Raw genomic sequence first — 144179 nt, forward strand, 5'->3', positions numbered from 1 at the left:
ACATCTGAATCTATGTATTTATTAAAGTTTCAAATCGTTGGACCATAATGACACATCAGAAATTTTAAAACATGTGAATTACTAAATACATCTACGTACAATGTTACAAATAAGAAAATGGGAATGGATATTATAATAAATAGAAAGAACAAAGAATGTGTTGTATCACTCTTAAGTAATGCAAATAAATTATGTTCTTTATGGAGCTCGAGGTTTGACAAATATTTTCCAAGACAACAATTTCTCTTTACATTTCGAATTCGTATGCATAAAATTTTAATTATTTTCCGAACACTAAGTTTTTGTAATAGGCTAACACTTTTTTACCCAAATCTATAGTCATTATAAAAATAACATGACTGTATAATTATAAAATGAAAATAATCTTCAATAACATTCAAGGAACATATTTGATACAAGATTCACTTTTTAAAAGACTATTCATGTGCATATCTAACGTTTTTGAAAAATCAGATTATGAGTTAAAAAGCCTAATCTATGCAATTTGTATTTTGTACGAATACATGTACAAATAATTAAAAAGTTTGCTTTATAGCAATATTGTACATGTGTATCAATGGCATCAACCTGGTCTTGTTTTACTTCGAGCATGACTACGAATAAATATAGGAAAACATATGATGACCTCAAGAAATCTTTGTTTTATTACCGTGTGTTTATTATTGTCAAAATCTGCACATTGAAAATAAATGTGCATGTGTGGCCAAGTCCCAGCTAATGAAGTTCATCTTGTATGTCTTCTTGAATTTGGTACAGTTCAGTTGAATTGCAATCCTGATTTCGATAGACTATTTTATGTACCCTTAAATTCTTAGAAAATATTTCAGGCACGTAGCATCAGGAGGGGTCTGCCCTCCCCCCATTTTTTTTCCAAACATAACCTACTTCTGTTGTAAATTTCCACTGAAAAGCTGGTTGCCCCCTCCCTTTGTTGTAGGATAGTTTAAATCAAAATAATTTGGTATTATAATGTGTTTCGAAAATATTGTGTTTTTTCAGGTAGGTTGTCAAAAAAAAAAAAAAAATCTGACTCCCCCCCTCCCCCGCTTTCAAAAACGATACTACTTGCCTGTATTTTATAATTTTAAATTTTCTTAACTCCTTTATATGCATTTTAACTATTCAAAATAGACTACCGCCGATACATCAAAAACAACATAAATTAAACTTTAATTTACATAAGTAAAACGACTGTATATTTTTTCTACATTTTCTTGGAGTTTTTATGAAATCACCACACGTTGCACAAAAGTTAAGACTACATGTACTTTGTTACATACATATATCAAAAAGTGAGATATGCGTTTCAATATTAAAATTTAAGTTGCACAATTAATATTTGCTCGATTTTCTTTACTGTTGACTTCCAAAAAGTTTTCGGTCAAATTCCACAACCCAGATGATCGCAACATTGCTTCAAAAAAAAAATTATGAATTGCTAGTAATATAATCTTTAATCAAAAGGTATTATTGGTGTGTCAAATACAATGTAGCTATAAATCGATTAGCGTACATGTGTCTTTCGTTCCAGAACCAGCAGGGAAGGATCTCTGTATGAAAAGGTCACGCATGCACATCCTTGATTATTACCAAAAGTACACACAGTAGGTGGTGGAGGAGAAGAGTTTGATTTGTTGTTGTTAACTCTCCTGTATTATATCACATGTTTTTATTTATTTTTATTTAGGCCTATATGTCATTGTTTTAAACTTTCAAAAAAAATTGCTATATAGAGGAATGACATACTTTCAAAAATCCAACAATTAAACACACAACTGGTAATATGCATCCCCCTTTTTTACGTTATCTATACAAGTATTCTGTGAAGAATGTTTTTTTTTATTCGGGGTTGTTCATATACTACAAGTTTAAGACTGTGTGCCTGTCAATTTATCTACATGTATAATATACGTTGTACATATATTCTTGAGAGTCTAGCGGAATTTTAAAAGAATCTTTTTTAAAAAGATTACCAACACGTTACTCCTCCTTTTGTAAAAATTTTATAGTATGTTTCAAGCATCCAAACCACATTGAACTGTTCTCTAATGAATATTAATGAAATGTGCGCAATGAGGATGCGTAGCATATTATGTCGATGTTGTATTCTCACTCGTGCAGTTTTCGTTTAATTTTACGTTTGTGTAATTTCCTCACTATATCGTGTAAATATTTTGTTGATTGTGCAGTTTTTCTATAGTTTGTGTAAATTTCAATAGCTTCGTGTATATTTTCCTCACTTTGTGTAAGTTTTTACTTACTCGTGTAATTTTTGTTTTAGGTCGTGCAGAAAATAACTTTGAAGCAATCGGCGTGCCATACCTTACGGGCATCGATCTGACACTTTTTTTTAAAATTCTACCCACCAAATCATTTAACTCACTTTTTAAAATTAATTCGATATTATTATATTGCATACATTTAGTAAATGGAATAGATAAATGTATAAATTTGTATCCTGATTTTCACTTACCTTGATTATGTCTTGTATGGACCGTATATTTAAAGAGTTGATCTCTTTCATTGATTTCAATGGTATTTCCAGAGTTCTCGGACAGGTCAAGTCTTGTTATTGAAAACAAACAGTGGTTGTCCAGCCGTAGCAATTAAGTAATACCTTCAATATTAATAAGCGCTACAGGTAATAGCTTGCTGTTTATTGATTTTAGCGCTAGGAAACCGTATAATTGGACGCCCTCTGGTCAGTCAGAGGATCCCGCTGTGTCTTGCTGTTAAAACTGACGGTAAAATAGCTTTTTTAAAATTTAACTTCGTAAATATTTGTTTAAATTCTTTATCTACCTTTTTTAAAGTACGGTTGTTGGTATCTTGAGTTTTGTATTTATTTATTTAATGCTCCGCTGTGTGCAGTGAGCGACTCTCAGAATTGATTGATTCTTTATCGGAAGGTTCTATCCATTATGACCTCAAAGTATGTAAGTACATGTTCAGTGCATTGTGTTTCTCCGTAACTTATCTATACATTATTGATTTAAAAAGGGGGAGTTAATCATAAGTTATAGTAATTGAAATATGATATTCAAAATAAAAGAAAAGCTGTCACTGACATGTTAATTTTTATTATCACACAATAAAGAAGTGTAACATTGTATAATTATTATGCATTTAAAAGAGAGTATTGTTAGTTAAAAAAAATACATACAGTGTTTCATGAAAAGATGCCTCAGCCCTAAAACAGACCCCAATACCTTTCTATTTTTTTTCTCCATTTAATATTTTTATAATATATTCAGAATTTTATGATTAAATTTTCCAAAAATTGATAAAAGAATCGGAAACTGTCGATTTAAAGTAATATGAAATCGCTTTTTGATGATAAAAAATGAAGACTCATGTATATATACAGAAATGTTTCTATTTTCTTCTTTTCAGAATTTCCGTATGATGCGCATCGTAACTTAGAGAAAGTTAATTTAAGAAAAAGTCGAAAAGGCACGGGGGTTATACTGGGTGTAGGGAGGGGGTATACTGTCTCCAGACAGTACTTGGAAGAACAGGGGGTCAATAGACCATAACTCGCACCTGAGTTGTTTTGTCAGTACAAAAACAAACAAACCCCCCCCCCCCCAAAAAAAACGAGGTTCTTGCATGCTCATATCACAAATTGGGACAAATAAATCAGAATTTTTTCTATGTCTTGTGAATTTTCTGATTCCAACCACAGGGAAATTTCATAAACAAAATCTACCTAGTAATTTGGGTTTTGTCCAAATAGGAAAATTTATCAAATGAAACATGCAAGATTTAAGATTCTAAGTGATCAAGTGAAGAATTATATTTAACAGGGGGCACACTATTTTTAACTTGGTAAATTTTCTTAAAGACTGATCAAAATTATATCAAATCTTTTTTCAATCCAAAACTCTTCATACTGTACGTGTCCTTATGTTACCATTCATGTTTGGTACATAAATATGTGCATAAATTAATAAATACCACAAAAATATGATTCTGTATAAAACTATCATAAATACAATGTATACTACACAGAAATACCAAGAGTACTACTTTATTATCAGTCAAAAAGTCATCAAGGTTTGTTTATGTTGAATTTTGATCAGAAGTTTGTTTAAGTTATGTTTATTTTTGAAAAAGCAATCATAAGTTCATGTACAGTATGAAAAATTATAATAAAGCATAAGTAACTAACATATAAATAATTCAGACATTTTTCATTGAAATACTTTGCAATTGTTTAGATTGTTCATTTTTTTGGTAATTAGCATTATGATTCAGTTTTATGCCAGGCCAATGGGTTCCGTCATCCTTCTGCCTGAAAAGAATCTGCATGGGGAAAATAAAATTAAGCACCCAAAAGTTTCCAAACACAGAGACAAAATTTGAATTAACAGAGTTAAGGCTCTTGACTGGAACTTCGTTTGTTAATTCATACAGAGTTTTTCCTTGACCAATGATTAACAGCTGTGACAAAAAATAGAATAATCCTACAGAACCAAACAGGAACTCGGTGTAGCAATGGTAGATCATGATGCCAATGTGTAGAGGAATGTTGTCAAACATAGTTCTGTAGACAGTGATGGGCAAGACAAAGTCAGTCCATGGGGCACTTTCCCAGTAGATATCACTAAGGTAGCGAAAGGTAAAGAATCCACCACCAAGTCCATTTACAAAGGTGTAGAATGCCATTACAACAAAGTATCTCTGATTTTTGAAGCCGATACAGGTACCCACCATAAAGCAGTGGTGGTCGCGCTTCAGAATGCAAGCCTTGCAGAAGTTACAGTGATGAGCTCGGGGTGGGATATCTATCTTACAGATATCACAGTATGTCCAGGGCAGACCCCCATGATTGTCTCTCAGATGACCATTAGATACTCCATTATTGTAGACCTGAAGAGGAACAAATTTTTCGGGTGGGTTGTTCCAGCGATCATGGATTTCTCTTGGCTGTGGGTTGTCCTTTGATATTCTGTATTTTGTGTCATACAGTTGAACACAAAGGAAGTTTGCCAAAAATTCTAAAGAGGTTACAACAATGAAAACTTTCAGGTAGTATTGGAGCCAGGGATCATAGTTTATAAATAAATAGGGAATTATATAATACATAAATATATACAACTGTGAAGGGACCTGAAAGGCCAGGACAGCTGTAACTAAAGCTCTTCCCACTTTTGTATCATGGCCTGATTTTCTCTTTTCCTCAACATGTTTTCTCCATTTTTGCATCAGGCTTAGTTCCCTTTCTTCCTCAGGTTCTCCCAAGTCCACTTTAACTGATCGGGACACAGCCATACTGTAAAACCAAAATAAGGATTATATACATGAGTCCACTTTAAGAGTTTGCCATGGGACATAGAAATACTGTTAACCAAAATAAGGATTATATGCATAACAAGTACATTGATATATGATACAAAAGTAGGGAAATCCATCAAATTTAATAGATGTATTCATCTTATTTAAAATATCAATCTTGGATTTCATTTGTATATTAAAGAACTTCCCTTCCTAGCAATTTGTTGATATAATGATTTCTCATCACACAAATTTGATCAATACCACTATAGGAGAATTCAAGGATCAATTTTATCCTTTATTCTAATGTTTGTGCTATGAGGTTAAAAAACAGGGTCGGTATAATTTCACAATGGAGTGTACAGTCATGTTTTCCTTCAGAACCCTATTTTATCTCGGAGACAGCCTTCTCTTGCACACTGTTGCATAACCCTTCTTGCTTATGCACACTTGCGTAATTCCAATGAGATTTAATGCAAGGGGGAGCTTCATTGAGATATAGGGAGTAGATTGAATATTTAGCCATTATTTAGAGTATTAATTTTGATTAACTACATTATAAGACACGAACCACTCGCCACGTGGACTTTTCAGTGTTATATACACATTTCTACTTTCTTTTTTCAATTGAACGATTTTCGCTATCACAATATAAAAGTACCAGTGATAAAAAAAAGAGGTCAGTTTTATATAATTAAATACCTTTGCCTGTATGCAAACAATCTTTTGTATTATTGTGGAATGGCAAATAGTGAAATATCATTGATTGTAATTTTTAGTTCCCCCGGTATCCAACAATAACAATGCAGGTACTTGTTAAATCGTACGCTGTATTTTTCGTACAATCCCCGTACGGGGGGAAGGGGGGGGGGTATGGGATTGCTACATGTCAACTCGTACATTACATTGTGAAGGAGAAAATCCTATGGCTGAATCGGGAATCGAAATCGGGACCCCTGTATTACTAGTCAGGTGCTCTAACCACTGAGCTATCCAGGCCGCTATCAACGGCTGAAGGGGCGTATAGCCAAAATCATAAAAGAACATCAAAAAGATTTTGTTAAATAAGTTCAAATTGATATATCATATTTTATAATATTGCTTTAATGTATAGTTGACTATAATTTTGAGTTGTTTAGAAAAGTTTCAAAAATCGTGAAATAGAGTTATCAGACAATTTATGTTTTACATACAGTTGTACTTCGGTATCCCGAACACTGATATCTCGAATTGGATATGTATAGTTAAACTTTCTTAATTTCAATCAAAATCATTTTGTCATAAAAACTAATTTTGTCAGGCGTAAAATTTTATCATTTTTTGGTGAATTCGGATCTTTATATAACCGCAAACTTTAGAGCTGAATTTTAGAGTTTCAAACTGGATTCCAGGTGCAATTTTGAAAGAAGCCTAGAAAACCAGTGCTCATATTAATTGATAACTTAATTTTGGAATAATTAATCTTTCACCAAGATCTGCATTCAAGGTAGCTGCAAATCAGTAACTCACTAGTTTGGGGGAAAAAAGACCAAAGAGCTAGAAACAAGAGGCTCATGGGCCACATAGCTCACCCGAGCACTTTGGCTAAGAAATTGAAAAGTTTTAATATGTAACTGGTACTTACCTACCGCTCAAAAAAGGTGGTGATTTGAACAAACGTGAATCTACACACACCGAGGATGCTTCCATATTTCTTTGACTATTCACTGTTAGAAGATTTTTAAAGATTATCTTCATATATATTTCTATGAAAATTTTTGATCCTCTAGATATCGTGGCCCTGCCCTACCTCCAGGGGACATGATTTGAATATCTACCCTACCAGAGGATGCTTCCATATAAATATGACCGACCACGGCTTTACTTTTCTTGAGCAAAAGCGCTTTAAAGATTTTTCCCACATATATTCCTAAATAAAACTTTGATTGCTCATTGTGGTCCCTTCCTACCCCCATTTAACTATATAATGCTTTATTACTAGTAGATTTCAAACAGTATCCTACCATCATCATAGACAAAGTTATCAGAAAAGTTATACCTAGCTATCAAATCAAAGAGGACGTAACCATTTCATATTATGTTTAATTCCTTCAATTGATAAAATTAAGGGCCGTGTGAACAATTATCTTTAATTTTTCAATTTGCACACATTATACCAGTAAAAATTAGTTTCAATATTGGTTTCATTGTCGGAAAAGAGTTTTTAAAAAAGATTTAACATATCTTGATTAGAGTGCGTCAAAATTTACAAAAATAAGCAAAATATAGAATTGCAATTAATAAACTGGGTTTATCAATCAAAACTACAGTTTACGGTGATTAAACTTTAGATAAATAACTACATGTAATCTATTTTAAAAATCTCAAGAGTATTCACAGCTTAATCTAAATGTTGTAGGAGTATAAAGGATATTTCAGGTGAAAACTCATCGTCGGAAACCCACGGTCGGTCTCGCTTCTTTTAAGAGAAGCGAGGCCGACCGTTGGTTTCCGACGTACGATGACGAGTAAGAGAAGCGAGACCGACCGTGGGTTTCCGACGATCGTAAAATCTGTAATTTACAAGTGTTTCTGATAAATTTGGTTTTAGAACATGTTAACAATAGTTAACGTAGTTATACCTTGAAATTGTATACTAGTATGTTTATGTTTAGCGACACGTGGAGGTAACAGAAATTTTCAAATCTATAGTTGGGCGCGCGGTTGTAGGTAAATGGAAATGTTGCTATCTAACGTAAAATTCTGCTTTCAAATTGTGGACAATAATAAAAAACAAACAAAAATCCATCTTTTATTAAAATGCATACAATTTCACAAATTGTTTTGTTCATCTTGAGGTATCTGATATTCAAGGACCACAGTACGAGTTATCTTACCTGTTACTTTTGAAAATCAGCACTACATTTTCAGAAAATGCTCACAAATATGTCAATGAATTCACAGTAATCTTCTACCCAATTTTCTTCAAAGTCCATCATAAGAGTTGATAATATTATATATCGGAAATGACAAAATCTCAGGTAGATATTGATGACATTTAATTAAAAGTATTATTTATGTATTTTCTAGTTAAAAAATGATCAATAAATATGTTTCAGAATAAAATATTAAAATATCCAGAGATCCGAAAAAAAAAATTTAAGCGATATTTAAGTTCCTCTATCAATTTCAGTTTTTATATACACATATAATACGTTGTGTAAATAGCATGTTATAACACTGCAAGATGTCAGAGATCGCTCGATTTAATTTCAAGCTAAAAAGGCGAGTTGAAATAAAGTTTGATTTCTCTAAAAATACAATTTTTTTGTCTTTTTATTGGAAGCACATATCAACTATTTACAAGACCGTTTCCAAGATTTTAAACTCCTTTTTATTATATACGTGTATTAAGAAGCATGAAATGAGAGTTGTTGCGCGAAAAGATTTATAATTTCACATTGAGACATTCATATAAATGAGAATTAAAGAGTTAGCGTTCTTAGTTGAGGGACGGGCATCTTAACAGTAGACACTTTTCAGAGTCAAAGTAAAAAGGACATGTATATATACATTATTTAAATATTGAGAATATTTTTCCATGTAATGCATTGCATTACAGACTTATAACATATCGCGTTACTTATGTACAATATCATATCACTCAGTTAGACCATATATAACTTTAACTTCATGTCTAAACTTAGAATCCCGGAAACTATATATAAACGGGTTAATGGCACTGTTTATGAAGTACGACCAGATGAACGTGTAGTAGAACTGACCCTCAAGGAGGGTCAAAGAACAGTCAAAGGAGGGATTGACGAAGTAGATGATGGAAAGAACGTGATGTGGGATGGCGCTGAGAATGTAGGCCAAGGTCACGGTGAACAGCGTCCCTGTGGTGCGAATTAGGGTGGCCTGGGAGATGTGGGACGGACGGTTGTCGTTCTTGGCCTTTAATTGCGGAGACTCCTCAGCGAATCTATCTGACCCCCTCCGGACACTGTCCTGAAAGTAGGTGTGTTTATAAATCTTACGCCCTATAGCGACATATATGCCGATCAGAGCAGACGACACAGCCAGAAAAAACAGAATATGACAGATATGGAAAACAGCCAGGTATTTCAGAGTCTCGCCACTTGCTAGACATCTATAACCCTGCAATCAACATAAATAATCATATAATCTCAGTTGTTAAAATTAACTCAAAGACATTATGACAAGGAAAAAGGGGTAATTTTATTTGAATTTTTAAATTTAACTAAATAATAAATCCTACCATTAACCCTGGTATGCCTGTTGGCACTTTGGTAATTCCATATAAAATAAGACTTGGCCACGAGAGCATTAAACTGACGACAAGACAACTAGCACACATCAGGCGTGCTTGACGAGACGTTATCTGGGTCCCTAATGGTGCCGTCACTTTACGGCATCTGTCTATAGCAATAACAACCAGAGCACATGTCGAACAAATAGTTACAAAGTAAAGAATAAATCTGTAGATTTTACAGAATGCCTCAGACTGAAACGTCACAGGGTAGCAGAGATAGATAATCACCATTGGGGCACTCACAGACAGGTTAAATATGTCAAGAATGGCCAGCCATAACACATATATTCGGTAGTTTGAATTTTTAAATTTTCGGCAATAAACGTAGATAACGTGAACATTTCCAATCAATCCGATCACAATTAGAATTCCCAGGAATATGATTCCACCAATCAGACGATTGACTAGAATTTTATTGGCGAACTCCAGTGTGATTTCTCTATCACGGGGCAGAAAGTCCTTGACCCATTTGTGACAGGTGAGGTTCGGGTCGTACGCAGACATTATTCCTTAATGTTATTCAGTTGAAACAAACAGCTGAAAATAAATTCAATAATTAAATTAGAATCCTTATCTTATTAAGTATCGACTCACATTAACAATGATTATTGTCAGTTTGCCTTGTGCTAACACATATCGCTATACATGTAATATTATGATTGATTGTGATATGGTTATAACTTACATAACTGTCTTGTGAAAGAATAAATACAGTAATATATATACTGCTGTTTTGGGGGGTCAATACGATGCCATCCGAGAAGTACAATATTCATCGAGCCCGAAGGGAGAGGTGAATATTGTAGTTCGAGGATGGCTAAATCGTCGTATTAATTGAAAGAAAACAGCAATAGTTATTTTATAAAATATAATTCAATGATTAAATGAAACAAACTCGTGAAACAAACCTTGTGATCTCTTGATTGTTTATATTTTTGGATGTCCAAGTCGAATGCAATGAGAGAAACAAGATTGCTGGTTGTATTAATTTTAGGGATGTCAAAATAGTCAATAATTAATATTCGAATATTCGATAACAGTATTCGAATATATTCGAATATTCGATAAAAATTGATGTCATTTAACAATAAATAAGTTCTGATATACGCATTGCCCTGCCCATAGTACACACTTTGCTTCAGTGTTTGAAAGTTAAATCTAGACTTGTTTAGGGAGACACTGTACAATATATATATATTTAATATTTGATGTTAATATGTTGACTGTTAAAACAGTCAAAGCACAAGAAAATGGAAGTTTGATTGAAGCTCCAGTACACTTGATGAACCGATCGTCTAAGCAAGCAACAAGAAAGATAACTCTTAGAGACGTAACACCTGTTTGAAACGGCGTATTGATCATAATTAGGCCTAGGCCATTCTCTTAACTAGTTTTCCAATCTAATGACTATAATTATATTAGAATGCAAACGACAATTACGAGATAAACAAATAAACTATAGATCTATTATGAAATTGAACCCTTTAATCACAACAATACGGACTTTCTATATATACACACTTGAGTAATTAAATTGTCAAGTAAATTTATTCTTGTTTAGAAAGATTATTTTGTCAACAAGCTCACTGGAGAGTCTATTTCTAAGTTTTGTAATTATAAGTCCTGCCGAAGAAAAAATTCTCTCAGACGGAACTGACGTCGCGGGTACACCAAGAAATTTCTTGGCGAGTTTAGAAAGAACGGGATATTTTTCTTCATTTTTGCGCCACCATAACAGGGGATCTTCATTTGGTTGGATACGATCGCTTAAGTAATTTTCTAGCTCATTCACCCTCGTTGATTTTTCCTTTTCGGGCGAGAACTGAGTTAGATAGTCGGGCTTTCGAGCCCGCTTTGCCGGTGGTTGGGGATCATCGTTAGAAGAAGGAATCGAATCTCTAAGAGGAATATCATCCATATGACTGATCTTATAAAACACCGAACTCAAAATGAAAAGATTCACTCTACTAAGAACGTAGTGAATAATACTCATGAAACAATTTAAACCGGCGGATCTAAATTAATTGCAAGTAAATAAGATAGATAACCCCTGTACCTTTACCTTGAAATTCTCCAGAGTTACCTCTCTTTTTGATTCATATTGTGATATAGCCGAATATTCGAATCTTAATTTCATATTCGAATATCAACTCATCGAATGAATATTCGAATATTCGTTGACATCCCTAATTAATTTGGAACTTCGTGATCTATTTTTGGTGCGAAGTAGTAAAAAAAATGTTTATATGTTCACCTGAAAGTTGGATGCTGGTGATATAAGTTTCAACGACCAATTGTTCCTATTTAGAAGTTCTCAATCTATTTTAGTACCATGTAGAAAAACATAAATGTTGTGTTCGCATGGAAGGTATCGTGCAGATGAACATAATTAGAATTTTTTCTACAATGTTGAATCTCAGCCAATCAGAGAGGAAGAATTATACAATCACGTGATAAAAGTGTTTGTTACTTGTAATTGGTTGGCTAAAATTAATGGCAAGTTAGAAAGAATGCTCTTACTGCTCTCTCTATGTGACCACATTCCCAGTTTATCAGAATATCGATCTCAACCAAAAATATATAGATCATCTGGACTATACTAGAGATAAGAAGATTCATCACTGTAATTTTGGGACAAACAAAGATACATAGCGGGTTCCAGTAAATGTTACCAAGCCTCTTTCTTTACTCCTCACTAAAATATTGACAGCAGTGAAGGAGAAACTTCAGGAGTACTGTGCAACAATATATTCGAGAAGTGGTGTAAATCAGATGTGGATACTTAAAAATTCCAAGAAACTTTTGGAAAATTTGAAATCACAAAATTTTACTAAAATCAATAACATAAAAACTTACGACTTTTCAACTCTGTATACAAACATTCCCCACGATAAATTAAAGTTCAGGCTTTTTTATATCATTGACAGCTGCTTTTTCAATAAAAATGGAACTCGTAAATTTACTTACCTTGTCATTGGTCATTTGCAAAATTATTTTGTTAAAAATTGCTGATTGTACACACAAGTACTCTGAAGTTGATATTAAAAAGATGCCAGAGTTTCTGATTGACAATATCTATGTGGTTTTTGGAGACCGGGTCTTCCAACAATCTGTTGGAATTTCCATGGGTACCAATTGCGCCCCGTTCTTAGCAGACCTATTTTTGTATTCATCTGAAGCAGAATTTATTCAAAATCCTATACATGAGGAAAAGAAATCTCTTGCTGTGGCCTTCAACTCGACATTTACATACATGTATATCGACGACGTATTATCAATTAACAATAGTTATTTCCACTCATATGTCGACACAGTATATCCCAGTGAGCTTGGAATAAAAGATACCACAGAGTCTGACACTTCCGTTTTATATTTGGATATTTTACTATAAAAAGACGTGAATGGTAATCTAACAACAAAGCTTTATGATAAACGTGATGACTTTAACTTTTAAATCGTCAACTTTTCTTACTTATGCAGCAATATATCCTTATCACCTGCATATGGGGTGTATATCTCTCGGTTGATTCGATACGCAAGAGCATGCTCTTCGTATGAACAATTTCTAAAACGAGGTAAGTTATTGACTAACAAGTTGATGAAACAAGAATATCGACAGTCTCGTTTAAAGTCATCATTTCGCAAGTTCTATGGTCGATACAATGACCTTGTCAGCAAATACATTCTATCATTAAGTCAAATGCTGACTGACATTTTTCAAACTAATTGTTAGAGAATTATTTACACACTAAACTGTCAACGGATTTTTCCTTTATTTCCTGATCATGACAAGGAGCACACGGCAAGTATGGCCGGTGGGCAGGGGATGCTCACTCCTCCATGGCACCTGATCCCACTCTGATGTTTTTGGAGGTCTGTGTTTGCCCTGCTCACGATTTGTAATTTTTTAATGGACTTTGAGCTTGAATACTGTTCGTTATCTCCATATTTCACTATATGTAAATCTGTGTTTTTGACATTTCTTGAATGATACTTTATTGAGACCAAGGCTAGATAACAATCTAAGATGGTTATATTATAAATAAGCTGGGGACAGATCTCGTCTTTTTTACTTTTATGTTTTTCATTAATACTTCTGTTTTGTTTTCAGTGTAAATGACATCAGGATTATTAATGAAATGCTTACGATTTCCGGTCATTTTCCAGCATGCTATAGATAATGTACACGTATATGCCGGTTTACACGCTAGTTGTCTATCCTTATAAAGGCATTTTGCAATTCCTCAAGTTTATACTTTTTTTCGCCATATCGAGCTCATTATTGTTAAATCAATGTCCGCTTTCTATTTGTGGTTGTGTTAGAAAGTGCACATATGAAAATGGGGAGTTATTTTTCATTTTTTCGATATGATATAATACATGTAATTCTGGACATATTCATCTGCAGAAATCATCAGCTCCATCACGTGATGATGATCATGATGCAAGGAATCATGGTCGTTTGGTGCCAATTTGATGCTTTGCATCAACTTATTATCTTGTGATACTGTACTTAACACAAGTTACCCAGTTCAAAATACAGGTACATTTATAAAATTGTCATTGACAAACGGAAGTGGCGGTTCATCATTCACAGGAAGCGATTGAAAACACGGTGATGTCTCCTCGAAACTCAGTAATTTCCGGTGTATGATGTATATTTTTGATATGTTAAACTTAATTTACAGACCTTTTCATTGCGTGCACGTGATTCTGGTTATATACATGTATCATTTCATGTGCAACAAATTGAGAAATCAATGACATGTAGAAAATACTAGTATATTGTGGACTGTTTGAGGCGATGCTGTTTGGCAATCCTGGTTCAGCAAATATCGTTAATTACGAATTAAGGTCAGACGACGCGTTCCTCGAAAATATATAATTTTTCCAAAGAACTTGTCATTGAAATATTGCTACTTAAACAAGTTTCCTCACAAAAATCGAGGTACCTTACCAGGCATTTGGGCAAGATACCGGGGGGGTGATATTTCTTATATAATCGCTACGCGTAATCTTTTGAAGTGCCAATGTCACAATTTTTGGTGTATATATTTTTAAAAACATATTGAAAACAATTTAAAAATCACATGAGAATGACAATTATGAATATTTTTTTTTATATAAAATACCATGAGATACAGAACATAACTATATTTAAAGAACCTGTCGTCTGATCTTAAGACAGTGAAATAAAAACAACTGAAAAATGAGTGAAAGGGTTTTCGACATCGAAAGGATCATCGGTCATTTGCTGATCTGCAGTTTAAAAATTTATAATTTTTCACAATTGGATATACATATAAGTATCTGTATCTAAAGCCGCATTGACAACAATAGAATTAGTAGAATTTAAAAAAAACTTCATAATTTATCTATAAATCAGAGATTCAATTATAGAAAAGTTCTATTAAAAACTCAGGCGAATTACAAGAAATGGAGAAGTTGGAGCTGATATTTCAATGCTCCGTGTCTCTATTTCCTGTTGTTATAACAACCGCTTCCGATATTGAACTTGATTTTTATATATATATATTTAATATCATTTATTATATTTATATAATAAAATTGAATTCCTTCTATTAATTTTGGTCGAAATGTGACACCGGGAAATAAAATGTTTAACAGTATCCGTATAATGGCCTCGGGCGTGTGTTTCTTTGAATGAACGCCTTCATATTCCAGGACGAATGACAAACACAGTGCCTAATGCCTACCTCTTTACCTATTTACAAATTCTTTATTTAATTGGAAATGGAATTGAATCAAAATGCCTTTCAATAAATCATCAATTTTTTCGCTTGATCGAATGCTTCTTGTTTGTCATGCAATCAACATATCAGACAATTTCCATTGTCCTATACAATATGTATACGTTAGTGTCGGATGAATCATTTATATTGTTTACATAGAACCGAGTCACGTACAGTTTACATATCCTTAATGTAGCATCCCTTGTGTGGCCAAGAAACCAAAGAAAACATGGGTATTTCTGTGTTTTATATTAAGCACTTATTCTTTTGTTTTCTTAGCTTTACGGTGATGTAGATAAATAGGTATGTTGGCTAAGCATCACCGTCGCCAAGTCGAGTGATTTTATTAGAGTTATACAGCCTTATTTTTACCGCAGTGGAACATGGGGGGGGGGGGGCATTTGTCCTTGTGATACTTTAGAAACTCCATTACAATACAGTGTGAAAATAAATACATCTCAAAATCTTCGTGGATAAATGTTTTATTCTTATATAAACAACTTATATTAGTCATTTGAGGGAAAAAATATTTATGCATTTCCGCAAACCTTCGAAAGGTTAATCAAAGTTCACACGCTGTAGTAATTTATTTTTTATAAACATTGAGAATGAAGCAGTGAATTAAGTCCACCTACATATGAAGTGGAGCGTTTCAGAATTGAAAGAAGAAATCGCAAGCCATGGGACTTTCTAACAATATTTGCGTGAAATCAAAATCGACGGTACATTTGAAAAGACAAGATACATGTATTCAAATGTTGTTATTTTAAACCTTGAAAACATCTTACTTAACTGCCAGAAAATTAAATGATTTTTTTTTTGGTAGAAAATCCTTTTCCATCAATTTTTTGTAGCTGTGCGAATGAACAATTTTAATTAAATTTCAAAATCTAATTTTCTGCCTTCTTGCAGTATTTTTCTTTTCATAGAGCTATCTGTGCTTGCTAAATATAGTTTTAATTTATCATCATTCAGAGAAAAGTTTATACTTACGATTATATAATGATTTTTGACCTCCATAAGTGTATCTCCAGCTATTTCTCCTGGACACATAACTTTCATTTATATTTTTATATATGTCCCAAAATCAGCGCTGGGAAAACATCCAACAGCTAACAAACTATGAAAACAGTGGACGAGGTCGACCCGTGGTCGATATAAAAGCTATCCTAATATTTATATACATACCTGTTCGGTCATTATGGGTCTATTGTATTCTCCAAAAGTCTAGGGTTCCCAAATGGACAATCTTACCACACATATCTATAGGCTTAAAGTCTATAAAAATTTACAATTCGCCAGGAAGCGGACAAAATTTTCGATTTATAATGTTTTTGTCTCGGATCGCCGCCCCCATTGTGACTAGAAATGATCTCATCATAACTGGATCGTAAACACTCACTTCTCGTTTTATGATGAATTAATGTTATTTACACGTGTGCTTAACGTATCAATTCCTAAACGATGTCGCTAATAACCAAAAAATAAGGACAAAACTTCTAGTCCGCTACTTCGTGTTCCGTGATAGAGGGATATACGTCGAATTGACTTTGTGGCTAGATTTTGTTTTCCTGAACCACAATACATAAATAACGTTTCAAAGTTTAGAAATTAAATAGAAAATAAAAATATATTTACCAAAGTCAGTTGAAGTCTATTATTTTTGCTCCTGTAAGGATCAAGTTGTTTATGTATTTTATTTCCTTTTGTGTCAAAAACTGTGACCAGGTCAAGAAGAGGTAGATTATATTGATTAGACTATATTTAATTGGACGACATGCTCGTTTATTTGCATTGATTAACATCAAATTGAACATCGAAAAGGGCGCATCCGTGAATTTTTCCAAAAAAAGGGAAGGCGGAGGTGGGAGTGTGTTTCATCCCCACTCAAAAAAATTTTACACTGCTAGATTTTTTTGGACAAGCAAAAATTGGGGATAGCACAAGTCGCTTTCCTTCATGTATACATTTATATATATATATACAAATATATATACATATATATATACAAATATATATACATATATATATACAAATATATATACATATATATATACAAATATATATATATATATATATATATATATATATATATATATATATATATATATATATATATATATATATATATATATATATATATATATATATATATATATATATATAAATATATATACATATATATATACAATATATATATATATATATATATATATATATATATATATATATATATATATATATATATATATATATATATATATATATATACAACTCTCCTTCCTATACACGACAGTGGTCCGTGTTTCCTAGGGACAAGAGCAAAGATAATTCAGTTTACTTTCCAATATAGATTAAATAATTCTGAAAATCCGGGGGAGGGAGGCAGACCCCACTGTCCCCCTTCTGGATCCGCTACTGATCGACTTTTCTTTTTTATTGAATTAATTTAAAATAGTGGGGAAATATTCGCAAAGAATTCTGTCACAGATGAAAATTTTGTCATACAGTATTTTAAAATTCAACAAACAATTAAATAAATTTGAAAATCTCTTGAAATGTGCACAATAGTATATATATGGTATAAAAAATCTGAGTTAACAAAACATGTTATGGATTTAAGGAAATACTAGAAGTTGGTAATTTTTTTTTTTTTTTTTTTGAGGTATTGAATTTTTCTTCCTTCCTTTCTTTTTTTAAAGAGGAAAAAATGCATAAAGTTTGCTCAGTTTTAACTTAGCAACAATTAGAGCACAGACTTGCTCAGATATTCATTCTACATATTATATCATAAGATGGAGTCTGAGCAGACCTGGGCTAGATATTTTCAAGTCAAATTGTCGACATAAACTACACCATTTTTTTTTTAAATCATTGAAATGATGAATTTACGTCTTCTTCTTTTTTTTTTTGACGTCTCATTTCACTTATGACGCAATGTTTGATGAAAAAAAATTTAAAATAATTCGAAGTCTGCACATATCCTCCTTTCTTAGAATATTGTTTGAGACTCCTCCATCAAAGTTCCATTTGCAGATATTAGCCATTACAGAATCCTTACCGTATTCAGTCAGTCTCGTAAGCAGGATAAAAGAACCACATGTTCAAAACTATCTGGATAACCAAGAAGACCCAAAACAAAACAAAGTCTATGGCAGACGAGACACTTTGCCAAGTTAATTTTCCGTCCCCTGCGTTGAAAGTATTGATGGAGACAGGAAGCCGAGCTCCTCCAGCAAGGTCACCCCTCGTCTTACTGCGCCTCATCACACGGCTTGTTTTCCTGTATTTAACAGGTTCTTGTTTTTCCTGGACAGAGGTTGTGGGATTCCCTGGATCTGTAACCTTTTCTCCCTCCTTCACTGAACTCTCGACTTTACTCCTGATACATGCTCTAGACCGACATGTCAGAATGTTAACAAATTTGACAATGTATTTGTACAGTTTTGGGATGTCTTTCTCGTCGTCTCGATGATAAAGTCGTAACTGTAGCGTAGTACAAAATATGATAAGCGATCCTATAAAGAACTGAAAGATGACGTAAAAGAACAGATCAGATACATTATCGGAGTCTTCCGGAATGTTGTCGGAGACGAAGCTGATAAACACACTATAGGACAGTAACAGAGCCACGGCGTAAGATAGCTTCTCTCCGGCGTCCGCGGGAATCACGAACACCAAGACCTCTAGAAACCCCAGGAATACCACTGGGAGGATTATGTTGATAACGAAGAAGAGGGGTTTTCTCTTCATACTGACGGTGCACATTAAGTTGGTCCTAGAATACACGATCTTATGGCGGACTCGGAGATTAGTCCATTTGGGATTTCCACTATCATGTTCTATGCTCCGACAAGCAGAAGAGTCGGAGTACTTGAGATTAGAGCGGATTGCCGATATCGATAGAAGGAAAGAGAACGACTGTTTGTCAAATGGAAAGTCGGTCGTATCTATGGAACAGAAAAGTGAAAGACTTAGTGAAGTGTGACGAAACACGCTTCCATCACTGCGAAGAATCATTTCCAACTCTTTGTTATCGCCCTCCATCATCTGGTCCATCTTGCTGGGGTCCTTTTGAGGGATCCTGATCAAGGTCTCAGGGCGCCACACCCAATCCCCAACTATCGGCAGGTGCTTGATGTTACCATAGTCCGAGGCGTTCCAATGAAGAGTTTCGTCTTTCCACTCACTGGTGATTTCCACACGGATTTTGACCTTGTTCTCAATCTCTATGAATTCTACATCACTGCCTGAGAGTGATAGAGAGAGATTGATTTCTAGATTCTGACTCTGGTCTAACAGTGGCACGATATACCGGTCATATTCACTCCGGTTCTTTAATATCTTAAGGAGGTTCTCCGCATCTTGTAGAGTTGCACTATTGACAAATGATGAAAACCACCAAATCACTGGTAGACGAGCGAACGACATGCCTCCAGCTAATTCTGCCATATATATTCAGAAAAACACAACAGATTATCTGACGAAAATACAGTGTATATGGTGTGTTTTGTCCATGCAGAAGAAATCGTATCCTCTCCCTTTAATTGAACTCTGAAGCATCGGCTCCTCCAGTTCCATTAAATCAAATGTAATATCACATCTACTTAAATTATTAACATGGCCACCAAATATGCTTAAAAGTATCTCATAAATAGACGTGAAAGATGTGTGTAATAACCATTCTGGGACTAGTGAAATCGATAGATTACCCCTTTCTTGATACATTATACAGTGCTAATCTTGTATATAGTTTTCAGATGGATTCATTGAAATGAAAATTTCACTGATAGCTTGACCTTAAGGGCAGTGATGTGCTTAAACTCAAGTCATACCAAAACTGTCTAACTGTTGTTCAATTAATTTTTTAATCAAATTTCGTAATTTTGGCAAAATACATTTAAATTCGTAACTTTGTGGTCTGGCTCAACCGCGAAAAACAACGGAAATATGTTCTACGATCAAGAGGTGAGAATTGTGTCATCTCTTTGATTGTCAAAAAACTTAAAGTCCTAACCTAAAGTCCTAACTTTGATTGTCAAAAAACCTAAAGTCCTAACCTAAAGTCCTAACATTGATTGTCAAAAAACTTTAAATCCTAACTATCGATAAAAATGTCATAGATATCATATGACGCAGGTGGTCTAACAATGTAAGTTAAAGGTACACCTTTTTGTCTTTATGTTACATATTATGCTGCTAAGCAGATTAAATTCTACAAAACACATGCATCGTGTACTTACCTGCGCCGACGAAGTTGGATGGGACTGCGTTTTCATCCCCGACTGTCTAGCAGTCTAAATTAATTGTGAACTCTTTATTTTAAATTTTATTTCGGAAAAAAGGGAGGGGTGGACCTTGTGAAGAGAGACAATAAATTCACAAAGATAGATAACTCTTTATACACAGAGATTTATGTTGCTTTCGAAGTAGTAGCCCCTTCCGCTGTTATATAACCGATATTTCAATATAATAGTATATATGATCCTATTAGACAACATTGAATTGATTTGAAATTTCGAACTCCTCCACCATTACCTTGGGAAAATTTATCCGGTGTAGTTTTAGGCTGAATTCAATCAAAGTGCAATTAACGCTTATCCTTATATTACCCCTGTCAGCAGCTTTGAGGAAAGGATCCAAAATTTTAACATATTTGAAATTAAAACTAGGAACTTCATTCTTGGAGAACAATAAGAATCCTATCAACGTTTTTTTTCCCGAGGGGTCACATGGATGGGGGATGGGGAAATGATTTCATTATCTTATATGCTGAATAATAACAAAGAATACTAAATAAAAATTAATATGCAATTGAAATAACGAGTAAATAATGAACAAAGGAAAAAAAATAGAATCAAGGGTACCGCAATAGAGCATATCGATCCTGATATGAATTGTTATTTGCATAACTTTTGTTACGTACCCACTCACCCCCCCCCTCCCCCCTTCCCCCACCACACACACACACGCACTAGCGTTACTATATCCTTTCCAACTTCGTTAGGATCTTCCAGTCTAAGAGTTTGCAAAAAATTGTTTTTTGCTTTTATATATCTCTTACAAACAAAGAAAAATGATAAACATCCTCAACCTGACCACAAATACAATTTGGAGAATCAATAATATTTTGTCTGTAAAGATCATAATTTAGTAAACAGTTGTATAATTTGGTGTGTATAATATTGATAGTACGTTTACCAAACGAAAAATATTTTGGGGGTTTAGTAATTATTTCGGTGAAATTTTTCTTGAATGTATGGAGAGAGTTGCTTCTCTGACTTCTAATTTCAGTGAGTTCCATTTTTAAATAGTGTTGGGTACAAAAGATTTTTTGTATAGTTCTAATCTGCTGATTGGAATCTTGTAATCTTCACTGTTTCGTGTATTATGCAATGAAACATTTTTTTTTTTTATTTTAGGAGGAATGAATTCATACTGCTTTAGTACTCAGGTACTTGATTAGTGTGAAAAAATTCAGTGTTTAAATAATATGGCCGAACAATTAGTAAGAAAAATTTCTGTCAGTATTCGACTTAATAATAGATTGTATTTGTTGACAAAGTCATTGTATCGACCAAAGAACTTGCGAAATAATGACTTTAAACGAGATTGTTGATATCCTTGTTTCATCAACTTGTTTGTCAATAGCTTGTCTCGTTTTAGAAATTGTTCGTACGTGGAGCATGCTCTTGCGTATCGAATCAACTGGGAGATATACAAGAAAGAAATAGACAAGAAAGAATATACTCTTTTGGTGAACTTTATGCAGTGCGAAACATGAAATGAGTTAAAAGGCATTTCTGGCGGAGGAAAGTATTGATTTGATGCATATTCCTTCATGCACCAATCACATCCAAGGATTGTATGGAGCGTAGCGGAGTCAGCCGAGGATTGGCAGCAAACTAATGGATCATATCAAAGGAAACGAATTCCATAAATAACATTCAAAGAAAATTAAGGTTTGTTTTCTTGTAGATCTTCTAGATCCGCCTCTCAAAGCTTCCATCAATTGTATCGAATCACTTTTAGGGGAATATCGGTGATTAGCGTTAATACCGGTGTTGTAGAGAAGGATTTCCCCCATAGCCAGCCCCCTCCCCCGGCCGGAATCTGTACCCTAGAGTAGGACTTCCCCCCGAGGGGAAATCTCACACTAGAGCCAAATTTCCCCCTTTTTCTTTCTCAGAGTAGGATTTCCCCTCTTTAATCAATGCTTAAATCATTGACAATTAGTTTGGCAAAAAGTCTCTATGAAAGTCAACTGATTTTTTAATAAAAATATGAATGTTTTCTACTCAAGAATTTTTGAATTTAGTATGAAATCTTAAAATAAAGAGTTCAAATCACTGCATGGGTCTCATCCCAAAATTTTAAATCATAGGAAATTGTAAATAAATTACTTAAAAAAAAGACTCGGTGTTTCAACACCCTCTCTCTGTGCAGCGATACCTATTTGCTCACAAATTTTAAAATTATATCGGGATACTTTCAGTGATATGTCAATTTGTTTGCCCTCTAATGGCTCAGTATTTCATCTATGGATCCATCCTTTTGACAAAGAGTGTGCAAAAAAAATTCTCAAATTTTTGTTATTGATGGATTCCATGCACATGCCATTTAGTGAGTACATGTATTAAAATCGTGTAGTTCTTCAAAGAAAAAAAACCCAAATCCATAAACACAAAAATACAAAAAAACACTGCTTTTGCATGCGGAAGCATGAGTTTGTCCCCTCGACCCTAGCAATGTAATGTTGGATTTGAAAGCAGAGAGCAAATACTCTCTAAAGTTTTGCAAAGTTTAAATTTTTAGAAATATAAATGACCCATTTTTAGTTTCATGACAACCAGGATTTTGGAGAGACATTTATGTACATGTAGTTTGAAATGCGACTGAAGAAAAAAATCCATTTAAAAAAAAATAAATTCCTTTTTGTTTCTATGGAAAAAGTTAAAATTTGTCCACTGATTACATTGTACTAACTTTTTTTCAGAAGTCAGTTTAACAAGATGAAAAGAATAAAATTTTAATTCTAAACAAAAAAATACTTTTTATGGACGGTTATTGAGTAAAATGAGATTTAAATTTTCATTTTTCATACTTTGTATGTTTAAATAGAACTGGTCGCTATTTCGAAGAAAGGAAACTTGTATCAATATGTCGCCCCCTTCTCCCTCATATATGAGTACAGATCCTAGTCTAGAGCCAGTTTTCCATGGGGGAGGGGGGTTTTAGAGGGGAAAGCCTATACTTTATAAGACCGGTAGCACTTCTTATTGCAATCACCCAAAGCTAGATCGTAAAGGATTTCTTGGGATGGCTTGGCGTTTGTAATCACATGTATTTGGCTTTACTTTTGTTCTAAACTAGTCAAATATCTGGATTTTAAAATCACGTGAATAATGTTAATTAAAATCACAAGCTTTATGTTAAGGTGCTCTCCATTTTTCATGAATTCACTCCATTTAATGCATCGATATTTAAAAAAAATTAGAATAAAACTGGAGGAGGTGTTTTTTTTTCGATCTTTTAACTGGCCTTCGAATCAGAATATATACATGTATTTTGTGATTTTAATATTTTCTTGTGCAAATACATTTTGAGCCCAACTTGACGAAGGCGATGATTGCTGATATTGAAATACACAGAATAAGTAGCAAAATGTATAGATAAGTTTACTTTGATAAAGTCTAAACGTTTAATGTTGAATTAGGCATCTTTTAGTATTTTAACTATACTGTACAATGGTCATATACCAATTACCCTGCATCCACATCATGCCATTGTTCATGACGATTTTCGAATTCCAATCTTATTCAAAAATTTACACAAAGCTAAACAAGTTCTGTTTACTGATTAAGACCGGGCGATCATATATATATATATATATATATATATATATATATATATATATATATATATATATATATATATATATATATATATATATATATATATATATATATTGATTTAAATTGTCCTTTTGTTCCCCGATCTGACTTCATCAAGACAAAAATTGACCCCTATGACAACTATCTATGGATGGGCGCCGAACTGAACGAACCGATACTGTTTCATTATAAGACGTCCCTGTAAATGTTTCTTATATTCTATGGCTGTTATCAAACACGTTGAAAGCTGATATATAATCAATACGCGACCTGCCTGTTAAGCCTGGCGGTTGTTAATACACAGTAGGCGGATTAAAGGAACCTCATTTAAAACTTTGGTTCTTTCTAAAGCCCTAAATACGAACGGACCTGTTCAAACTGTGTCAGGGGACACTTAATTATGTAGTGGACAACGAAAAACGTACGTTGGAGACAAAGTTCGTTTACGGAAATTTGGAGATTTATAGGCACTTGTTAAATTCTTTCACGTATTCTTGGACAGTTAAGAAAATCAACAAAAATGTCTTCTGGTGTGGGAAGTTATATGCTGGCAACTCGAAAAAGGTGAGAAAAAAAAACATTTCAAAATTGAACCTTGATATAGATTTAAAAATATTTGTGGGTCCATTACTTTGTATAAAGATTACATTTTAGCACAGTAGAAGTGTTTGTGTTGTATAATAATTTTGATGAATTCTAGATGAATATGTAGCTATTTGTCGAAACGCAATCAAATCATCATTAACGTTGCTTATTGTAGTAACTAGTGATCTACGATTATATTCATTCTTTGATTTTCCTCTTTGATTGTTATTCTATTCCATAGTTTATTCTATTTCCTTTTTAAAACTCGAATGCAGTACATGTATTTACTTTTATCACAAGCAGTTCCATTTGATATAGGGTTTTTGTAGAATTTTAAATCCGGACTCCGTAAACTTATATCTTCAATTTATTACTTTCTTCTATTTGAGGTTGAATATTCCATTCCTTAAATAAATTAACTTTATTAAGCATTGAATAATGGAAACATTGTCTAACTAAAGAGGCTCGAAGTATTTAACCGGTGGAAAGTAAACAGAAAAAATGTCTTAAAGAACCCGTTTAGTCAACATCGCTGTCAATTTAGGCATTCCAGTCAGTAAAAGGTGGCTTCTATAGGAAGTTTAATCATATCTTTACATTTTGAAAGATCAAGAAATAAAGCTTTTAAAGCATTAATTTCTTATTACTGGTAGATTGAACATGTTTTCCTCGTAGTCAAGTAGATCTGAATAACTGAAGTAGGCTTTATAAATAAATTCTGTGTTATAGCAATACGCTGCTTTTTTATATATAAATGTCACCATTCCTTTCATGTCGCGCCTTTAATCAATCGATTAATTAATATTTAATAACTGTGACAGGAAAAGTCGTGAAAAGTCAAATGATCGATTTAAAACGGTTAGACTTTTAATTATTTGAATATTAAATGCAGCATGCGCATACATGAATACATTAATTAGGTAAACCATTTATCATATTTAAGTAAAAACTTGAACACGACGTTAAACATGACATCATTTAAAATTATTTCTTCTATAGTTTTTTTGTGAATATTTGGCAAAATATTTTTCCACCCAAAAATCCTTTGGAATGATTTTGGAATCCTGTGTTGTTCACGTGAAGTGGGGCAGAAATCAATGTAAGCCGTCGTCTTTTGGAGTTAGATACAAAAAAGGGACGACTTGAGAGCTTCTCTGAAATAAAATCAATTGTCGTTTACTTATATACAGTTTTACCTCTTTAGATCGATATTACCTCATTAATCTCAAGATCACAAAAGGCAAATCTTTTTGAAAGGGATCTATAAAATTGGGTTTATTTCGTGATTGCGTGCATTCTGGAGATGGTGAGGAGTATAAGTCAATAGTCGCTTCTTTATTCTTGTCCTTCTTATTCTTGTAATAAATGACGGTAGCAGTTTTTCAAAAAAGAAAAACTTTGACAAAGATTTAAAAAACAATATTTGAATAACACACAAACTGTAAGTATGCAATAAATCGGCATGAACTGACTACCTTATATTATGGATTTGTCTGTACAAGTTTTTGCATGTTAAATTTCTTTTTCATAAAAAATCAATTCATTAATTTCTTATTTGTGTTTGTGAAAACAATTAATTGTTAACCTTTGGAGGTACAGGATTTTGTCCTGAACTCGCCAGACATGTGCGATCTCCCGTGGGGACATAAATCCCCATGTTAATTCCGTTGAGGTTTGGATCGATCGTAAAGCGGACGGTACACTGCTTTTATATGGGCTTTGCAATCTAACAAAATTAAAAAGGGTTTTTTTTTCTGTATTGCCTCTGGTCTTTTTGAAGCCAAATATTTCTTAATCAGCTAATAGCTCCCCTCTCTCTCCATCAGATAGAGAGAGAGAGAGAGAGAGAGAGAGAGAGAGAGAGAGAAGTGTTTGAAGTTTTGTAATTTATTCATTTGTTTGTTTTTCTTTTCTCTTCATTTCGATATTAGTGTTAATAAAATGAAAAAAAGAGTTCTTTTCAACCAGGTTTCTTTATAAATTTATAAAGTTTTATTATATGATTTATAAAGTTAACTCAATCTAAACAATGTTGTTTGCTTTACATTACGTGTCTGATTCCCCTAAATAATGGCCAGGATGCGACTATTCTCCACCTTTCTCTGCTAACTAAAGCAAAAGCAAAAAGGCCCTCATAACCCTCTGTTAGGACATGCTTTTACAAATTTAACATTTTTGGGGGGATAGCAGGCGAGGAATATCCATGTATCATATTTAAATAGGATATGCCATTTTCTTACGTAAAAAGGTATCTTTTCATTTTTGTTTTAATTCAAATCACATGTGTATTTTTTATCTCTTTATAGTGTTCATTATTATTATTGAGAGGAGTGATACATATTTGTTATAATTTATCAATTTCGATTTCAATTTATCAGAGAACATTGTAAAATTTTATTTTAACTGCAAAACTATTATATTATACAACAATAATTGCCGTTTTGGGAGTCAATACGATAATTTAGCCACCTGAGGAGTACAATATTCACCGAGCCCGAATGGCTAGGTGAATACTGTACTTCGAGCATGGCTAAATTATTGTATTGACTAAAAAAATTGTTTTAGTATATGATTCCATCTTAAATGATAAATATAAAAACAATTATAATAAATATAAATAAATATATTGATAAGCACAACTTGCCATTTTTCTTGATTGTTTATACATTTGTTGAAGCCCTAGTCGAACTCGGTGAGAAAGCAAGATACAATAAACAAATTTGGAATTTCGTCACCTATTTCTGGTGTGACGTAAAACAAAAAATTTTCACCTGAAAATCGGTTGCAGATGAAATAACTTTCAAAAATCAATTGTATCAATTTATAAGTTCTTATCTATTTTTGGTCCAATGTAGACCCCTAAAATTGTTATGTTCAGCTGGAAGGTCGGGTGCTAATGAAATGATTTATCATAACAAATTGTATCAATCTGCAAGTCCCCGATCTATTTTTGGACCAATGTAGAAAAAAATAAATACTTATGTTTACCTGGAAGATCGCGTGCAAGTGATCATAACTTAGTATGACTTATAGAATGTTGGATCTTAGCCAATCAGAGAACTGGGAATTATTCGATCATTCATATAATAAATTACATATCTTAAAACAAAATTTATGGATGAATGATAGCCTACAGTTTTAAACTAAATTAAATCTAATTTAAATTGAATTTAGAATTTAAAAATATACACTGCAATGCATTGTTATTGAAATTCAGTTAAAACTGCATGGAGCTTCTTCTATTACTTTTTTATTGCACAGAACAATTGAACATTTAAAAATCAGTGTAAACAGTTTCACACGACTTGATCTACCTGTGTTATCGATCTGTCTATACCTGTGTTGGCAGGTGTCAGGAGAAATCGTTATACCATGAAATTTATCCGACATTAGTTTAGTTTTATTGTAGACAGGGCCGGGTTTTTTTTTGGCATTATTTTGAGGGAATTTACAGGATAATAAAAACTCTGTTTTCGTCTGTTTTTATTTTATTGTACACATGTAAGATAATAGGTTTACTAGAAACACGTGCCATATAACATAAAACGCACGATGGAGTCCCTCCGATCAAACTAAGACATAGCCAATTCAATAATATCAGAATAAAACTATATATCAACCAATACCTTTTCTCTTAGATTATTTCTTAATCAAAAATATTAAATAAACCCCCCAGCCGAGGTAGATCGCTACAGACAAACTTCCAGAACAATTCCTGATAGACACGGATAGTATAGACACAGTTGGTGTCGCCTGTGTCAATAAATACCGAGAGTAATCACAATATAGTGAGCCAATATAGGGCAATAATAAACAGATCGGTAGCTAAGCGGTGACAAATGACAGTCAATGACTCCTAAATCGGGAAGTATTAGTCTTACAATAGTTATTACTGGATTATAGATATCTAGCTCAAAAAAGAACACGTGTGTGGACCTTTTTTCTGTGAAAGATTCTGTATTGTCGCAGAACTCAGGGATTATTTAACAAGATGAGTGGTCAGTTTGGAGGAATAATGTTCTCATATTACAGCAGAACAAAGCCAAGGTATATACGGGGTTGAAATAGTTAAATCGAACTGTAACGTTACGCAGCATTCAGGTCTAAGAAATGTTTGAGGGACTGAAATCTGTAAAAGAACCGTATTAAAATACATTGCATTTCAGAACCTTTTGGCACAAGCCTCTTTGGTTTATCACCATCGAAATCTTTAATTTTTGTTTGGCTTTATTTCAGTTTGTGAAGTTTCTAGCATCATAAAATCTTAGGAATCTAAAACTCAGATAGATATAAAAATTGCTATAATGTCTAAAAACGGATCGCCGCCAGACACTGAAAATTACCGAATAAAAAGGTAACAATGGTTTTTGATGAGTGGTGGAGGAGAGTAGAAAATGGAATATTTAATAAGAAAGTGTAAAGAAAAACCACCTGATATCAATCAGCTGTTGATCATTTGCATTTTTCTTTGGAGCCGGAGAAGGTTTGTTGTAAAATGCGAAAGCATATCACAAGGTGTGTGTTTGTTAATAATGGATATTTTTTTTTCAAACTTTGGATTTTACATTTGGTGGTTGTATTTTTTTATATCTCGGTGTAAAGTTTGTAGATTTGGTTTGGGATTAATGTTATACCTTCTAGATGCTGTAGAATGGATATATGGATGTCTGTATAGGACCTATCAATAAATAATAGATTTAATAAATCCGTAGAAACGAATTGAACAATTTCACTAAATTATGAAAATTGTAATTTCAAATATAATTCTATATAACAAATTTTAAAACTTGTTAAAGTCAAGATTTAGTAAATGAAAGGTGCCTACAGGTATCTCAAATTTGAGAGATGAATGCTTTACAGTATAGCCACAATCTAATTAAATAGAATGTGTTTGGTAAGCACAATTTAAAAACATGATTAATTTTGAATGAAAAAAAAAGAAAAATACGAGTTTTTGCATATCAGATAATCGTTTATCCACATTGCCTACAGTCTCTCAGAAACCGACAATTAATTTGTATGTTCTTGGACTCTGTAAAACAAAACTAAAGATTTAATATGAGTATACATATTAATTTCGAATTGAATGCATAAAAAATGTTTCATTTTCCACAAAATTCAATTACAGCCGTAAAGTACGGGGGTGGGCGGGGGTTATTATGATATCATAATGGATCTAGCACCTATCTTGACCTTAAAAACTCTACTTTAACAAATTTGTTATACAAATGTTAATTGATTATAACGAATTCAAGAATTTGTTAAAACGAATTAAATTCGTTTAAACATATTTGGCAATTCGTTATATCGAATTCAAAATATTTTTGATAGGTCCTTAATAGGCTTCCGTAGGTTTATGATTAATTATAGGTTATGCTTTAGGGCCGCGTGTTTGTATCTGAATTAAGGACCAAATATTTTACACATTTAGGGAACATCAGAGATGTAGTGATCATAGGGTGCCTATAGATGTCTTACTTTCCAAATGTAAATTCAAAATCAAATTTTATAACGAAAATGCCAATCCCGACTTTATTTAAGGAAAAAAGTCATTTATATATAAAAATAAGATTTTAAAATGTCTTTATTATTCTTTAAAATATGTAGGAAAGGACCTTAAAAAATAGAGTTTTTTCTCACATTTATGCAATTACAATAACTTAAGTGTAAAGAAAATAAAATAAATATGTATATCGGGATAAGATTTTGAAAAAGATATCAAGAAATGTCAAAATGAAGTTTTTCATCTATGACGTGGTGAATTTATTTGTCACCGTCAAGTACGGGAAAATATTTCATTATGGAACCAATCCTTTGTGACGTCATAGTTTTGTCTTTTGCGACAGCTTTTTATCCAAGTTTTAGGCCTACCACAAATTCTTTTATTTTATTCTTAGATCAAAAAGTATGTATAGCAATCCAGCTTGCTGGTTAAAAGAAAAAAAAAAACAAGGATGAATAAATCATTTTAAAATGTACCATGGCTAATGGCTTATTTTGACGTAACAGAAACGTCGCCATAGTTACAATCAGGAGTCACAAGTAAAAGTTGGATCTCGTTACAGTTTTGACATTTTAGGATGACTATAACTAATACGGTCACGGTTTTATAGCAATTCAATCAATCAACTTCCGAGGCAAAGATCTAATTTTAGAATTCAAAGGGATACCTGGAAGTTGAAGATCAACCACAAACCATTTTTTCTGCACAAATTGTTTTGTGTAGTTTGATTTATACGGCAATCAGGAAGTTCAGGTTAACTGCACGATATTCTTTGTGACCCGAGAGTCGTCCGTTATTTCTAATTTGAAATTATCCTTATTTCTGTATAGTTGCTTTCCTCAAAAGCTAATTAAATCATGCTGTGGAAATCTGTATCAAAAAATTATCACATTCTTTGCTTTTTTCCGAATGGTTTCACCAGCCAGTACCACGAGAAATGTATACCTCCAGAAAGGCGCCAACAGACCACGCAGACGACCGAGAAACAGTTCAAAGAGGGAGATTACTCCAACTGTGACACCGTCACCCAGGACCGGATCTGGAAACAGAGCGTCGGCAAAGAGGGCATGTGCCTTAAAAACTGGTAAAAATAAATCATCAAATCCATGAAAAGGAACATTTTTATATAACGATTTTGTACTGAATTCCTACACTTTATTTTATAAATCGATTATAACTCTCTTCGAACTTTTCTACCAAACTTCACAAACTTACAATATTATAGAACTTGTGGGAGTTAAAGAGTGGCATTTAATATATTGTCTCGTTCATTTTCTTATCTTGAAAAATGAGTTACACAATGTCAATTTTTGTTACACTCTTATGCATGTACAGTTTAATTATTCAATAGAAATTGAAAAGTTATAAATAATAAATAATACATCGTCTCAAGCCACGGTTCGGAGTCCGCATATAGCTCTCTCCTACAGAATGGAAGAGTATCGTGCATTTTGGCCGCGGTTTGCGACGATGTAAATAATATAACATAATTCCTATGTGACGTAAAATTAATTGTTCATTTTTCCTTTACAGGGAAGAAAACTGGGGCTTCCTGACAGAGTTCGATTCCAAGGTAACTGACACATATAACTTAATTACGGGAGGGGGATGTTACTATGCAAAACAAATTATTTCATCGGTATCAGAAATTTGCTCTATTTCTTGTTAATGGAACTCTTTATTACAGAGCAACAAGGCTGGTTTTTCTTTGGTAAATAATGATAAGTGTGTTACGTATACGGTGTTAGATATAATGAATGTGTATTGGTGTGATGAACGCCTTAATCACTGAACTCGAACAATAGCAGATCATCGTTTCATCGTAATTATGACAAGAATAAACTTAAAAGTAAACTACATTAAACTGAAGAAGTGTGACCCTCGCATGTCTTCAGTTTTGAGATGGACTACCGCGTTTTTCTACAGTTCTGCCACAGGCACTTGTTTCGTATACGGGGCACCCCTACTTATTTTTACCACGGTAAAAATAAGTAGGGGTGCCCCGTATACGAAACAAGTGCCTGTGAGTTCTGCAGCTAAAACTGAATCAGCTGACTTCATAATCTTGACTGCATGTCCTCTTGAAAGATGATAAAGCTAAATACTAATTATAAAGTTTAACCAAGATGCTTTTTTTTTTAATTTTGTCAAAATAAAACTTATGGGAAACAAAAACGTATCATTTCAAACTTTAATTATACTAATAATATGCCGGACACTGCTTCGATCATTGATTTGGGTTCATTTGGTTAAATCATTATTTGGGTTCATTTTGGTTCAATCTAAATGTTTGGGATGATATGGCGCTTTGTTTGGTTTGTACAGCTGGTGGAAAATTTAAAGACTTGAAGTACTAGCAGTTGTAACTATTCATGCCAAGAATTCTACCAATAATTAATCCAAACAGTTAATTAACTTATTTTTACGTGCATTGTATTAACATTATAATTGTGTTTAAATAAAAGACTTGTATTTGATTTCAGTAATATCGGATTAAAACAGATTGCCAACTTGTTTTATGTGAATTTAAATCACACATTGGAGACAAAAGGAAAAAAAAATCTTTGAAATATGTATATTAAAACCGTTAAGCAGTTTATAAATTGACTTTTTCGGGTGAAAATGTTAAAGAATAAAATCGCCTTTTATTTATTTATTTATCTATATATTTTAGGGAAATCCTAAACCACGAGAGGAGCTCCCAGAAAACGTCACCGTGTTCTCCAATGCAGTCCCTAATACCAACTCCGGTAACTATGGAAATAAGGTGAAGACCGAGTTAGGGGTCAAAATGCAGAAACTCGAGCACCAGTTTTTTGGTGGCCAACGGAAACGGAAGTTGGGGAGTGAGATGGTCTGTTATTGATGCTGGATATTAAAAAATAGCCTACTATTTACTATAAACTGCTGAATTATACTTAAATACTGTGAATCTGTGATAATTAAGATAGTTAATTGTAATTTATTAACATTTTATACTTGCTTACTTTACATTATTTAAACTGCTTTTTATGTACAAGAAGCAATATACAAGTTGTGTTAGGGGGAACATAACCCTAATTAACCTCCTTTTTATAAATCATAGTCCAAGGCCTGTATTTGGACTGTTATGTGTGTTTGTATCATTGTACTTTCCCTTTAATCATAAGCCTATACACAGCATGTTTCTAAATACACTGGGTAACTGATTGATTGGAATATGAATGAATGAGTAAAGACTACCTCTTGTGAGAATTGTAAATATGTAAGCATTATTTTCTTGTTAAATTCAAATCAATTTTTCACATTGATAAACACAATGGCATCTCTGAAGTGCATACCACTAAGCCAACTTAAGGATAAAATTTGTGTAGTTGTTGACAATACCATACTGCTGATCTATGTAACATATACAAACTGTATACACCTCTTCTACTGTCACTGCCTTTATATCTATACTTTATATCTATACTTAATCAGGCACCCACTCCGTGTTCCGTCTCTGCTAATATATAATCCTGCAAACGTTTGTGCCAATAGTTAACCCCCCCCCCCCCATCTGTGGGACTCACCCCTCAGAAACATTAACAGTTCTGTGGGGTTTTATTTGATCTGATTGTTAGTATGGTGAAAAGATGTTTTCTGGTTAAGGAATTAACTTATATGGTTAGTGTGCAAAGTGTTTATATTAAATTTTTTTTTTGTATGAAATATAATTATCTTTGAAATAAATGTTATTCTTGGTCTGACATGTTTCATTTATTCACATAATAAGCCAGGGACCTTCTTGGAGAGGACTTATATAGGCTATGCCTGATGTTCAATCCATTTATGTGATTTGACTTTGCATAATAAAATATTGATTAAATTAAATTAATTGGCATAATAAGTATGAAATTTGAATAGGCAAAGCAAACTATATTTACAGTTCAACTTCAGTATCTCGAACACTGATATCTGATAATATTATGGATGCATTGAAGTGATTTGGAAGTCCCAACCACTTATTCTTTAAGTATTTTACCCTTGATATCAAATCCTTGGATATCTTGAAAGTTTTTTTCTCCCTCCCATCCAGTTCAAGATAACAAGGTTTGACTGTAGTTTAGTTTATTACATACCTTAACACATCCTCACAATGCCAGGGGTCCAGAGTCAACAAGTTGTGTGAGACCCCTGGCCAATTTCATTCCATATTTTAGGGCTTGCTTCTCTCATTGAAAAGCACCAATCAAATTAAAGCTTTCGTAAATAGTTTGATAATGTAAACAGAAAGGATTCAATTGACACCTAAAATGCACATTACAAGTTGTTTATCATAGAATGGCTCAATGTGACTGGTTGATAGATACTAAAAACAATCAAGATTTGTAATTTCCTCAAAAGACGCCGCTACAGTCAGCCCATGAACTATTGAATGAAATTGGCCAGGGGTCCCACAGCAACTTGTTGACTCAGGACCCCTGGCACTGTGAGGATGACCTTAACAAACAGTATCTTAAAAATACAGTTAAAATCCCATTCTAATCGCATTCTGGGAAGCTTCACCTTGACCAGTGATGATAAATTTCTTGTTACATGTAGGTGTTTCATGAAACATTTAAGTATTCCATAGATTATTCTGTTCTCTAGGGATCAATAAAACAAAAGAATTTTTTTTTTGCATTTCAAATTCATCATTTATTATAAATAAAATTTGGCAAGATATAAAGTGAAACTGAAAGTCATTAGAATTGTACAAATGTATCACAGAATGCAACAAAGGAACATAAATATAAAATTATTCAAAGCATATTAACAAAATCTGGTGATTGTAATGTAATAAGATGAAACATCTGTCTACAGCTACTACACAGGATTCTCTAGTATACCACTAGTACTATAAGATTATATACTGTTTACATGTAATAAAAATTAATCACTTGCCATTTCTCTGATTGATTGTATATATATACATGTAAAAAAACAGGACTTTTAACAAACAAATCAACTGACAGAATAATTCTGAATAAATAATTTCATTATTTTAAAGGATAAAAATAATCTTTTCTTGATTAGCTAATTATTCAGTTACATGTATTGCTAAACAATACAAGAAAGCCATGATTCAGCAGGTTTAATCTTAGTTACATAAAGGTATTTGATTTTTAGTTAATTTTCTGAAAATCATCTGTCTTGCAGCAGAATTTTATTAAACAAGAGGCCCATGGGCCACAACGCTCACCTGAGTCACTTTGGCCCTGTTGTTCTGCATCAGATCCCCCCCCCCCCCAATACATGTATTCTTCTGTATTTTGATCACCTTTTGTGGTCCCAACCTATACGCTGAGGCTGCGATTTGAACAGAAATGGATATACTTACCAGAAGATGCTTCCACATTCATATGATTCATCATGGATTTGCTCTTGAAGAGTTTTAAAAATTTTTCCCTATATAATCCCTATTGTGGCCCTAATTGAAGCTCAGGGGTCATGATTTGAATAATTTAGAATCTACACTACCTCAGAAAGCTTCAAAATAAGTTTCAGCTTTTTTTGTCCACTAGTTCTTGTGAAAAAGATCTTTAAAGTTTTTTCTTATATATTTCAATGTAAAACTCTGAATCCCTATTTTGACCCACTCTACCCCGGGGGGGGGGGGGGGGGGGGCATGATTTGAACAATTTAGAATCTAACCTACCTCAGGAAGCTTCCACATAAGTTTCATCTTTTCTGGTCCGGTGGTTCTTGAGAAGATTTTTTAATAACCCCACCCTACTTGTGCCTTTTCTTGATTATCTCCCCTTGGAAGGGGGCTTGGCCCTTCATTTTAACAATTTAAAATCCACTTTACCCAGGGATGCTTTTTACCAACTTTGGTTAAAATTGGCCCAGTAGCTCTTTAGAAGAAGTTGAAATTGTGAAAAGTTCACAGACAGATGGACAGTTAGACAGAGGGATGGATGTTGGACATTGGCTGATCAGAAAAGCTCACTTTTAATGCTTTTGTAAGGATTTAACCCCCTCCCCCTTCCACTGTGGCCTATCCTGGCTGATTCTGACAAACTTGATCATCCACAAGCTATATGTAGTGAATATACGTCAGTAAGACTAACTCTATCGTTATTTTTCCTTTAAGTAACTATCACTCTTCTACACTGCTGCTGTTTCAAATCTAGGGTCATGACTTGAACACAAATCTGAATCTACAATAAACAAGGAAGCTTAGTTTTGTCTTATCTGACCCAGTTTTTTGATCTGATCCCACTCTTCTTAAATATCTACTCATTTTCCTTATTAGTCTCCCCATAGAAGTGGGGGGGGGTTATGTCTCAATGCTCAATGTTCTTGAGGAGAAGGGGAAAATGTAAAAGAAAAAATGTAAAAAAAAAAAAAAAAAAAAAAAAAAAAAAAATACACAAAAATATGATGAACAAATTTCAATCAAAAAAGCTAAGAAGAGTTTGGTTTACATAAAAAAAATAAAAAACTACCGTATATACTCACCTATAAGTCGAATTTTGGGAGTTAAACTTTGGTCCAAAACTCTATGTCCGACTTATAGACGAATTATGAAAAGATTGGTATTTTAGAAGGTCAATCCCTCTAAAATAAGCTTAAAAAAATACAACCGACTTATAGGCGGACCGACTTATAGGCGAGTATATACGGTATGTTTGAAATTGAGAAACAATCTGAATATACGTAATTGTTCATGACTCATGTATTAATTTGAACATATCTTTTAATGACATATTGGATTTCTCAGGAGACCTTCACATACCTTTGTTCATGTAGTTGCCATTTATACAGTGATTAAAAATATCATAAATTAATCATTTCAATAATTAATATTCATTTAATCAAACAAAGCTGATTATCAAACTATGAAATAATGCCCTGAGTGCATATGCTCAAGATGTCCCTGATTTGCTCTAATGGTATACACATGAAGTAGAATGGTGCAATCTGTTTATAACATTTCTAATTGAATTGTCAGTGAAAAGTAACAACATTCTTCATTTTATACAGAGCATTACAATAAATTCAAAAGCAGCAGCGTGACATAATTATGGAGAAAAATCCTATTTTTATTAACATGAAAGACACTATCATTGAAATTAAAAAAAAAAAAAACAGAGGTGCAACATTTTGAACTATTCAAGTGATCTAAATGTTTCTTGCCTATTTACATTTTTTTGACATCTGATCAATAACTATACAAGGATACCATCTTGAAGAAATAGACTTTACCAATTTATTCATACACGCCCTCTTCTGGTCTAGCAATAGAGATTGTAAAATCAGGTGTTGAGAAAAGAAAAGGAATTGTATCTAAATGTGTAGAAACATGACATTTGCATTAGAACTGCTTAATGATTGGATGTTTGTCATAAATTAGAGAAAGGCAAACTGGGAGCAGAAAAGTTCATTCACTGGGATAAGTAAGCTCTCACTGAAGCAAATCTCATTCATGATGATATTTTAACATTTACCAAATCTTAAACAGAGGCACAAAAATTCTAGGAATAACTTTCCATTAAAAAATATGTCAGTAATGAAATCTTGCTATTGATATGAAATTGCAAATCATTAACATTACCACCAAATATTGGAGTACAATAAACAACAATAACACAGTGGGGACATTTTACAATCACAAATCAACAGTATTCATGACATTTTACGTTTGAAATGATCATTGACTGAGAATGCTCCATCTAATCTTGAAGGTTTACAACAATTGTGAATGTGTGTCTGTTTTGTTTCATGTGTAGGTACACAGTATTGAGTGTTTTATAACTAAGAACAGTTTTTCCTCTTTAAGAATATTTGTGCAGAGAGACAAAATGTGTTCTACACATTTAGAGTCACTACTGAATGACTATGATTTAACTAATCCACATCTACAACCCTGATAACATTCAGTATAAAACTAGAAGTCATAAATACCTAGTATCAAATTGCAATACAACACATAAATAGACAAAATTAATAAAAATTTAAATTCTGTGTTGGGAATTAAAGGTTAAACCTTGAGCAGATACAAAGCTAAACAATTGAACTCTGTAATTTACAATAAATATCACATATAAACAGTTTTTGACAAATTTCTATCTTGTTTGCCAGTACAGAAAACACATAGGGACTTTAATTCAGCAAGGTTGGTAACAGTCAATGTTTGTTTGTTTGTTTGTTTTTTTTATATAAATTATGTATGCACCAATCCTTTAATAGATCAACAGCTTTCAATTATGACAATGGTATAGTAGTAAGAGGTTGGCTTTGCTTGATTCAAAGAAGCATATGCCTTTGAGGGATACCCCCATCTAAACAAACACAAGAGGAAGTTTTTTTTTCTATATCATGTATGTATTATATTTAACCCTTTTTAGGGCTATTCCAGTAAGCATTATGTGAGGAAGGGGGGGGGGATGATTTTTAGACCACCAGTCTATAGAAAAGAAGTAGAAAAATCACCACTACCAAGAAAATTCACTTTTTTGACAATCCCCCACCAAATAAAAACAAGAGGCCCAGGGGCCACATCGCTCATCTGAGCACTGTGGCTAGGAAAAGAGGAAAAATCAGTTTAGTATTGAAAAGCTTAAATGCATAAGTGCTCCAAACCTACCCCTAAAAGGGAGTGGGGGGTATGATTTGAACAAACTTGAATCTACACTAACTAAGGATGCTTACATGATTTTTTGACTAACTGTGACTTTTTTCTCTACAAGTTTGAACTTTCATTGTGGCCCCACCCTACCCCTGGAGGTCATGATTTGAACAAACTTGAATCTACACCACCTGAGGATGCTTCCATATAAATATGACCAATCATAGCTTTGCTGTTCTTGAGAAGAAGATTTTTGAAGATTTTTCCTATATATTCCTATGTAAAACTTTGATCATCCATTGTGGCCCCACCCTATCCCTGGGGGTCATGATTTGAACAAACTTGAATCTACACCACCTGAGGGTGCTTCCAAATAAATATGACCAATCATAAGTTTGCTGTTCTTGAGAAAAAGATTTTTTCCTATATACACCTATGTTAAACTTTAATCTTCCATTGTGGCCCCACCCTACCCCTGGAGGTCATGATTTGAACAAACTTGAATCTACACCACCTGAGGATGCTTCCATATAAATATGACCAATCATAGCTTTGCTGTTCTTGAGAAGAAGATTTTTGAAGATTTTTCCTATTATTCCTGTGTAAAACTTTGATCGTCCATTGTGGCCCCACCCTACCCACGGGGGTCATGATTTGAACAAACTTGAACCCACATCACCTGAGGATGCTTCCATATAAATATGACCAATCATAGCTTTGCTGTTCTTGAGAAGAAGATTTTTGAAGATTTTTCCTATATACACCTATGTTAAACTTTGATCGTCCATTGTGGCCCCACCCTACCCTCGGGGGTCATGATTTGAACAAACTTGAATCTACACCACCTGAGGATGCTTCCATATAAATATGACCAATCATAGCTTTGCTGTTCTTGAGAAGAAGATTTTTGAAGATTTTTTCCTATTATTCCTGTGTAAAACTTTGATCGTCCATTGTGGCCCCACCCTACCCCCCTGGGTCATGATTTGAACAAACTTGAATCTACACTACCTGACAATAATTCCACATGAGTTTCATCTTTCCTGGCCCATTGGTTCTTGAGAAGAAGATTTTTCAATAATGCCATTAATTTTTTGCCATTTCGTAATTATCTCCCCTTGGAGGAGGGCGTGGCCCTTCATTTGAACAAACTTGAATCCCCTTCACCCAAGGATACTTTGTGCCAAGTTTGATTGAAATTGGCCCAGTAGTTCTGGAGAAGAAGATGAAAAGGTGAAAAGTTTACGACAACAACAACGACGACGCCAACGACGCCGACGACAGACAACGGACAAATTTCAATCAGAAAAGCTCACTTGAGCCTTCGGCTCAGGTGAGCTAAAAAATGGAAAAAAGTGCTACAATATAGATCTGTTTTGAATTAGTGATTTTCCATTTTATGAAATCAGCCCTCCTCTCTTTCCTTGGTAAATTCTAGTACACTGTACAACAAGAAAAATGGGGTGGCTATTTAAATGAAGGGAGGAATTTGGGCTTCTACAATAATAACAAAATGTCCTTTGACTGACTATTTGCCACAAATGTATGACTGAACTACAGACAAATAATATTGTTACTGACATCTCTGATTTAACATAATATTTATATGAAATGTACAGTTTGAATCCCTATGAAAGAGAGAAACATATAACTAACATCATCCATGTTCAATGTATCATTTATCAGTTGGTTGTTTTATCATTAATACCAACACACCATTACTTCTAAAGATCAGTATGATGACATATAAACCTCTCTCTACTCTTCCTGATTATAGCCAGCGTCAGTTTCAGGGAAGATAACTGTTTTAAATCTGGGATAACTCTTGCAGGTTGGTCAAAGAAAATTTTACAGTAAAACATCCCAACTTGATTTTAGCAAGTTGTTTTACTAGTCTTTGTTATAGTACAGGCTTCATTTTAGTATAATTTTCAGCTTAAAACTGGAGAGACATCCCCCCCCCCCAACACACACCTGTAATGAAGTAAATCATCTACCCCTACCCTCCAGAATACAAAAATAAACAATCCCTGTACCAAGCGAAAAAAAATTCACTGGGCCTTCCACTCCCCTCAGATAATTTTTTACTGGAATAGCCCTAATTCCTCAAAAAATTATATACATACAGGAACAATAATGCATACAATACATACCTTAAAGTGTGTGACAACATTACTGAAAGGACAAAAATAAACTGTCATAAATCTGAACACAGAGATGAAGACATTTAGATCTGGTTTGATACCCTAGAGGGTCCAGTTTAGTCTTGTTTAAGGTGCTGTTGGCCGTGAGTGAAAACTGCCTTCACATACTGAGAAAACAATCGGTCCATGTAGCCTTCATGATGAGGTAACAATCCCTCCATGAATCCAATATGGCCGCCATGAGAGGTTATCACTATGGCGATATTGTCATTCTGTTCTGCTTCCTCAGCTGGTATTGCTAAAAAAAAAAAATAGAGAGAAATTTAGAAATATAAAGAATGATTTGTTAGAATTTAAGTCAATCAATTTAGAGATATAAATAATGAAATTTGAGGACTTCGGTTAATAAATACAGGATACATGCTCTAATAATAATAAACTAGTTGTATGTACATGAATAAGGTTTTCTGATTCATGGCCAGTAGAGCTTTTAAGATAAGTTTATCTACCTAAACAAATTGACTGTCTGGAAAACAACTTAGAAATTTTCAAAGTCCAGGGACAATAACTCTTAATTTTAATTTACACGACTGTATACTGTCAGTAGTAATGTAGACGCTAAAAAATTAATCTATCATCTAGAGAGATGGCCCTATAAAGCTCCAGAAAAAAGACTGGGGGATGAAAGAATAATAAACAGAAAGGGGTATTATATTTCACGGTGAGAAACAAAAATTACTTAATTACATACTAAAGCATTTAGATATATTAAATTGATCAGTTTTTGAACTGAACTATGTTATGAACTCACAGCTGACATGCTCAAATGTGCCTATGCTCGTTATTTAATTTCTCCATATTTGTATTTTGATGGACTTTGAGCTTGAATAATGTTTGTTATGTCCATATTTCATTGTAAACAGCTGTCTGATTTACAACACAGTGTGATGCCAAAAATGACCATTCAATGCTTCAAATAGTCATCCAGCTAAAGTGGCTTCTTTTCTAACATTACAGCATCACTGATGGATTCAACATTAATTGAAAAACCATTTTGTTTATTATTATTTATTTATTATTATAACAATGAAAAGTTAGTGCATGTCTGACCATGAAAGGAGGAGAATGGTCAGTGACTAAGAGGGGGAGGATGGTCACAAACCACGAGAGGGAGAGAATTCACTGATCATGATGGGGGAGAATCATCACTAACCATGAGAGGGGGAGAATGGGTCATCTTCTGCACTGAGGACTAGGACAGGAACTCTCAGGGCATGGATTTTGTTGTGTAGGGTGGCGTCATGATAATACTCATCACAGGAGGGGTAACCAAACATCTTAGCTGTGAACCTGGAGTCAAACTCACGAATAGTGGAGGACTGCAAGGAAGATACAAATAAATCCTCTAAATTATACAACTACATGAATATGTCTTCCATATCTTTTCTTTACAGATTACGGAATCAGATTCAGGAATAAAACAAAAAAATTCCTCACCTGCAACACATGATCAATATCTTCCAAGTGGTTGTCAAAAAGTGCCATATTACTGCAAGGAAAGAAAATCAATGTAAACAGCCATAAAAAATACAGTAGAACATGTTATTATTAAAACCTGCTCATAATGGATTCATACTTAGAATGAAGTCAGAATTTCTTACCAAGTAGTGAAATAAGTGAAATTTTAACTGGATATGATACATGCACATTGTAGCAATTTCACCTGTTTTTAGAGGCTTGCCATAGCCACATTTTGCTGTACATGATGGTTGTATCAGTTTCCGTATGCAGAAGTTCAGAACTACAGAAAATTCTCACCTCTTCACATGATTAACCAGTCCTTTAGCCAGGGTTCGGTTCAGCACGTGTCTGTTGAGACCAGGCTTCTCTATTTCCAGGACTGACTCAAACACATTCCAGGCAACAGATATACACATACCAGCCTCCAGCTTACACTGGTCCCCAAGTTTGGCCAGGTAATTAAACAAAATCATCCTTTAAAACACAAACTTAACCTCTATATCACTGAGTTATAATGATACTGTAGGGCAATATTGAATATATTCTTTTTTGCTGTTAATTTCTAAACAAATGATAAAATAAGACATCTTTAAAGAATTTACATTTATCAACTAGATGCTGTCATGAGACAGTAATACCCGCACTAAGGTGTTTGCCTCTAAATGCACACTCCTTCATATTGGGCTTACCAAGGAAAAAGTCCAAATAATTCTATAATTTACACAGTACATGTATTCGTCAAATCGAGCATAAAATGCTCAGGTGACCATGTGACCCATGAACCTCTTATACGCATTTCATATACTTAATTCATTACCAGTCTGAAATATCAGAATTTAATTAATGTTGTAAATTAGGTTTTAATAAAAAGGGGGGGGGGGATATAAATTTTTGGCCCATAATTGGAACTTTTTAAATTTATCTTCTCAACAACAAATAATATTATTTTAGTACAAAGCGTTTTTGATGAATTTATCAAAATGTGCAAACTTTTTTTAGTATTTGATTAGGCAAAAACCTCCTTGAAAAGCCATACCCAATCAATTTATATGTGTCCCCCCCCCCCCCCCCCCAATACACACACACACAATTTGCCTGTTTTTGGAAATAGGCCTAGATGGCAAAGTTATGTTAAAACATCGTTTGTTAGGATAATTTAAAATTTGTTCTTGTACTGCACATGTATGTGAACACCTTTTTGAAAATTTCTACATCACATTGGGCTTGCGTCACCCTACCAGTACTAGTACTAGTTTTACCATTATCATTTTAAGATTGCACATGCCATGTGACATGGTGCAGTGTTACATGTATATCAGTGGAAATTAATTCATTTTGTGTTTTAATTGGATTATATTTCATGAAGTTGACAGGACCTATGACAGTCGGTAAGTACAAGTTTAAGTATAGATTGGGGTAAAATAAACCGAAATGCAAATGGTTAGGTTAAAGTTTAAAAAGGATCAAAGATCATCGGCAATCTCCTATGCAGAGTTGTCGTTCGTTTCTCTCTCAGACACTGAATGTATGAGCCGATCGTAGAGAGTGGATCATCGATGCCACAATAGACGAATTTCACATTCTGAAGAGTTATCTCCCGTTGTCGACATTACATTCAGTTACAGGCATAGATCCGGGAATTTTTTTCCGGGGGGGGGGGGGGGTCCACACCTCGGTCCAAGAAAATTCCAGCCCAGAATTTCCTGAGGAGCAAAAAAAAAACAAAAACAAAAACAAACAAACAAAATAAAAACAATGATGGTGGGGTCCATGTTTTTAAAGGGGGAGGGCATCCAAAGTCATTTTTTATTTGCTTCTGTAAATCAGTATATAGTCCTATTTAAATAACTCTGCAAATTCCAAGGGGGGGGGGGGGGGGGGGTTCCAATCTCCCTAGCCGCTCCCTGTCCCTGAAATGACAAATGATCATGTGACTCCTAAATAGTAGAAAACTTTTCCATTTGACTATACATAATTTTGTTTCTTGTGTTATTATGTTATGTACATCTAATGGTTTAAGGTTATGAACCCTTGAGGTCATCCCCACTCTCTTGTTCATAATATGACTACATCAAATTAAATAGAAGTGCATCAATGATAAGATTACTTGACATTTCATTCATGAATTTGGGTCAACCTAGAATTAGGAATGAAAATCATTCAAAGAGATGGACCATTAAACTATTTGTATGTATTCACATTTTTTTTTATGTCAAACCAAAGTATTAGACTAGTTAGCATACATGAACAAACTGGGGTCTGGGAAGGGGAAGGGGCAAGGGGAAGGAGTTATCTCTTTACGTCTTAATTAATTGTTGAAAATTCCTAAAATGAATGTTAACCTCAAATCCGACTTGTACGTCTTCATTATTTTTGAGTGGTGGTGTCTCCGTATGAGTGAAAAATTCCCAAGAGGGACATTTAACAACAAACAAACATCAATGACTTAAAAAACACAATATACATGTACATGTTTATTAGTCAATGGATATACTTCTGATCATATCTCTAGTTCTCCCTTGAATCAGAAATGATGATATAAATATTTTAAGAATGATTAAGAGTTGAAAAGGTTGTGCATTTTAAAATTCACTAAGCTCTGTGGTTGAATTAGCTATACCAGTTTAGCTTATTTTGCTACTCAAAGCACCTTGATTAACTATTTTTAATCATACTGTTTTCTGAAATGTGAAGTTTTTTCAACATGGATACAAGTCATACCTTTTCAGGTTCTGAAAACAATTAATGCATGAAAAAAAAACTGCTTTTCAAATACTGTAACTCTTTCCAAGTACTTGTGATCATCAGTTTTTAGCTCACTTGAGTTTTTCTGGTTTTCTGATCACATTTTGTTTGTCATCCATCTGTCCGCCTGTAAACTTTTCACATTTTTGTCTTCTTCACTAGAACCGCCGGGCCAATTTCAACCAACCCAGCCACAAAGCATCTTTGGGTAAAGGGGATTCAAGTTTGTTCAAGTGAAGGGTCACACCCTCTTTCAAGGGGGGATAATCAAGAATTAGTGAAAATTTGGTGGTATCATTTTAAAAAAGTCTTATCAAGAACCACTGACTGGGCCCAAAAAGTTGAAACTTTCTTTACATAGACAGTGTAGCTTCAAATTTGTTAAAATTATGACCCACTGGGGTAGGATGGGGCCACATATGGGGATCCAATGATTTACATAGAAAAGTGCAGGGGATTTTTTCCATCATAAATCTTCTTCTCATGAATAGCAAGGGCATTATTGTCATCCATTTTCGCGAAAGGGACCTAGGGGACATTAAATCTCATTTGTCTGTCAGTCTGTCCGTTTGTCAGTCTGTCCGTCTGTCACAATAAATTTAACCTTGGTCATAACTTCTGAATAATAAGAGATAGGGATTTCATATTTCACATGTACATTACCTACAAGAACTTTCTAAACATGCCATGATTTTTGAACCCATGACCTTGAAGTTTGACCTACTTTTCAAAAAATTTAACATTATTTCAAATGATCATTTTGAAAGAGAAAAGATAGGGCGTTCATATTATACATGTATATTACCTGTGACAAGACCTTTCTAAATATATCATGACTTTTGACTCTGTGACATTGACCTTGAAGTTTAACCTACTTTTCAAAAATGTTATATTTCCTTATAACTTTTGATTGAGAAGAGATAGGACTTATATATTTGACATGTACATTACCTGTAACAAGATGTTTCCAAGCATGCTATGATTTTTTACCCCTTGACCTTGATGTTTTACCTAATTTTCAAAAATTTTAACTTTGGTGATTACTTTTGAATGACATATGATAGGGCGTGCATATTTGAAACAATATGTCATAAATAATGGCATCCCATCCACTAGGACACGGAAAGCAGGGGACCACAATTCTTTGAATTTGCTTGTTAGTCATTTTGATATGGAAACATCCTCATATAGTGTAGATTCAAGTTTTTTATGCCCTGCCATGAATATGGCCGAGGCATATAGTGTTTGTCATGTCCGACTTCAATAAAACGTCATATGCTGATACATACTGATGTAAGCTTTTCAACTGCATCAAAATTTTTGACCTTGAATTTTCCTTTGACCTTGACCTTACTTTTCTTAAATCAGTGTCTAGATCAGTTTTGAATAAACAATTCAAGATATATTTATCAAACTTCATATGCTGATATAATTATACTGCTGAGAGATATCAATTGCATCAACTTTTTTGACCTTGACTTTTCCTTTGACCTTGACCTCACTTTTTTAAATTAGTGTTTAGGCCAAACAAAAAAATATGTGTGGTTCCGGTTACACTTCCAAAAAAATTAGGGTAGGTAGGTAGGGATTTTTATTTTTTTTAATTTTTTTTTTTTAACAAAATGATTTTCTTAATTTTTTTTTCTAAATAATACCTATCACTGCTTTGCAAATGGCATTTAGATGTGGTGTGATAATATACTAGTCAATATTGGTAGGGGACACCTACATGCTAGCTTGCTTTGGATTTAACACTATTAAACACTTGCACTATGTTTTGCAAGGAGGCCGTCATTGCTGAAACTAAAACTTAAACTGGAGCCATTGATGGAAATTGGGGGAAATTCCGGAAAAATATGAAAATTGCCAAAAAAAAGTTTAGGGTCGGGGGTATAAAATAGGGAAGGTCGGGTAACCTGAACCACACATATTTTTTTATTTGGCCTTATCTACATTTTAAATAAACCATTTCTGATATTTTTGTTGAACTTCTATGCTAATAGTAAATACATACTGATATAAGTTTTTCAACTGCATCAACATTTTGACCTCAACCTTTCAGTTGACCTTGACCTCTCTTTTCTCAAATAAGTGTTAAGCTCAGTTTTAAATAAATCATTCAAGATATTTTTATCAAACCTAATATGCTGATATGTATTAGTGAGAGCTCTTCCACTGCATCAAAAACTTGAAAATGAAAATTCCGAAACCTTACTGCACATCAACATGACACCACCAACCATCTCCCAAAAGACGATTAGGCTACTGTGTAAAATGTAAGAGGAGTTCTGGGAACCAGGGGTTTTTTGCATAAAAAACGTCATATTTCGACCCTCATTTGACCCCCAGGGTGAAAATGAAAATTCCGAAACCTTACTGCACATCTACAGGACACCACCAACCATCTCCCAAAAGATGATTAGGCTACTGTGTAAAATGTAAGAGGAGTTCAGGGAACCAGGGGCTTTTTGCATAAAAAACGTCATTTTTCGACCCTCATTTGACCCCCAGGGTGAAAATGAAAATTCCGAAACCTTACTGCACATCTACAGGACACCACCAACCATCTCCCAAAAGATGATTAGGCTACTGTGTAAAATGTAAGAGGAGTTCAGGGAACCAGGGGCTTTTTGCATAAAAAACGTCATTTTTCGACCCCCATTTGACCCCCAGGGTGAAAATGAAAATTCCGAAACCTTACTGCACATCTACAGGACACCACCAACCATCTCCCAAAAGACGATTAGGCTACTGTGTAAAATGTAAGAGGAGTTCAGGGAACCAGGGGCTTTTTGCATAAAAAACGTCATTTTTCGACCCCCATTTGACCCCCAGGGTGAAAATGAAAATTCCGAAACATTACTGCACATCTACAGGACACCACCAACCATCTCCCAAAAGACGATTAGGCTACTGTGTAAAATGTAAGAGGAGTTCAGGGAACCAGGGGCTTTTTGCATAAAAAACGTCATTTTTCAACCCCCATTTGACCCCCAGGGTGAAAATGAAAATTCCAAAACCTTACTGCACATCTACAGGACACCACCAACCATCTCCCAAAAGACGATTAGGCTACTGTGTAAAATGTAAGAGGAGTTCAGGGAACCAGGGGCTTTTTGCATAAAAAACGTCATTTTTCGACCCCCATTTGACCCCCAGGGTGAAAATGAAAATTCCGAAACATTACTGCACATCTACAGGACACCACCAACCATCTCCCAAAAGACGATTAGGCTACTGTGTAAAATGTAAGAGGAGTTCAGGGAACCAGGGGCTTTTTGCATAAAAAACGTCATTTTTCGACCCCCATTTGACCCCCAGGGTGAAAATGAAAATTCCAAAACCTTACTGCACATCTACAGGACACCACCAACCATCTCCCAAAAGACGATTAGGCTACTGTGTAAAATGTAAGAGGAGTTCAGGGAACCAGGGGCTTTTTGCATAAAAAACGTCATTTTTCGACCCCCATTTGACCCCCAGGGTGAACATGAAAATTCCGAAACTTTACTGCACATCTACATGACACCACCAAACACCTCCCAAAAGATGATTAGGCTACTGTGTAAAATGTAAGAGGAGTTTGAGAAATAAGAGTGTGACAGACGGACGGACGGACGGACGGACGGACAGACGGACGGACGGACGGACGGACGGACAGACATGAGTAACAACAATATACCCGAACTTTCTTTAGAAAGTGCGGGTATAATAACATATAACTAACATGGTAGATGCAAGATGGTGAGATTTTTAGAAGTAGATCACTTTTGTCATAAAGCAATTTCTCAATAGATACATATCAATAACTAACCCTCCCAGACTAATCCCTGCTCCAATGAATGGTGTGTCTGGGAAACGCTCCTTCAGTAAGTTTACCACATAGGCCAGATCCTCAACATTGGCAGCACAGTATGTCTTAGGTGTCTTTAAAGTTAAATGGTATTTTGCTTAAGTTATACCTTTACTCCACATGTACCCTAAATGTATTCATACATGTGATAAGTCAAAGACCACAAAACTGTACAGGAGCCATAAAAAAACTGGAATTTGGGTGAAAAAACTGTACACTGCCAATTAAAAAAACGGTACAAAAAACGGTATAAAATATCACTTAAATTCTTCTGATAAGGCACCTTATTTCTAAATCAACAAATATATATTGTTGCAAATGTCTTATTTTAAAAGTTGTAATGGAGATTTGAATGCTTTAAAATTTCATATATTGTGTTTTATAAGCACAATGTTCTTCAGTCATTCTACAAAAACATGACCAATTAAAAATTTTTTATGTCGCTTACAAATTTACCGTTGTAATATCTTAAGTATAAATTTAAGGGTCAATTTCAACTCTAAGACTTAAAATACACACATGGTTTTGTAAAGATTCACCGATATATATGCAGTTAAAGTTTTAATATGAACATGATGTAATGTTGAAAAACGTATTCCACTGCAAATCTTAATGTCACTTCACTTATTTACAAATTTCAAGATGAAATTTTCAGCTGTAAAATCGTTCCAAATAGATTGCAATGAATGTCAAAAAATGTCTTTTATCCTATATAAAAAGAAATCAATCCACTTCTCGTAAAGAAATGCTTGGATCTCCTTTCAAGCATGTCGCTTAAAATCGATTAACTTCCGTAACAATTTTGTTTTAAATTTTACGCATAGAATGCAGATTTCAAAAAGAACTGAAACTTATCTGAAATTGACCACGGAACCTTCTATCATCGATTCTAGTAGCAAGTCAGCTATTTTAGACATTACATTTTCGACATAACAAAATGAATTAGACAAAAACAGTTGTCTCTCTTAAAAAATTAACTTCCGTAACGGTAATTAAGAAAAGTTTTTGCATTACAGGTATAAAATTTTTTATTATTTTGGGTTTCGAAATGCTTCATACTTTTGTTTAATATCCTAAAACAAACTTTGCTTTTAACTATTGAAGAGAATTTTAACTTTTATTGCTGGGAATTAACTTCCGTAATGATTAACTTCCATAACGATATTTTCCCCGAAAATTTAATTTAAATTCGGATTCATGCGAGACTTCATGAATCACTTTTTCTTGTTCTTTACTGAACATCATAAACGAAAAATTGGTCAAATTCAGTTTTATTTAGAAAATAATCTGGCTTTATCAAGCATTAACTTCCGTAACATTACCTTAAAATCAATGGTATCTTGAAATTGTTGTAAAAAGTTAACGATACCAGATTTGTGGACAATTCTTTATTTTCAAGTTCACTGAAATGTCCTTTAGAGAATTATGATATTCATTTTGCTATTTGAAACAACTATTTTTTTCATGTTTTATACTCTGAATTGGTCCATTTATCGTAGAATGACTGTCTTATGAATCGACTATAAATTAAGTTAGTTTAGATCATGATAGTTTGTTTGTCAGCTCTATATAGTATTAACGTGAGAGCCAATGTCTCCAATTTACATCTTGTTCATATTACTGATATATATATACATCAGCAATGCTAAATAGCAGCAGCAAATACAATCATACATAAATTTCAGCACATAAAAACTTTAAACTCATCCTTTATTTCAGCGTAATCATGGTAATAAACATCGTATATTTTATACCTACGAAGATCTGGGTCAGATTCATGTTTATTACATTTTCAACAGTGAAATACTGTGATTTATATTAAGTCGTCTATATCAACTTTAGAAGTTGACTTAATTTTTTCCAGTCAAGTTATGAAACATTAACAGTTATAATTAAGTACCCCTTTAAAAATAAAGCTACCTAAAGGGGTATCTTGATAAGGATTTATAGCAAGATAATTATCCTAATTGGCAGTTCACACCTTCACACGCGATGGTTTGTGTACACTATGCAATTATCAGAAGGTCAAATGTCAAACACTGGTGAGGTTTTCCAGTGTCTCGCGAGCGAGGATGAGAGAAAAATGGCGGCATTTAGCGAGAAATTCAAAATACTGCACAAATTTTCATATTCCGTGAATTTTGGTGTCCTGCCGGTACACGAATGGGCTCGAAAAACTGTACATTTTGTGTACCGCCGGTACATATCACATGTACAGTACCCGCATCGTTATTCTTTACAGGATACACGACACGATAGGATACACGCACGATACGATAGGATAAACGCACGATACGATAGGATACACGCACGATAGGACAGGATACACGCACGATAGGATAAACGCAAAACACGATAAACGCAAAACACGATAAACGCAAAATACGATAAACGCAAAACACGATAGACTTGATAAACGATCTTCACGATAGGATAAACGCGAAACCTGATAGGATTGTTTCAAAATGCGAAACGTTTTTTTGACAAGACGAAAAGTTTTCTTTTTGATATACTATAGTATGATAATTTTAATTACTTACAAAGCCGCAAATCGAAATGATAAAACATTTTAAATTTATCATGATAAAACATTTGAAGTAATTATGCTTTGTAAAAGATATGGTGTTTTTGTCAATAAAATTGATCGTCATTAAATTCAAACTGTAATTATTTTAAGAATAATTCCACTCTATGATGGAAATTAGGCGATTTTTTAGTGTAATTATACAAATGTCGAAATTCCTTCGAATCGTTAAATTTGAATTTTGAGTCCGTAGACAAGCAAAGTTTTACACCCAAGTGCAATAAATTCACGAAACGCTATAAATATATTCATTATTTTAACAAATAAAACCTTATAAAATTCATAACAAACATTGATTATTTTTACGGAAAAACATGTAAAAAAAAAATATGAAATATTTGGATTCAGTATCTTTTGCTAGAAGTCTGCGACGTATCCAAAATCGCCTTTAATAGTTTGTATTTAATAATTCAAATCTTACAAAAAAAAAAAAAAAAAAAAAAAAAATTGGGGGGGGGGGGGGGGAAGAGAGATTGAAAAATTATTGTTATAATTATTTTAAGGTTAATGCTTTCTCCTCCAAGTTTTTACGAATTTGATTTATATTTTATATAAATTAATTAATTTTTTTTACGTTTTTAAATTGCTGAAATTGCTAGTTGCATTGAGACAGACCGTGCACTGGACTGTGAATAATTAATCTCTCCTATATATAAGTATATATGTCACACACATCCCGTGCACATAGAAATTATTCACATATTCCAAGTACATTCCAAGTACATACATTGTATATGTATAAATGAGGAAGGAGACATGCGAAAAAAAATCGAATTTAATAAAATTGATAAACGTCACTAGATCTGTCATCATCTATTATCCGAAAAAATATCGCATTTCCATTCTTTTGTATTTATTTTGGTATTTTTATAGGCCTGTAAGACTAAGCTAGAAGGGAGCATGCAGTCGTATAAATAAAACATAGGTAATCAAAGATTACGAAGCTCACCTCGACGAAGGTTATCTATAAGTAAGGCAAATCTCACATCATATTTTTTCTAGTTAGTGTACATCCCAAGATCAATATCTATACAAGTTTGGTTTAAGAAGGACTTATAATTACTTGGAAATAGACCTGCTCAAAAAACTTTAACCTGGTCACTCATCTGGAAAATCTAGGTCAGATTCAGCATCCGAAGCAAGTGTGTAGTGTTCATCCCTATATGCATCATCCATGCAAGTTTGGTCCAGGTAGGGCGTATAGTTACTTGGGAATGGACCTGCTCCAAAAACTTTAACCTGGTCACTCATCTGGAAAATCTAGGTCAGATCCAGCATCCAAAGCAAGTGTGGTAGTGTCCATCCCTAGATGCATCATCCATGCAAGTTTGGTTCAGGTAGGGCTTATAGTAACTTGGGAAAGGATCTGCTCCAAAAACTTTAACCTGGTCACTCATCTGGAAAATCTAGGTCAGATTCAGCATCCGAAGCAAGTGTGGTAGTGTCCATCCCTAGATGCATCATCCATGCAAGTTTGGTTCAGGTAGGGCGTATAGTTACTTGGGAATGGACCTGCTCCAAAAACTTTAACCTGGTCACTCATCTGGAAAATCTAGGTTAGATTCAGCATCTGAAGCAAGTGTGGTAGTGTCCATCCCTAGATGCATCATCCATGCAAGTTTGGTCCAGGTAGGGCTTATAGTTACTTGGGAATGGACCTGCTCCAAAAACTTTAACCTGGTCACTCATCTGGAAAAATCTAGGTCAGATCCAGCATCCGAAGCAAGTGTGGTAGTGTCCATCCCTAGATGCATCATCCATGCAAGTTTGGTTCAGGTAGGGCGTATAGTTACTTGGGAATGGATCTGCTCCAAAAACTTTAACCTGGTCACTCATCTGGAAAATCTAGGTCAGATTCAGCATCCGAAGCAAGTGTGGTAGTGTCCATCCCTTGATGCATCATCCATGCAAATTTGGTTCAGGTAGGGCGTATAGTTACTTGGGAATGGACCTGCTCCAAAAACTTTAACCTGGTCACTCATCTGGAAAATCTAGATTAGATTCAGCATCCAAAGCAAGTGTGGTAGTGTCCATCCCTAGATGCATCATCCATGCAAGTTTGGTCCAGGTAGGGCTTATAGTTACTTGGGAATGGATCTGCTCCAAAAACTTTAACCTGGTCACTCATCTGGAAAATCTAGGTCAGATTCAGCATCCGAAGCAAGTGTGTAGTGTTCATCCCTAGATGCATCATCCATGCAAGTTTGGTCCAGGTAGGGCGTGTAGTTACTTGGGAATGGACCTGCTCCAAAAACTTTAACCTGGTCACTCATCTGGAAAATCTAGGTCAGATCCAGCATCCGAAGCAAGTGTGGTAGTGTCCATCCCTAGATGGATCATCCATGCAAGTTTGGTCCAGGTAGGGCTTATAGTTACTTGGGAATGGATCTGCTCCAAAAACTTTAACCTGGTCACTCATCTGGAAAATCTAGGTCAGATCCAGCATCCGAAGCAAGTGTGGTAGTGTCCATCCCTAGATGCATCATCCATACAAGTTTGGTTCAGGTGGGGCGTATAGTTCCTTGGGAATGGACCTGCTCCAAAAACTTTAACCTGGTCACTCATCTGGAAAATCTAGGTCAGATCCAGCATCCGAAGCAAGTGTGGCAGTGTCCATTCTAGATGCATCATCCATGCAAGTTTGGTCCAGGTAGGGCTTATAGTAACTTGGGAATGGGACTTGCTCCTAAAACTTTAACCGGGACGCCGACGCTAACGCCGAAGCCGACGCCGGGGGTATAGCATAAGCTCATCTCGACTTCGTCAAGGTGAGCTAAAAAAATGTTACAGTGTACCAGCATGTGTAGTATACAGTAGTAATATAATGCTTATATAATATTGCCTATCGACAATAATAATGTCTTTAGCCATTTTTGTTTGCTTTTCAAAACATTTCTTTTTAGACCCCACCCCCTCCCCCCGGCCGTCCCCAAAGAAATGATATTGCTTTCTTAGCGTGCTTGTGTTATAAGCATTTACAATAACAGAATTTGTATCTAATATAGATACGTGTAAACTAAGCTTACAATGTATATGAATATACTTATTGGGTACTTAAACTTTGTATTAAATAACATTGAATGGTTACGTACACTTGTTTACAACATATTAGAACACACACACAAAAATAAATAATAAATCAATTTCCACAATTTGACAAGTGGATTTTTGGATTGAATAATTGTCAATTATTGCTATTAGACTTTGTAATATTTGTTACAAAACTTATCTTATATAGGACGACATCGGCAAAATTAGACAAAACTTTGTAAATTATGAAAGTTTTAACCCCATTTGAGGCACAGTCATCGGGGAAGGGGGAGTCCATAACCCCCCCCCCCCCCCCCAAAAAAAATCCGATTCAAAAAGCCACAAAAAAAAAATAAAAATATATATTGACTTCTTCAATATAGTCACGTATTATATGTAATCGATAAACACGAATAATATTAAATACAAGGTATTTACCAGTCTTGTATATCACCGCAGAACCGGGCGATTTTTTTTTCATGTACCTTTGAGACGCCTTTACATGTAACAACGACAAACAACACAGAAAACCCTAAGATCCAGAAGTACTGCAAGCGCAATTTTTTTTATTTGATCACACAATCATGTTTATGACTGTAAATCTATAAAAATTACTTAAAAATATGCAAATGAACTAAATCAACGGAGTTTGGAGGACAAACCTCGCCTATATTTTATTTGATTCAGTTATTCTCTGTAACGGAAGTGTACATTTACCAATTTTTTTTAGTATAAAATCTTTAATTGTTAATTAAGTATTGTTCATAAAAATTATGAACAATAACCAGAAATTAAGTAGATGCATTTCACTGAAACCCAGTAGGGTTCAAGGTAAATACTTGACACCAGGTGAGAGCTAGAGTTCAGGTATGTCTACGTTGAATACACATGGGCCGGTCTTGTAGGGGAAGGGGGGGGGGGGGGGGGTCTTGACTTGACAAGAAGACAGTGTACTGATTAGGCAGGTAGGTGTCAGTTCTCTTGTCACGGGAGCTCTTCCACCTGTCACTAAGTTACGGTATATATTACTTCATCTCCGCGCCGAAGAAGGTAAGATGTATAATAAAAATTTGTGTGGTTTTGTTTATTTATTTATTTATTTATTTTTTACATCTTCTAAATGCAGTAGTTAAATATGAATGGCAAACATCTATATTATAATATATACTTATCAGAGAAAAATAATAATACAAAGGAACAACAAAACTTGCGCGCATAGAATTTATGTTTCCGTTATTGATAAAAAGGATAGCCTTTATAAAGATACTGATATTTTTTTATTCATAATTTATTTTTTGCACACATACCTAATGTTTTATGTTTCTATAATTATCAAAACAAAGTTAACAAAGGTCTCGCTTTTGTGACTCTGACTGTGTAAAGGGATTATAATATTTCTATCTTTGACAAAAATATTTCTTACATATCGACAAATTTAAAAAAAAAATTACTGACTTAAATAGTAGATCGATTATTTCATGTACAAAAATAGAATTTGACTCTCGATTTATGCTCTCTGCTTGGTGACGGTACTCGACGTTTATTTATTTATTTATTTTCTTTAAAAAATATACCAGAGTTAGAGTATTAATTTCTCTTTTTGTTCAACAGTTACATTAATCCTAAATAAATTAACAAAACGAAAGATGAACTCGAGATATCTCGGGTGTTTCTTTTCAAGGTAAAGATAAAAAGTGAGGGTTTCCGAATGCACACGATAAACGCAAAACACAATACACGATAGAACCTGATAAACGATCTTCACGATAAACGCAAAACCTGATAAACGGAAAACACGATAGAAAACGCAAAACCTGATAAACGGAAAACACGATACGATAGGATACACGCACGATACGACAGGATACACTCACGATACGATAGGATAAACGCACGATAGGACACGATAGAATTGTAAAGAATAACGATGCGGGTACTGTATGTGTATTGGTTTGTGTAAGTCTATGAAATTATTTAGTAAACTTGGAATTGTGAGCAAATCAATAGTGATTATTACAATCCAGTCTCTTGAAGTACATGAATCAGTGCACACAGACCCATGGTATTGGTCAATGAACATGTCTCTGTTGATCTTCAGTGAGTTTGTGGTCGTTGTCAGTAAGTAATACTTCAGTGAGTTTGTGGTCATTGTCAGTAAGTAATACTAATACTTAAGCGAGTTTGTGGTCATTGTCAGAAAGTAATGCTTCAGTGAGTCTGTGGTCGTTGTCAGTAGGTAATGCTTCAGTGAGTTTGTGGTCGTTGTCAGGAAGTAATGAATGCTTCAGCGAGTTTGTGGTCGTTGTCAGTAAGTAATGCTTCAGTGAGTTTGTGGTTGTTGTCAGTAAGTAATGCTTCAGTGAGTTTGTGGTCGTTGTCAGTAATCCTTCAGTGAGTTTGTGGTCATTGTCAGTAAGCAATGCTTCAGTGAGTTTGGTTATTGTCAGTATAAGTAATGTTTAGTATGTGCCAAACATTTTTTTTCAGCACTAACCCATTCTTGATTTAGTAATGGCAAAACTCTATTAGTCTGAATCACATTTTAGTCTTTTTAATTACATTGAGAATGAGTCTGTAGAAATTACTCATGTTGATGCACTTACCAACAGTTGTGCTCCCATACCTCTGTTATGGAATACCACAGACCTAGGAAACAAAGTGTATTTCATGTCATATTTATTACTTAGTAGCAATATCTAATGGGAGTAGATAAGGATTTTCACACTCTGCTTGGATGAGGTACTAGATCTATATAACATGCTAAACCCTGGGCATTATAAGGTGTCACATTTATCTTTTATATACATTTTGGTCGATCATAAAGTGCCTGCTTCAAGCACACATCATGCAATATTAAATGGCTACTTCACAATTTGAGCCAGAAACCTTATACATGGCAGTTAAAGCCATAATGCTACTGTAAAACTAAATGTTTACTCTAACATTACTTTTCTAGACAGTCATTGTGTCAGAAAACCTCACTTTTACAGTTTTACCTATAGCCATGCTGCGCAGCCTGGTGAACCAGATGTGTGATGTAGGACTCGTTACTTGTGCCTGAAAAGACAAATATATGAAACACACTGGAAGTCAATAACATCAATATAATTGTTCTCTCTGGGGACAGATATACCAGGAAGATATAAGAGTACACCAATAAACCACGCTGTATCTTTTACATTCATAGCAGAGTAGTTTGTATCGCAAGTCATTATAAAGTAAGAGTGCAACGATAAACCGTTTGATGGTATATCGCGGTATATTTTTCCACGGTTCAATTCACAATAAGTTAAACTGATATCGCCGTTCCATTCAATCAGCCCAGGATTATCCAAATCGTCTGTTTTGTTTCCTTGTTTACAATTTCAAAATGCCTTCCGTGCGAAACATGAGGTCGACGATAATGCATTAATGGCAGTTAAACTCATCTCCAGCATCTTACAGACCTCAGATTTAACATGGTGAAGGACTTCATCGCATTCCTAATGTAATTAAAAGTTATAGATGTTTAGACAAGTGATAAATCCTTTGGATCTAAACATATTCTATAGTTATGCACAATAACTCATCACACGTGCATTTCGATGAAAATTCACTGTCTTGTTGACTAAAATGTGTTAACACGAGAAATAGGACAACTGATTTCCTACGTAAATAAAAGGAATAAAAGAATGAATGTCTTCCCTTTTCATTCCAATTTAAATATAAGTTGATGAGGAAAGGTCCCCGAAGTTCCCTGTAAATGTTCATCATTGGTTAAGAATATTGTCAAAATTCAATCTAAGAACTATCAATCCAATTCAAGTTAACAAATTGATATTTTACTCATTATCAAAAAAAAAAAAAAAAATGAACATTTGATATAAGCCTGTCAAGTTTTAAAAAATATGATGACAAACTTGAAAGAGTTCTTCACCTTGTCATTTATCATGATACGTATCGTATCGTGAACTGAATACCGTGATAGATATCGTATCGTGAGGTTGGTGTATCGTTGCACCCCTATTATAAATTGCCAAGTCTGTCTACTCTTTTGGCCATTTTAATTTTCTTCAACAATCACAGAACAATATAAAAGAAGGGTTTAAATAAATTTCCTCTCTCTGAGAACTTGCTGTAAATGTCATGTTTAAAAACACATTTTACAAAATGCTTGGCTTGATTCGATCCTCTTAAAAAAAAAAAGAAACCATCATGCAACTAGTATTTTAATATAATTCAAATATGCCCCCCATCCCCTTCCCACAAATTGATATTCCGGTAAACTGTAGATTACCAAATTTTCGTGACACCTTTGTTTGGATCATCAATTGGGAGAGGGGGGTTCATAATATGAACAAACTTGTAGAATCTACACTAACAGAGATTGCAAATTAAGAATGCCTTGTGGTAAGTTTGGTTCAGGTATAGGCTAAAAAGTAACAAAATGCAAAAAGTAATGTAAAGTGTATATTTAACTTCATTAATTGTTGCATCCAAAAAAAAATTATATTCTGTTTTTTTTTCCTATAAATAGCTCCCAAGTGTTATCACAGATATGTGTGTTTACCCTGTACACTTTCAAATCACTTGACTTCATCAGATAGACAGTATTCACATTCTGCCTACAGATAAGATAGGAATGGGGGCAAGGTCATCATTTCTACGGTATCCTTATATCAAATACAGTCCATTGTAATGCATGATCAACTTCTAACATACAAGTATATTACTAACTTCATATAATTATAATACATATTCAGGGTTGTCCCTGAGAATTGAAATAGAGGGGGGCATTAAAAAAGTAGAAGGGAGTCTGTGGTTCCTCCCCTTAAGGGTAGTTTAGGGGGAAAACCAAAATAACCAGAGAATTAGGTCATTATAGGCGGGAAAATTCCCCGACCTCTGAGTCCTAGGGACAACCCTGCATATTATACATATTAGTACCCCCGTATAAAAATAACAGCACATATGCTGCTCTTCTTCCTTGATGTTAAAATCTTAATAGATGAAGGTTACTGATAGTTTCAAGTTGCTCAGAAAACCTTTTCCTGTGTAAACTGATACAGTTATAAGTTTGTGCTCTGTGATAAGTTAAAACACTTATGTATGTGAAGTTATATCTTTCCTAAATATTAAATAATATATTGATAAATTATGTTACTCTCAAGATCAGGTCAATTTACAAATAGAATTTACTGCAAACAAATCATAGAAAATACAATATACCATACCACAAAAATAAATATAAGCCTTGTCCTTAGATAAGAAGCTTAGTAAACAAATTTTTTTTGCATATTATAATTCAGAACTCAATACAAACAGATACATAATAGACTGTTTATGAAAATATTGCCTATTAGAACTGCATGACTCAATACTCCACAGACAATAAAACCTTAGGATACAACTGAACATGCTGAAACAGGCTTCTTATTTAGTGGGTATGCCATGCCAATATAATCAAAGTATCAGAGAGCAGAGGTTCGTTAACATGTTCTGGACCATAATTAAACAGACCCATAACTTGAGTATGTACCATCTACCTTAGCCACCCCCACCCTTACACTAAAAACATTTTTGAAACTCTTGCACCCTTTGCATATTTACTCAACATCTAAGAACATGATAAATAAATATTCACCTGTCAATCCTGGTAATAAAATGATGGTTGGACGAGTTCTGACATCCTTAAATTCTGACTCACTGTTGTCAAACCAGTCAAGTAATAGTTGTCCTCCATCGGGCAGGAGAACCAATTCACTGAAGCAGAAAAATTAAGTTTATTGTGGAATAAAAATGACACATCCAAAAATAATATTACACTCAAACTGAATTTATGTTCACCTCTCAAAAGAAACATTTGGAGAAGATTTCAGGATTGCCCTCATTATAGTCTGAGCTCTGGATTCAAAACACCAAAATGTTGGCTTAAATTTCTCATGTAGAATGGGACAGTACTCCAGAAGAAAGTTTTTAAATTTTTTATCCCTGCAAGCTAATCGAGGTTTCTACAAAAGTAAAGTAAAACCAGATAGATGCAAAACAAATTTTAGTATACGTGTATTACATTTCATGCTATGAATTACAAATCAAATATTTATACAAACTGAGTTGTAAAAACTGCATGTTTACATGCTTTTCTTCAGTCTAAGCCAAATTTTCATTCACAAGTTATGAGCACAACTTGATAAACTGAGGAAATTAGAGGTGAAGTTACACACGTTTAAAAGCATTTTTCACAAGTTTTGTTACTCTTGTTCAAAAGCACAAAATGCTCCCATCAATAATATGCCATATATTGATCTCTAATCAGAGATGCAGGATTTTTGCATTTGGAAATAGCTAGGTAGACTACGTTTAATAGAAAGAATGCAATCCTTGAAAACACTTCTGAGAATGCGAAATTAAAGAAACATGTTGTTCATTACTCTGATTAGAATATCATTTCATCATATAAGGAGAATTTTACACCGAAGTAACATATATATGTTATCTTAAGAATTTCAACTTCCCATCCTAAGACATTTTCCAGAAACCAAGTCTTTGCCATGCAATAGCATGATTCTATGACAGTCTTTTTAATGGCAGTCATTGATATTTATACACATTTCCAAGTTTCACAATCAGCTGATTGATTGATGGGCGATGCCGTCTAAATTTTTAATGAAAAATGTACACAAAATATATTTTTTGCACTTACCTTAACAACAAACAAAAGATAATAAGTTAAGTAGGAAATGATGAAGAAGACGATAACAGATAAACTAGAAATTTTCTCCCAGAATGGACCAGTGCTTTCATCAGATTGAGAACCCATGATGTTCTGCGTTGACTTGACCTGATTAGCGGTGTAACCGTGATTTCTGTCGCTAGTGCTCACTGGTACAGCGGACGAACTCGCCGGATCCGTCCGACAATTACATTAAATTGTACCTTGTATTATTCTTTAAGTCAGTTTGAAAGACATTCGTTTCAGCTCAGGAAAAATGCACTTTAACGCTCTTATCATATGGATGTCTGTATTATTAGTAATTTTGTATAGCATTATATATTTAAGTTTCTGTGTGGGTGATTGAGACAGGTTCAATCGATCAAACTATGAACGACTTGTTAAATGATTTATTTATAAACAAATGAAATCCTTACGCTATAATTATGCGAGTGCGTCAAATACATCGTTTACTTTATAATTGTTACGAAAACCCTGAACCAGTTTTGTTTTTCAATGAAAAAAATATTAAACTCTACTCTCTATGTTCAAATATCTATCTTAACATCATCAAAGTATTTGATCATGATACGAACTATATTCTTCCGCAAAGTTTTTGAACGAAGAAATTGAAGCGGGAAACAACAAGTGACGCCATTTTGGACGCAGTTATCGTCTGGAAACTCTGTTGCTGCATCGAAATTAATGAAATAATGTAGGTAACTTCAGCTGTATTGTATAGTTCGGACCAGTACATTGTATGAAATCTAAATTTGATGAAAAATTATCTGATTTAAACTACGAGTAGAACATTTTAAATACATTCGGCGACGTGTGATGAAGATGTCAAGATGTGTGTTAGTGTATCAGATGAGGTATAGTTATTTATTTCAGCACACCATTTCCCAATATAATATATACATCTTTTCCCACAGCCTTATCTTGCAGGACATTCTGCAATTCAGTGAATTATAATTTGAGAAATGTGAAACGTATTTGAATATTGGGATAATGAAAACAGATGATTTTTTAATAAGGTGTAATAACTACGTTTCTTAACATTCGAATAGTGCTTTTAAATGCAGTTCAATGGTGAAAAAAATATTTCACTGTCTTGGTAAAAAAAAGTTTAGAGCTCACCAAAGATAGCTACTTTCAAACTTTATTGTTGCAAAAATTGTAGCTAGAATAATCTCAAGTAGAATGTACTATCTTTAAAATGATATTGTCCTATGGACCCGGTTTAATGATAGAATTTGTTCCGTTTATTGGCAATGTAGCCCCCCCCCCAAAAAAAAGCGGGCGATAACTCGAACTCTGTGCCTTTTCTACAAACAATCCAGAGAGTTCCCAGTGTCAACATGGCATGTAAATTTGAAGTGAAGAGAAACGTTGAGAAAATGAGTTGAATTTTCATATTTATGTGGATTATTTTTTAGGTGAAAAGGCATATGCAATCTCAAAAAGGTTTGTTTTGATAGATTTAGAAATTTTCAGTACAACTCCTTTAGTATTCTTCAAAATCATTTTGGAGCATATATTGCTAGTATATGGGACGTATCCTAACTGTGGTGAGAACTTGTCCCAATACAGTTAGATTATTCTAACTAGAATAATCTGTGTCAGGGGGCAAGCCCTCACCACAGTAAGAATACGTCCCATATCGTTGCAAAGTAGCAAATCAGAGTGGATCCACTCAAAAATGATTTTGAAGACTAAAATGGAGTTTCACTGAAAATAACCACCAAATTAATGATATCAAACCTTTATCAATCTTCTAATAGTTTTCACAGGTGTATACAGCTTCATCTCTACTGTTTGCAATGTTGTTTCTAATCCGAGGTACCGTTGACTCTAATCCCTGCTTTTATAGTTTGAGACTGTATTGAAAAGAGAGAATTTTGTGACTTGACATAGTTAACGCTTAATTAAAGTTACTATATAAAGTATTCAAAGAAAAATAGCAGGAACAGGAATGAAAAAAGTTTAGCAACAAATTTTTTTGTTTTTGTTTTCCTCTGACCTTACAGAAATTTTCCTTTGTTACAGCATGTTACAGCTGGTTTTCATTTTATAATTTTCAACCTTTGAGTTTTGAGAAGAAATTCTGTACAGCAGTTTTCACTTGTCCGTGAAGAATTTTCACTGGGGATTAGTAAAAAGTGATTTGGCCAGGTAAAATTTTGCCATTGCTAGCCAGACTGGGCTTGTGTTGAGAAAAGTTTTTGGTGCACACTGCAGAATAGCAAGTTTTTGATTGACATGATTTTAGCAAGAGTTATATCCCGTTGGTCGTCATATTGGAGGTATACAAACCTGAATTCCTTCGTTATTCAACCAATTTAAACTTGTCATACTGGGCAAATGGGTGAAGAAAACACAGTCTTTTTTACAAATTTATGTTTACACAAGCTTCCTTTAATTTGTAATTTTAATATTTTTAAGATTTTTGCCCTTATATTTCTGCCATACAAGTTTAAAATTTGTTGCTCAAAGAGGAAAATTTGTTCGCTGAACCTCCAATGTGGCGGCCAACAGGAAAAACTCTTGCTAAATTCAGGCCTATCTAAAACTATCTATGCATAATAGTTCAATTCACACTTTGCAAAAAAGTCGCTTAGTGAATTGGATTTTGTCCCTTTGTGGGCCAGTGCAAGGTCAGTCCAAAGGGAAATGCTTGGTGATGGGAAATCAGATTTTTTTCATAATCGATTATCGGAATAATAGGATGCACTATAATTGATCAATAATCGATTAATTTCAAGTGTTGAATTTGTTCATTTTTGAATGAAGAATAAATTGTTAAAAAATTCTGGAGGGATTTCTAGGATACATTTTTGATGTATTTTGTATCATTGGATTCATTTATTAGATTATTATTTAGGGTTTAGTTAAATTCAAAGAAGAATGAATAAAAAAATCAAAGGAATAATTTGCTTTTAACTAAAATTCAGATCAATCGATTATCAAAAGTTTGACACTAAGGCACGTCCGACCGACCCAGTCTAGTAAAGGAGTGGTCTGGACATGTAAAATGAATGTGAACTAGACCGATTGGTTGTATTGATAAAATAACTGTAAAACCCTTTTTCAGTCTTCCAAATAAATATTAAATAAACTTTTAAAGAAATTTTCTTATCTGTCCGATTGTAAACAACCATCGCTCTGCATGTTTACAAAGAAAACAATCCCCATATGACACAATCATTATTTTTAGCCACTGCATGGCACCTGAAATGTGTATTCCCCCATTAATTAAAAAAAAAGTAGTTGAAATATGTATACTTAATTAGGTTGTAATGATGGACTTTATATTATGATCGTCCACTCATTTGCCCATATCGGAAAATCAAACGAAAAGTCAGAATTTATATTCTTGTAAAAAAAAAAAAAAATACCGAGAATGTTGGTACAAATTTTGAAATTTCTGATCTGGTATACCTTTAAATCAAAGTCATGACCAGTTTGCATTACTTGGACTATTAAATTTATTATTTCACCTGGCACCCATGGTTCACCCCTCAAAAGTATTATATTTCTCCGTCAATCACGTCCATATTTCGTTTGTACCTTACGGCTGTAATAGACAAGTCGAAGTACAAACTAGTGTCGTTCAGTATCAATATAGTATATTAAAAGTTACGGAGAAATACTTGTTAATATTTTATTAAAGTATGTTGAATGATCTTTAAAGTTTATAATATTCGCATGTCTTGATGAACCCGACTCAATTGGCTAGTCTGTCAAAATCTTGACAGCGTGAGAGACATCATTAAAATTAGCGATTATAAGAATTAAATATGCGGGTTTGGTCAGGGCTAGTGATTTTACGGTCAGAGCTAGTAAAAATCATGGGAAGTAGCCCGACTGGTCTAGTACTCTTAAAAGTTAATGTCAAACCCTGAGTTGATTATCTATAATTGGAGGCCATTTTGATTAGATAACCAATTTGATCGATTAATCGGTACATCACTAGTCAAATACTTCATGTCACAGAAACACAGGTGTACATCAATAATTTACTGTTTTAATTTTTTCACTATATGGGAAGTCTGACTCCCATCCTGGGGTAATCAAAATGCGAGAAAAATGGAATATTTTTTGTGAAATGACATTCACCAGAAAGTTGCAAATGTTGGAATGAGATGTGCCCTATTATGTTAGCAATTTACACATCATATTCATATACATATTTTATTTCAGGATCTAGTGGCGATTTACTGTACACAGCACAATGTTTTATGCTCATTTTGTCCTGAGTAAGAAGGGTCCTTTGGCCCGAATTTGGCTGGCTGCTCACTGGGATAAGAAACTCACCAAAGCACATGTTTTTGAGACCAACATAGACAGCAGTGTGGAGGCAATTATGCAGCCTAAGGTATTTTTAGTTGAAAGATTTTACAAGATTTTTTTTGTTCAGTATTTTATGCATTGACTTGTTTGAAATGAAATCAGTTGAATTTAATATTCAGAATGAAAATGTTATGTAAAGAAGAATGTTTATACTATATATATATCTCATTTTGCCTTTAAAGGTCAAACTAGCACTGCGGACATCAGGCCACTTGTTGCTAGGAGTGGTGAGAATTTATTCCCGTAAGGCTAAGTACTTGTTAGCTGACTGCAATGAAGCCTTTGTGAAGATTAAGATGGCTTTCCGTCCAGGAGTAGTGGACTTGCCAGAGGAGAACAGAGAAGCGGCTGTGGCTGCCATTACACTACAGGAGAACTTCCATGACTTTGACACTACTCTTGCTGACCTCAAGTACTTAGTTCCATTCTAACAAATGATTACATTGCTCTCAAAAATTTTTATTTCCTTGATATGAGAAAAATTTAAGTTACAGGTATAGTTTGGTATCTCGATTTTGACAGGACAATCAGAAAATGTTGAAATATCAGAGTTGAGACTAGACAGTCCCAAGAGCAAAATTTACCTGGTATATGTCGACATCGGCAATTTTCTGCTCTACTGAACCTAACTGTTTGTCAGATAGGATCAGGGCTGGCCGGGAAATACCAGTGGTGGGAATTACCAGTGGTAAATACCGGTATTTCCCGTCCTGGGAAATACTACAAATTTTCTCTAAACTGGGAAATATTGGGAAATACTGGGAAATACAAAGTTAAAGTTTTTTATTATTTTAATTCATTCAATCTTATACAAAATTCAAAAATAAAAGAAACATAAAAACAGAAGAAGAAGAATATGGAATATGTCTCATATTGCAATCTACAGCTGTAGCATATTAAGAATGTATCACTACTCCAGGTCCCATACCCATAAGCATACTGATACATTTCCCTGACTGTATAAAACTGAAGTTTTCCAATTCAAGTTATTTTTCAGTTTTGTAAAATTATTAAGTTTATTACTTATAAATCCAAGAACAAAAAAATTGTTTTAATCCTTCTATAAACACTGCAGTTATTACAATCAATCATGTTGTTTCAACAAATTTGCTCTTGACAGTTTTGTGCTCCTGTTTTGAGAGATAATTACCTTGAGTAGAACTGAAAGGCTTCTTCTTAGCTTTGATATTTATACCATACTCTACATTTAAGAATTTTCTTAGATCCTTCTTTAGTTACATACCCAACTGGGATCTTTGGGTTCATTTCATGGACCTTTATAGACTACATCTGACTCAAGCATGAAACAAATGACACTCATGACTGGTATAATATGAGTATGCTGTTTTATGATTGTATAAAATGAATTACTTGGAAACCAGAACTTTTTAAATCAGGGACAGTGATACCAGGAAGGTATCTTAGCCAGTAAGGTATACTACATGTCAGTATGAATGAAATATGTAGCTATTTCTTATTTCCCAGTATTTCTCGGGAAATACCAGTAATTCCCGGTAATTACCAGTATTTCCCACCGTCCTGGGAAATATGGGTATTTCCCAGTTTTTTGCCAACCCTGGATAGGGTCGCTTGTCACGCACGGACGACTCCGGGTAGCTCGACGTCAAAGTTTCACACCTTTCACACACATGTTTGACTGCACGCTGCTTAATTAATTCTATAGACTGTGTTTGTAGGTGAATCCCAAGCCTCTTTGGCGTCTTTGAGAAGTTAATTGAGCTTGGGTAATATCATTGCTAAATCTACACGATTCTGCGTAGATGTACAGACTGTTATTTATATCGAAACCCAACTATTAAATTTGAAAAAAAGATAACTAAATTACAATGAATAACAAACACACTGAATAATTCAAACTAAGGAATTAAAAAAAATGTTTTAATGATATTTTGTAGATAAAATGTATTCAACAGGAAACAATCCAATTAACGACACGATTGACCGAATCAGCCATAATTCGTGCATCTGTAACATCACTACGTTAGTTAGATGCTCAAATCTCTTTAAAAAAATTACTTTTAATGTACATTCTTCCTGAATGAAATAAGAAAAAAAATAATCCGCATTTAATTTTTTTTTACCGTTTATCGGATGTCGACTTTATACGGTTCAAAGTTTATAGAGCGCATTTCGTATCCTGTTCTGACGAAAAGGCAAGTTACATGCAAATGCAGCTCAATGCTGTAAGTTTGTACTGAAACTTTGTGAATTTGGAAAGATTTCGATAAAGAACACATTTTATAATAACTTCTTAGATTTTTAATAAAAATAGAGGGAATTCTGAAATATGTTGAGCTACAGTCTATATTAAAGTCATGTACATATAATAAGCTTGTCTGTTTTGCAATGCAATGAAATCTTGGACGTCAAGTCTCAACTCTGATATCTCGACACCACGGATATCTCGACATTTTCCGATGGTCCCGTCGATGTCGAGATAACGAAGTTTACCTGTAGTAATTTGTTACAAAATCTAAGAAGTTATTTAAAAAAATATCTAAATGATTTGTACATGTATGTGTTCTTTTTCCATATCGAAACATTGATAAATTTACTGAGTGTTGTCCATCTGGCATTCTGCACGTCACACTCACTTTTGCTTTAAGGCAGAACATGATATGAAAAAAAAACATTTTTATTACTTTTAACTTCAAACCAAACAAAGTTGGCACCCGAGATACTACAAAAAATGCATATTTTTTATTTTATTTCAGAAATAAAAACTCATTAATTAAAGAACAAAATATAAAAGATTTGTGTACTTACACTAATGCAGTGATGTCTGATATATATGCATAAATCACAGCTGATTCAGATAATCATGTCTCTGGATTCTTACCCGTTGAATGCATTTTTACCATAGAGATTCATTGTAATTTACTTGCCCTTTTCAAATTAAATTTATTATAGGTTTCTATATGAATAATCGTCTCTACATTTACTCAGATTATCAATAACATTACCTAAACAATTAACATCTCAGAGACAGCTAAGGGTGCTTGGGATTCATTTATAAACAAAATCTACAGAATTAAACAGTGTGCAGTCAAAACATTATTTTAAAGAGGTGAATTTCATATGACTTCAAGATACACGGAGTTGATTGCGCGTGATGAGTGACCATCTGACAAACAGGTTTAGTAGAGCAGAAAATTGCCCCAATGTCCATATACAAGTACAAGTTAATTTTCGCTCTTGAAACTGTGAAAATGCATTAAGTTAAGTGGGGTAGTTGACATTATCAAGGTAGATATATCCAAATTTTTGCAATCATTTATGTAGTAAATATGCCAGGAACATCAAAATACGGACATCAACATATCTCAGGTTGTCGTCATATCCCATATCGAGATACCATGAGAACATAATTAATGCAGATAAAAGCCTATGTATCAAGAACAAAGCCCTCATTTATTTTAACGAATTGAACCAAGTTTGAATCTTTACTTCAGTCTGTATCCCATATGACCAATTGACTATCATTTTGCAGTGACCTTGATATGCATGCTCAGTTCTCAGTGAATCAGAGTCGTCCAGAAGACATCACAATGAGAGAAGATCTTTCCAGTATAGCTTTTGTTGGGGACGATGGTTTTGGTAAGTGCTTTATCTTAAAACATATAAACCTTCTTCAATTGCAAAGATATTTAATATTATTAAATCAGTATTGTTAGCTCACCTGAGCTGAAAGCTCAAGTGAGCTTTTCTGATCACCCGTTGTCCGTCCGTCTGTAAACTTTTCACATTTTCAACTTATTCTCAAGAACCACGGGACCAATTTTAACCAAACTTGGTACAAAACATCCTTGGGTGAAGGGGAGTTTAAATTATTAAAATGAAGGGCCAAGCCCCCTTCAAAGGGGAGATATTCAAGAAAAGACAAAAATTGGGTGGGGTCATTAAAAAATCTTCTTCTCTAGAACCACTGGGCCAGAAAAGCTGAAACTCGTGTGGAAGCATCCTGGGGTAGTGTAGATTCTAAATTGTTCAAATCATGACCCCCAGGGGTAGGGCGGGGCCACAATAGGGAATCCAAGTTTTACATTGAAATATGTAGAAAATATCTTTAAAAATCTTCTTCTCAAGAAACACTGGGCCAGAAAAGCTGAAACTCATGTGGAAGCATCCTGGGGTAGTGTAGATTCTAAATTGTTCAAATCATGACCTCGGGGGTAGGGCGGGGCCACAATAGGGAATCCAAGTTTTACATTGAAATATGTAGAAAATATCTTTAAAAATCTTCTTCTCAAGAAACACTGGGCCAGAAAAGCTGAAACTTATGTCGAAGCATCCTGGGGTAGTGTAGATTCTAAATTGTTCAAATCATGACCCCCGGGTATAGGGCAGGGCCACAATAGGGAATCCAAGTTTTACATTGAAATATATAGGAAAAATCTTCTTCTCAAGAACCACTGGGCCAGAAAAGCTGAAACTTATGTGGAAGCATCCTGGGGTAGTGTAGATTCTAAACTGTTCATATCATGACTGGGGGGGGGGGGGGGGGGGCACAAAAGGTATAACAATGTAGGAAATCAGATGAAGAACAGCAGGGCCAAAGTTACTCAGGTGAGCGTTGTGGCCCATGGGCCTCTTGTTATTAGAACTGAAAGCAGATCTGATATTTGTTTATTTACAAGCTCAAATAAAAAGCATGATTCAGTTAAAGTAGAGGACATGGTTTGGAATTCAAGGATTAGTATCTTTAATTGTGGTAATTTCTCTGTAGTGAATTCTTATTGTATTTCTCCAGGAGGTCCTTTTATATTCGAGGAAAAACTAAGTATTGAAAAAATTTTTGTTTTGTTGAGATACATATTTAAAAGTAAGAAAATTTATAATGGAAGACATCCATATGATTATTTTCTTACACTTTACCATTTGGAAGATATCCACAGTCTTTTGCATGAGTAGATTTACAGTATCCAATATATAGTCCTTTATTTTGGAAGTAAGATTTCTGTAAGCCACACCAGGGTTATAATTTCATACAGTTTTGAGTGCTGGAAGTGGAATGTAGCCCATTCATTATGATTAACACTAATTTCATGACTTGAATGAGAAAACTTAAGCCCATTTCATTCAACAACAATTTATGTTTTATAAAACCTAGTTAGAAAGACTTTAATTGTATGTATTAAATAATTTTGAATCAAAAGTTTAACTATTTTTAAGAAAGAAAAATCAGCTACATATTTTGAATAACTTGGTTCTCAAGAAATCAAACAAGAAATATTTGCTCTGTATTATAGGTGATGTTGGCTTTGATGACAGGGAGATTTTAAGAGATGACTCTGAAATGGATGACTCCCTGTATACCAATCGCAGCAGTATTCGCCCAGTGGAAGCAGAGGAGAAAACTCTAAATGAGCACACATCAGAGAAGCCAATGGATGTAGATTTAAACCCAGTGGTAGATAATGATGACTTTGGAGGTGCGGTAGACGGAGGATTCATGGGTGTGTTGTTGATGGTTTTTTCATTCTTTTGTTTATGGTTTTCGTACAGTTGTTGATGTATTTTTGGTTTATGTTGAATTAGATTAGTGGTCACTCTTTCTCATGTCAAGGAAAAAGAAAGACCCTAGATATATTGTTAATAATTTAAATTGTTGTTTTAAAATTTTCCGATCTAGTCATAGGACTCTTGAGATGCAAAGAGTTTCCATATTGGTTGTGTTGATTTTGAATTGATGTTTTGTTTTGCGCCTAAGATGACGACCATGAGCATGATGACGACGATGATGATGATGGGGGCTTTGGAGGTGGGGTAGATCAGGAATTCTTCGGTAAGAAAAGGCTCCTTTATTTAGGGAGCAGTGATTAAGAGTGACGTGTCATTCTTTCAGAATACTTGCCTTTTTGCAATCCTGGTTAAAGATTATTTTGTTTGCTCTTTTAAAATCGAGAAATTTTGTCTATTGAAAAATGACCAGAAAGACTGACTTTTTACAAAAAATAAAATCAGAAGCATATACATGTATATATAAAGTAGAAGTTTTGAGTCACCTAGAGAGTTGTGGACATAAAGGGATAACATCAATTATCCTTTTATAGTATTTCTATGGCAACATATTGTGGAATAACAATAATGTTAAAAGGAAATTTTTGAAAATTTTCACTTAAAAATTGGATTAAATTTAGATTGGTAACAAAGATATAACATGTATTTTTCTGTTGTAGGTAATGACTTTATGAATGGAGGAGGCTTGTTTGAGGATGCTCCATTACCAGTAGGAGAAGTCTCAATGCCAGCTCCCCTAGAGGCAGAAAAGCCAGAAGGTAGTCATTCAGTCTTATTATCTACTCATAAACATCATGCTTACAGTCTATGCAAAAGTCACCAGACCATCGGTTTATATCGGTAAAAGAGCAGGAGCCACGAACCATCAAAAATGGCCCTGTCTCAAAAAGTAACGGGGTTTTGTCAATTGATAGTGTAGACTTTTAGCTTTTCTTTGCCGTTTTTCTTTTTTCGATATCGATTATATTTTTTGAAAAAGAGAGTTTGAAGTATGACGGTGTTTTAAAAGAAAAATGCTAGTAGAACGTCATTTTTTGAAACGTAACGTCTTAGGGCGGAAAAATTACCTTGAGCGATTTTACATATGTGACTTCGAATTAAAACTAGTATTAATTGGGATAGATATTTATTATCTTACTAATAAACTTCATAATTAATTTAAGACAATTAAGGACAGTTGGAAATTGATTTCACATCGCAGTCTTGATGGCAACTGCGTGTTTAACTGATTGAAATTTATAGATACATGTACAGTAAAAATAATCTGTGTTACTGTCTCGGAAAGTTTTCACTCTACCTGGTCCCTATGCTAATATAATTTTTAAGAAGGAACATTGTATTTCTATCCCTTGAACACATTTTTGTGCGATGCATCGCTCCTAATTACATGTAAGTATTGAGTATTGAACATCATTAAAAAAAACATACGACTTGCTTCAAATGACGATAGCCTGTCCAACTTAGTTTTCCGGACTTTTTCCTACACGCCTGCAAATATTAGCTGATCTTTGGAATGCGCGTCCAGGCACGAAGTTTGTTTTTCAAAGTGGGGAAGAGGGTCGTCAGAAAAAAAAAATAACGAGATACCTGAAATGATCTTAAAACGAATGTTTCTAAACTGAAGAACTACAATGTAATTCAATAAATGGATAGAAGTAATTGCAAAAAAAAATTGTTTAAATGGAAATAGACTTTTAATGCGAAATTCTTAGATCCTTAACTTGCGAGTATTTTAACATATAAAAGTTCTAAATGATTTGGAAAAAGGGAGGAAGTAAAAAGTTGGAAAGACTTGTTTCATTTGTAACAATATTTTGAACGTCGTTTTCGAAACAGAGACATAGATTAATTGAAAAGGGGTGTCGCAACTTATCAGAATGGTTTATTAAGCAAACAAAACTCATCAAAACATTGTCGCCCTAAATGTGAGTTTCTTTGGAATAATATGGAATACATTTCCAAAAAAATATTCTTAAGAAAGATAAACCTGTTAAAAATCACTAATTTAAGGCTAAAGCAGAAAATAAATCAGCCCTGTTCATTATTTTATATTTATCGATATTTGCTAGAACCCCCCCCCCCCCCCCCTTCTCTTGCAAAATATTCGAATATTTCTCTCCCAAATATCTTAATTGCAAGGAATTTGTAAAGATAGAAATCTGCGAAAATTATATGATTAGTTTTCATGTAAATGTACAAAATAATTAAACTTGAGCAAATATTCGTTTTTAGCATACGTAACTATAGTGTAAAATTCCTACTTTCGATTTCATTGCACATAATGGTTTTTATGGTTTATAAAAAGAGTAGAGCTGCATTTATATTGCTGATATGTGCAGGCCCATAGGAAGCAAATTCATTTGGGGGGGGGGGGGGGGGGGGGGGGCTCAGCCATACATTTTCAGTTGACAGTTGAGGAGGCACTACCAAAAATTTCCTGACAAGCAAAAAAAAAAAAAAAAAAAAAAAAAGGTCATCAGACGTTTTTATTGAGGGGCACAAGCATATAGTATCTATGTTTATGATAGTAATCTATATATTGGCAAAATTATCACCCCCCTTCCGGTTCCTACGGCCATGATGTGGGTCACAGTCATAAGTGAAAGACATGTACGGGTGTTCATTTATCCTTGTCTTATTGTCCTGCAATCAGCGCAAGATTGATTTTATTCAACAAAATCTTGCTTAAAAAGGTAACACCCTCAGAAACAATAAGAACTGTCCCTATATTTTCTTTTCAGTTTTCTTTATGAACCGGGCACCCCTCCCCTTCTCACTGAGAAAAAAAATGAGAGGAGTAGGAAAGTATAAAGCAATTTTCAATTTCTAGATTGATTTCAATTAATAAACAAAGAAATTTAAATTCAAGACAACTTATGGGATTAAACTTTAAATAATTACATTAATTGCAAGTTTTGCTGTCATTAGTTTGTGACCCCCCCCCCCCCCTTTTTTTCAACCTCAACTGGAAGTCTTGGATCTACCCCTCCCCCACCCCCCACCCCCCACCCCCCGATAAGTCCTTTTTACATATCATGATACTAATAATTAATTAATACTGAGGAAGGAGGTACAAGTGTACTATACCAGAATAAGCTGACAATAGATTTAAAAAATATTATTATTTCATGTATTATAAAAAAAAAATCTACTTCATTGGGTATAAAATAACCAGCTATAAACAACTTACGCCCATACGTTTCAAAGAATATATTCTTGGTTTATTGTTTTGAGTTTTAAAAACATTTTAAGGAATCTCTCTCTCTCTCTTTCTCTCTCTATGAGATTTCATGGTGCTGAATTCTTAGATAAAACAAAACTGCATACTTACAGTCGCAATGAAGAAATGGTGGCAGATAAAAAAAAACTTACGAGTAATTTATATGTAGTGTACTTTATTTTATTTATTTCTATTCTTTATTTTGTCTAAATAGATTTAAAACCACTACTCCCAACTATCTGACGATCAGAAGCATAAATTATTTATATTGTGATAGTAACAATAAAATATTTGGAGCACAGTAAAAGATGCATGAACATTTTATACTGGATTTCTAAGACATACTCTGATATTTTTTATGCATTTTTGCTCACTGGGGTGTAACTGAATTATGTTTCACAAATGATGACAAAATCACTTATGTGTTATATGTACACATGCATCATCAATATCCTCTCTTCGAATTTATTAAATGCAGACATATTGAAAAATATATATGCTTTTGAAGCAGGATGGAAATTCACCCTTTTGTGTTACATGCATAAGAATCATCTCAGAGGATTTTTTAAAATATACAGTTATTATATCGATAGCTTATATATGCTGGTACAAAAGAATATAGTTATAGTATATATGCATGTGTGTATCGATATCGGGTTTCGTCAAAACACTTGCACTTGATGAACCCGCGCCCGTGACCTAGATTCTGTTTAGCCGAAATGTAGATGATTATCCAAATGCGTTTTTTAATTCCTTTTTTTTTTTAATTTTCACTTTGCACAGCAAGCTATGTTTTTATTATTTCGTTTGTTTTACAGAGGTCTAGCGTGATATCTTTGCTACATTCTCTTTTAATTTGTTTACAATTTGAGTCATGTCTGTTAACACGCACAACATTATTAAACTTGTCGCAAGAATGTCAAAAATAAATAAAAATAAATATATATTTAAAAAAATGCTTAAATATAAAATTGTAGGTCTAATAACAGCTTTAAAATAGCAGGTATTGTGGGGGTGGGGGTGGGGTGGGTGTGTTAAGGGCAGTAAAGAAAACAATTTGGCGTGAATTTCTGATAATTAATAATCTGATGGTATCATCCAGTTGGGCTTAAATCATACAAATAATGACAGCATTCCAGAGCATAAAAACTTTTCAGCAACATTCCAAATAGTTTAGAGCCTTTATGACGTCATAACTGACGTATTATTAGTAACGTCATATATAATGGACCTACATGTATTCACAATAAAAAAAATGTTTTGCCAGATATTTATTTTAGAAAATGTTTATTCTTGAGGTTTTTTTTCCACAATAAGCGTTTTAAACGAACAATAAATTGCTTTTTTCGCATATTTTGTGAAATTTATAATTTTTTATTGTTGTATGAATTAAATGTTAACGATTGATTCACAAATTAGTGATTATTTGATGCATCAAAATTTAAATATAAAATCAAATTTCATATTGGCCACACCCACGAACAACAACGATAATAAGCATAAAGATTTGTATCGGCAATATCTATATCTATGGTAAGTATAAAAGTTGTTCTTGACTGTGGCCACAACTAACTTTGGAAAAATCTGTCGAAAAATCGGCATTTTTTAACGCTTTTATCACACCATCGCATGTTCCAACCGTCGCACGTGCCTAATGGCGCATTATTTAACAAAACAAGTTACGTATGGAAAATAAGTATGTTGTCCTCTAACATTTAATGTATAGGACTCTTGTTGAATCAAAACTTTATTTTTGTGAAAAACACAGGGCCAAATTTGATGGTTCGTGGCTTTAGCTCTTGGTTTGGGTCACAAAAAAAAAAATCAGGATTCAGGGCCGATTGTCCGATGAAAAAATGAGGCCTAAAAATCCTTTATTTGATCCATTTAGCAGTAATACATGATTAATTTTAATTTATAAGAACCTTGTCATGATTGTTTATCTCTAATTCCAATTTCCTCTGTCATGGAATAGAGATCTATAAATAACTCATGCATAGATTTGGTTGGGGGAATTTATTTTCATTATTAAACAAGAGTAACCATTATGAGTTATTTCAGGAAATAAATAAATATATATTAAGTGCATTTTAAGTAAAAATCTTTGATGTGTATTTCGTTTGTTTGTGTCAAATAACCAGAAAAAGAGAAAATTTTATGCAATTGTATACTACCTTTTAAAAAGAAAAATTATTGATATTAAGCTTGTTCATCTCAATAAAATCATTTTTAGCTCACCTCGACAAAGTCGAGATGAGCTTATGCTATACCCCTATAGCTTATGCTATTCTTAGAGCTAACATTTGTGGAGGTGAGCTTTGTAATCTTTGATTATCTATGTTCTATAATCTTATCTCTGGATTTACTTAAGGTTCAATTTAACAGTGAGAATTACCCCCACCCCACCCCCTTTTCAATCTCTGTATCATAATAATGGATGAATTTAAAGAAAAAAGGTCTGTCTGGTAAGTAAATGATTGGTCTGGTAAATTATATATTTTATCCAGACTGTATGTCCTGTCAAAATTTTAGACTTTCGCGTAGACTGTGCTTACGTTAAATAATAAAATGTCCCAAACAAAGTTTGGGATAGATACTGGAATTACATGTACAATGTCTGTAGACAATTATTGCCCATTCATTGCTGAACCTCATTACCTTAAATGAATTATTTCACTTTTGTGAATACAAATAATTGATCTGGCAATAATGGAAACATTAATGTTTGCTTTACAAATTTGAATCAATGTTACAGAAGCAAAAGATACTCAGAATAATGAGACAACCAACACAACATCAGCTACAGAGCCTACCATGATTCACAATGCCCCAGGCACATCAGGGGAACAAACCACACTGATTAACAATGAAGAGGAAGCCTTTGCATTACCTCCCTTAGATGCCACACTCTTCCCAGGTGCTGAGAAAAAGAAGAGGAAAAGGAAACTGATTGTTGATGAACAGAAAGGGTTTCCAAGTGAGACAATGAAGCTACAGTTGTCAGATACCTCTGACATCATAACAACACTAGATCTGGCCCCACCAACCAAAAAACTTATGCACTGGAAGGAAACGGGAGGTGTAGAAAAGTTGTTTGCACTTCCAGGACGAGCCATCATTTCTAAAACTGCTTCTAAGGTAAGATCACTTGTATCAAATGCAGTGTTTTCCCTTTATTTCAAAGTGGCATTCATATAAATTGGAAGTAGTCAATTTGGCCGCTAGCTGGTTCTTCGGGAAAACACTGCAAATGCTGACTGCAAAAAGGAAATGTTTTTTAGTAATTGATTTGTACTTTAGTAATCAGCCAGTCTTTTTTCTTTCCTTTTGAAATGAAGTTTTCTTAACAGGTTTTTGCTGAATTAGTATGTAGGATCCATTAAATGGTGGAAGTTTGATCTATTTTTGTATAATTTTTTTTTTAAACAGTTGTTCTCTCGGAATCTGATTACTCGTCAAGTGAAGGAGGAAGAGGAGTCAGATCAAGATAAATTAGATCTAGAGGCGACGGAAATTCTAAGGGAGGAACAGGGTATATTGTCTTTATTCCTTGTATCTTAAAGCTGAACACGACTCGTAAATAATCATACTCCATATTTGTTTTCTATCTCCCATAACAGCACTAGGGTATGTATACCCTTTGCATTCATTAAAGCAGATTGCACACCTGGAAATCATGGCCAACATTTAGTGCATGTACATGTATTGCTTACGTTGTCTGAGTGTTTACATTTTATTTCGATGTTTTGGGGGGCAATTTCTATTTTATGATTGAAATTTGTCTGTCCTCATCATCATAAACTTTGTTCAAATCATGACCCCTGGAGGTAGGGAGGGGCTACAGTGGGCGATCAAAGCACTACATAGGCATACATACAGGTATATAGGAAAAATCTTCTTCTCAAGACCAGCAAAGCCATGATTAGTCATATTTATATGGAAAAATCCTCAGGTAGTGTAAATTCAATTTTGTTCAAATCATGATCCTTGGGGGTAGGGAGGGGCCAGGCCACAATGGGTGATCAAAGCTTTGCATAAGAGTATATAGGAAAAATCTTCTCAAGAATAGCAAAGCCATATTTAGTTATATTTATATGTAATTATCCTTAGGTGGAGTATAGTTTGTTCAGATAATGGCCCCCTGGGGTTGGATGGGTCTACAATATGTGATCTGAGTTTAGCACAAGAATATACAGAAAAAAAATCTGATGTTAAAGAACAGTAGGACTGTAGTAACTCAGATGTGTGTTGGGCCCATGGCCCTTTTGTTTTGTAGTGTATTGACCTGTTCAATTGATGTTATTTTTCCCCTGACGTGGTATTGTTGCATACAATTGATAGTTTTATTGCAACCGAATAGCAATGGCTATGTAAGATGTACGTCAACACAGGTGAGATCTGTACAATGAAATACTTAGAACTGTGGGAAAAAAAGGTCAGATGCTTATATAGGGGCTCAAGAAGTGAAGGGGAAAAAGAGAAATATGGCAGACAAGAATAAATCTCCTTTTACAAGTTGTGTTCAGCTATACTCTAAAAGGATAAAGTTTCCTGATGTCATATTTTCAATCACAAACAAAAATTAAGGGATAAATTTTGAAGTAAGCTCTACTAACTGAAAATTGAAAGGCTTTGTTTTGTAACATAATTGTTACTTGTTTCAAACAGAGAGATCTGCAGCACCCATTCAGGAAGTCAGTACTATAATAGAGGAGCCATCAGTCCTAGAGGAATCCACTGCCAGCACTCGAACAAAACGCAGGGAGAGACAGTCCCTGAAATCACCCAAACCTGTTCCTACCCCATCCCGGGAACCAGACCTCTCACTGAACAACACAACAAATCCACAGTTCTCCAACACCTTCACAGAGGCCCCCATAGACTTACCAGGGGGACCACCTTCCTTACTGAACCCACATTTGGATCCATATGAGACGGAACCACCATCTATTGCTCCGTTTTCTGTACCCCCTCCCAGTGTCCCTCCACAGTCTGTTCCCCCTCCCTCAGTACTGCCACATGATGCACCGGTAAGTAACTCAATTTGAATTGTTCCCCACATCATCTCAAGCCATGGTCTGGAGTCCGCATATAGCTCTCTCCTACCTGTGGCTGGTTCTCCTACCTGTGGCTGCTTGATCATAAAAAGTGTTGTAATCTTGAATATTTATGCCTCTATGTTGTGACATCATGTTTAGCCAATGGCAATAGAGTCAAACCTGTATTAAGCAGTCCCCTTCGGGAATCATTAAAAGTGACCTTTATGGAGAGGTGACCTTTGAAGAGAGGTTCATCTCTTTCAAGAAAATTCTTTTCCAATTAATGTTAGTTCTAGTGTTTTACAATACAACATAACAGAATATTAAATAAGGATGTGTATTGGACATCAATGGTCTCACTAAGATTTTTTAAAATAAATTTTAAATACAGGTAAACTTCGGTATCTCAACATCGGATATGTCGACAACCTGGGATATGTCGACATCCTTCCGCGGTCCCGGCAGTATTTACTATATAAATGATTTGCAAAACCTCTGATATGTCGACCTCGATAATGTCAACAACCCGGGTTATCCCGACATATATTCACAGTCCCAAGAGCAAAATTTACCTGGCATATGTTGACATCGGCAATTTTCTGCTCTACTGAACCTAACTGTTTGTCAGATAGGGTCGCTCGTCACGCACGGACAACTCTGGGTATCTCGACGTCTTCAAAGTTTCACACCTTTCACACCCATGTATTGACTGCACGCTGCTTAATTAATTTTATAGACTGTGTTTGTAGGTGAATCCCAAGCCCCTTTGGCGTCTTTGAGAAATTAATTGAGCTTGGGTAATATCATTGCTAAATCTACATGATTCTGCGTAAATGTACAGAATGTTATTTATATCGAAACGTAACATAACTTTTATATTTGAAAAAGATAACTAAATTACAATGAATAACAAACACACTGGAAAATTCAAACTGAGGAATTAAAAAAAAATGTTTTAATGATATTTTGTAGTTAAAATGTATTCAACAGGAAACAATCCAATTAACGACACGATTGACCGAATCAGCCATAATTCGTGCATCTCTTACATCACTACGTTAGTTTAGATACACAAATCTCTTTTTAAAAAAATTAATTTTAATGTACATTCTTCCAGAATAAAATAAGAAAAAAATAATCCGCATTTAATTTTTTTTACCGTATGTCGGATGTCGACTTTATACGGTTCGAAGTTTATAGAGCGCATTTCGTATCCTGTTCTGACGAAAAGGCAAGTTACACGCGAATGCAGCTCAATGCTGTAACGTTGTGCTGAAACTTTGTGAATTTAGAAAGATTTCTATAAAGAACACATTTTATAAACAAGATTTTTAAAATAACTTCTTAGATTTTTAATAAAAATAGAGGGAATTCTGAAATATGTTGGGCTACAGTCTATATTAAAGTCATGTACATATAATAAGCTTGTCTGTTTTGCTATGCAATGAAATCTTGGACGTCAAGTCTCAACTCTGATATATCGTCACCTCGGATATCTCGACATTTTCCGATAGTCCTGTCGATGTCGAGATAACGAAGTTTACCTGTAGTCTCAAGATTAAGTTCAAGCTAAATTTGATGACAAAAAAAATGTATGAGTTTAATAGGCATTGCATTATCCTCCATCCAAACAACAACAAAACTTTCATTTATTATAAGAAATTATCATGTGATGCCATGAATTAAATATGATGTATTTTTATTTAAACTGTATCTTAAAAAACACGTTTAGTTACGTAAAATTAACAATTGTATGTTTTAAAAAAATTAAATCGTTGCGTAATAAACAGACAAGTCATGTACTCTCAGTTGATCAAAGCAGTGCACAATACAAATTTTATCAAATTCACAGGTGTTGTGAGCAATGAAGCGTGACTAATCCTAACGATCGTCTTACCTAGGGTAAAATCACAAGATAATCAGGACACATTGTGTATACAAAACAGTTTTAGGGTTTCTACAAATAATACGTTTTCTATGTGTTAAAAACGGCCTGCCATGCGTTTACACAATAACACCTATCGGAGTTGGACAAATGCGAACTAATAATTAGGAAACACCTAATTGTCCTTTAATAGGTAAATAAGGATGTGTTGTTTTTTAATATCACTCAGAATTTTTAAAACCAGATTCCAATTCCATAATCATGATAACGTAAGATTTTCATAATATAAGTTCGTTTTCCTGATAACCATTTCATTCATTAGCACCCTTGTTTGAGTTTTCTTTAAATAAAATCAATAAATTATCCAACATTTTAAATGGTTTTAATTAGGCTAATTATTTTTCCATGATCTCGCCACACTAGACCAATTATTTACATTAGTAACAAAAATTGGGAGTCACCTGACTCTATATCTGGTCACATGATTGGACAAAATGGCCGCTGTATACAAGGTAATACGGCGATTTTACATGCAATTTGATGACCGCTGACCACCTTACGCAGGTGACTGCTTAATAGAATTACATTATATAGGAAAATTCATTGGGAGGAAATAAAATGACCGCATAGGACAGGTGACCGCTATGACAAGTTTGACTTTATTTGTTTCCATCGCAATTGAAATCAACAACAACATTAACAGTATACAAGAAATGTTTCGTATACTGTGATTGGGTACTGAAAGGTTGCATCAAAGTTCATTATCTGACAATGCTTTACTGACATTGGTCAGTGTTTTAATGAGCTTCGAAATACTCTTCTCATTCAACCACGGCCAGAATGGAGAGGATCGTACATTTTGGCCGTGGTTTGAAACGATGTGTTCCCCAGTGAAAAGGGGTGGGGCATTGTACATGTTTGTTTACATGTGCTGTTTGTATAGTATAACTGTCAATTTTTAGTTCACTATCATTTACATATTGAAGTTATTTTGATAAATCATATGCAGGTTTCCAGTATCTTTCATATCAGATAGAAAAGATGAATAAATGTACAGTATGTAGAAACATGTCTTTCAAAGGATTATATTTTCTTAAAATTGTTTTTTTTTCTGTAGTCATTCAATGTAGAAGCAGAGGTGGACAATGATGCCATGCCAGAAAATGAAGAACAAGAGGAGAAGAGGTGGACAAAGAGAACTCAGTTAATGCAGCATTCACTGGATGTAGCATTTAGATACAAGAACACTCTCAGCTTTAAAGAAATGTCTAGGAACTTGAACAGAAAACAGGCATGCTCAAAATTCTATACACTGTTAGTTCTGAAGAAGTACCAGGCCATTGAGGTACATCAACCGCAGGAGTTTGGAGACATTTACATAGACAAAGGTCCAAAGTTTGGACTTATCTGCTGAGTTTTGTCATTCATATATATATAGTAGTACTACAACACTTTATCATGTACATGTATGTTGTGTGACTGGTCAGAAGTACATGTCTGTCTTAATATGTCTTAATATGTTCTACAGTGGTACAGTGACATCATTACTTAAAACCATTTTTTTCTCTCTCATTTTTCTACAGTGTTGAATTTTTATATGAACATAAACCAACAATGTGATATTTTTTGGAATCTTTTGTAAATTCTGTTTTCTTAATTCATTACCCTTTCACCAAACCTTGTATGGTTAAGTTTTTAAAATTTTATCCAAGTTTTTTTATGTAGAAAAATTAAATGCAACATGATGCAGGAAATTAGCTTACAATAAATCTGTGTTCATTATACATTTCATGTAAGGAAAGAAAATGTTTTTAAAACATTTTAATTGTACATTTCAGCAAATATTAGTTAAGGTACATTATTTAATGTAATGATTATAATTACAACCTGTCCTTATGTATATATAAATGCATTTGTATATGCTACATAGATTACACATATACTTTGCCTAATTTTCTGGTAAACAACTCAATGCATTGAAGTGGACAACAGTGAAGTGTTGTAAGACACTCCACACAAACAGAGGCAGCTTCATCTTGTCAGAGAGATGCTTTTCCTAATCATCTCTCATGTTCTGTCTGTTTTATTTGGCTCATGTTTTACTCCATGTCTATTTTATCTAATTTTAGGAAACTGACAAATTTTCTGTGTATAGAGTAAATTCATAGACCTCAACATCGCATTGTGCAATAAATACTGAAAAATGCAGATATTTCTCAATGTTTTCTAGGAGATTTTTGTTTTAAAATACAGTTGACTTTCTGTATCTCAAACATTTGATACATGCATCTCAAATACCATGGATATGTAGAAGTGATTTGGAAGTCTCAAACGACTTATTTTTTTTTTGGCCCCCCTTAGAAGAAGGGAGGGCATATTGCTTTGCTGCCGCTGTCTGTCTGTCAGTCCACCAACAGTTTCCATTCAAGTTCTTCCTTGGGTATGATCGAGCAATTTTTGACAGAGTTATGCCCCTTGGACTTGGAACAGTTCAAATTTTATTTGCAGTTTCCGTTCATTTTCTTCGCAGAGGTTGCACATACTGAAATGAAATATGGTTTACAGATTTATCATAAAAATATCTAGGTCAAGTTCTGTTTTGGGTACGATTGAGCACTTCTCGACAGAGTAATGCCCCTTGGACTTTGATAAATTCCAATTATTTGCAGTTTCTGATTATTTTCTTCTCAGAGGTTGCACATACTGAAATTAAATTTGGTATACAGATTTATCATAAAAATATCTAGGTCAAGTTCTGTTTTGGGTACGATAGAGCAATTTTGACGAGTTTTCTGTGTTCTTAGAAAAATTCCAATTATTTGAAGGGGGGGGGGGGGCTTAAGTGTTTCACAGACATCTTTGCTTTATAAGTATTTAACCCTCAGTATCTCAAATCTTGAGAGGAAGGCCCAAAGTCACTTGGCGGCGGACAGTGGAAGCCGAACTTAAGGAGCAAAAGAGAAGCTGGGGCACACTCCAAAAGCTAGCTAGTGATAGACAAGGATGGAGAACCCTCGTTTACTGCCCTATACGCCAAAGGCTTCATGGGCAGTAAGTAATCTCAAATCTTTGAATATTTTCAGTTTTCTTCTTGGTCCCTTTGAGGTCAAGTTAACAAGGTTTTACTGTATTTTAATCTGAGCTGTTAGGGGGGATCATGTTTTACATAGGAATATATAGGGAAAAAAATTAAAATTCTTCCTCCCAAGAACAGCAAAGCCATATTTATTTAGTCATATTGATATGAGGCAATTCTCAGGTATTGTAGATTCAAGTTGAAATGATGACCTACGGGGGTAGGGTGGGGTCACAATTGGGGGATCAAAGTTTTACATAGAAATATATAGGAAAATCTTCTCAAGAACAGCAAAGCCATGTTTAGTCATACTGATATGGAAGCATCTTCAGGTAGTGTAGATTCAATTTTGTTCAAATGATGACCCCTGGGGGCCACAATGGGGTATAAAATTTTTACAAAGGAATATATAAGAAAAAATCTGCTGCTCAACAACAGCAAAGCCATTTGTAATATTGATATGGAAGCATCCTCAGGTTTAAAATTCAAGTTCCCCCACCCCATGTTAACTTTTCAATACTGAATTGATTTGTTCTTTTTCCTAGCCATTGTGCTCAGATGAGCGATGTGGCCCATGGGCCTCTTGTTTTTGGTTAAATTATTGTGCAGTAAAAAAGATTAAATAAGACAAATGGTTTGACAGTTTAAGCAGTCTTTGTTTTTAGGAAGATATGAGCTGTTAAGATCTTTACAGCATTAATAAAAGCTCTTTTTATGTAGTTGTTATTGTTGGATAGCAAAAACTTGAGGGACTTTTAACCCCCCTCCCTGTTACTATACGAATTTGGTTTTTCAGGTCACCCGATTCTGTTTTTGTCGGTCACCTTGTGTATGCGTAAACTTCTCACATTTTTAGCTTTTTGTCAGGAACCACTGGATCAATTTCAATCAGACTTGCCTCAAAGTATTCCTCGGGTGAAGTGGATACAAGTTTGTTTTCCCCCCTTTCACTGAAAGTGGGGATATAAAGAAGATGGTCGAACAAGGCAAGCGAATGCCTATAGTGCGACAAAACATGCAGGTGAAAAAAATAAATCTCGGTTATAACAAAATACCGGTATTCTTTGGTATTTCATCTAACATTAAAGTATACTTTATGCAAAATTTGAATATTATACACTTATCTCACTCATTGATATTATTTGACTATGAAATAGCATACAGAAACTACAGGGATACTGTACAACAGTATATCTGAGAAGTGATGTAAATCAAATGTGAATACTTAAAAACTCCAAGGGACTTTTAGAAAATTTGAAATCACAAAATTTTAAGAAAATAAAATCAAAACGTAGACTTTTCAGAACTTTGTAAAATCGTTCCCCAGGATAAATTAAAGTTCAAGCTTTTTGGCATCACAGACAGCTGCTTTTTCAATAACAAGAGGCCCAAGGGCCTTAACGGTCACCTGAGTATGATAAAACAATTTCAAGGATGCATAGAGTATAAAATGAACTGAAAGGTGAAGCTTTGTTGCCCAAAAGCAAGAAAAATAGGGTGATCATGATCAACAAAATAATTGGTCTTAATATTCATTAACAGTTCATAAATTAGATTCTAATCTGTTCCCCATTTATCACTATCACTATACAGTATATTAACAAATTATCAATGCTTCTGTACTATTTTAATCCCTTGTTGAAATCTCTTACATTGGCATCTCTTGGTCTTTGATGAATATTTAATAAGACAAGTTATTTTTGTCTCATTTTTATTTATCTACTACTTACAAGTCTATCTGATCATTAAAACTACGAAAGTACTTTTTGTATTATACAATAAAAGTTTTTGCAAAATTCTCTTATTCTATTTACCTTTCAAGTACATTATTTACAGTGATAAATTATCAAAAGTATATGGTAAAGGGGAATAACTCCTCTCAGTAGAATACAAACAAATAGAGCCCTGGCCAGGACCAGAACACTTGACCAAATGGTCCAGATGTTCAAAAATCTGGTAAAAATTCCCTTCCTTATAAAAACTTTTACTCTGTTTGCCTCAGATATGCCCAGGTGCGGAGAAGATTTTTAAATAAATAATGCATTTTTACTACAGATTCACTATATTATCAATAGAGCCCCCCCCCAACCCCCCACCCCCAAAACACCAGAGCTTCTGACCCTGGGACCATATGTTTGCTCATCATCACTTTGTTTATCTGCTTAACACTAAGGAGCAAATAGGATTATTTAATAGAATTAATGCATTTTCACTAAATTATCAAGAGCCCCACCCTCACACCAGCACATCTGACCCAGGGGTCATGAAATTCACTCCTCTGGAAGAAGCACACTTGCTCATCATAACTATACACTTAGCTTCTTTGCTTTTTTAACCAGAAGAAGAAAAGAATATTTTCAAAGAAATTTTGCTTTTTCACTTTATAATCAATAGAAGCCCCCCCCCCCCCTTCACCAGAACCCTTAAACCTGGGGTCATAAAATCCACAATTTTGGGAAGAGGCATCCTTGTGTATCATAACAATGTACTTTAGCCTGTTTAAGCAATACCCAGGGGCAGAGAAGATTTTCAAAGAAATAATTCACCTTCACTATAGGATCTATATAGCCCCGCCCTAGCACCAGAACTCCTGTCCCCAGGGCCATGAATTTCACAATTTTGGAAGAGGCATCCTTGCTTATCATAACAATGTACTTAGTTTGTTTAAATAATACCCAGGTGCAGAGAAAAAGATTTTTAAAGAATTAAAACATTTTCACTTTATAATCAATAGAGCCCCGCCCTAACACCAGAACCCCTGATCCAGGGGCCACGAATTTCACAATTTTGAAAGAGGCATCCTTGATTATCATAACTATGTATTTAATATGTTTCAATAATACCCAGGAGTAGAGAAGAAGATTTTCAAAGGATTAATGCATTTTCACTATATAATTAATAGAGCCCCACCCTAACACCAGAACCCCTGACCCAGGGGCCATAAAATTCACAATTTTGAAAGAGGCACTCTTGCTCATCATAACTATGTACTTAGTTACTGAATTTAATACCCAGGAGCAGAGAAGAAGATTTTCAAAGGATTAATGCATTTTCACTATATAATCAATAGAGCCCCGCCCTAACACCAGAACCCCTGACCCAGGGGCCATGAATTTCACAATTTTGGAAGAGGCACTCTTGCTCATCCTAACTATGTACTTAGTTAGTTTATTTAATACCCAGGAGCAGAGAAGAAGATTTTCAATGAATTAATGCATTTTCACTATATAATCAATAGAGCCCCACCCTAACACCAGAACCCCTGACCCTGGGGTCATGAATTTCACAATTTTGAAAGAGGCACTCTTACTCATTATAACTATATACTTAGTTAGTTTATTTAATACCCAGGAGCAGAGAAGAAGATTTTCAATGAATTAATGCATTTTCACTATATAATCAATAGAGCCCCACCTTAACACCAGAACCCCTGCCCCTGGGGCCATGAATTTCACAATTTTGGTAGAGGTACTCTTACTCATCATTACTATATACTTAGTTAGTTTATTTAATACCCAGGAGCAGAGAAGAAGATTTTCAAAGAAATAATGCACTTTCACTATATGATCTATATAGCCCCACCCTAGCACCAGAATCCCTGACCCTGGGGCCATGAATTTCACAATTTTGGTAGAGGACTCAATGCTTATCACAATGATGCCAACAGTTTGACTGCTTGATGTCCAGGAGTAAAGAAGAAGATTTTTAAAGATTGCATTAATTTTGGTGGTTTTAGCCCCACCCCTCAGGCCCCAGGGGGGCAGGGACCATGAAATTCACAATTTTTGTTCCCCTTCACCCATAGATGCTATATGCCAAATTTAGTTGAAATTGGTTGAGCGGTTTCAGAGAAGAAGCTAAAAATGTTCAAATGTTAACGCACATCGCACGACGCACGTCGCACGACGCACGCCGACGGACAAAAACGGATAGCAATAGGTCACCTGAGTGACTCAGGTGACCTAAAAATGGAACACGTACCTTGTCATTGGTCATTTGCAAAATTATTTTATTAGAAAACGTTCTGATTGTACACACAAGTACTCTGAAGTTGATATTAAAAGATGCTTGAGTTTCTGATTGACAATATCTGTGTAGATTTTGGAGATCAGATCTTCCAACATTCTCTCGAATTCTCAAGGGTACCAATTGCATCCCCTTATTAGCAGACATATTTTTGTATTTTTATTCAAAAACTTCTACATGAGAAGAAAACATTTGTTGTGGCCCTCAACTTGACATTTGGATATATCGACGACGTATTATCAATTAACAATACCGGTAGTTACTTCCATTCATATGTTGACTCGATGTATCCCAGTGAGCTTGAAATAAAAGATACCACAGAGTCTGGCACATTTGTTTCATATTTGGATATTTTACTTTAAAAAGACATTGATGGTAACCTAACAACAAACGTTATGATAAATGTGATGACTTCAACTTTTCTATCGTCAACTTCCCTTAAGTAGCAATAATTCCTTATCACCTGCATATGGGCTTTATGTATCCCAGTTGATTCGATATGCAAGAGCATGCTCTACGTGCGAAAAATTTCTAAAAGAGGCAAGCTATTGACAAACAAGTTGATGAAACAAGAATTTCAACAGTCTTTTAAGTCATCATTTTGCAAGTTCGGTGGTCGATACAATAAGCTTGTCAACAAATACAATATATCATTAAGTCGAATGCTGACTGACATTTTTCATACTAAATGTTAGGCCATTATTTAGTTAATTTACACACTGAATTGTCTACGGGTTTTTGCGTTTTCCCGATCATGACAAGGATCGGCAGGGGATGCTTACTCCTCCATGGCACCTGATCCTACCTCTGATGTTTTTAGAGGTCCGTGTTTGTTCTGTTCCTGATTCGTATTTTTTCTATTGACTTTTGAGCTTTATTTCTGTTATCTCCATATTTAATACTAAATTAACAGTAAAAGAGATAAAGTTGAGGGGGATTATTCGCGAAAGTTACACGTTTATTAGCGAAAGTTACGCGAAAAATATATTTTTTACCTACGAAAATGAGCTCAATAGGCTTTCGTAATTTAGTGGGACCTGGTGCTCTTGTTTATATTAAATTCTTTTATATTTTGAGATTTTTTTTAACATAGGGAAATATGATTAAAACCAGTCAATGAACATTTCATAATGTATTCGACGTAATAGGTCAAAATAGATCTACAATAACCCCAGCTTTTTGACATTTTTGCGACGGAGGAAATTGGACATGAAACCTCAATTTAAAGGTGCTTGGACACAGATTTGAAGTTAATATTTACTCAAATTTTCTGTATAATTTCATGAAATATATGTTGCTATAGCATTTCATATGAAAATTTGTTAAAAGTCTTATTTTATCTGGAAGTTATTGAAACTTTGAATTTCTGGACGCGTTTGATAGACACATCCTTGCACTTTCACAAATTTTAACTTTATCCTTATTACTTTAGAAAAGTAGCAATTTGTTGTTTATTAATGAAAAATATTAAAACTGTAATGCAGAAATTTCAGAGTAGAAATGTAGAAAGCAAAATCCTCTCACCAGTATTGTCAGTCCGTGCTCAGTGGTGTGTGCAGAGTTTAACAATTGAACACACCCGGTGAAACGTAAACATTAACAACAACAGAGCCCGTGCCCTGTTTACAAAAACAGTTTACGTTTCACGGGTGTATTCAATTTTTTAAACTCTGTACACAACTACACAACACTGAGCACGCGCTGACAATACTTAAGTGAGTGGGTTTTGCTTTCGCACATATTTACTCTGAATTTTCTGGATTATAGATGTGATATTATTCATTAATACACAACAAAATTGCTACTTTTCTTAGGTATTAAGGATAAAGTTAAAAATTGTGAAAGTGCAAGGATGTGTTAATCAAACGCCTCCCGAAATTCGTAGTTTCAATAATTTCCAGTTTAAATAAGTTTTTAATTTTATTTTCGTGTGAAATGCTATAGCAACATATAAGTTTTGATATTATACAGAAAATTTGAGAAAATATAAACTTCAAATCTGTGTCTATGCACCTTTATTAACAAATTAAAGTACTAATGTAGATTTCACAAGAAATGTTACAAGTAACAAAAATGTTTTGCTTATGTGCACAACTACGTTTAGAACCCCCCCCCCCCCTTCTTTCCCCCGAAGCTCAAGTGAAAAATTAAGAATGACAACAGAGTGAGTCATATTCATGGAATTCTATTGAAAAAAAAACGAGGTAGTTTTTAAGAAAGTAGTAAAATTTATTAAAAATTATAACAATGTATAAAAACTGTAAAACAGAAACATAAATGGAATGACAACCGTGAACTCTAAAATCTCATTGAACGCTTCCTCTGTCATGAATTGCATCATCACCAAAGATAAAACAGAGGTATACATTTACCCTGTTATATACATGTACTTATACATTATAAAGGCCCACCGGTCTATAATGTACATAATATTCGAAGTAAATATTGCCTATAATATAAGCACTATATAATCAGCAGCGACAATAAGACCGGATCATATTCTATATAGCACCAGTGAATGAACAACAGGACCTGTTCAATGTCTGTTCTCTGTGAGACATTCAGATATTTCTGAAAAAAAATAAGAGGACGCTTCCGAAGTTTTCGTTATTACTTCTCTGAATACAGCACAATCATATTTATAAAAAAAAGTCTTTGGAAACTTTTTCATCAAAGAAACGACCTCCTGATTCTCAGAAGTGTGTAAGAGCTAAATATGTCCGGCTAACACCTCCAAATTTTGCTAAGGTACACTTTTGAAAGCTACGAATGACTAGACATGGGTATATGACTATGTCTACCAGTGCCGGGTGTTAAAGTCTTGTAGCACAGAAAAGCTTCAGGGTAGCTTGGGGATGATCACACATTAATCATTGCCACTCCTGCGCAATCAAACAAAAAGACATGAAACGAGAATTTAAAAGGAAAGTTCTAAATAAAGTTACATAAAAATAACATGATAATACTTTGAATAGTTACTAAATAGTTTCGAATGCCACAATGCACTAATTACGGGGGGGGGGGGGGGGGGGCTCAGAGAAATTACCTGTGTCATCAGAAGGGTTTCTGCGAGGTGCAAAACATCGGAAGTGATCAATAAAAATTTTAAAGTCTGACTTGATTCGCTCCACCCCCGGGAATTTGATGGGTATGGCTCGGCATAGGGGACAACACACGGACGGAGCCTGAGCTGTCCGGGAATATTTCTCCCAGCATCGGAAATGGAACACTGAAATTCAATGAAACGAATAGAATGAATAATCATGGTTGTTAGAATATATTTTATTTCAAATTTGGGACAAAGAATTTTAGGACTACAAACAAATTAATTTTACCATGCTGACAGATGAGTTTTGCTTTCAGTTCATGGTTGGAATCCATTCTCTCCCAGCATATTGGACAATCGTTGCCTGTAACGTTTACAATATAAACATTATGTGATAACATTTATGAAAGCAGAAATGTTGAATGCTTTCAATAGGTCTAAATCCAAGGTATTCTTTCTTTGTTTTTATAATGTTGGTCTAAAACTTGACGAGTATAAATTTATCTATAAATTATCTAGCATACATAATTCATTCATTTGCGGTTAAAAAAAAGATCAAACATTCCTTCTCGCTAACCTAAAATATCGATTAGGATAGCTGTAAACAATATATATAAATACAACTAATTTGATGATAAAATGTCACATGCACATCAGACAGAATTAGGCCGTATCGTAAACACTACAGCCAGGATGGTAAAATGCCCCTTGACTTTATTTAGAATTGTATATCCTGATCTTGTAAATAAACACACTTAAAACTTCTATATACTGACAATTAAAGCTCTTTTCAGAAGTATGTTAATTCAGCCGCTTGTCCTACTTAGTCAAAAGAAACCACGTTTTACATGCATGCTGTGTTCTTTATTTTGAGGACACTCTAGACTTTAAAACTTCTTTAATTGTGGCCTGACCTTGCACTACAAAGAATGTAATGTATTACCTGATTGTTTTAGAATTTTCATGTTCCAACCCACAATGTAATAAGCACCACCTTTACTTGATCCATTCTTCTGAAAGAGAAAAAAAATGTGTATACTTATAGATATAGTATCAAAACTACTGGAATGTAGTTAGCACGAGTAGAGGATCCAGCGGCGGAGGGGGGTCCAGACACCCCCCCCCCCAGGAATTTCGGTTATTCAACTGATGTAGTAAAGTAACCAAAACAAAAACAAAAAAAACCTTGGATACCTGTGACTAAAAGTAGGCAAAAAGAGTCATGCATATGTTACATGTCCATCAGAATCCCCCCCCCCCCCATTGAAAAGGTTTTTCTTCAGGTCAGGTCTCTCTCACTCTCTCTTTACCTTTTACAAAAATACTAAGTAAATATTGTGTGAGTGCCTCCTCCCCCCCCCCCCCAAAAAAAAAAAACTTCTGGATTTGCCCTTCTTAATTTTATACCAGGAGACATTTTCTGCAGTTTTACATTTGTTTTAAATTCGAATAGAACCTATGTGTAAAGTAAGTAAAGTATAGTGCTATGGAACCTCTCTTACCTATCTCTGCTCAAGAACACCCAACTAACAGCGACTGGGACACTTTCTCTTTGATGTCATACATATACATATGTATATTCATCACGGAAGCGTATTAGTTTATATAACCAAGAAGTGCATGTAATTTGATTATAAATTAAAAGAATATTCTTATGGTTTTTATTATACATTCTATTTTGATTCATCCACACATTTTTTCAGTCTTTGGAATGATAACTAGGATATTCATTTATGAGCCACACATTAGATACCCCCCCCCCCCCCCCACACACACACACACCTTCTTAATGAATAAAATGTTCCTGGCCATCCGATTTTTCTAAATCATTTTCACTTTAATGACTTCTTTAATTATCATGCATGTACTAGATAAAATACCATGATCTATGTCCACTACATTGATTGGGAAGGCGATATAGTCAGGCCCGTAGAACGCGGGAGGTGGGGTGGGGGATGGGGCGGCCCCAAACTTTTTTCTGAGTATACTATTTTGCTATAGTAATTTTTCTTTTAGATGCAGGTTGCCCCCCCCCTCCCCACACACACACTTTTTGATGTTTCAAGGTCGAGCACTGGCAAATATCAGGATTCGGACAGTAAATTGACCCCCCCCCTTTTGGTCAGATTAGGTTTTTTTTGGGGGGGGGGTCCCCCCCCCACTTTTGAAACCGTTCCTACGGGCCTGATCGTGGTGAGATGACATCTTTCCTACCCTTTTAACTATTGTGGTAAAGATCTTAATGTTACACTGTCCTTCAAAATGATGCCTTGGTAGCTATGTTCAAGGTGTGTAAATTCTCCATCTTTTACAGTACTCATTACACTAGAGCCATATGTACCAGTACAGTTTGAGCCTGATCCCTCTCCCTTCTAGTCCGGTCATTCGCAATTTTAGAGTTAAAATTCTTATAGGCCTAATCTATTAAATCTCAAGTCTTATAATTTTCAGTGACATACTCCCCTTGCACCCATATCCACCTCTAGGTACCTGTTCACCATGTGATTCATCTCCTCAAGTGTTGCCCAGGTCGTCCCTGTGTATACCCTTATTGTCTGTATGTTTTATCTATATATCTACTCACGTGTTGGCCCGGGTCTCCCTCTATATTTGTAGTATGTTTGTGACACATGCACAGACAGGTAAGTGAAGTCAAAATCAGCATGATGAGGAGGGCGATACACAGAGCCATAAACACCATGTTACCCAGCTCGTACCCGTCCGGCGACATACTGAAAATAACACATACGCCATGTTACCCAACTCGTAATACTAAAAATATCCATACATCTTTATCCTAAGTTACATCAACTTCCATGCATCGCTGAGAAAATTATACGTATATACAACGAGCAGTGCTTTACTGAAAAATATTACATACACCTACTGTATACTATAAGATAAGACTTATTGATACCAATTTACATCTTATCCAGCTACATCAATCACTATTAAACTTAGAAAACACACACACACACACACACACACACACATAAACATACACTATTACACTACGTAATTACAACCCCCTCCTTCTCATCCCTAATTGTTAAGATGAATAAAAATAAAATATTATTTTGTACACTTACTACTTTTTACAAAATATTTTAAGTAACAAAACCAAAATATTTCTGATCTAAATTTGAGAACCAAGTACTTCAAAATGAAATAGTTTATCTCAAACATGACGTTAAAGTATGAAGTTACTTTTTGTGAAACCATCCATCTAACTTTCAAAACTTAAGACTATGTATTTTACCTTACATAGAGAAGTGTGTCGACGACCGCGAGTTATATGTTCTTGTGTCTTCGACCTGATTGTGCCATCTTTTATACCCTTCTTTTACAACAAAGAGCGTGTATTCATTTCACCTAATTATGTGGGGTGGATCGGGGACATGACATAAAGACAGGAGGTCGGTGCCCTGGTTCAATCGATTCTCCTTTCTTCAGTTGATACGTCAGCAATTCTGTGATCAGCTGATCCATAACGGACAAAAACTGATATGGTTTCTGTCCGACATAGAACTACTTCTAGGATACCACAGACTGTATCACACGAATTGGAAATTAATATAGTATTACACTAGAATTACATTTCAGTAATCGTTTCTCTGGAAAAATCGGCCAGAGTTTTAATTAACACGAAGACTTGAAAAGTCTGACACAGACTGCGAGATCCAAACGAACATAAATGTTAGGACACCGAGTGCGAGACCCTAATATACAGGATACTAGTATACGAACATAAAAGGGTGAGAATGGATATGACAGTCCACCTGTAGAGAAGACCTAAAAAACGGCGATTAAAAACGACAGAAAAGTTCTTAGACGGAGAAATTATAGACACGAGCAATACTGAGTATCTCATTTTGAGAATGATATGTTTCAAAGCTGCATCCTTTTCGCAAAAGAAACGTATTAAATGCATGCATATATATATAATAATTTACAAAGCGTTTACACGGGTTATCAAAATATAAAATTTCAGCCCCCCCCCCCCCCCCTTACCATCTGATCTGCTCATTGATACCACGTCACTTGCTAATATCCTCCGATTTTTACTTCTCTTTTGAAAAGTTAAACAACTACCTGTATTCCTATCGTTTCCAACTATCAACAGAAATAAGCTTTTCACACACACACATACACACACCCTCACAGAGAGAGAGAGAGAGAGAGAGAGAGAGAGAGATGATGTTTATGTAATTGGGTTGATACATCAATATTAATGTATACCTGAGTTTAAATACCCGACTTATACCCTGACACATACTATATGGATGCAGATTTCTATCGATGAAGATAAAAATAGGAAAGTTGACAGAGGAAAGCCAGTGGAAAATTTTCTCCGCTCTATATTTAGCACTCCAGAACAAAAACATTGTGTACAGAGTCAAAACTACGTTCTTGTAAATAGTATCACTGTTGTTTAAAGCATACATTCTTATAAACTTTTCCATGTAAATTTTGAATTACCGATTGTTTTCAAATTACAATGCACTCCAATATAGAATCTACGTAACCCCCCCCCCCCCCCCCAGTGCAGAGTTAAAACAAAGCACCGCCCTCTTGGTACTTGGTTGAAATAGGGATCCATTTATAATCAAGAATTGAAGCAATGTAACAAGTTAGAGTGATAAGTGATGTAATAAACAGTGATCAATTTGTAAATACAAGTAAAGGACAAGGAAAACAAAACCTTACCTGGCTCTTATAATACCCACTACAAAGATGATTAGAATAGTACCGAGAACGAGGATAAAGGAAAAGCACAAACAATTGTACGCCTCCATTCCTTTATCATGGTGGTTCCTGGGGGTGAAAACCGGGTCCCGGGGGTCGGGTTGTGAAGAACTGGACACAGACATAACCACTGACGCTGTATCTACAGATTGCATCTCAAATCATGGGGCAGTCACTTGACTGTGTTTATACTGCAGCAATAAGTGGAAGCTCGGTCTTTATATCACAGTTGTATACTTGCATGCGTCCTTATTCATGAATACGGTGAGTGGCCTATTTTGTTTTTAAATATTCAGACATATCTATATTTAGCTCCGTGACAGGAATTCCCATGTACTGTTTACATAACACAGCGTACTTTCACTTCAGCAAAACTTGCTTTCCAGCATATAATGAAGACAGTTAATCGGACACTGGCATATTTTGAAGTTCGACTGACCGACGGCTGGAAGTGAGTAAGAAAACCTGGAAGGAGAGATCGATTACTTAGTGTCATTGACCGTTAGATCCATTGACCAAAAAAAAGTCATTGAGAAATCTCCCCCTCTCTCTTTCTCTCTTCCTTGCCAAATTCCTAGTGAAGGTGTATGTTTCTCTATCGACAAAATTTCAAAATCTGGAAAAGGAAATTATATGAAAGAAAAAGTACATCGTTTACTGATGTTCGAATGCCGGAGTCACAAGAAGACATGGTAGTTTTTCAATGCACAAATTCTCTTTCTTTCTCTTGATTTTGCCTTTGATCCTCAAATTCATGAAATTTCACAGTAATGCAAAATTCGACCAAAAATTCAAAATCCGACCAACTTAAGATCCACTCCGTAAATTCTACATCATAAAAATGTATGCAAAACGGATAAAACTTGTAGCAAACCTTCCAAAATAAAACTGCTCCAAATTGAAGACTTTGAGTTCAAATGGGGATCATCCGCTTTGTCTAAGTTTATATTTAACAATAGTATCCCATACAAAGTAATAAACCAACATTCTACGTGTATTTTACAGAGGCGCACCCAGCCCCCCCCCCCCTTTCTCTCGGTTTATAAGGCGTAAACTGCCCCAACTCAGTTTATACCGTATAAATTGGGTATAGCTTTTAATTCTGTTCTACAAATAAGCCAAGAAAAGTTTTTTTTATCAATTTATAATTGAGGTATTTATTCAGTAACTACAATCAACTGTACAAGTAAACAAGTTATATACAGAAAATTGGGGAGTTTTTCCACATTCACAAAATGACATTGGTGATGCATTTGCTGCTACTGGCACTGTCGGTAAAATGGGACAAAATTAGGCCTACCATACAATAAACAATGTGTTAAAAGCCAGTATCTGGGCAGTGGTTCACTCCTTTACTACATGAACTACCAAAATGAGGCTCTGGAAAAATCCCACCATTATTTCCATAAAACAAAACTGAAAGTGGGATGTGATTGTCAAAACAAGACCACGGAAGTGACGTGATTTAGAAAAACTCCATTACCAGGACATGGAGTGTCAGAAAATTAGTGTATATAACAATTATTGGTATAATTTGAATTATCACTTGGGGTCACCATACCTTTGATTAATGTAAGAAGAGATTTAATTTATAAATAAATGCACACAATTTCATCATACCTTGCAGGACAGTAGTTTTCCATTTGACTCATCAATTTCATAAAGGAGTAATATTTTTTTAGTCTAGTAAGAGTCACCTCTCTTATCAGAGGGTCAATAAACCTTATTTAAAACAGTAAAATTCATCTTTAACAACTTAAAATAAATGTAAATTCTGAAAACACCATGATAATTGGCCCCATGCAATCAAAACAGAAATATATTAAGACAATGACTGAGTTTATATGTGACCTTTGTGTCTGAAAATGGTGTCTAAAAATAATTAAACATTTCTCATGAAACTGCCTACAATATGGCCTTAATCCCATTCATACAAAAAAAGGTTTAAAAAGAGACACAAAAGAGAAAGAAAGTAACTAAAAATAGATCACAACACTGGCATAATTTCTCCAAAACTTTCATAAAATAATTTCAAAAATTGAACAAAAACTAAGTGAATAAATAATGAAATCCAAGAAGTCTTGGATTTAAGCAGATATAAACGATTCCATGCATTAGAGAAAAGCACTTATAAATTAACTATAACGACAGTAAAGAAGCTGCCTTAGATCAGTCAGTGAACAGTTATCAAAGACACATGGAAATTTATACCGATGTCAAAAAAAAAAAAAAAATTCACCAAGATGAAAATATTGGTTGTAACAGAATGCCCATTTCAATCATACACAAATGCTCAAGTCTGAACAAATTCAATCTTGTTCATGAACTTTCACATGCAAAATAAAATGACGATGATATTACTCACTACCTACATGAAAAATTATTCTTTTTGTTTCTGAAGATCCTATGGTTGCTTTTTGTACATGTAAATTTCACTTAATGTTCATGTAAAATTCACTTAATGTTCATGTAAAATTAACTTTTTCTCAATTATTTCCAGCACTTTATGAATATGAAACATATATGTAAAAGACCTTGATGATTGCACTTATTAAAAATTCAGCTTTTGTATGCCTTTGATAGACAATTCTATTTTGGACAAAAAATGTATGTTTTGTTCTGGCCTTTCCATTAATAAAAGATAATGTAAAACTCAACAAGTAGTTCCATTCAAGATGTATATGATAAGAAAACAACCCGATTGCAATGTATGATATAAACAGTTAACAAAATACTGGCACTCTTGGGGCAGACAATGTGGTGTTGGGGGGGGGGGGGGAGGGATTGGGGTACATGTTTGATACTTGTCACTTTGTGACATGGTTTCATGGTAACAAATTGAAAGCACTATTAACATCAAAGCACATAAGACATTAGAAGGCTGGCATAGTTAAAGCACTTAATGTGTACAGGTGACTAACTTATCTATAACAAAGTGTACATGACAGACACATCATAAACTTCTGTACATATAGGATACAGCCTCTGCAGTGTTAGATAATGCTTATGATAACAAGATTTACAAAAAAACCCTGAAACGATAATATTTTTTATAACCACTTTTGGATCTCTTTCATCTATTATGAAAAAAAAATGTACTTGTAAAATGTCTCTACTTCAAAATACACAAAGGTTAAGGCAGAATTACAGTAAAATTCTGTAGGAGACTAAAGATATAGATTCTTGTTGAGTCGCAGTTGTGATTTTATGCACAATGTTAATTCTGTACCACAGACACTAAATAAAAAATATCACATGATTGGTTGAATTGTCTAGTCACATGACCAGGTTGATTTGTTTGCCTGGTCACATGACCATGTTGAATTGTTTGCCTGGTCACATGACCAGTGTGGGACAAGGCACTATAAAGGATTGCTGAAGTTTGTCGTGGAAGTGGAGTCTGGACTTGACACACCTGGTCTTAAGATCCGGTCCACTTCCCGAGAATGGGCACGAAGTCCGGGCTCCGGGGTGTAGGTGAAGGTCAAACCTGTGGAGTAAATTATCCCATCATTCCTGACCAGTAAGACAGGAACCTGAAAAAGAGACGACAACTCTGGAATATCCTGACTATCCTGACTAACAATATACAGGTGAATGTAAAGGTGTCCAAGTGTGTGTACACTATAGTCAAACCTCAATGTCTCAAACCTGGTGAGACTGCTAACAAAATCTTAAAATTAAGACCTGACTATTGTTAAAGGAAGGACTAACTGTGACAAGTCCCTGATAATCCATCAAATATCAATGTTCAAATTTAGTTTAATAAAAGTTTCCATTAGCATTATACTGTGCAATTGTCAAAAATGTTATAACTAGACAAATCACATCGGTATTGACTATTGAATTTATTTCATAGAGCTTTTAAATACAGCTCAACTTCTGTATCTTAAATACTGATATCTCAAATACCATGGATATATCAAAGTGATTTGGAAGTCCCAATCACTTTTTCTGTAAGTATCTTACTCTCAATCTCGAACCCTCGAATATCTCAAAGTTTTTTCTCAGTTCCATTGAGTTTGAAATAATGAGGTTTGACTGTTTATGCTTCAATTATATTACAAGAGAGAGTGATAGGCCTATCATTCAAATAAATAGAACATTAATTTGGAATTCAAAAGCCTTCACTGTATATTACATTTGGCTGTGTATTCTTTTAGCGCCTTTGGCAGAAAGCAACTTTGCTTTACATATAAATAAGAACATTAAAGAAATGTGCTAAATCAAATCTTGTTCAAAAATCAATTTCCTCCAAATATCATACATGCAAAATAAATTACATTTGGTGGGTGTTGGAAGATACTTTCAGTCAAAAAAAAAAAGATTTAAAACTTTGAAGTCATTTATGCTTGAAATTTCCCAAGTACCAGAAGGTTTTTCGTATGTGTTACCCTGAGCCCATGGGTGTTACTTTAATATTTTTATTGAAGACTTCTCTTTTTTCTGAAGAATCAAGATTCAGAGTTTAAGTGTTCAACATTTCAGATTAGTTGTAGTTTTATGTCCTTTTAAGATTATTGCACTAATATGAGAGTCAACATGTGTTAGTGAAGGGCCTCAAATTAAGATCTTTACTCGGCACCCAGGGCAACTGAGTAGGAGGGATCAGGGCTTAATATTCATTGCATCCAGGCTCCGGGGCCATAAAACTTAGACGAGCTCACTTTTGATCTCAGTCTCACTTTTACAAAAGGAATATATAGTGGAAAAGTGAGACTGAGATCAAAAGTGAGCTTGTCTAAGTTTTATGGTCCCGGGGCTAGGTCCTGTCCCAATTCAAAAGCAACTCTTTTCCCCCAAAAATTTAGGTAAAAATTTCCAAATGACAAGCATTTTTCAGTGCTTTTTATACCAAAAAATAAAGTTCACTGCAACAGCATGATACATCCATCAGATCTTATTTATCATAAACAGATTACGAGGTAGTGTGCATGGAAGATCCACATCAAATGACAAAGTGCCATCCGCTTGGCCAAGGAACAGTTGTTACCTATTTCTATTTTTATCAACTTTGGTATGTTGCGGACAGGCTTGAACCCATGACCTTCATCTCACTGAGTGAGCACTCTACCGTCTGAGCTACTTATGAATCCCCTTTAATGATTTATTTGAATGAATTACCTGTAATGGCTGCCGCACCCATCTCCACCCAGCCCTGAAGGCAGAGATGTCTGGGACTACACAAAACATGCTCTCCTCACATCTAAACATAGTCTCTGCCTCCACCTCACCGAACCACACCTTAAGATTGGGAGCCAGAAATTCACCATTCAATTCCAACATTGCTACATCACCCCCTCCATTCAGCTGAAAGTGAGATCAAGAAAGGCTGTATGATGGGGGAGAACAAATCCCAAGTTAAACACTGTATGACTAGTTTGTCACTTAGGATGAATTTGTGGAATAAAAATGATAAAGGTAAAAGAACAATCCGTTGTGGTCATCTAGATATACGTACTGTACACAATATCAACACTTACATGTAAACTGTTGACAACAGGCACTGGTGACACAGGAGACTTAACTGGCCCCATTCCCTCAAAAAATGTGTACTCTGCCTTGTCCGTGCTAATTATCGTCCATGAAGCTCCATCATTAATCATTTCTTTGTTTGGCTCTTTGGGACATGGAGTAGCCTAAAATATATTATGTGCATAGACTAATCCTAAAAACTATGGAATGGTCATTTTTCTTCCTTTTCAACTGATTGTTAAAGTTGTACAATACTATCCCCCCTTTTTAATTCTCTCTTTCCTGTAATCTTCCTTGCTTGAGAAAAACTGTTGAAGCAAGGTCAGTATGCTTTTGAAAATTAAATTGAAAAACTTTGTAAACATAGTGAATAATCAGTTATCTCTCTTAGCTATGGAATATTCCTTTGCAAGTAAAACTATGTTGGATCTGCATTTATTGATAATTAGGCTATGTTGGATCTGCATTTATTGATAATTAAGCTATGTTGGATCTGCATATATTGATAATTAAGCCATGTCAGATCTGCATTTTTTTTATAATTAAGCTATGTCTGATAATATCTGCTGAACAGTACTTTTCAATTTGAATGTAGGGGAAAAAAACCATGAACTGTCCAATAATAGGGCTGTCACGAGGACCCGAAATAACCGAGAACCGCAGTCCAAGTTGTTCGGTTCGGTTCCATTTTTCCGGATTTCGATTCGGGTCTGGTTTATATATTAGAGTCTGTTCAATACAAAAAATGGCATCGAAATCAAAGGAATAATGATGATAACAGTGATAAATAAACATCACAACTGAAATCTACTTCATTCCATGACAAAACACTTGTCATGGCAGTATAAGATAATTATTAAAACGAGCAGGAATGGTCAGGTTGTGGCTAATAGTAGGCCAAGTAGTTGTACACACCGATGTCTAGACGTTCGCATGGTTAAGACTTGTTTTCAATGTAAATTTAATGTAACAAATAAAGATTTTTCAAGTTAAATTCATGAAATTAAGGTTTGAAATAGATGCAAATAACTGGACCGAAAAACCCGAAACTGAACCGAAAATTTACAGAACCGACCTGACCTGTAAAATTTTGGAACCGTGACAGCCCTATCCAATATGGAAAGTCTTAAGATAAAACTAGTCACACATGACCAGTCTGTTACCTGAAACTGAATGATGCGTTCCTGTGACAGGCAGAGGTACATTCTTTCCGAGTCCTTCATGTAGAACGCACACTTGTGGAGCTGGGACACAGGGTCATCAGCATCCAAGATGGCTGTCTGTTTGTCCACCTTACGAATGATCTGTAACAAACAACAGCAATAATAATTTACCATATCTAAACTATCCCAATAACAAACAAACCACTTCATTGATTGTCTGTAACAATTAAATAAGTATGTAGTTCATCTGCATTACAGTACAAATCCAAGACCACTGTATGAATTCAAAAGAGAGTTTTTTGTGAATATCTTCTAAAGGATGTAAATTGAAGTTCTAGCAAAGAAAGTAGTAAATTCTGGTTTCAGGACTTTATAGCAAAGAAACTAATTTCTGACTTAAAAACAACACATACTGATAAACTCTGTAAATAACTTATGAGTCTAAGTGGAGGTGAATGGTTCTTATTTCCAACTTGGAGGCTTACAAGCTTCTCTGTAAGTTCAGATAAACTCTGACTTAAAATTTTACACCCGCTGCCAGGGAATGACTCTGAATATTGATGGAAAGACTGAATTTTGATAGAAGGCCTTAAATCCATGCTCTTGCTAAGGTTCTTGGTATTGAATTCTGACAAGAGGACAATTCTTGGCAGAGATAGGTTTATAGTTTTTATAGACAATCAAGCACTGTAACACAGGAGAGATAAATATGATACAATTTTTAACTGGATCACTCATGCAGGTAGTGAGTATTTTGATTTTTGACTTCAGGACTTGAAAACTTCATGCAGAACTCTGACTTATGTACAAAACAGTAGGGCTTGACAGGGATTCAAGTGTGTCTTGAGGACTTCTTTGTAAAAATATAACATATAGACTTATAATAGTCTTTACTTAATTCTGTATTAAAGACTTACAAGTCTTGGCTTCAACTTACAAGTCTTGGCTTGGACTTACAACTCTTGGCAATAAGACTGGACTTCAGAAGTTTATCTTTGTAGAAATCTGACTTGCAAACTTAAGTCTCTGCTGAATTCTGACTTGGAGATTTACAAGTCTTGGCAGTATGAGTTATGGACTTGGTTCTTTGTAGAAATCTGACATACAGACTTATCTTTGCTAAATTCTGACTTACGAGTCTTGGCAGTGCCATTCCAGTGACAGAACAGACAAGTTTGATGGTGGATCCGTAGTGAATGTATCCATCTCTCACGGTGAACTCTTCCGATTCCCCTTCGTTATCATCCACTGAAATAAACAATGCTATCATACATCATCTACTGAAATAAACAATGCTATCATACATCATCCACTGAAATAAAATAATAAACAGTGTTACTGAACACATGATCAACAACTAAAAACTAGAGGTACTCTGAGCGAGCTCACAAAATAATACCCCATGCTGCAATTTTTTTTTAAGTACCCATTCAAATTTTGTAAATGTAACCTTGAACTTGCAAAAAAAGATGATGGATTATTAAAATGGATTCATCCTATGGGCATATGTAATCTTTACTGAAACATTGACATGCAATGTTTTTCTATTGGAAAATTATAGATCTGTCATGAATTTGACATTTTTATACCAGTGACCTTGAACTGGTCAGAATGATCTAGGGTCAATGTCATGACATACCTTCAGGTCATAAACAATTTTTGAAGCAAGTATAAGCTTCCAATTATTCTCTATTGCTAAGTTAAAGCCTGGACAATAATTTTATAGTTTTTCTGCCAGTGAAATTGACTTGCCAGAAAGACTAGGTAAAGATTCCGACACAGCCTCAAGTCATAAACAATTTTTTGTACAAGGATGAGCTTCCAATGATTCTTCATTGCTAGGTTATAGCCAAGACAAGAATTTTATATTCTTTTCTTCAGAAACCTTGAATTACAAGAATATCCTTGGGTCAAGGTCATGACATACCCTCCCTCAGGTCATGAAACTTTCTGTATCAAGAATGAGCTTCCAATAAATCTCCATTACCAAGTATTAGCCTGGACAAAACTTTAATACTTTTTCTGTCAGTGACCTTGAACATGTCAGAATGAGCTTAGGTCAAGGTCATGATACACTCTCTGGTCATAAGCAATCTCTGTACTAAGTATGAGCTTCCACTGATTTTCTCCACTACAAAGTTATAGTCTGAACGATAATTTTATACTTTTTCTTGGAAACCTTGAACTTGCTGGAATGACCTTGGGTCAATGTCATGACAAACCCTCAGGTCATAAACAATTTCTGTATCAAGTATAAGCTTCCAAAAGATTCTCCATTACAAAGTTATAGCCTGGAATAGACTTGGATAAATTTTTTGCCAGTGACCTTGAACATGCTGGAATGATCTTACATTAAGGTTTACACACACCCTCTGGTTATAAGCAATCTCTGTACCAAGTATGGGCTTCCAATGCTTCTCTGTTACAAAGGTATAGCCCAGACAACATTTTTTTCTTTTGCCAGTGACCTTGGACTTGCCAGAATGACCTTTATTCAAGGTTCAAACACACTCTCAGGTCATAAGCAGTCTCTGTACCAAGTATAAGCTTCCAAAGATTCTCCCTTACAAAGTTATGGCCAGGCAAGTTTGCATAGACAAACGGACAAGGTGATTCCTATAATAAACCCCCAAAACTTCTTTTGCAGGGGGTATAATAAACAAATAAGGTTCTGTATATTATCCACTGAAATAAAGTAATGTTACCATAAATAATCCACTGAAATAAACAATGTTATCAATTTATCATATACATGTATCATCTACTGAAGTACAGCGACCAATATTACAAAACAATCCAAATATTATGCTACTGAAAAACAGAGTTCCAATAATATGACATATCATCCATAAAAATACAGCATTCTACCATCATCTCCATGATTCATCATAAAATCATTAATATGAATTTGAAAATGTTAACATATCCTTATAATGAAAAATCAAAGAGCTATATCATTAAATTTTTACTTTCAAATCTAATTTTAGAATTAATTTTCTAAAAGTCAAATTTTATTTTCTTCTAAAAGTTCAAATCACCATACAAAGAGTGGCTTAAAGTACAGAAATACAAAAGAAACAAATCCAGTTAAAAATGTGTTTGAAATTGTTATGGACTTTAAAAAGACTAACTGCCATTTAAAGGAAAAAAATTATCAAAAAGTTTCAAACTCTGTTTACAAATCTTCCATTTATAAAAATTGGCCTAACCAATTTTTCAAGTCATAAATGGCTCCAACAATGGATAGTTTAAGATGAAAGCCATTTATTTCATTCAAGTCTTCATTCTGTAGGAATCAATACTCACATAAATGGATGGTAAATGCTCCCCACTGCGTGGAGCTAGCATGAAAATTTCCGTTCTCCACATGGAGGTATCGCGTACTGACGGTCTGGGAACGAAGTCGGTTAAACAGGGCCACTTTTGTTCCGGACGCAATACACACTGCCAAAAAAAAAGTTGATCAATGATTAGTCAGTATATAATGTCTAGACAGGGAGAATCAATATGAGGCAATTTCTGCCACTAACATTCATTCTGCTACTTCTGTTAAAATTCTCTGTAGGGCAGTTGTTTGATGTATGAAAACTTGGTATTTAGATGACTCAGAATGCTTTGACATTGATACACTTTCATACTGAAGCCAAAACTGTATTAACCATGATTTCTGATTTTGGCTCTGGTTACCATGGGTACAATAATTGACAACTAAGATTTCTGCCTATGCATGTACACTTTTTGAGCTCTGATTGATTCCGTTATTTGAATCAAACATATTTCAGGCACTTGTGCTTAATTTTTCATATATATAAATAAGCTGCTATTTTCTTTCAAATGACAAAGTAAAACACTTACTTACAGCAAACACGCTTAGAATGAATTCACACTTATAAAAAAGTAACTTTCCTTTCCCCTGGGTTAAAAAAGTATTGTGAACTTAAAGGATATAACAAATTACATTTATAGTGAAGCATAATTGTCAGTATATTGATAAAAAATTCTTAGTAATGACAGATTTAGGTTAATGTAATATGTACTGATGACAGTAATAATGATACTTCAACTGTTTAAATGTTTCACAACTTTTTTTTTGTGGTCATTGTGAAGCAACATAAATTATGACACATACACATTGAATCTATACACAAAAGTCATTTCTTTACATCACTATACACATGATACAATACCAGATTGTTTACACTGGGATTTAATCCAGAGAAATAGATTGAGTAACCCCTCCCTTTTCAAATTTTGCACACCAAATATTTTATATTATAACCTTTATATCATGCTAACATTTAAGACTTCTAGGGGAGGGGTTTTACTTAAACATTTTTTTATCTATTTACAAAAGAACAAGTTGACAAACTTACAATCTGCATTTTTCAGCGACTGTTTCTTCTTGGAAGGTTTTGATATCACTTTAATCCGTTTACTATTGAATACACCAATGTCCTGACCATTCCCAAAGAACATTTTCACAGTCAACATAAAATGTTTCCTCTTGTCAGAGTCTGAGATATATAATGTCTTTGCTGCACAATAATTCTGTAAAAAAAGAGGTAATCAAAAGTTAACAAGAGCTTTCTGTTGGAAATGATTCCCTCCCCCCTTCTTACGGGAGAAATGAAACAATCAAACTCCTGCATAAACAATGGCATATATCCATAGATGCACCAAATCATTACACGGTATATCATAAAGAAGGTATACTTCATGTGACTCTCTGTAGTCACTCAAGTGTAAAATATAGGGCATATGCTGCATCAATTGTATGCATCAGTTGCAGGCTTCAGGCAAAAAAATTCAAAAATAAATATGAGAGCTGGTTTAGTTGTATTTAAATGTACATGTATCACTGTTTTAGCTAAGAGCTGCTTCAATACATCATCTTAAACCTATGCTTTATCTCTGACGGGGGAAAGAGGAACAAAGCGTTATCAATTGTGGGTTCCTATGATGGCCTAAAAACTTTCCTTAATGAAAGTCTTATATAATATATAGCCTAGGATTCTTGCATTAGACAAAACACTCATGCATGTATGCATGTTTGGTTTGTATAAATATTTTTTTAATGAGTTGAAAACAGGCTTAACTGCTGTTCCTAAATCAGACACACTCCAACATACAAGTAAAATAAAGCTCAGACACAGCAACTGATTCATACATTAGACAAATCATCCATAGACCATGCACCATTTGTTTAAGTGTAGTTTTGATATATCATTTTTGTTGTGCCAGAAAAAGACCACAATGTTGAGCCAATGAAGATTTAATCAAGCAAGAAATGTTTGTTTACTGCAGTATGTGAAGTATGCATCATTAATTGAGGATCCATAGATGTATCATGTTTTCGTTTTGGATACCCCCACCCCCCTCCTTTGAAATAAGCTGGAGTGACCTAAATGCAAATTTTCATCCTTCATGGACCTACAGACAGCTTGACAGACAGACAGACATAACTGCTATAGTAAGTAGAGAAAAAGATACATGTAGTTTACTTCCAACTAACAGATTTGGGTCACTTAAAAAACAACAAATAATCATTTTATCAATGTGCTAATGTTAAAAAGCTTGATTGAAATGTCAATCAGTCTGTAATGATGAATATTTTCAGACATCTGACCTTCCCCTCCAAGTTCAGCTGCACCATTTCTTGGTCGGAGTTCCCTATCCCCATGAAAGCACACGTTGTGGAGTCTTGTTCTGTGCCCCCCTCCGCCTCTATGGCTTCCTTTTTCCGCTTCCAGCCACTCCCAAAGAGGTATATACAGGGGGGTGGGCAGAAAAACCTGTCCAAAAAAAATACAAAGCTTGACTTAAAAATAGTTCTTCACTCAAATCAAAAGTCAGTCAGCTTGTGAGAATATCCCTTCATTGTTCAATCATAAAAAGTTAAAAATTTAACAAGATTCAAAAACACTTAAGCATTTTTTTACCTTTTACATTACTTATTATCTGTATTGTAAAATACCTTAAACTTTCCCTGCCAATTTTCCATCATAAAATGATTTTGAGAAGTTTTTAGATGAGAGAGTTACCTTTCATTGCCTTATAATTTTTTGTGCCATATTGGAAAAATACTTCTTTCCTATTTCATCACTGCCATATGATTTTTGTGCTTCTTAAAATGAATCTTGAGGCACTTGGATGAAAACATACCTTTTTTCATTTCCATATGATTTTTGTGCAACTTTGGCGTGTAATATGACTAATATTTGGTCTCCCCTCTCCTTTAGATAGTTCCTCATGGCCTCCCTATCACAGAAAACAAATCATAAATCGACTGCTGGCTTCACATACAATTAAAGCAATGGTAGTACAATGGAAGTTATTTATTTATGTACACCTGTATATGGATCACATCATTATATTTTTGTCATTCTTGGGTTTGGGTAACTACTTCATATATTGGATTTCCAACATCAGCAGTATTTAGGCTAATACAAACAAATTCTCCTGAATAAATACTTGGTACACTCAAAGCAAGTACCTGGTAATATCTCATTTAAAGATTCTGTAATGCAAGACACAATTATTGAATTCTCAAGCTTTTATTGTAAAATTGCTAATTTTCTTGGGGGTTTAATTTTCATAGTTTTTATAGTATGAAGAATAGTGATGGGAATCGTTCATAATTTCATAATCAATGATAGATTTTTTTTGTAACTAAGTAATTGTTGGTTATAATCATGAATAATTACAAAACAAATCTTTCTAATCATGAACAAATGAAAGAAAGTAAATCAAATGAAAATAACATTTCCTCAGCAGAAAGATTCCACTCTTCTTACTAAAATAAAATGTCTTTGTATTCAGTGTCAACTCATTGAAGAGTTTTAGAAAATAAGAATAACATAGAAATAAACTAAATACAAGTATGAAGACTTTTATCATATGGAGCACTTGGTAAAGGTAAAAAATGATGCCACAAAGCGAGTGGGTTTTTTTTATGTGATAAGCTGTGGTGGGAATCTTGCAAAAATATGGCTCATTCAGAAAAATAGAACAGCTAATGGATTGAAATAAAACTTTTATCATCGAATGCTTGAAATATACCAACAACTGATTGATTTTCAATTATAATGTAAAACACTTTTTATTTGCAAAAAAAATTTTTGTGCAATAATGCCAGATCGAGTGGTTGTTCACGAAAATTTCATTTCCATTTTCATTAAGGATTATATAAAATGATAACCATACCTCATGAAAATTTTGATCTGCTTATAAATATCAAATAACTCTTACAAAAATAAAGCGTTGCGAAAATATGGTGATCTACAGTTATCAATGGCAGGAACTACACCAGGGTTTTTTCTAGGTCTTAAAATCAAGGGCCTGGGCCTTTCCATTTGGGAAAAATTAACGACATTTAGTTAAAATTGGGAAAAATATCATAATTCACATTTTTCTAGAAAAAATTCAAATATGAGCCATTTCTTTACTTGCAAGGCATTTATTGACTTATTTACATTCAATAAATCTTATTGAAAATCAGTTAACTTGTAATTGCTATTCTTTCTACAAAATTTAGAACTATTTGACTTTAATGTCATGCTTCAAATCATCTTTTGGGAATTTTCTTTGATGAAATTGGGAAAAACACACACTTTTCACCATTGGGAATGGGGCCTATTACAGGCCCCCTACGACCCCTAAAAAAAAACCCTGTACACTAATGATTAGACCCACAAATTTATGTCCTCCACTCAATGTAAAATTTCAAATTTATATCAACTCCGCAATTCTTCAACCAAGAAATCAAATCTCCATGATCCAATATTTTTTCCTCTGACCACAAAAAATTGACCCCCGCAAAATAAAGTGATTTCAAAGTATTTAACTTTACTCACTTTGTCAATCTCTGGTCTTGATAATTGCTGAAAAGAAAAAAAAATAACAATTTCGAGTCATAGTGCCATTGCTAAAATACTGGTATTAATTTTGTTTATAGTGTGTTGTGTACTTTACATCAGATATTTTGTTTCAAGTTAAGTATCAACTCTAAGGCTTCCGCTTTTTCTCCTTGTATAGCGGGGTCAAATGAATTTTTTAAAGTACATTACTAGATACACGTGCTATGTCGTGTATAAAATATGATAGGTTTTGCCAGAGTAGAAGTTAAAGTTTAGAGGAGGCTTCAAACAATGTCTCTGTGACAGCGTGTTTCTATCATTTTAAATACTTTTTCTTTGTTTTTTAATCAAATGAATGTGGGACAATAATGGCTGAATTAGTAAACATATTCTACCTATAAACATCTCAAAATTTTGGATGTATAATGGAGTTAGTGGCCTTGCTCACTGAAACTGTTATAATGTGAACAAAATATCTGAGTTCCTACAACTGTGAAAAGAAGCCCTGTGTGCTGACATATATGCACAGTTTTTCCTTTTTTTTTTTTTTTTTTTAAGTAAAGGGTTAGAGATCAATTTTATCAGGCTTTGGGCTGAGGTTTATGAACAAATCTCTGTGGACTTTACAACAATTCAACTTTGATTTTTTTTTTTTTATTTCAAAGCGGCATTTTTAAGAATTGAAGTGGTCAATTTGGTTGGTGGCCTGTTCGTAGGGAAAACACTGTATGCATGCCATTAAAACAAAATACATGTACAACCTTCTTAAAAAATAAATCAGTTATTCTATTTCAACTTCATCCATAAAAAATAATTTGTTGTAGTCAGTACCATGTAAATTTTACTTTTATCATTATCGTGCAAATTTTTATGTAAAAATATAGCCTCATTTCTCCACTATCTGTATGGATCTACTCAAGAAACTAAACATCACTGTCAAAGGGCAATTAATGCCCGCTTAGATTATACACCTGAATTTACACAGGTAAACAAGCAGAACAAACATTGACCTGGAAATGACCCGATTATTTCCCATATTAAAAAGTTTTTTAACTTAAACCTATTCCTTTCACCCAAAACCTCGTAATCTTTAAGTTTCATTCACAAAGGATTGCAATATAATCGCAAGTATAATTTTTCCTCCCAGCTCTCTTTGTTAGACATTTAAAAGCTGAGAATATTTACAATATGAAAAATCAATTCAGAAATTTCTATTTAACAAGCATAAAACTGGGTTAGAGTCAAGCATTAAAGATTTGCTGAGTAATTTCTTCATGTGACTGTGTTTCTAAAATGAAGTTGCCAGTAACTATTGCTATGACCTGACATAATTATTCAGATTTCAATTTCATAAATAAAATTTCTTGACAGTCTATACAAGATTTCACCCTTTGAGCTGATTTGATACATGCATAAGTGTCTGAAGCATTAATGCAAAAACTTTATTTATGATCACAAAAATCTTAGATGTAGTGCAAAAATGCATTTAAGTGCAAAATAAATTGCATTTTATCAGATTTATTGAGAGCCGTCTGATACTGTAGTCATTCAAAAATTCAGTCATCATTTTTTGGATAATGTAAATTTACAAATTTATGCTGCATAATGAGACATTACACTATGGAAGCAGTGCCCGAGTATTTTATCAGATCATCGGTAAAACTTACATTATTAGTTCTTACAGATGCCATCATAAATGAGAAAATAATTTATATATGACACTTCATCTACATCTAGGGAATGTCTTCAAAACATTCACAGGTTGAATTTTTTTTTTTTTTGGTTCAACTGTGACATTTGACAGAAATAAAATAACTGATAAAATTTAGATACTGTGCATCTGAATACTGAACAGAGATAAATGTAGTTTGGTGTTAAAACCCAAAGATAAATACTATATCTCCTCCTGATTACTGCTCTATTTAACACTAACAACAGGCTTGAATTAGAGTTGTGTGCAGCATTATACATACTTGGTATTCATTAGTGAAACACTCCTCTTATACATGTACTGACTTGGCAGTCAAAATGAATATTTATTTACTGGTAATCAATCCATCAATAAATTTTTACATTTAATCTACAAAGACTTCATTCAGAAGAGTTTTGCAGAATTCCATTTTTGATTTTTCCATATTTCCTTTCAAATGCTTTTTTACACAAAAATTATTTTCACATATTTCCTTTCAAATGCTTTTTTTTTTTTTACACCAAAATAATTTTCACAAATCTCTCCTGTTTTGAAATAGCAAACATTTTAGACAATGAGGCCCCTTCCCTTAAATTTTGTAAACATTGCCATGGAGAAAGTAATGAACTTTTTAAAGGTTGTCTTTTTCAATACAGCTCACTTTCCTCACTTTGTCATAGATCAGGCTTGTCAACATTTTAGAGCTTGCCTTTTTGAATGCTACTCACTTTCTTTCCACAAAGCTGTTGGAGGCGTAGAGTGGGGACGGAGTGGAGATGGGACTGGGTGGTGCAGGGATAGCCTGAGTTACCGTGGCAATGCTCAGGGGACTGGTAGTTGCCATGGTACACGGGTCTCCATTGATCTTTTCTGGTGGTGTCAGAGAACCAGCAACAATATGTGAGGGGTCTGTCAAATCAAGTTCAAATAAAAATGTCATGGTTTCAATGAAACATAAAATGCAAGCAAATTTTCATTTAAATTTTATTGATACTGTCCTTTGGAAAAATTGATAAGCTGGTGCTTTAGGAAGTATATTAATATGGGGTTTTCATTCAAATATTTCAATATAAAAATGTATTAAAAATAGCAAGATTATTTCTATAATGTTTTATACATTTTAAAAAAATTCTCAATGTAGGACTAAATATTACAATTATTCAAAATGTGTTAGGTCTCCAAAGAAATTGATTTCCTTGCAAATTTTCAAATAGACATATTATTCAAAACAAATTATGACAGAAATTAAAAATGTTTTAATTGTTTCTTTGATTGACATTTGAGAACTCAAATCAGGTTTCAATCTTTTCTATCATCCTAAACATGTGTATTCTTAAAAAATATCCTTACCAACTAACAAGTAGTTTGAAAATTCATCAAACAAATAATTAGGTGATTCCATTGTAATAAATGTTGAGCTGATTTCCTCCAGTTAAACCATCAGACCATTGTTAGAAAGATAAGGTAAGAGAATATTCTTTATCATCAATAATTTGTGATTTCAAAAAGTACAGCTTTGTTCAAAAATCTCCACCTCACTACTGATCTAAGTGTGGATAGAATTCAAGGAGCTATATATTGTATGGGTCTCTGCCAGGAACTTTCTTTAATCTATGTTCTATATTAATTAAATTGATTCATTATACCAACAATTCTACTCAATATCATAATAGAATAATACTAATCTCATCAAGGGAAAATATTTATTTCACAAAAAAAAATTGAACTGGACAAAACCTTGAAACTTTTGAACTACACTATCCTGCCTTGTTATCAGGGCTACTGTCGGGTTTATCTGCTGATTATTTATAATCTGCTAACACCTGTATGTGTCCCATAATTCCCATCCTCTCAGGTAGAGAACACATCATGGACCATTTAAAAAACCCTCTCCCGACTCCAATAAATCTTAATCCTTGTGTGCCATTGGATAGAGTTATCATCAAGTCAGGCCTGGTAATAAACGTGTCATAAAAAAACCCCAACCAAGTAGGGACGAAAAAATAAACAATATGAAAAAACAACCTCACAAAACTAATCTGACACTTCATTCTTAGATGGACTGTTACATGTTGATCCTAGACTCTCAGACATGACCTTGAAGTGTCTTAAATCCTTTGACCTTGTCTCATTACATTTAACTCAACAAAACTGTATGTATGTTACAAGTAACAATCTTAAGCATAAAAAAAACAAACCATGAAGGTGTTCAGGAATTCCAACTGATACAGGGGTGGTTCCCATACCAGCCATGTAGCCATGGTGATGACCCTCTTCCTTTACATGTCGACCAGAATTTCCTGGTTTGTTGCTGGACAGGTCCATTGGGTTCTCATAGCTACTGTGTGCCATGTGACTGCTTAGTTCTGACCTCGAGGATGGACCTGGGTCAGGTCGGCTAACATAGGATCGCTCCTGGGGAGGGTGGAGTGTGAATCCAGCATTACTGTTATGATGCATGAAGCTGTGGTTGCTATGGGGAACATTTTGTTGGGGCTGGGAACAACTCATGAGGTGGTCCGTCTGTGCTGGCCCCACACTATAGGTGTAACCATTCTACAAAGGTAAAATGTGCTATCACTACTTTGTAAAGAGTACCACATATAAAACAAAAGTTTTGTAAAGAATAGAAAAGAATAGCAATTATTACCAAATCAGGGTCCAAATGAACATAAACATATATACATGTAATACAGATTTATCATATACTTAGTAGTAAATACACCGATTCTGCACTGTGCGATTCGGGTGACATCACAATACATGTACCCCATATCGAAAATCCATATCACGTATCGGACCAGCGTGCAAAAATCCATATCAAACCGGAAGTAACGTTTTTTTAAAGTTTAAAAGTTAATTAACTTGATTTTATTTAAATATACATGTAAAATAATTCTTTACTAACATCTGTGGACTTAATTTGTTTTCAAAGACCTAAAATTTGCCTTATTAGATTTTAAAGAAAAAGGTCATAAACAAGCACGAAACATTCTTCAATAATTTTATGTGAACTCGCATATTAAGTATTTTAAATATATGATAAACAGAATACTACATACTGAAATCCATATCATATGTCGTATCAGCCCTCGGGCTGATATGGGGCCACTCGGGCTGATATGACATGATATGGATTTTAGTATGTAATATTCTCTATATAATTACCAGGAATAGACAATATATAATGAAGAGTTAATTATTCCAGTTAGTACATCAGTGTTATATTTTTAAAGCTTTTGTTGATTAAAAGTTTTGCTAGGGATTCTGCCTATTAAACAAAATGCTATACATATATGAATTCTACCAGCTCCTTTCTTTCACCCTTGCTTAAAAAATTCAAGAATTTCTGAATAACGGCATGCTGGTTGTTATTTTTGATTCTAATAATGGCAGGTTTTATGAACTTCATTTTATAAACTGAATAAATCAATCACAATCTTTCCATCTTATAATGAAACCTCTCTATCAAGTTGCCTTCTATGAAAATGCAGAAGTCAGAAACTAGGGCCAAATACTTTGTTTTGTGTTCACCTTTCTCAGACAGCCACACAGCACATCTATAACACTGTGCCGCCAAAAAGTTTCTGAGTGCAGGCACTGCTGCTGTATTACGGATGCATTCTGTATCAGATTTGACAGTTATGAGCTTAGACGGCAATAGAATGCATTCAGCAGGTTGTAAATCGACAGCAAGACACCAGTACTTCAAAATACAGCATCTTAGCAAGTCTGGCAGTATAACTAACAATTTCTTATTATAACCCAACCCCCCCTTTTTTTTTAAAATTTTTATTACAGAATCCATCTAAATATGAATTCTAGAAGTAAATGTCACAATATATGCTATTTCTGTCATTTTTTTTTCACTTCTTGCAGCTGTCTGATGGCTATACAATACACGAAAGAGAGATCCGTGAAGCCAACGAAGGTGCATTGTGAATTTAGATTAACCCTGAATTGGGTCACGGATCTACTTAAAATTCACACACTCCTCTATTTTCCCCTCTTGCAGAAATCAAAGAGTGTTGACAACCGATGCAATGCTTTATCATGGGATGTTATCAAAATTGACACCACTGACACTTAAAGAAAATGCAAAGAGACCTGAATAAATCAGCTATATGTTTATAATTCATAACTTGGTGCAGAGCGCAACAGCTGCTGCTAATTACGCAGGAGATCCGTTTGTCCATCGTTCTGATTCCAGTGCGCATACCATATTTTGAAATTCTTACTACCAAGTTTAATCCTCATGAATTCTAGCTCATTAAGTTATAGATAAATTATCAACTGATCAAACTTATTAATACATGTACTGAACTTTTTTAATAATATACAAAATGTTACCATTTATAATAAATTCCTTCCAGTTTTAAAATGTGGTAATCTTTTTAATTTTTCTCTTTTTTTTTTATTCATTGGAGTACTGGTATATATGTAATAATTATGTCAATAAGAATTTCTGTTCTATTCTCATTACTATTAGAGAATTTTATCAGTATTTAATTTTAAAATTAAAATATTTTTTCTTCCCTGCTCATTACTGAACAGTAAAGACTAAATGGTTTTGTACCATAGTGGATTCACCATTTCTCATATTACTTTAATTAAATGTAAATTGTACTTAATGATTTTCAAACTCAACATTTCTTAATATTACATAATGTAGATCTTCTAATTCTTGGTACCAAAAAACTAAAACATGTAAAACTTTCCTCACAACCAAGGAAAAAGACAATAAATACTCTCTTGTCACACTTTCCTCCTAAATCAGATGCTTAACTTTTTATTAATTAGGGTAATATTTTCATGAAACCAAGTACAATTTTTAACATAACATTAAATGATATTCATTGACATACTAGTTAATAATTAAATTATCTGTGTAGATGTTGATATTTTTTTAAGCATTTTCCCTATAGTTCACTCAAAACCTTGTTATAAAAAAATTGAATTTAGATGTAATATGCATTTAAACAAAAATATGTTGGTTTAAACATATCTATTGAGCAATAAAAAAAAATAAATATTGCTCATGACTTCATTCCATTTGTAATTTCTCTTTCTGAAAGTTTCATTCATATTTGCCATGTTTATATCATTTTCATTACCGGTACCCACAAATTTCAAAATGTATTAATATATTAACATGAATGAGCTTCAAAGACAAATTAGATACTTATACGTGAAGGTCTCTGAGGTTACATATAATTTTTGTAGATCAATTTTCTTGGATATCAAAAACAAATTGAAATGAATAAAAAAAAAAAATCAATTTTTCATTCTACACCATCCACTATTGCCTCTACCTCTGTCAGTGGATCACAGTGATTAGCATGATAAATGATGCATTTGTTTTAATTCATTATAATTTTATGTTTGCTATAATGTTTTACTAAGATTTTGGACTGTTAGTTTAAATTGAAATAATCCTTGAAATATCAACTTTTTTCACTTCCTGTCAAAAATCTTGAGGTGAGCCTAATTTGCCAAGATGTCTGAGGAACAAACAACTCTGCGGGGGAGATAGTCAATTTGTTTTCTCAAGATGAAGAAAAAACTTTCATTTTCAGTCTACTTTTGAAATAATCTTAATCTCATACAATACCATCTTACTCTCATACAATATACCATCTTAATCTCATACAATACCAAAACAGGTTAAAGAAAACATAAATTATGATTTCATTTCTTTTTTTTTTAATATCTGCTGTGGCCTAGACCCTGTAAGCATCTCAGCTTTCCGGGCTGTGAATGTATGTTAATTAACTCTGATAACCGTATCTTTCTTGTAAACCTCCATAATAATTGCCCAATGATCAAGATAATGCATAAAAGTCTGGAAAGCCAATAAAGGAGTCTTTTTCCCTGCTTGTGGTGTTGTTTCAGATAAATTCCTAATATTATAAAAATAAATTCAAATTTCAAAGTGTGGAATTTATATCAATCACCATTAAATAATGGTGGTAAAATATTTAATCACACTTTTCCTTCTTTTTTGCATTAGTGAGCAATCTATTTATTAGATGCTTTTTTTTTTTAAATTCTGAATTGACAAAAATATACTGATCAGATTTCCCACCCATCCATAAGGATCCTTCTCAAAAATGGGGGGGGGGGGGGGCCCTGAGAAAACATTGATATACTATTCACATCCATCTACTGAACTTTAATCTCTGATTAAATTAAAAATCATTTGATATCAATAATTTAATAAATGATTTTAATGAACTATTGGGTGTGAAAAATTTAAAACCATAAACACGTTATCAGTGATTTGGGTGTACAACTCAAAACAAATAGGAATGTTTAAAGTTATCTGAACTGTTCACATCTCAAGTTTCACTTCTGAACAAACAAGACATATTTCCCACGCTCCTGACATTGTTTAAACTTGTGAAGTTTGTTCCAATGTTTAAGGGGTCTATCCGTCATACACCAACCCAGGAAGGAAATTATGAACAAAACACTTAATTACAAAACCTTCTTTTGCAGTTGTGACAAAGCATTCTGTAAGACTTAGCAAGTATTTATTTACAAGAAAAAAATGTTACAATATCTAGTTAATAAATATACACAAACCTACCTGGGAAACATATAAATGTTGTTCATTCATTGTCTGTTAATTAATTGTCAAGTCATTGAAATGTAATTTATGTACTTTAGAATCCCCACGAAATTGTTCACAAATGACACACGCAGTAAGACTTTATCCACTGTTGAACATGAAACAGTTTTATACATTTCATCTTCATTCGCCCAATGCATGTATAAGTCCTTTCTCTAAGTTTAAAATATTATCCTGTCTTTATGTTAATTAGATTTCATTTCATCACTACGATGGGAATCTAACAGTTGTAACGTAAGCCAGACCCGTGGGAAATTCACATTTGCATTTGGACACCGTGAGAACAATAGTTAATAGCTCTTCCATTTACCTCCCTACTCAGTTTACATAAATGTGATGGTAGAACAGACGATCCATTTCGGATTTTGAATTTATAAACCAATAAATAATACATTATATCTTTCTTAAATATTGCTCTAACCTTTCTTTACAGCACTATGATAGCAATTGTGTGATTTCACTCACTTACGCATTATATTTCATAGCTTAAAGATTTTAACACGATTAATGGAACAGCGTAATCTTTGCTATGTTGGTAGTGATTGGTCAATCTTTTCACCACAAAGCAGGTGTTCCCACGACTTTCATTTCAATCGCGACAGTCTCCTGCATTCCTGCTGTCGAGGATTCTATATCGTTCAAGAGTCGGACAGAAATTATCACGTACAAACTGCACGATGTAATTTCATAACGATCAATCTGTAATATCAACACGTCTGTATATGGAGACCAGTCTCAGAAATTGTTTGCTAGGCCTGGTTATTTCAAAACTAAAAATATTTGCGAAAGTACATTTTTTTTGAGCGAGAGAAAAAAAGAAGTTAAAGCACTTATTATTGGGTTTAAGTATTGGTAAACTCGATGTGCATGTGCCACATTAAACATGGCATAACATATTACATGGCAATGTATCTGCATCTGCTGGTTTTTAAACATAGAGATAGTTTTTAATTGTAATAAAATCATCATTGATGTTATCTTACCTTTGTATACTAAATAGAAGAGTCCTCTCTCGATCTGGATTTGCGGCTCCCTGTTTGACCTATATCTTGGGATAACTTCGTCAGAGGCACAGACTATGCTATGTTATAATACGCCATTAAATACAGTGGAAATATCCCAATTTAGCTTGCAAAAGTTATGAAATCCTTCCTAAAGACACCAAAAGGCAAAATATTCGATAATATTATAATTATACCGATCAAAAATAAAGAAAGTTTGGGAACTCTTACAAGATGGCGATTCCTGTATGAAACTTTAGTTACCCCTCAGTTTCCCTCATAACATACACCGAAAATATGTCATAGAGATTTAGTAAACCTGGTCTGTACGTATAAATTAATCCATGGTTATTTTTATTTATTGTATGTAAAAAATGTAAGAAAAGAACATGTTGTGATCATACAATCATGGGAATTTTTCTCAAACCACCTCTAGGTGCCCCAGGGAATTTCTGTAGAGTTTCACGCAAGTTATTCCCACAGATCACGGTGCGTTACGTTAAACAAACATTAGGAAAACGAAGCCCAGAGAGTGTTTTTTCCCCACTAATCAAGGACATACCTGAAGGGACGTACAATTTTTAAAAATTTGATTGATAAAAAAGAAAAATACATTATGATAGAAAATATTTAACTTAAACATTTCACAATATGATACTTTTCATGTAAATTGATTCGTGTTAAATTCACAATTCATCTGAATGATGAAATAACGCCCTCCAGCTTGATAGAATGCAGAATCAGTAAACATAACTTGACGACAGGTGATAATAAAAAAAAGGTGACTGTGCAGAATTTATGCGGTTCACAATATAAAATGATTTGTATCAAATATCAGTATAATAAAACAAATATTGCATGTAGTTGAGGGTAACCTTGAAAATTCTCACCCCTCGAAAACATGTGTCAACCTTAAATTGGCTGCGCCTCGGTTGACAATGGTTTTCATGGGGTAAAAATTTTCAATGTTACCCTCAAATACTTGTACGTAATTTAGGAATGACTCTAATTCTTGGCCAAATTATTCGAGTATAACCTGGTTTGGGTCAGTTTACGCTTTATAATCCGCGAAGCGGATTATAAAACAGCGTAAAATGACCCAAACCAGGTTATACTCGAATAATTTGGCCAAGAATTAGAGTCATTCCTTATAATTTAATTTTAAAATCATTAAATAACTATGGGTGTAAAATTTCGTTGCTTTTTATTAGTTCAAATTTGCCGCTCAATAATACAACCATAGTAACGGAAGTGATGGGAAGCGAGGGGAAGGTAAAAACTGATACATAGGCCTAGCAGCCTTGTTGTTTGTTTACATGTGGTAAGATCGAATTATTGTTGGAAGTTAAAGGTACATTTATTAAATCTGGAATTTTCCATGAATCCCGAGAACTGGAAATGAGAGGATTGTATGGATACAGATGATTCAGCTGGTTGTCGGGGGGGGGGGGGGTCCCAATACCAAACCAGGTTATACAGAAATAATTTGTGTTCCTTTTTGGATATTAACCAATCAGAGGCTAGAATACAAACGAAATTAAATTATTTTAGGAATGACTCTAATTCTTGGCCAAATTATTCGAGTATAACTTGGTTTGGGTCGGTTAATTTACGCTTTATAATCTGCGAAGCGGATTATAAATCAGCGTAAACTGACCCAAACCAGGTTATACTCGAATAATTTGGCCAAGAATTAGAGTCATTCCTTATAATTTAATTTTAAAATCATTAAACAGCCGTTGTTGTAAATTTCGTTGCTTTTTATTAGTTCAAATTTGCCGCTCAGTAATACAACCGTAGTAACGGAAGTGATAGGAAGCGAGGGGAGGTAAAAACTGAAACATAGTCCTAGCAGCCATGTTGTTTGTTTACATGTGGTAAGATCCGAGTTACTGTTTGAAGTTAAAGGTACATTTATTAAATCTGGAATTTTTCCATGAATCCCGAGAACTGGAAATGAGAGGATTGTATGGATACAGATGATTCAGATGGTTGTCAAGGGGGGTGTGTCCCCATACCAAACCAGGTTATACAGAAATAATTTGTGTTCCTTTTTGGATATAAACCAATCAGAGGCTAGAATACAAACAAAATTAAATTATTTTTTGATAATTTGTTTCCGTTTAATGTTAAACGTTTTTCCTCTCTCTTTTGACCGAATCTCGACGCTACCATTATTCTTGTGATGCAGAACACAACAAATCTGACCTGATCAATACATAGGACTCACGGCGGGTGTCACTGGTCGACAGTCACAGGGGATGCTTACTCCTCCTACAGGCACTTGGTCCCACCTCTGGAATTTTTATGCCCCCGGATCGAAAGATCCCGGAGGTATATTGTTTTTGTCCTGTCTGTCTGTTTGTCCGTTCGTCTGTCTGTTGTCAACTTTAACCTTGCCCATATCTTTTGATTGGTTGGAGCTATGACTTTCATATTTCACATGTGTATTCCTTGTGACAAGACCTTTCTTTGGGTACCATCATATTTGACCTTGACCTTGGAGTTTGACCCACTTTTGCCAAATTTTATGAGACTTTAACCTTGGCCATAACTTTTAAATGGTTGGAGCTAGGGGTTTCATACTTCACATATGCAATCCTTGTGACAAGACCTTCTCTTGGATACCAACCACTTTGACCCTTTGACCTTGCCATAGGAGTTTGACTTACTTTTTTGAAAAACTTTAACCTTGGTCATAACTTTTGAATGGTTGGAGCTAGGGCTTTCATACTCCACATATGTAATCCTTGTGACAAGACCTTTTCTTGGATACCAACCACTTTGACATTTTGACCTTGACCTAGGAGTTTGACCTACTTTTGAAAAACTTTAACTTTGGTCTTAACTTTTGAATGGTCGATGCTAGGGCTTTCATACTTCACATATGTAATCCTTGTGACATAACCTTCCTTTAGATACCAACCACTTTGACCTTGACATTTTACTTACTTTTAAAAAACTCTAACCTTCGCCATAACTTTTGAACAGTTGCAGCTAGGTCTTTCAAATTTCACAGGTATATTCCTCGAGACAAGACCTTTCTTTGGGTACCAACATTTTTTTTTATCTTTTGGCCTGGATTTTGACTCGCATTTGAGAAACTTTAACCTTCGCCATAAGCTGCCATACGGGGGCATCAGTGTTTCACAAACACATCTTGTTATTTGATTTAATACTTTTCTAATCCTTTTTATACAAATTCTCGCACAAGTTAACACTGATGTCCTAATGGGATAGATGATGCAGAAGAATCGCAGTACTGTGTTTATATGCCAGGACCCTGTACTATACCAGAGCCATGCATTGTGTCGGAGCCCCCCATAGACTGTTTCACGGTAACTGCGGTACTGCTCTTTTGCAGGGCAAAATGATATAGTTTGGTGAAATATGACGTAAAAGTAATTGATAATTAGACGTCGTTTGATTACCTGTCAGCAAAAACTTCGCCAAGCGTTATTTTGCCCAGCAAAAGCTAGAGTAGTACCGCAGTTACCGTGAAGGGGCTAATTTTTCGTGAAACGGGGACTTAAGACCACAACAGTTGTGTAATCCTTGGATCCTGTGACCATTCCTGACTCTTCCAAAGGACTTTGAACAGTGACAATGACATTAACATTTCTCTATTGTGTTAAAATAATAAAAAAAAAATATTGTAAATTTTTTAAGGGGGGATGTAGTGGTTTAGATTTTTTTTAATAGCCCTGGTTTCGTAAATGATATTTTACAAGTATTTGCTGGTATTTTAAATTAGCACGATAATTTTATTTACCTTATGTTTTCAGTTGTTACTTGCGTAAAACCCTTTATTATTTGTCTTTGCTATTGAATTAGGGCATATGTTGACATTCCACATTTTACTTTTTAATCAGGAAGTGTCATCCATGTTGACAGTCTTTCCATAGTACTTTTGGAAGCTGTGTTTTGATTGGTTAAGTTAGCTACATATAGGATCTTTGATGTTCATTGGAATTTATATTTGGGCCTTTAGCTAGGGTATTAAAAGCTGTGTTCGAGCAGCTTACTTCACTGGGTTGGGAAACTTACCTCATGGTTTGTTCCTCCATACTGCGCCAAGAAAACCTCATGGTTTAATGAGCACTTTTTACTTTGTACCTTACCGTGCTAAGAAAACCTTATTTGCTATGAGGACCCCAATACACAAAACGTCAATATTTGTACTTTTGATTCTTTAAAATTCGTCTGAAAGCAGATTAAAAACTTCACGATTAATAATAAAGAAGTTATAATATTAATTTTGAGAATTGCTTTTATCTCATATTCCATTATAATTGTAAACTATACAGTTTAGGCACGTGTAATTCATAATTCACATGGTACAAATAAACAGATCTTAGTACATCCGCGTCGTCGCAAAGCCACTAGTTTTGTGTCCATCATGATTCATGAAAATAGAATGGACACAAAACCCCGTGGCATTGCGACGATGCGGTTTGTACGACCCTTTGATTTCCGGCAGATTCTAATTACGTTAATTTTGTTTGAGGAGAGAATATTCATTTTTCTCAAACTGTTGACTTCAACTTTATACCTCATTTCTTAATGATATATAACAAGGTAAATTTGACTGAAAAACACACGTTTTGCAGCTGTACTGTCGCTTTAAGGGGATGATAGATGTAAAGTGAATAATTAATTATCTTCTTTATTGATAATTTAAATAATTTAAGATGCTTTGAATACAATTTTTTTTACCGCATACAATTTTCCCAATAATCTTTTACAACGGGCGTTGACAGGTAGAGAAGAGCAAACTCTAAAATGCCATGTACATGTATATGCATCTGAACGCGACAGTAGAGTCTCACGCAAGTATCGAGAAGAGCTCCTAAAAAAAATGGCGATCTTAGATTTGTTTTGAAAAGAATTTTTCCATATTTATATTTACTTTGACATCTTAACGCGACTTTGGTGACATAAATAAGCTTTAGTCATGACAACCCCATCTAAAGAGGGGAATGATCCATGTTCTAACGAGAAGAGCGAGGATTCTGAATCAGACCCTGATGTAGACGAGGTTTTACTGGCTGAATTCGAGGAAAATGAAGCAACCACTGAACGAAAACAAGGTTTAATTATTATTCTGTTCATTTAAACTTATCAAACAAAAGATATATGTGATGAAATACTGCTAAAATACCAATCTGAAACGACATGCTCGTGGGTCATTTTCATGGTGTATGAGTCATCGTCGGGTGTACATAGCCACTTAAACAAAAAGTGATGTTGGTAAATTATCCTGATAAAATATTATTTTTTTTAATTGATGAAATAAGGGGTATCAGGTTCGTTCGCCCTATCTACCTGTTCGCATGAGTCCGTTCTCGCAGGGTCCGTTCGCCATTATTCTTGTTCGCCCTATATCTCGTTTGCCCTAATATATATACAGTATATAGTACATATTAACATTTATTATTTATTTTATTCAATATTTTACGACTTGGTGTTTTTTTTTTAAATGTTGCTGCAACAGTATTTTTTTGTACCGGAATCTTAATTAAATAATTCAAATTTGATATTAATGCTTTTTACATGCTTAATTGGTTTAATTATACTTAATCAGCTGTTAAATAAATAATGTCACTGTAATTTAGGAGATCATATTGGCATTTTTTTTTTTTTTTACAATCTGCGTTATGTTTTGAAAACAATTACTAAAGGATTGAGACGTTAATTTCTGTTGGTCTGTCGGGTCTTTGATAGGACAGGTATATAATTTATTTTAAAAAATCCATTCATTTGGTTAATTATTCAACTTTCTGCAATATAAAAAAGGCGAACAGACCCTGTGCGAACAAGTTTTAGGGCGATCGGACTCTGGGCGAACGAGAATTAGGGCGGACGGGGTCAAGGGCGAACAAATTTTAGGGTGAACGAACATACAACTGAAATAAGGCCATTCACCAGTGCCACTGAAATGAGGGATTAGACTACTAGCTTCTGGGAGAAAATGTACATATACTAGGAGGGTTCAGCACTACCATCCCCAAGTCAAAAGCATAATCAGTTTGATGAAGAAACTTTTAGGGTGAGGGCAGTTTCCTTGTGTAATAATTAATGAATTCTATGCTTCTTAAAAGATAGATCTGCCATTAGAAGGCATTTCCATTTCCATACTGCAAATTAAATCACAATTTTCAGTAAACTCCTGTAGCCTATGTTTACTGTGTCTTGTAATGTCTTTTTTCCCACACAATTTTAATGACTTATTTTTTTTGAACATCTGGAATAGTTCTCAGACAATTTCCAATACATCAAACTTTCTTGGGCCTTTCCTACAAGCGGAAAAACAACCTCAAATGTGTTATGTAGGCGACCATGACAACCCCCCTTTTCATAAACTTTGAAATAAATTTAGGGAGACCTCTTATCTGTAGAGTCTGAAGCCCAGCTTTATTGAATGTAAAGATATTACCAAAATTATACTACAGGAATGACTTTTAACTCTGTATTTCCAATGCTTTAATAAATAGGGAGCGACTCCATCTTGTATAAACTTTTAACATTCAGTGATTTTAATACATTCGAGGTGGTTTTTCCGACCTCTGACAGAAAGACTCGATGCGATTGAATTCCAACAAAAACAGAAAAACCTGAGAAAATTTTGGTGTCATCATGGTGATGGAAAATAATGTCATATTTATTGAGGATAAGTTACTTTTGTGGCAGAGTGATTCCATAATTTTTATTTTGTAAATCTTTTCAAGTAAGTTGTTTTATGCTGTAGCCACCATGTTGCAATGTACGCAAAAAAGGATTGGGTGGAGTCATAAAAATTTCTTTGTACAATGTGTAGTTTTCAACCTGAATTTCCTCTAATAGTATGCATTGTTCCATAGAGCTCGCTGCACTCACTATAACCATTGATAACTGTATGAGAAGAAATTTTGAGCAAATTCAGTGCTTTGTCTTGAAAAATCGACATATGATTTTAGCCAGCAGTAATTTTAGGGATTCTATGATGCCAAGAAAAAATACTGCATACCTTACCATGCTTACTGCTGAAGAAATTGTTACTGATTAGTGATATTCAAATGAATGTTATACGCTATCTTAACACTCTCAATGCCAAAATTGCATCCTTGCTAAAAAATATGGAATGAAATATTCTGAACGCTGTCACTGTATAGGGCTTAGAAGAGCACCATTAGGTCCATGAATACATTCTAATAAGCAAAAAAAAAAAAAAAAAAAAAAAAAATTGCAAACATTGAAATTATGAAATTTTTCCCAAATATTCTTCTCCCCCCCCCCCTTTTTTAATATCTTACTTCCATTCCCTTATTAATCTATTTATTTTAGTATTTGTTTTGTTATGTTGTTGTTTTTAGCTCACCTGAGCTGAAGGCTCAGTTGAGCTTTTCTGATTGAAGTTTGTCAGTCTTCCATATGTGTAGCTGTCTGTCCATCTGTCTGTCTGTTAACTTCACATTTTCATCTTCTTCTCCGGAATCACTGAGCCAATTTCAACCAACTTGACACAAAGCATCCTTGAGTGAAGGGGATTCAATTTTGTCAAATGAAGGGCTCACACCCTCTGTCAAGGGGAGATAATTAAGAATAGATGAAAATTTAATGGCATCTTTTAAAAATCTTCTTCTCAAGATTCATGGGACCAGAAATATGGAACTTATAAATATGAAAGCTTTATTACATAGTGTAGATTCAAGTTTGTTCAAATCATGACCCCTGGGGTCAGGTGAGGTGGCTTGAGCCATATTAGATAATCAAAGTTTTACATAAGAATAGATAGGAAAAACCCTTTAAAAATCTTCTGATGCCGAACAGCAAAGCCCTTATTATTCATACAAAAAAGAAAGCATCTTCATGTAGTGTAGATTCAGATTTGCTCAAAGCATCGCTTGGGGAGGGGTGTACGGTGGGGCCATGCAGTCAAAGTTTTACATAGAAATACATACTAGGAAGTATCTTTAAAAATCTCCTTCTCAAAAACAGCAAAGTCATGATTAGTTATATATATGGAAGCATCCTCCTGTACACTGCTCATTAAGGAAGGCTTGAGTTCACATTTGTGATGCACCCTATGGTAAATATCATTGTGACGTCATAAAAAATTTATCAAGTGACATAAATCAATTTAACATGATGGTGCATAAAATACAGCTTGCATACATTCATTTTATCCTATTTATTTATTAAAGCAAAATCTCACCATTGATAACAAAACTGCTGAGTAATAAGAAACAAATCATGTGTCATTAAATGATGTCACTAGCCTTGGCTTGATGCAGGATCCAAAGGAGTGGATCCATTGGTTTAGTAATTGTTCACTAATAGTATAATCATCATGATCATATTCCCGATAAACCTCAAAAGTGCAAAGGCATAGGCTAGATTGTTTGAAATATTGAATATTGATTGCTTATATCATGTATATTTCAAAAAGTGCTTAGGAGCTGATTCTGGTCTGCATAAGATTCAAGTTTGTTCAGATCAGGGCCCTCAGGAATAGGTTGAGGCTACAATAGAGGATCGAAGTTTTATGAGCGTTTAAAAGAAGAAATCTTTTCAAGAGTGACAAGACCAAAATCATATTAAAAAGCAATACTGGGGTATGTACACTAAGTTTTGTAGAATCAATTCTTTTTTAAATTATGAGCCCGAGAGTTATGGTTGGATTGAAATTAGAGATCCAAATTTTACATAATGCAAAGTCATATCCAGGGCAGCAAGGCCATGTTGTGACATTGATATTGAAGCATCTCAATGTTGTGTCGATTCAACTTTGATTTTAATCATAGCTCTCTTAAGCATAGATTTTGGTCCTCAATATGGAGTCAAATTTTTTATGAAATTGAAGCAGGAAATTAAATAAAAATCTGCTGATCGAAAACAGGTGGACCAAAGTGACTCAGGTGAGCATTGTGGCCCATGGGCCTCTTTACCATTGAAGTCATGGGTCTCTTAAGATAGGAAATTTTTGCAAGGCAAAAATATTGGTAGTTGATTTGATTTTCATTGATCCCTAAATAATATTTACTCTCTAATACTGTAGATCACTTTATTTTCGCGAGATTGTTGTTGGTAATTTTAAGCGAAACAAAATTTTCACGAATTCTAGTTATTAATCTATATAATCTTTAATAGCCGAATTATACATGAGAGTAGAATTGTTGTGAGCTAACGGTCTCATGATAACGCGAAAATAAAGTTCTCACGAATAAAAAGTGATTTACAGTTATCATTAAAAATTGAATGCTTATATGCCATTAAAGCTTGCATTTATTTTTTTGGTACAGTACATATTGTTGAATTACAATACGTATTACTGAATCATTTTATTTTATGCATTAGTGGAAGAAGTAGGAAAACCACAGATAGCATTTGTAGAAGAGAAGTCTGACATGGAAAATTCACAACCAGAACCTAAAAAATGTAAAGAAAATGAACCTGAGGAGAAAGAGGGGGAAACCTGGGAGCCCCCCTGCCGTGAAAAATCTGAATTATCAACCACCACCACGACTACCACAGATTCATATGAATCATCAGACACCAGCCAAACAAGTGGTGAACAGACCAAGCTTAGAGTTGAGTTACCCGCCCTTGCCAGTGTGAATGATGCCGCAATTGGTGCTACTGCAACGCCAGTGGACAACAGCTGTGAACCTAGTGTTTATCATGTAAAGTGGACCAGTTTTAATTCACTAGAGGTTCCCATTATAACCCAGAATGAAAATGGACCGTGTCCACTGTTAGCTGTCATGAACATCTTGCTATTGAAAGCCAAAGTTAGGCTTGATCCAGGGATAGAAGTCATTACACCAGAACAGATAATGACTTACCTTGGGGACAGTATCCTGCTCAGTGCACCAACGGTAAGCTGTTAAATATCCGTATCAATAAATAACAAGCTCAGTGCACCAACGGTAAGCTGTTAAATATCATATAGAATACTATAGAAAACATACCTGCTACAGTGCAGTCTCGTTATTACGGTGACGGTTTTATAAGATAGAACGCTTATTATGTTGTAAATTCAAAGCACAAAACCATTTCTTAACAAATCTAGACAAAATAGAACCGTTTATTACGATGTCCTAAAATGCCGGGACTCGGTATTATGATGTAAAAATTTTGTCCACAAATTTTTTCACTCCGTGTTTATTCAGTGCTGATCAACGGTAGACACTTAAGGAGATGCTAAATAAACATTGAAACACCTGTGCTCTGACAGAGTGTTAACCTACAGACCTGTTAGGTGATAAGTGACGCTCGACTGCACACACCTTGACTGCTCTAGCAAGGTCAGCAGAACTGGAGACATCATGTCAAAGCCATTGTTAAACAATTAAACCGTTTATTTATAAATGTAGTCTCTAGTTTATCTATCTCTTTAAAGTTTATTATACTTTGGTTAATAAATAAAATTAATTTACTAAATAAAAGGTTACATTTAATCTTGTGCATGTTTGTTAAACACGTATTGTGTAATTTCGTTTGCAATTTAACTGCGGTAATGGACAGCTTGGGTATCAAACATAATTTGGGCCAAACTTGAACTTCACTTACATTTTAACAGCTTGGACTGTGGCTTCAACTACCTCACAGGTGTCAGGAGAAATTCAAATCGATAATTGCTGAACCGCTAATTGAACTCTGTTCAGTAATTTAAACAATAAAATTTATTTTGACATATAGCTTGTGTATCGTCAAATTCCATCCATAAATATGCCAGTCACACTGCCCTCTTTCATCAGTTGTTCACTGCTGCTCTAAGCTCATTGGATACCCAAAAGCTCACTAAAAATTGTTGTTGTTATGTAGTAACGACTGTAAATTGAATACGAAGACGGCTTATTGAAATTTTTATGAATGAATTATCTAGAGAGTCAGAAACAGAAGTAAAAGGAAATGGCGGTAGATAAATGAAGATCGCCGAAGTTTTTATAAGAAATATGCATATTTCTTTTAAAATGAAGGAAATAAAAGAAATATCATCATGAAGGTATCTATTCAAGATAAGTTGTTAAAAAATTATATATGTGTTTGCGTTTTTATTAAGAATTGGATACAGAAGAAGGGAACAAAAGGGCAAAAATACACCTCCCACAAAAATAACAAGCTTTCAAAACGATGTTTTAATGGATTTTATTGGGAACCTTTATTATGTTGCCCTCAGTATTATGATATTTTCGCGTGACAAAATGAACATTGTAATAATGAGACCGCACTGCATATGCTTGTGCCCCCTCAATAATAATGTCTGATGACCTTTTTTTTGCTTGTCAAGGAATTTTTGGTAGTTGATAGTCCCCCCCCCTCCCAAAAAAAACCCTGAAAATGTATGGTTGTGCCCCCTCAAAGTGAAATTGCTTCCTACGGGCCTTCCTAGCCAAACTTGCACACATAGTGCATCTTAAGATGTGTTTTTGGTCTAATACTGTATAGGGGATTAATTCCTTGGGTTTTAATTTTCAAGCTTTTCTCACCTCAGGCATAATCATAGTTTGATGAATTCGGAGATTGGTATGATATAAAAGTTACCTCCCTTGTCTGTATCCATTTTATGCATAGTGTTAGAATGACAACTCGATGTTAAAATGTATCCCAGTGTACATCAGTGTGATGTATTCATTACATGAACTTAACTAGGGGATGTTTAAATAAAGTGATTAGATTTGGTAATTAATTCACAAATTAATCTAGGCAAGTGCTGTTTAACGGCTTTGACGATAAATATTAAATGATTTCTCCCTGTATACTGTTACATTGAGTGGTGTCATACTACATCCCAATTTCTCTTATCTGAAGGGATAAGACATCACCGCGAAAACCAGTCTAACCATATATTAACATTTTTACAGGATGATAAATGTTATGCTGACTATAGCATTCTGTATCTACAGGAAGTCAGAGAGTTTATTGTATGAATAAAATTTTATTATAAAAGGATCAGAGTTACACCAAATGTTGATAAAATCAAGTGAATATACCTGAATATTTACACTGAGGTATTTTTCCCCCTATTCAGTATGTGCTTCCAACTAAATGTCTTCAATTAGATTTACAAAGATTTCATTTTCAAGTAATTATAAGCCCCTTATCTGGACCAAATGTGCATGGATAATGCAGCTAAGGGTGTCTATGGATGGGTTAAGCTGTTCATGCTTAAATGTTGCATGTGGCCCATGTTTTATGACTGAGGGACCATGTTCAAGTTTTTAAATCTCAATCTTTCCTTTATATCTACAAACTGCACAGATGATGCATCAAGGGATGCCTACCATTGCTCGTGTTTTAGAGGTTGCATGTGGCCTACAGTGTATATTTTACAGAAGTGTGACCATGTCATAGTTTATGGAGATCTTTAACAGCTGGTGGCTATACCAAACTTGCTCAAATGATGAAACTACTAATACTTAAAATAAGATTTGATTCATTTTTTTCTATTTTTAAATGTTTTACTAAAGTGTTTTATAAATGGAAATTATTAGTATGTCTCATTAAGCAAACATTATTTCGTATAATACATTGCTTTAATTTTATAATACATGTATAATATGTTTGGCATTCATTTATATGTGATTATCTACCTGTGTTCATGTTTTTGGAGAAAATTTTACAATAACCTAAATTTTTAACATTTTGTTTTTAGAATGGCACTGAGGCTGTTCAGCTAAATTTTCAGCAGAATATGCATGACGCCATGGCAGTTATACACAAGTTACAGACAGGATTAGATGTCAATGTTAGATTTACAGGGTAAGTCATGATGTCATGGCAGTTATACACAAGTTACAGACAGGATTAGATGTCAATGTTAGATTTACAGGGTAAGTCATGATGCCATGGCAGTTATACACAAGTAACAGACAGGATTAGATGTCAATGTTAGATTTACAGGGTAAGTCATGATGTCATGGCAGTTATACACAAGTTACAGACAGGATTAGATGTCAGTGTTAGATTTACAGGGTAAGTCATGATGCCATGGCAGTTATACACAAGTAACAGACAGGATTAGATGTCAATGTTAGATTTACAGGGTAAGTCATGATGTCATGGCAGTTATACACAAGTTACAGGCAGGATTAATTGTCAGCATTAGATTTACACCTTTTAGTCATGATGTCATGTTCATATATAGTGCAGATTCAGGTTGTTCAAATCTTTGACCCCATGGGTAGGGTGGGGCCACAGTGGAGGATAACATTTTTCCTACTAGGCCATGTTTCAAATTAAATGTAATAATATGCAAGCATCCCAATGTATTACAGAACTAAATTTGTTCAAATCCTGGCTCCTGGGGCAGGGACAAGGCCATAATAGGGATTCGTTTTACAAGAGAACAGGTAGTGAATTAAAAAAAAAACTTTTCAAGAGAAGCAGGATTGCACTAAATCATATAATGTGCAAATATTCCCAAGTTATGTGGATTCATTTTTCTTTTCAATTATGGAAACTGAGGTAAGGGTGGGACTAAAATTGGGGATCAAATTTTATATAACACATGTACGTGTATAAGGAAAAATGTTCTCCAAATTAGGAAGACCATGTTATTCATATTGGCTTTGAATCATCCACATATTGTGTAAATTCAAGTTTAAGTCATGACCTTTTGGAATTAACATGAAGCTACAATATGGAGTCGGCAAAAACAGTGGGGTCAAGGCTACCCAGGTGAGCATTGTGGCCCATGGGCCTCTTGTTACAATTTTTTATACATGTATCACAAAAATTTAACAAAGGAATAAGTCACCACATGATAATGGTTCAAGGTGGCTTACTCTTTTATTAAAATATCCCATATTTTGCAGTTGCAAATTTTTCATATTTGAAGAAAATGTGGGTTTTAAGTACATGAATAGGTTCATTATGTAATTAAAATTGTCTACCACATGTATATGGTTAAAACATATTTATATTGCAGGATACAGGATTTTGAATACACCCCTGAATGTATAATCTTTGACCTGTTGGGTATCCCTTTGTACCATGGTTGGCTCGTTGATCCACAGGATATGAAAATGGTGGAGGCGATTGGAAACTGTAGTTACAATCAACTGGTGGAGAAAATCATCAGTGATCGGAGCTCTGAGAGAGAAGACCTTGTCAACCAAGGTAAAACAGGGGCAAGTCAAACATCCGGAAGATTTGTGTAAAATATCTGAAAATGATAAGTATGGTGCTAGAAGAAAGAGGGGTTGGTCATATTCTCTGGCGTACTCTGTATGGGTGTGTAAAAACAAAAACAAAAAACCGAAAAAACAAAATAATTAAAACATAAAATTGAAGGGGAGAAATGAAGATTATGAATGAGTAAAGAATGTGAAGTGTTCATGGGATTAGAAAGAAATGAAAACTTAATTTTTAAGAGTTCTTCAGGAAAATGAATGGGTAGGAGAGGGAAGTTGAATTATACATCTCTTATCCTGATATAATGATATAAATACTCAGGCACTTGAACACTTAGTCCGAGGGAATCTAAAATTGTTCGGGTTTCTGTGAGAACTTGTGAATCAGGAAGTATTTAAAAGGACCGGAGAGCACATAGGATAAATGTAATTATGGAAGCAATTTCCTGTCCCCACAAGTTCATTTACATTGCCACAGAACTGATGTAAAATATCACAAGTTTGCTTAACCTGCTACAACATAATGCTTGGTCTATATATTCATGGAAACTTCACTCATTAATGGTTTGGCTATTTGGCCATTTTATGCACCAGTTTTAAGTTCAAGAAGACAAGACCATTTTCTGTATTTGTAAAAGACTCCCACATAGTAATAAACAGATGATTATTTATAATCCATCATCAGTGATTGGACAGTGGTCCATATTATGCAAGCATTTGCTACACTTCAAGGTTACCTGCAGTAGCATTTTATTTTTTGAAATAATAAAGAATACAATAAAATAAAACAGAGAAAAAAAATGCACTGCTGAAATTTATGCACAATTAACAAAGTTACTGGGTTTTAAACATGGCTATTTTTACCTATTTTGAAAATCCAGTTAAGTGAAAATAGAAAGGATTGATAACAAGGCTCAACTGGTGTGACGTCACAACATGTACTGCTGCTGTGGGTCAGTATTAAGGACAGTGCATGAGGTTGACTCCCAACAATGATGAGGATACTAAGCTTAGATACTGTATAAAGGGAAAATTTTGGCCCCCGTTTTATTTTCGCCCCTTTCGCCTTACTCACAGGTGGGTGAATTTAAAACGGGTGAATTCAAAGAACACAGTATAATTTCTTAAACAGAACTGTGGGCAAAATTACTTGCAAATGTGAAAGGGCGAAAATAACACGGGGCAAAAATAACCCTTTTTTCAGTATGTGGTATGGGTCTACATGTGTTAAAAAATCAGATGGAATAATTATTGAACTTGACATCAGACTTTACCAGTATGAATCTGAAGCCAATTCTGATGAGAAATTTGGATTTCAAAACAGCCTACAGCCTACCGAATTTGACTGGAATAACAAATCACTAAAATGCACAAGTTTCACCAAAATACCCTTGAGAAACGCAGGAATGCCATTTTAATTCCATTTTGAATGCCTTAAAACAGTAAATTATTTTTTCACATGACCCTGCATTTGTCAAAACCTTTGTTACTATTTCGGCAATTGCATGCAAAAGACATTGTAATAAACATGATAAATGATGAATGATTAAAAAAAAAAAAAATTAAGTCAGCACAACATCTATTAACAAGTCATTGTTTGAAAATCTGTGCTTGCAACTAAATGCAATGATTGATTAAGAAAAAAAAAATATGTTTTGTTAAAGTCTGTGTTAGGATACATACATTGTTAATTAGGAATTGTTATATTTTAGCACTGTTGGCAGAGGCTTTCCTTGATAGAACGGCATCACAGCTGACTTACCATGGGCTGTATGAACTCAACTCAACCGTGAAAGAAGACCAGCTTTGTGTGTTCTTCAGAAACAACCACTTCAGTACCTTGTATAAACAAAAGGTCAGTGACCAGCCATTTAATGTCAGATGACACGTTCCTCAATAATATATGAATTTTCCCAAGAATTTGTCATTGAAGTACTGCTACTTTAACAAGTTTCCTCACAAAAGATTGAGGTACCTTACCAGGCATTTGTGCAAGATACCATAGGGTGGTGTTTCTTATATAAATTCATATTTGAAATCACTTGAATTGTCAATATCTTAATTTTTGTTGTATTTATTTTTCAAGACATTTTGAAAACAGTTTAGAAATCACAAGATAATGTTAATATCATGAATATTTCTTATATATTACAAGGAGAAACAAAACAAATATTTGCGGAATGTGTCGTCAGACCTTAACCATATTTTACTGCAGAAAGTCAGTGCACATCAATCTCAGAATTTATTTACATGTTGTATGCATTGCATGAGGTGAAGGTTTAGTTATTGACAATGCCCTCCTACCTCACACTAGGAGTTGACTTTACTGAGATGCATTTATCTTTATTGTAAGTACACACCAGTAGAGCTACAGTCTCATCAGACACTTCCGGTTAAAGTTTATGTTACATCTTTATGCAGGCCTTTTTTGAAACAGCATAGAGCCTAAATTCTTCAAAACATATGCATATTGTGTACATTGTTTACTTTAAAACACAATTTTTTTGCAATGAAGACATATGTTGGAGTTTTTTCCCTTTTTCTATCTTGTGTATCTTTTCTGATCTCTTTTTGCAAAAGAGTTTTTTTTTTTAAATTGGGGGAAAGTAGTTTAAAAGTGTTTTTTTGTTGTTAATTTTAGGTACTTTTTACATTGTTACTTTGTTTATCATTGCTGAGGCTATTTTCATGAAGTGCAGATGCAAAATACACTTACTTCAGATAATTATTTGGAGGGAAATATTTATTTCACACTACAACAATGTTGCAGGCAGTCTAAATTATGAAGATGTCTATCATATGTTTGAGTAAGACACATCATGCATGAAAAGTAAAAATGTCGTCAATTCTATAAACAGTACAGTTTGATGCATTAGTTTGATATTTGCCAGAATGATACAAAATGACCAGTGGAAAAAGTCTGTTGAATTTGTGACAAGTAGGTTTGGGTAAAGTTCAAAGATTTAACAATTTGTAAGGGACAATCCTGCTTTGCATTGTCTCTCCTTCTTTGTGTTTATTCAGTGAGGGAAATAACTAACTTTACTGAATTACTGTGTTGTTACTATTTCACAGTTACATACTAGTAATGCATATTGCAACTTTTAGTTTGATGGAATTATTCTTTATTGCAATAATGACATAAATAAATAACAATTAAAAATGATAAGATATCACAGTGTTAGTGATAAGAAATTAGTGTAAGAGACAGATTAATCCGAGCGTAATAGTGAAGCTCAACAGTGTCGCTGACACACTCCCTGTAGCTGCTGAGCGGGCCGTGTATGACGCGATCCAACCTGTTTCAGGAAGAAAGAAAAATATGAATATTTTTCAGTGGTGATCAATATTTTTTAAAATTCCAACTTTCACATTACAGAGCAAAGTAATTGTGTACTGAAAAATAGATCTGAATTTCAAATTATACTGTTTGATGTGAAATTGCTTGTATAGACAAATAATGCTGCATTTATTTTTAAGTGTAAAATGATGTCCAAGGCACTGCACACTTTTTAATCAAAAACTTTAAATATTTACATAATCTTTTCTACTCTCAGTCTTGATACAGCCATGAGGGTACTCTGTGTATATGTTGGTGATATCTTTCTCACAGAGATCTGATTTTACTGGGGGACAGGCGACACCCCAGCTTGATTATGCGCGTTTTTACTTACCACTGGCGGTCTTGGTACAGCCATGAGGGTACTCTGTGTAAATGTTAGTGATATCTTTCTCATAGAGATCTGCTTCACTTGGGGACAGGCGACACCCCAGCTTACTTATAGAGGTTTTTATGCAAGAGTCATAGTCAGCGTAGGCACTGAAAAATATTTCACTTTGTAATGCATTTGTACAGTCAGATGATTAAACAATTCACATTCATTATACAAAATCCCTCTACTGAAGACTTCTGTAGTTTTTTATTAACTTTTACAAATTTGGAAACCCCCAAAGAACTGCCTATGCCAACTTGAGATTTATTTACATTTTACATACTCGTAATTCAACATGTTTAGTAAATACCCGGTATGCTATTAAAGTTTTTTTGAATGCAAAGTAGAATTCATTTGTAATTAATTATGAATTCTTAATACAAGTGTCAATTAATTGCTCATAATTACAACCCTTTCTGATAATGGGGCCATATACACAAATCAGACTTAAGCTCATCAGATTTTGGTATACTCCTAGATATTGACAAATGATCTATTAATCTTTCAGTCTTGCTGACTTATATGAAATTGACTGTATCTGGTTAAGTTAGTGTAAGTTTGTAGTTGTATATTATTTGAAATTGGTCATAAAATGGACAGTTTGGTTTTGCTTTTTTTGATCTGTAAACCATGTTCCCCTAAAACAAGAAAAGCTTAGGTATGAATTTGTTAAATAATATTTAATGCATGTAAAAAAAAATTTTGTTTCAGGGGTGGGGAGGGGGAGGGGATTATCATTAATAAAGAGTTATTTCTCTTTATTTTGACAACTACCGGTAATGCAAGATTTATGAAAATTGATGTAAATATTTATACAGATTAATAAAAAAATTATCATTTTGAAGATTGATACAATAGATCAGCACATTGTTATTCTCTTATCCCTAGGTCTTGTAACAGACTTATGTTACATGTAACAAGGAAATTATTTCCTAGGCTCCTCATTTCTTAGGATTAAACAAACTATCACATTAATAGATTAATTCTGTGTGTCATCTATTGAATAAGGCAACAGAGCTGAGTATGTTTACCTACAGACCCCTGTGCTTTGTCTCTGGGCCTCAATTAATCCTGCCGATTCTGTCTGACATTGTCGCTGTGCATCTTGTAAACATTTACCGCCCTCAACTGAAATGGCATTCAAGACTTGTATAGGAAATATAATGTCCTGGTACTGATTGATATGCATTAGTTCAATATTATGTTTAATGTTCATTTCACTTATTTCTGTGAATTCTAAAATTTAGAACAATATTTATAATCAATGGACAAGTAAACAAAGTCGCATGTTAGCAATGTTTGGGCTTTGTGTTGGAGGTGTTCATGAACAAGCTCACTTGATGCTGTGCATAAGGTGCTAAAATTTGAATTCTACTAGAATAACTACAAGTTCAGCATTATAATGAAAAAAAATTATATGACAAAGTAGGAAGAGAGGATGCAGCATCATCTGCATTAAACCTGCAATATTTATGTTCCCAATTTTTGAGAATTTAAAAACGGGTCACCAGTAAATCAAATAATTGTCCTATTTCAAAATTCTTCCAATATCTTTTTTTTTTTTTGAAGTAACCTTTTTTTGATGTCGTAGAAAAAATGCCTCAAATGTCCAGATTCATGCAAAATCATAAAAAATTTATAGTTATCCATTTAATACCTAATGCAGGCCTTTCAAAATATGCCAGTACTTTTACCCGACTGAAATCATGGTTGTACCAGCCGGAATATTTGATGGACACAATTTCGATAATGTATTTGATTAAAATCACTTCCACAAGCCACCTATTTTTGTTGAAGTACCACCCATCTCTAATCTTTATAAAAGCCCTGAATATGTGTAAAAAATTTAATTCACACTGGTCCAAAAATAGGTTAAAACTTGTATTAAAAGTGTTCCAGTGAAAGCCACAATTATAAACTAAGTCTTATTTCTTGGTTATCGGAGCATCATAATTAGTTACATAAAGATGAAAGCTGATAGGAAGATGCAAAGTGGGCGGAACTTTAGGGTTTTACATTTTTCATCAGCATTTGTATATTTTTTGTTGCAGAGAGGTTTGTTTTGTTTTTTTAAGGTATACATCTACATGATCTAAAATAAAATTTAAATATCAATTTACCTATCAGGAGAAAAAAAATAAAAATTTAGTATTTAAAAAAAGGCAGCTACTGGGTCCATAACCAACCTGTTTTTATGGTGATGATAACCGTAGTCAGAATCAAAAGCACAATAAATGAAATATCCACGTCAATCATCTCAGAATCTATCACATGTCTTCTGTGTCGCCACGGTAATCTGTGTACTCCTATTATTTTTATCACTACACTTAGATAATCCCACAAGCCCTGTCTTTGTAATGGAAATCACGAATCAGCTGATGTCTTGGCTTATGTGTAAAGTGACATGAGTATCATTTTGTTGATTATATTTAAAAGAAAAAAATGTGTCTTTTGTGTAAGATATGAAAACTACGTGAACAGTAAGCCATACATAACACTGTAAAGCAGATCAAACTGGAAGATATTATGTAAAAAATTAGGTAATTAAAGATTTTTTTTTATGTAATTATGTACGATCTGTGTTGGTTACCCTTCAGTGTGCCCCAGTAATTTTTACCCTGATGCTCCTCAAAGGAAGAAGGCAGGAAACCCACACAAGGGCTTTGTTAAAATGAAGTACATCTTGTTAACAGTTTTACTTACACAAATAAATATATTTCTTTAGTACATGTACTAACAAGTCATCAAGAACTTAGGGATTGGGATAAAGGGGTGCAGGTCAAAAGGAAGGGGACATTTATAGAAAAAAATCATGTCACATAAAAGTCTGGACTTAGTTATTCCAGAGATGTACATGTATTGAAAATAACTTGAATACTGGTATTAAGTAAAATAGAGTTTCTTTCTGTGGAACCAAATTTTTTTTTGGATTGTTCAAATCCATGTTCTTCCAAAAATCTTTTGTATGTTAGATTTTGTTTGTTTGTTTAACGTCCCTTTTTGAGAATTTTTCATTCATATCAAAATGCCACGACTTGCCGGTGGAGGTCTTCAAATTTTAACCTATACTTGGCACTCAGGGCCATTGAGCAGTGAGGGATCTTTTTTGTGCCAGCAACTACTGTGACAGGGGATTTCAGTTTATGCGGTCTCATACAAAGGACTGGTCTCCACGTCCCACAGTGGGATTTGAACCTACGACGTAAGGATCAACTCCTTACTCCGGGACTCTAGAGCAAACGCTCTAACCATTGCGCCACGCGGGTGACTTGTATGTTAGGTAAAGGTAGCTTAAAATCACATTGATAGATATCCTTTTTGTACATCACATTCTGTAAATGTAATTATTTCAGTGATAATATTTTAGCACCTTTCAAACTGCTTCATGTACGCCTATTCTTGTTTAGGTTATGACACATGTGCACTAATTATACCCCCACTCCGAAGGAGAGGGGGGTATACTGTTTTACCCTTGTGTGTCTGTCTGTCTGTGTGTCTGTCTGTCCGTAACAAATTTTTCATCAGTTTTCTCAGCAACTACTCATCACAGATGCTTGAAATTTTAGCACACACTTTGTTGAGGCATGCCATTTGGTGGGATTCATCAATCCAATGTCAACTTCCTGTCTATCCATGCGTCTGTCTGTACCATACATAACAAATTTTGGTCACAGTTTTCTCAGCAACTACTGATTGCAGATGCTTGACATTTTAGCACACTCTTTGTTTAGGCATGCCATATGGTTGGATTCATTTTTGTAGGAATCCGATGTCAACTTCCTGTTTATCCGTGCATCTGTCCCTACCATACATAACAAATTTTGGTCGCAATTTGCTCAGCAACTACTACTGGTAATTGCAGGTGCTTGAAATTTTAGCACACTCTTTGTTTAGGCCTGTAATATGGTGGGATTCATTTTTGTATGAATCTGATGTCAACTTCTTGTTCATCCTTGTGTCTGTCCATAACTGAACTTGTGTACATTCATGTCAAAGAAGGGGTATTACTAGTGAGCATTGGCTCATAGACTTCTTGTTTATGTTTGCCTTAATCATTTGAAGAGGTAGAAAGTGTTAAATTTTGAGTGCCTTGATTTCTCTGTGCTTACAGTATATGTACACTGTCAGCATGTTTACAATATATACACTGTCAGTATGTTTACAGTATATTCACTGTCAGTATGTTTATAGTATAAACACTGTCAGTGTGTTTACAGTATGTTCATTGTCAATATGTTTTCAATATATACACTGTCAGTATGTTTACAGTATATACACTGTCAGTATGTTTACAGTATGTACACTGTCAGTATGTTTTCAGTATACACTGTCAGTATGTTTACAGTACATCTTCTTTCATTTAATAGCAATGCATTTATCAGGTCGAGGAAACTATTTTCTGTGACGTTAGAATAAATTTACATGCTGAATGAGGCACCAATGTGACTGACAAACTGACCAATCAGCTGAGTTGCATTATGGGCAACTACAAGAAATACTACATGTACGTTTTGAAAAGGTCAGTTTTTTAAATCGCTCTCGGAAGGACCTGATGCATTTTTCCAAGCATTTTACACACTTAATACAATATATACATCATTATCTACCAATTCCATGCTCACATTTACATACAAATGTTTTACAACGGTAAAATTAGGGTTTTCTCCACTCCATTGTACAAGTCCGTTTGTTGACAATTGCCTGGCAGCTTTTCCTGTGCTGTACTATCAGTGAATATGAATTTCACCTGAGTATTCCCTGGTCCAAAGCAATCGACTCTTGAGGTGTACTCACGTATTGTCTTTGTTTACTACATACAAATTCGATGTATATGCTACTCAATACACATTCTATGATCAATGTACATGATAATTATACTGTGTAAAATAATGCCGTGCAGCAATAAACTTATGTTTATATAAATGCATTAACTTTTAATTTCTAGTAAACAAATAACAAAGCAACAATGAATAATGCCAGAAGCATAGCAAATTTTACGAATATCAAGCTATAAAAACTGAATTCTTATTTACTTGTGAAGACTTTGAGAGCGGCATATCAACGTACTATTTAACACAGAAAATTCAGTTTGTTTGTTAATGTGAGCATGGGAAATCTTAATTAGTACCTATTCTTCGTATTCTTCACAAAAACATTAAAAATAATTATTAGTTGACTTTCCCGCAGTCATTTGAAATTGTGCCCTAAATTTGCCTGAACCACATGTTTGTGCATATAGTAAAATATAAACATGTAGTAGACCATCATGCTTTTCTGTTTATTCATTGGATTGGACCATTGTTCGCTATAAGCACCGCTGTGCGTTTTGACAACAATATCCATATAAGGTAGATTCCTTGACCTGTTTATCAGTTATACATAATTTTTTCATATAATCTTTTCACCAATATTAAAATAAAGTGCCCGAGTTGCTACAATTATTCATGGATACTTAATGGATTAATAAAGAGAGAGACTCTCTCTCTCGCTCTCGCGACGCTTCTCACCTATGGTGTCCGGTTCCCTCCGCCCTCCTCTCTCCCCTTCAATCGCCGTCCATACTTGCACCGCAAGGACAAAGCGAAGAAGGTCGGGTTTGGTGTGAGGGCGCTTCGTGACATGCATCGGTCAGAACCCGCCGCCGGCACCGTGCAGGCGCCAGCGTAAAAAGATGGCCAGACCGTGTTGCCGTCAACGCCCTCCCCGTCCCTCTCACCATCCGCCCAAGCAGACGTTCGAGAAGCTCTGCGATGGGGAAATATTACAGGCAGTGAGACCATTATTTATGTACAATGACAGCATCACACAATTTTGCAATGGTGAAGTTCTTGTGAATAAAATGGGATTTACACTAGGTTAACAATATTTGATCACTTTTTAGCTCACCTCAACGAAGTTGGGGGAGCTTATGTAATACCGTCGGCGTTGGTGTCCCAGGTTAAGGTTTTTGGAGCAGTTTTCTTTTCAAGTACTTCTATGGCCTATATTAGTCAGAGATGCATGGAGGATGCTTCTAGTGTGTTTCATTGTACCAGTTAAGGTTTCAGATGCTGCAATTTCAGCTAAAGAATGACCAGGTTAATGTTTTTGGAGCAGGTTAAAGTTTTTGG

At 34.3% G+C, this 144179-nt stretch overlaps 9 protein-coding genes across 16 annotated transcripts in view; 3 read left to right on the forward strand and 6 right to left on the reverse strand.

The window, feature by feature from the left end:
* The window catches only part of LOC133186944 (uncharacterized), a 9010-nt gene extending 2946 nt beyond the window's left edge, over positions 1-6064 (reverse strand). The window contains exons 1-2 of the mRNA XM_061322328.1: positions 6001-6064; positions 4370-5296 (exon numbers count right to left, since the gene is read on the reverse strand). Of these exons, the coding sequence (XP_061178312.1) occupies positions 4370-5295 (926 nt within the window). The 5' untranslated portion in view covers position 5296; positions 6001-6064. The remainder of the gene's footprint in view (positions 1-4369; positions 5297-6000) is intronic.
* A 2842-nt stretch (positions 6065-8906) lies between these two features.
* On the reverse strand, positions 8907-16680 carry LOC133187279 (adenosine receptor A1-like). Its single transcript, XM_061322636.1, has 3 exons — positions 16555-16680; positions 9560-10150; positions 8907-9438 (listed from the first exon to the last, which is right to left on the reverse strand). Exons 2-3 carry the CDS (start codon positions 10115-10117, stop codon positions 8938-8940), a joined length of 1059 nt encoding a protein of 352 aa, XP_061178620.1. The 5' UTR covers positions 10118-10150; positions 16555-16680; the 3' UTR covers positions 8907-8937.
* Positions 16681-24536: 7856 nt separating this feature from the next.
* LOC133187280 (uncharacterized protein C2orf50-like) lies at positions 24537-34073 on the forward strand. 6 transcript variants are annotated; one of them, XM_061322639.1, is made up of 5 exons: positions 28870-28892; positions 29082-29199; positions 31271-31432; positions 31882-31921; positions 33023-34073. In XM_061322639.1, exons 2-5 carry the CDS (start codon positions 29150-29152, stop codon positions 33212-33214), a joined length of 444 nt encoding a protein of 147 aa, XP_061178623.1. In that variant the 5' UTR covers positions 28870-28892; positions 29082-29149; the 3' UTR covers positions 33215-34073. The 6 variants fall into 6 exon arrangements, with proteins under 6 accessions (XP_061178624.1, XP_061178622.1, XP_061178623.1 ...); XM_061322640.1 differs by lacking the exons at positions 28870-28892; positions 29082-29199 and adding an exon at positions 24537-24824; XM_061322638.1 differs by lacking the exon at positions 29082-29199 and having other exon boundaries at positions 28635-28892.
* A 7068-nt stretch (positions 34074-41141) lies between these two features.
* LOC133186835 (phospholipase ABHD3-like) lies at positions 41142-61687 on the reverse strand. The gene is made up of 11 exons (XM_061322184.1): positions 61669-61687; positions 61483-61620; positions 60627-60790; positions 60424-60542; positions 57797-57857; positions 57404-57446; positions 49148-49260; positions 42886-43062; positions 42565-42616; positions 42281-42446; positions 41142-41365 (listed from the first exon to the last, which is right to left on the reverse strand). Exons 2-11 carry the CDS (start codon positions 61597-61599, stop codon positions 41184-41186), a joined length of 1194 nt encoding a protein of 397 aa, XP_061178168.1. The 5' UTR covers positions 61600-61620; positions 61669-61687; the 3' UTR covers positions 41142-41183.
* A 401-nt stretch (positions 61688-62088) lies between these two features.
* On the forward strand, positions 62089-83737 carry LOC133186824 (double-strand-break repair protein rad21 homolog). Its single transcript, XM_061322165.1, has 11 exons — positions 62089-62206; positions 65695-65869; positions 66027-66256; positions 69356-69462; positions 71115-71321; positions 71576-71650; positions 72045-72143; positions 77361-77743; positions 78035-78137; positions 79274-79635; positions 82647-83737. Exons 2-11 carry the CDS (start codon positions 65726-65728, stop codon positions 82941-82943), a joined length of 2007 nt encoding a protein of 668 aa, XP_061178149.1. The 5' UTR covers positions 62089-62206; positions 65695-65725; the 3' UTR covers positions 82944-83737.
* A 7108-nt stretch (positions 83738-90845) lies between these two features.
* Positions 90846-96614, reverse strand: LOC133187281 (uncharacterized). Its single transcript, XM_061322643.1, has 6 exons — positions 96385-96614; positions 94262-94409; positions 92621-92690; positions 91967-92041; positions 91678-91860; positions 90846-91513 (listed from the first exon to the last, which is right to left on the reverse strand). The coding sequence occupies exons 1-6, from the start codon at positions 96576-96578 to the stop codon at positions 91491-91493; spliced, it is 693 nt and encodes a 230-aa protein (XP_061178627.1). The 5' UTR covers positions 96579-96614; the 3' UTR covers positions 90846-91490.
* A 2576-nt stretch (positions 96615-99190) lies between these two features.
* LOC133186825 (recombining binding protein suppressor of hairless-like) lies at positions 99191-120493 on the reverse strand. 2 transcript variants are annotated; one of them, XM_061322167.1, is made up of 13 exons: positions 120222-120493; positions 114806-115163; positions 113336-113516; positions 110915-110941; positions 109224-109319; positions 108688-108853; positions 107435-107609; positions 106368-106505; positions 104197-104309; positions 103062-103202; positions 101907-102062; positions 101548-101733; positions 99191-99959 (listed from the first exon to the last, which is right to left on the reverse strand). In XM_061322167.1, the coding sequence occupies exons 2-13, from the start codon at positions 115116-115118 to the stop codon at positions 99786-99788; spliced, it is 1866 nt and encodes a 621-aa protein (XP_061178151.1). In that variant the 5' UTR covers positions 115119-115163; positions 120222-120493; the 3' UTR covers positions 99191-99785. The 2 variants fall into 2 exon arrangements, with proteins under 2 accessions (XP_061178151.1, XP_061178150.1); XM_061322166.1 differs by lacking the exon at positions 120222-120493 and adding an exon at positions 119197-119268.
* Positions 120494-125099: 4606 nt separating this feature from the next.
* LOC133186826 (ubiquitin carboxyl-terminal hydrolase MINDY-2-like) overlaps positions 125100-144179 on the forward strand; it is a 27764-nt gene continuing 8684 nt past the window's right edge. For both annotated transcript variants that reach the window (XM_061322168.1, XM_061322170.1), the window contains exons 1-5: positions 125100-125329; positions 129576-130096; positions 132877-132983; positions 134152-134342; positions 136069-136211. In XM_061322168.1, coding sequence (XP_061178152.1) covers positions 125194-125329; positions 129576-130096; positions 132877-132983; positions 134152-134342; positions 136069-136211 — 1098 coding nt within the window. In that variant the 5' untranslated portion in view covers positions 125100-125193. The remainder of the gene's footprint in view (positions 125330-129575; positions 130097-132876; positions 132984-134151; positions 134343-136068; positions 136212-144179) is intronic.
* On the reverse strand, positions 137437-140438 carry LOC133187282 (uncharacterized). The gene is made up of 4 exons (XM_061322644.1): positions 140256-140438; positions 139101-139197; positions 138031-138176; positions 137437-137655 (listed from the first exon to the last, which is right to left on the reverse strand). Exons 1-4 carry the CDS (start codon positions 140323-140325, stop codon positions 137552-137554), a joined length of 417 nt encoding a protein of 138 aa, XP_061178628.1. The 5' UTR covers positions 140326-140438; the 3' UTR covers positions 137437-137551.

Source organism: Saccostrea echinata, unplaced genomic scaffold (genome assembly GCF_033153115.1).
Source record: "Saccostrea echinata isolate AGI-Se365-2 ecotype Australia unplaced genomic scaffold, CSIRO_AGI_Sech_v1 ptg000014l, whole genome shotgun sequence".
In the NCBI taxonomy this organism is placed as follows: domain Eukaryota; kingdom Metazoa; phylum Mollusca; class Bivalvia; order Ostreida; family Ostreidae; genus Saccostrea; species Saccostrea echinata.

What these genes read in the sequence shown, in the direction of transcription:
- LOC133187280 (XM_061322637.1), top strand. Translation starts at nt 31,206, where the DNA reads ATGCTGTGGAAATCTGTATCAAAAAATTATCACATTCTTTGCTTTTTT. An exon ending in GGCATGTGCCTTAAAAACTG is followed by an intron (nt 31,433 to 31,881) that starts GTAAAAATAAAT and finishes TTTCCTTTACAG; the next exon opens with GGAAGAAAACTGGGGCTTCC. An exon ending in TGACAGAGTTCGATTCCAAG is followed by an intron (nt 31,922 to 33,022) that starts GTAACTGACACA and finishes TATATATTTTAG; the next exon opens with GGAAATCCTAAACCACGAGA.
- LOC133187279 (XM_061322636.1), bottom strand. Translation starts at nt 10,117, where the DNA reads ATGTCTGCGTACGACCCGAACCTCACCTGTCACAAATGGGTCAAGGAC. An exon ending in CAGGCATACCAGGGTTAATG is followed by an intron (nt 9,439 to 9,559) that starts GTAGGATTTATT and finishes TGTTGATTGCAG; the next exon opens with GGTTATAGATGTCTAGCAAG.
- LOC133187282 (XM_061322644.1), bottom strand. Translation starts at nt 140,325, where the DNA reads ATGATTGACGTGGATATTTCATTTATTGTGCTTTTGATTCTGACTACG. An exon ending in TATCATCACCATAAAAACAG is followed by an intron (nt 139,198 to 140,255) that starts GTTGGTTATGGA and finishes ATGCCATTTCAG; the next exon opens with TTGAGGGCGGTAAATGTTTA. An exon ending in CAAAGCACAGGGGTCTGTAG is followed by an intron (nt 138,177 to 139,100) that starts GTAAACATACTC and finishes AATATTTTTCAG; the next exon opens with TGCCTACGCTGACTATGACT.
- LOC133186824 (XM_061322165.1), top strand. Translation starts at nt 65,726, where the DNA reads ATGTTTTATGCTCATTTTGTCCTGAGTAAGAAGGGTCCTTTGGCCCGA. An exon ending in ACTACTCTTGCTGACCTCAA is followed by an intron (nt 66,257 to 69,355) that starts GTACTTAGTTCC and finishes ATCATTTTGCAG; the next exon opens with TGACCTTGATATGCATGCTC. An exon ending in TACTGCCACATGATGCACCG is followed by an intron (nt 79,636 to 82,646) that starts GTAAGTAACTCA and finishes TTTTTTCTGTAG; the next exon opens with TCATTCAATGTAGAAGCAGA.
- LOC133187281 (XM_061322643.1), bottom strand. Translation starts at nt 96,578, where the DNA reads ATGCAATCTGTAGATACAGCGTCAGTGGTTATGTCTGTGTCCAGTTCT. An exon ending in GTGGGTATTATAAGAGCCAG is followed by an intron (nt 94,410 to 96,384) that starts GTAAGGTTTTGT and finishes TGTTATTTTCAG; the next exon opens with TATGTCGCCGGACGGGTACG. An exon ending in GAAAATTCTAAAACAATCAG is followed by an intron (nt 92,042 to 92,620) that starts GTAATACATTAC and finishes TAAACGTTACAG; the next exon opens with GCAACGATTGTCCAATATGC.
- LOC133186835 (XM_061322184.1), bottom strand. Translation starts at nt 61,599, where the DNA reads ATGGGTTCTCAATCTGATGAAAGCACTGGTCCATTCTGGGAGAAAATT. An exon ending in GCTGCGCAGCATGGCTATAG is followed by an intron (nt 57,447 to 57,796) that starts GTAAAACTGTAA and finishes TTTGTTTCCTAG; the next exon opens with GTCTGTGGTATTCCATAACA. An exon ending in GTATGGGAGCACAACTGTTG is followed by an intron (nt 49,261 to 57,403) that starts GTAAGTGCATCA and finishes TTAACTTTAAAG; the next exon opens with ACACCTAAGACATACTGTGC.
- LOC133186825 (XM_061322166.1), bottom strand. Translation starts at nt 119,226, where the DNA reads ATGAATGAACAACATTTATATGTTTCCCAG. An exon ending in AACAGCTTTGTGGAAAGAAA is followed by an intron (nt 110,942 to 113,335) that starts GTGAGTAGCATT and finishes TTTTCTTTTCAG; the next exon opens with CAATTATCAAGACCAGAGAT. An exon ending in AACGCATCATTCAGTTTCAG is followed by an intron (nt 102,063 to 103,061) that starts GTAACAGACTGG and finishes AATATATTTTAG; the next exon opens with GCTACTCCATGTCCCAAAGA.